The 144,179-nt window shown below is 40.6% G+C and overlaps 1 protein-coding gene and 2 pseudogenes across 4 annotated transcripts; 1 reads left to right on the forward strand and 2 right to left on the reverse strand.

Annotated features, from left to right (window-relative positions):
• Positions 1–2,723: 2,723 nt before the first annotated feature.
• LOC455886 (actin-related protein 2-like) lies at positions 2,724–12,315 on the forward strand (annotated as a pseudogene).
• Positions 12,316–40,348: 28,033 nt separating this feature from the next.
• On the reverse strand, positions 40,349–77,971 carry LOC134809016 (transcription factor NF-E4-like; annotated as a pseudogene).
• Positions 77,972–86,523: 8,552 nt separating this feature from the next.
• Positions 86,524–117,235, reverse strand: LOC100608043 (zinc finger protein 737). Of its 4 annotated transcripts, none has more exons than XR_008540859.2 (6): positions 117,053–117,235; positions 105,409–105,535; positions 104,179–104,274; positions 96,331–97,688; positions 90,018–90,231; positions 86,524–87,800 (listed from the first exon to the last, which is right to left on the reverse strand). XR_008540859.2 is itself a non-coding variant. In XM_009435122.4 (5 exons), exons 1-5 carry the CDS (start codon positions 117,053–117,055, stop codon positions 87,749–87,751), a joined length of 1,653 nt encoding a protein of 550 aa, XP_009433397.1. In that variant the 5' UTR covers positions 117,056–117,235; the 3' UTR covers positions 86,524–87,748. The 4 variants fall into 4 exon arrangements, 2 of the variants coding, with proteins under 2 accessions (XP_009433397.1, XP_009433398.1); XR_008540860.2 differs by having other exon boundaries at positions 86,524–87,817; XM_009435122.4 differs by lacking the exon at positions 90,018–90,231 and having other exon boundaries at positions 86,524–87,817.
• Between the last annotated feature and the right edge of the window lie 26,944 nt (positions 117,236–144,179).

Raw genomic sequence — 144,179 nt, forward strand, 5'->3', positions numbered from 1 at the left:
GACAGGTAATAAAGGAAGGATGGATCCAGTTATCGGATGGGAGAATAGCTGTGCCACAGCTACTTGGAGCAGAGGTTGTACTGGCTGTGCATGAAACTACCCATCTAGGTCAGGAATCACTTGAAAAGTTGTTAGGCCGGTATTTTTACATCTCCTATTTATCAGCTCTTGCCAAAACAGTAGCGCAGCGATGTGTTATCTGCCGACAGCACAATGCAAGACAGGGTCCAGCCGTTCTGCCAGGTATACAGACATATGGAGCAGCCCCCTTTGAAGATCTCCAGGTGAACTTCACAGAAATGCCAAAGCGTGGAGGTAATAAGTATTTACTAGTTCTACTCTGTACCTGGTACCTACTCTGGGTGGGTAGAGGCTTATCAAACATGAACTGAGAAAGCTCGTGAGGCAACCTGTGTGCTTCTTCGAGATCTTATTCCCAGGTTTGGACTGCCCTTATGGATCAGCTTGGACAACAGGCCAGCATGTGTGGCTGACTTGGTACAGTAAACATCAAAGGTATTGGAGATCACATGGAAATTGCATGCAGCCTACCAACCGCAGAGTTCGGAAAGGTGGAGTGGATGAATCAGACAATCAAAAACAGTTTAGGGAAAGTATGTCAGGAAACAGGATTAAAGTGGTACTTTTAACCCTGGTACTGTTCAAGATTGATGCAACCCTTCAAAGAGAACAGGATATTCTCCCTATGAAATATTATATCATAGGCCCCTTCCTATATTACAGGGACTCCCAGGCACTCCACAAGAGTTAGGTGAAATTGAGTTACAGTGACAGCTACAGCTACAGGCCTTAGGAAATTTACTCAAACAATTTCAGCCTGTGTAAATGAGAGGCGCCCCATCAGCTTATTCTCCCCAATTCACCCTTTCTCCCCAGGTGATTGAGTGTGGATCAAAGATTGGAACACATCCCCCTTGCGACCACGGTGGAAAGGAGCCCAGACCATCATCTTGACCACCCCCACAGCTGTAAAGGTAGAAGGAATCCCAGCCTGGATCCATCACAGCTGAATAAAACCTGCAGCCTCTGAAACCTGGGAGGTGAGACTGAGCCCAGACAACCCCTGCAAAGTGATTCTGAGAAGTGTTTGTGTCCCTGGGTACTTGAGATTAGGGAGTGGTGATGACTCTTAACGAGCATGCTGCCTTCAAGCATTTGTTTAACAAAGCACATCTTGCACAGCCCTTAATCCATTTAACCCTGAGTGGACACAGCACATGTCTCAGGGAGCACAGGGCTGGGGATAGGGTTACAGATTAAAATGGAGTCTCTTATGTCTACTTTCTATACGGACACATTAACCATCTGATCTCTCTTTCTTTTCCTCACAGAAAAATATTCACAACTCATTCTGTATGATGTAAATATAGCACTCAAAACTGTATGTGTTCTTGTTCTTGCCCTCAATTTTATACTTTATTATCTCGAAAAATGTATATGAACCGATGTGGCGGATCTTATGCTGCTCTTTTTTCTCAGAGTTAGAGAATACATTAGAGAATATTTCTGTGTTGAAAATTATTTTATTGAATAATTTTAGTCATCCTATAAGTCAGAACCAGTTCTCTTTACGCTCGCATTTCACCTTAAGTCAAATTAAAAATTCTGCTCATGGCCATTTAAGTAAAGGTGTGTGTATGTGTGTTTCAGGGACCACTGCAATTTAGGGATGTGGCCACAGAATTCTCTCTGGAGGAGTGGCATTGCCTGGACACTGCACAGCAGAATCTATATAGGGATGTGATATTAGAGAACCACAGAAACCTAGTCTTCCTTGGTGAAGATAACCTGAATATATAATTCATAATATACCCTAAAGATTTTATTTCTCTTTTTTTGCAGAATTGTTTTAGTAATTTATTCTTTTCATAAAAGAGTTTCAGATCCACTTTTTCCAGAAAATCTTCAGAATTTGTTCATTTAGAAAAGAATTTCTTCAAGATGTTTCATCTTAATCCAGACTTTCCACATTCCTGAGTTGAGCTGTATTCTTCACTCTAAATTAGTGGTAATTCCAGAAACTTAGTGGCATAAAATATTGTTGCCCCACCTGAAAATCTAATTGCCACCACCAATTTTTGATTCAGTAGTACCAGATAGTAAAATTAAGAAACCTGCATATTGAAAGTATTCCTCCTTCCTTTTTCTCTTTCTTTCTTTCTTCTTTCTTTCTTTCTTATTTCTTTCTTTCTTCTTTCTTTCTCTCTTTCTCTCTTTCTTTCTTTCTTCTTTCCTTCTGTTTTTTTCTTTTTTTCTTTTTGAAGAGTTTCACTCTTGTTGCCCGGGCTGGAGTGCAATGGTATGATCTCCGCTCACCACAACATCCACTTCCCGGGTTCAAGCAATTCTCTTGCCTCAGCCTCCTGAGTAGCTGGGATTACAGGCCTGTGCCACCATGCCCGGCTAATTTTTTGTATTTTTAGTAGAGATGGGGTTTCTCTATGATGGTAAGGCTGTCTTGAACTCCTGACCTCAGGTTATCCACCACCTCAGCCTCCCAATGTGCTAGGATTACAGGTGTGAGCCACTGCACCTGGCTGAAAGTATTTTCTAAATATTTAGAAATTTCTGTTATGAATTAGTATTTTGGTATTAATTTACTAGAATATTTTATTATATCTGCTCTGCTGAGCACATTTAGTAATGTGCTTGTAATTGGAGAATATGAGCAAGACTCATGTTATTTATTTTTAATAAAACAGGTATTGTTGTCCTAAGCCAGACCTGATCACCTGTCTGGAGCAAGGAAAAAAACCCTTGACTATGAAGAGACATGAGATGATTGCCAAACCCCCAGGTAGGTGTGAGTGAAAATGAATACAAGAGACGACACAGATAAGAGGTCCCAAGGTCAATGAGAAAGCAAGTTTTTAAAATGTGATTCAGGAAGCTGTGTTCCAGAGGAAATAGTTCCTGGGCAGCTGTGTTATTTGTTTATTTATTTATTTAATTTTGCTCCTACAAAGGGGCATCTTCTGTCTTATGATTTTAAATTCTCTAAGGATTCCACTTTTCTTTTGGTGAGCTTCCTTCAAGTTCACAGTGAGAGCCAAAGTCCTCTTCATGGCATGTAAGAGACTGCACAGGTTGGGCACATTGGCTCATGCCTGTAATCTCAGAACTTTGGGAGGCTAAGGCAGTGGATCACCTGAGGTCAGAAATTCGAGATTAGCCTGACCAACATGGTGAAACCTCGTCTTTACTAAAAATACAAAAATTAGCCAGGGGGGTTGTTGGACACCTATAATCACAGCTACTTGGGAGGCTGAGGCCAAAGAATCACTTGAACCCAGAAGACGGAGCTTGCCATGAGCCAAGATCGTGCCATTGCACCCCAGCCTGGGCAACAGAGTGAGACTCCGTCACAAAAAAACAAAACAAGACAAACGAAAAAGAGACTACACAATCTGGCTGCTTTTCCATTGTTTTGCAGATATGCAAATATCTATTTGCATTATTTAGAGAAACTAAAACTATTTTTCATGTTATCTTTTTGCATCAGGTCTGATATGTGTGAGAGTAATAGTTTCTGTTGCATTTTTTTGTTTTTTTTTTCAGCACAATCTATTCTGTTTTTATTACTATAAAGTCTTGAAATATAGTTTGAAATTATGATATTTTTCTGCTTTATTCCTTTTCCTCAAGATTGCTTTGGCTATTCAAAGTTTATTTTAGTTTCATGTAAATTTTAGAATTGTATTTTCCAGTACTGCGAAAAAAATGCCACTGCAATTTTGATAGGAAGTATATTGAATCTATAGATCACTTTGGATAATATGGCACTTTATTAATATTTATTCTTTCAATCCATAGACAAAATATTTTAAAATTTATTTGGATCTTCTTTAATTTTTTCATTTTTTATTGTAAAGATTTTTACCTCCTTGGTCAACTTTTTTCTCAGAAATTTATTACTTAATGCTATAGCAAATAAGATTTTTTTCCCTCTATTTTGTTAGATAGTTTGTTTTAAGTGTATGAAACTGTAGCCAGGCACGGTGGCCAACGCCTGTAATTCCAGCGCTTTGGGAGACTGAGGTGGGTGTATCAACTGAGGTGGGGAGTTCGAGACCAGCCTGACCAACGTGGAGAAACCCTGTCTCTACTAAAAATACAAAAATTAGCTGGGTGTGGTGGTGCATGTCTGTAATCCCAGCTACTCGGGAGGCTGAGGCAGGAGAATCACTTGAACCTGGGAGGTGGAAGTTGCAGTTAGTCAAGATCACACCATTGCACTCCAGGCTGGTCAAAAGAGCAAGACTCCTTCTCAAAAAAAAAAAAAAAAGTGTATGAAACCCTATATATACTTGTACGTTAATTTTGTATTTTGCTAATTTACTGAGTGTATTTATTAGTTTAGACATTTTAATGTACTGTTTATGGTTTTTTATATACACAATTGTATGAACTACAAACAGCAACTTTTTACTTTTTTTATTTCAATAGTTTTTTTTATTTCTTTGACTAATTCTTCTGCCACATACTTCCAGTGCTACATTAAAACAGAAGCATTGGCCAGGCTCTGTGGCTCACAGCTGTAATCCCAGCACTTTGGGAGGCCGAAGCGGGTGGATCACCTGAGGTCAGGAGTTTGAGACCACCCTGACCCATATGATGAAACCCCATCTCTACTAAAAATACAAAAATTAGCTGGGTGTGTTGACATGAGCCTGTAATCCCAGCAACTCCAGAGGCTGAGACAGGAAAATCACTTGAGGCAGGAGGCAGAGGTTGCAGTGAGCCGAGATCACACCAATGCACTTCAGCCTGGGCAACAAGAGCAAAACTGCATCTCACACCTACACACACACACACAAAATAGAAGCATTGACAATGCTCACAATATAGTTTTGTATTGGTGTCTGAATTCAATGCAGCAAATACCTCTTCAAGTTTTCACAAACTGATTTTAGAAGGTAAAGATCTTTTGTTGGCCCTTAGGGTGATGAGATGCTCTCTGAATTTGTAGTGAAGAGGGGTTGTAGCTTGGTCACAAGGCTGCTGGGTCTGCACTAGGGTCCACCTTTAGTTGGCTTGGTACAGAGGCTTGGGTAGTTGTAATTCCCATTTTATTTTTAGACAGACTGAATATCCTTCAGGACTTTGCTCTATAGGGCAGACACTAGGGCATGTTTTTGCAGTCAGGTCTGCATATGCTGGGCCTTAAATCAGGATGTGGATGAGTGTGGCTTTCAGTGAGTACCAGAGAGCATTTCCTCAGGTAACTGTGTGGGTTTCTATATAGGCAGAACTGACCATAAACTGTGGCTCAGGTAACTGAAACTGAGTCATTGAACTGCTTCAGGGACCACAGTAAAGGCCAAGGTCTGCAGGCCTGCCTATGTGGCTGTAAGTGTGTGCCTTCCTCCAGGTCAGGGAATGGCAGGACCTCTGCCAGACTGTGGCTGGGAAAAGTTTGGGATGGTTACAGAGTAAGTTCTGAATTTTCAGTAGGACCAAGTTGGATGAATCTTATCCTGGTCTGTAGCCAAGAACAGGGGTCCTGTAGTTTCCCACCTGAATGAGGGCCTGCCTTCTGAATAAAACTCTTCTCAATCTTAAGCTTTGACAGTGTTTCACAACTCCCTCCCTGGATCTCAAATCTCTCTTAGAGGCACTTATTTTGGAGATGGCGTCTTGCTACATAACCCAGGCTGGTCTCGAAATCCTGGCCTGAAGCAGTGACATAACCTTAATGTACCATGTAGCTGTCATTACATGTGTGAGCCACAATGCCTGATTCTCTTATAAAGGCATTTCTGTCAGGTATGGCTGATGTATATATATATATATATGTGTGTGTGTGTGTGTGTATATGTGTATATATATGTGTGTGTATATATATGTGTGTTGTGTATATATATATGTATATATGTGTATATATACATACACATATATATATTTTTATTGTAAGGGGATATGAAAATAGGGCACTTTTAGTCTTTTCATTTTTTTCTTTTTCTTTTTTTTTTTGATGTGGAGTTTTGCTCTTTTTGCCCAGACTGTAGTGCAATGGCACGATCTTGGCTCACTGCAACCTCCGCCTCCCAGGTTCAAGCAATTCTCCTGCCTCAGCCTCCCAAGTAGCTAGGATTACAGGTGCCTGCCGCCATGCCTGACTAATTTTTTATTATTTTTGGTGGAGATGGGGTTTCACCATGTTGGCCAGGATGGTCTCAATCTCTTGACCTCATGATCCGCACGCCTTGGCCTTCCAAAGTGCTGGGATTACAGGCATGAGCCACTGCACCCAGCTAGTCTTTTTATCTTACTGATGTCACTCTCCTTATACATTTTTACTTTCTATTTTCTACTTCAAGTTTGTCTGTAATTTTAGATTCAGATATTTAAAACAATTTGCTAAAATTTGCATATTATGCCTGCAGTAAATTAGATAATTAGTGGGCACTTCATATTTACTAAAATATTTACTTATAAATTTAATTTTGCTGCTGGCAAAAAGGAATTACAGAATTTTCCTCTACTTTCTTCAGCCTATATCTGAATAATAACATAGTTTATTTCCTAATTGTTTTACATATCAGAGGGTCTAACCCTATTCTGCAAAGTAGATATATATATTTTCTATATTTAACAATGTAAGGCTATTCTTTGCTTCAAAGTTGGATTACAGCAGTTTCATTTTGTGTAAGAATAGCATATATTTAAAACAAATATCTCTAGTTTCTTTTAAATGCTATTTATTAGAAGTTTCTCATTAGAATCTTCTATTTATAATTATACTCCTTATTCTCTGAAATTTTACTGCCACACAATGCATGCCAATGATTCAAAATACTTGCATTTGATGAGTATACAGTAATAGTTAAATATTCCAGTTACCTAGACAATTTTTTTTGTTTTTGTGAGTCGGAGTCACGATCTGTCACCCAGGCTGGAGTACAGTGGTGCGGGCTTGGCTGACTGCAACCTCCACCTCCCGGGTTCAAGCAATTCTCGTGTCTCAGCTTTCCAAGGAGCTAAGATTACAGGCATAAGCCACTGTGCCTGGCCTCAGTGTAGGTTTCTTAACATCAGTTTTTTGTGTCTGTTGGCTTTACTTTCGTATTACAATTTTAGACAATTTGCAATACTGTTTGTACAGTTTAAGTCAATTTGAGGTTTAATTAAGAGATAAATTATGCATGTTTATCACAATCAGATTACATATGTCTGTGTGTTTATTTATAAATGTGACCCCAATTTTAGTTATGGCTTATCCTATATTCTTTCTTAGCCGATTTTCAATGGCAGTTTTATCTTGTCTAAGTGAGTTGTCATGGAGATAGTCTTATTTTTACCATGTGTTTAATGATGAATATATATTTCGTTTTGTGAAACACTTTAGTTATTTGAAGGTAATTTTCAAAAAGATTTATAATTCTGTATTTTTTTCAGTTTTTCTTTAAAAGAATTTTTTTTTTTTGAGTCTTGCTCTGTCGCCCAGGCTGGAGTACAGTGGCGCGATCTTGGCTCACTGCAAGCTCCGCCTCCCATGTTCACGCCATTCTTCTGCCTCAGCCTCCCGAGTAGCTGGGACCACAGGCGCCCACCACCAAGCCCAGCTATTTTTTTGTATTTTTAGTAGAGACGGGGTTTCACCGTGTTAGCCCGGATGGTCTCGATCTCCTGACCTCGTGATCTGCCCGCCTTGGCCTCCCAAAGTGCTGGGATTACAGGCTTGAGCCACCACGCCCGACCAAAAGAAATATTTTAAAAACACATAAAATGTACCGTCTTAAATCTATTGAAGTGTATATTTCATGGCCAGGCATGTTTGTGGCTCTCATCTGTAATCCCAGGATTTTGGGAGGCCAAGACAGAAGGATCCCTGGAGCCTGAAAGCTTGAGACCAGCCTGGGCAACATATGGAGACCTTTCTCTATTAAAAAAAAATTAATAATTGCCAGGCATGGTGGTGTGCACCTGTGGTCCCATCTACTTTGGAGATTGAGGGGGAGTCAAAATTGTGCCTCTACATTCCATCTTGGGTGACAGAGTGAGATCCTGTCTCAAAAAAAAGCTGTTCATTTCAGGAATGTTAAGTATATTCGCATTGTTATGCAAAGACTTCTAGAAACTTTACATCTTGTAAAACTTAAACTCAATACCCATTAAGTAACAACTGCTCATTTTACTCTCTCTCCAGCCCTAGACTGGACAAACCTTCCACTTTCTCTTTTTATGATTTTGACTTCTTAAGATACCTCATATAAATGGAATCATACAGTATCCATTATTTTGTTACTGGATTAATTCAGGTGACATAATATTCTCAAGGTTCATCTTAAAATGTGATACGATTGTTTTTTTTTAAGGTGGGATAATATTTCATCATATGTATATGTTACATTTTTTGATATGTTTATAAATCAAGAGACATCTGGGTTGCTTCAGCCTTTTGTCTTTTGTGAATACTGGCACACTAAACATGGATTTTCAAATATGTCATTATTATTATAGCAAGTGGGGTATTGAAATAGCCTAGTATAATTATATTTCTCTCTATGTGCTTATTCAGTTTTGTTAGTATTTGCTTTATATATTTGAAACCCTAATTTGAAACACACACACACACAAATACACACAAATTTGTGATAAGTTCCCAGTGAATGAATTTATATATTGTTTAATGCCCTTCTGTGTCTTTTTGAAGTTTTGACTTAAAGTACATTTTATAAAATATGACAGTTTTTGACTTAAGATGTAGCTTTTGTAATATTATTTTGACCTCTTCTGCTCTCATTTCATTAATATTTACATGAAATTTCTACTTCCATCTCACCACTTTCAGTCTTTGTCATTAGATCTGAGGTGACTCTTGTAGAAAGGCAAGTTGGATCTTGATTTTCAAATTTTTTTTTTTTGAGATGGAGTCTCACTCTGTCACCCAGGCTGGAGTGCAAGTGGTGCGACCTCGGCTTACTGCAACCTCCACCTTCTAGGTTCAAGTGATTCTCCTGCCTCAGCCTCCTGAGTAGCTGGGATTACAGGCAGGCACCACCACAGTTGACTAACTTTTGTATTTTTTGTAGAGACAGGGTTTTGCCATGTTGGTCAGGCTGGTAAAATTTTTTAATAAAGCTTTTTATTGAAAGTATGTCTCTTGATTGGAAAGATAATTATATATATTTAAATAGTTTTCTGAAAGAGAAAAACAATAATTTGTGTGTGTGTGTGTGTCTGTGTGTGTGTGTGTGTGTGTGTGTGACGGAGTCTCACTCTTTCATCCAGGTTAGAGTGCAATGGTGCAATCTCAGATCACTGCAACCTCTGCCTCCTAGGTCCAAGGGATTCTCCTGTCTCAGCCACCTGAGTAGCTGGGATCACAGGCACCTGCCACCATGCCTGGCTAATTTTTGGTATTTTTAGTACAGATGGATTTATGCCATGTTGGCCAGGCTGGGCTTGAATTCCTGACCTTAAGTGATCCAACTTCCTTGGCTTCCTAAAGTGCTGGGACTACAGGCATAAGCCGCCGCACCTGACCAATGTTACTTTATTAATTGTTTTATTTGATTTTTGTATCTTTGTCTCTCATTTTTTTCTGCCTTTGTGTGTGTGTGTTTCTTTTAAATTTTTGTATTGATATGCTTTCAATTTTCTTCTTATTTTCTTTTGTGTATCTATACAGATATTTTCTTAGTAGTGTCTTGGTGATTACACAAAACCTCTAAAAGATCCAACAATATATTTAAATGAGGTAAAAAATTAACTTCAGTTGAATGCAAAAATTCTTCTTGATTACATCTGCCTTCAACTTTGTTATTGATTTTGCTAATTGTATTATTTATTTATTTATTTATTTATTTTTTGAGACGGAGTCTCGCTCTTTCTCCCAGGCCAGACTGCAGTGGCACTATCTCGGTTCACTGCAAGCTCCGCCTCACGGGTTCACGCCATTCTCCTGCCTCAGCCTCCCGAGTAGCTGGGACTACAGGCTCCCGCCACCACGCCCAACCTCTGCCTCCCAGGTTCCAGTGATTCTAGTGCCTCAGCCTCCTCAGCCTCTAGCTGAGATTACAGGTGTGCACCACCACACTTAGCTAATTTTTGTATTTTTAGTAAAGGCAGGCTTTCACCATGTTGACCAGGCTACCTTTTATTTGTTTGTATATTTCTTTCTTCCTGTCCTTCTTTATTTCTAGAAGCATGTTCGTTTTAAAATATAAATTATGAATATTAAAAACCTTCTTTTCTCTGTCTTTGATTACTATTATGGCTGATTTAAAAATAAGTTTTGGAAGAAGAGAAAACGGCAGGGCGGCGGCGGCTGTAGGTTGTGCGGCGGCAGCGGCTCTTCCCTGGGCGGACGATGGACAGCCAGGGCAGGAAGGTGGTGGTGTGCGACAATGGCACCGGGTTTGTGAAGTGTGGATATGCAGGCTCCAACTTTCCAGAACACATCTTCCCAGCTTTGGTTGGAAGATCTATTATCATGTAATGCCCAACCTTGTTTTTTCCTTTATTCACCTGGCCTTGTTTCTCCCTTAGCTAAGAGAACCAGACAAACTCCATCTTGGCTCTTTCACTGGCAGCCCCTTCCTCAAGGACTTAACTTGTGCAAGGTGACTCCCAGCACATCCAAGAATGCAATTAACTGATTAGATACTGTGGCAAGCTATATCCGCACTCCCCAAGAATTCATCTGATTGATAACGCCCAAAGCCCCGCGTCTATCACCTTGTAATAGTCTTAAAGCCCCTGCACCTGTAACTGTTTACTTTCCTGTAATCATTTATCCTTTTAACTTTTTGACTACTTAACTTCTGTAAAATTGTTCTAACTAGACCCCTCTCCCCTTCCTAAACCAAGGGAGGTATAAAAGTTAATCAAGCCCCTTCCTCTGGGCCGAGAGAACTTTGCACGTTAGCCGTCTCTCGGTCACCGGCTAATAAAGGACTCTTAATTCATCTCAAAGTGTGGCGTTTTCCTAACTCGCTCGGGTACAACAATCAGATCAACCACCAAAGTGGGAAACATTGAAATCAAGGATCTTATGGTTGGTGATGAGGCAAGTGAATTACGATCAGTGTTAGAAGTTAACTACCCTATGGAAAATGGCATAGTACGAAATTGGGATGACACGCAACACCTGTGGGACTACACATTTGGACCAGAGAAACCTAATATAGATACCAGAAATTGTAAAATCTTACTCACAGAACCTCTTATGAACCCAACCGAAAACAGAGAGAAGATGGTAGAGGTAATGTTTGAAACTTACCAGTTTTCCGGTATATATGTAGCCATCCAGGCAGTTCTGACTTTGTACGCTCAAGGTTTATTGACTGGTGTAGTGGTAGACTCTGGAGATGGCGTGACTCACATTTACCCAGTATATGAAGGCTTTTCTCTCCCTCATCTTACCAGGAGACTGGATATTGCTGGGAGGGATATAACTAGATATCTTATCAAGCTACTTCTGTTGCAAGGATACACCTTCAACCACTCTGCTGATTTTGAAACGGTTCTTAAAATTAAAGAAAAACTGTGTTACGTGGGATATAATATTGTGCAAGAGCAGAAACTGGCCTTAGAAACCACAGTATTAGTTGAATCTTATACACTCCCAGATGGATGAATCATCAAAGTTGGGGGAGAGAGATTTGAAACACCAGAAGCTTTATTTCAGCCTCACTTGATCAATGTTGAAGGAGTTGGTGTTGCTGAATTGCTTTTTAACACAATTCAGGCGGCTGACATTGATACCAGATCTGAATTCTACAAACACATTGTGCTTTCTGGAGGGTCTACTATGTATCCTGGCCTGTCATCATGGTTGAACGAGAACTTAAACAGCTTTACTTAGAAAGAGTTTTGAAGGATGATGTGGAAAAACTTCCTAAATTTAAGATCTGCATTGAAGACCCATCCCGCAGAAAGCACATGGTATTCTTGGGCGGTGCAGTTCTAGTGGATATCATGAAAGACAAAGACAATTTTTGGATGACCCGACAGGAGTACCAAGAAAAGGGTGTCCTTGTGCTAAAGAAACTTGGTGTGACTGTTCGATAAACTCCAAAGCTTGTTCCCATCACACCCGTAATGCTTTCTTTTTTCCTTTATTGCCAATCTTTGAACTCATTCAACTCCAGGACATGGAAGAAGCCTTTCTCTGCCCTTTGACTGGAAAGGTCAAGTTTTATTCTGGTGTCTTGGGGGAGCTTTGTTAAATTTTTGTTAATGTGGGTAAATCTGAATTTAATTCAACTGCTTCCCTACATAGACTAGAGGGCTAAGGATTCTGTCTGCTGCTTTGTTTCTTCTAAGTAGGCATTTAGATATTCCTGTAGGCTTCCTATTTTCACTTTACCTCTCTAATGCTGCTAGTCACTAGGTGGTACGCATTTATTAGCATAAGAAAAAAACTTTAACAGGAGCTTTTACATATTACTGGGATTGGGGGTGGTTTGGGATGGGTGGGCAGCTGCTGAACCCTTTAGAGCATTTCCTCTGTAATGTGGTGCTTTCAACTGTACTGCTGCAGCTTTAAGTACCTTAAAGCTTCTCCTGTGAACATCTTAGTGAAATGTTAGGTTCAGAACTAAAGTGTTTTGGGTAGGTTTTTTTGCTGGGGAGGGTAACAGTGGGTGGTCTTCTGATTTTTATTTTTGAGGTTTTCTCACTGGAGTACATAGAGGAACTTTCTTTACAGTATTTTGATTTGGCAGGTTTTCTTCTACTTGTGCTCTGCCTGGAGCTGTTTCCATATGATAAAAAAAGCAAGTGTAGTATTCCATTACTATGTGGCTTAGGGATTTATTTGTTTTTTAAAATCAACCACGTTAGCTGGGACTAGACTCCCTACAATCCTTCAATGGAAAAGTAACATTTAAAAATCCTTTGGGTAATTCAAATTACAGATTTGAAAGTGCTTAAGATCTGGTGTTTTGTTAATGCTTCTGTTTATTCCGGAAGCATTAAGGTAACCCATTGCCAAGTATCATTCTTGCAAATTATTCTCTTACATAACTGACCAGTGTGTAATAAAACAAGCAGGTACTTATAAATAATTACTGGCAGTAGGTTATAATTGGTGGTTTAAAAATAACGTTGGAATACAGGACTTGTTGCCAATTGGGTAATTTTCATTTTTCTTTTCTTTTTTTTTTTTTTGAGACAGAGTCTTGCTCTGTCGCCCAGGCTGGAGTTCAGTGGCATGATCTCAACTCACTGCAAGCTCCACCTCCTGGGTTCACACCATTCTCCTGCCTCAGCCTCCAGGGTAGCTGGGACTACAGGTGCCCGCCAACACGCCCCGCTAATTTTTTGTATATTTAATAGAGACGGGGTTTCACTCTGTTAGCCAGGATGGTCTTATCTCCTGACTGATTGGGTAATTTTCATTAGTTGTTTTATTTGTTTTGATTTGAAACCTAATTTGACTGTTTAAAATGTTGGCCAAAAAAATCAAGATTTAAATTTTTTATTTGTACTGAAAAACTAATCATAACTGTTAATTTTCGGCCATCTTTGAAGCTTGAAAGAAGAGTCTTTGGTATTTTGTAAACATTAGCAGACTTTCCTGTCAGTGTCAGAAAATCCTACTTATGAATCCTGTTGATATTCCTTGGTATCTGAAAAAAATATCAAATAGTACCCATACATGAATTATTTCTAAGCTTGAAAAATAAAAATAAACTACATCACACTAATTACAAAATACAAGTTTCTCTCGCATCCATGTGAAGAGACCAACAAATAGGCTTTGTGTGAGCAACAAGGCTGTTTATTTCACCTGGGTGCAGGTGGGCTGAGTCTGAAAAGAGAGTCAGTGAAGGGAGATAAGGGTGGGGCCGTTTTATAAGATTTGGGTAGATAAAGGGAAATTACAGTCAAAGGGGAGTTGTTCTCTGGTGGGCAGGAGTGGGAGTCACAAGGTGCTCAGTGGGGGAGTTTTTGAGCCAGGATGAGCCAGGAGAAGGAATTTCACAAGGTAATGTCATCACTTAAGGCAAGGACTGGCCATTTTCACTTCTTTTGTGGTGGAATGTCATCAGTTAAGGCAGGAACCGCCCATCTGGATGTGTATGTGCAGGTCACAGGGGATATAATGGCTTAGCTTGGTCTCAGAGGCCTGAGAACAAATTCTGGAAAAAAATATTTCTCTTCATTTTAAAACTTTTTAAACTAATAATGGCTTTGAAAGAAGAGGCTTAATTTGGGGTGACTAAATTCAAAAGAAATTACTGACTTGAGGGTCTCTGTTTGGTAAGAATACATAATTAGCTTAAATAAGCAGTAAAAGGTTAGTTTTAATTATGTAACTTCTGTTAATATTAAGTGTTTTTTGTCTGTTTTACCTCAATTTGAAAATATAAGTTTGCCTGCATGCTGGACATGCCTCAGAACACATGAATAGCCCATACTAGATCTTAGGAACATGGATCTTTGAGTCACTTTAGACTAAGTTCTTATATAAATATCCCCAGCCTTTTGAGAACAGAGCTTGTTAAAGGACGCACATGTAGGGCCAGTACCTACTGGCAATTGTGTTCAGGGAAATGGGATTGACTTGGCCTTTCGTCCTTTGGTCATAATTTTAAAATATGGGAGTAAAAAACAACAAAGAATTGAATGGACTCTTAAAACAATGAAAGAGCATTTATGATTTGTCCCTTGAATGTAGAATTTGTTTTTGATTTCATAATTCTGCTGGGAAATGTGACAGTTAAAATGGTGTATTATGTATATATATTATAATTTAGAAATACCATTTTATAATTTTACTATTCCAAGGTGACATAATGCATTTAAATTTGGGATTTGGGTGGAGTATTATGTTTAACTGGAGTTGTTGTCAAGTATGAATCCCTCAGGAAAAAAAAAATCTGTTTAAAAAAGCAATCTGATTCTTAGCTCTTGAAACTATTGTTACTTAAATTTCCAATAATTAAAAATTAAAAATTTTTAAATTAGAATTGCCAATACTTTGACCTTTGAGAAGGGTTTCTTAGAAATACATTTAGTAATGTCCCCAAGACATTAGTCTTACATTTAAACTTTTTTCTTTAAAACATGGTGTTGGTGGTTAACTTTTACACAGTTCTGAGTACTGCTAATATCTGGAAAGTATCTTGAGATATCAGTGGAAAGCTAAACAGTCTAAATTTAATATGAAATACTTCTTTTTGATTCAGAAAATAAAATCAGATTTTTTTAATGTCAAAAAAATTAAAAAATTAAAAAAACAAAAATAAGTTTTTTTGAAATTATCTGCATAAAGGTTTTTGCTTCATTATTGACATAACTTGAGACAATATAGAAATGAAAATGAACATTTGTTAGTAAAACAGCAATTATCTAGCTCAGTGATTTAATCTCTCACCTAGTCTTTAGAACTTCCATCAAGACAAGAACTCTATTTTTTTCCAAGAGTGTGTGATGTAAAATCATACTCTTGTTTTTTTGTCTTTGTGGCAGAAGTCGGGTATTTGTGGTAATGAAAAAGAATTCTAGGTCTCTTTTTAGAAGAAAGATGGTGATGATGGAAGCAAATATAATGGTACTTGGTACTTAGCCACATTTCAAAGCATGCCAGTACAAAGCTAAATGAAAATTAAGAAAGTCAAATAGGAAATGAGAAAAAAATAGCTACTAGAAACACATAAAATGATAACAATATAATTAACAAACAACTTTCTTTTTTTTTTTTTTTTTTTTGGTTTTAGACAGAGTTTCCCTCTTGTTGCCCATGCTGGAGTGCAATGGCACAATCTTGGCTCACTGCAACCTCTGCCTCCCCAGTTCAAGTAATTCTTTTGTCTCAGCCTCCCCAGTAGCTTGGACTACAGGCACATGCCACCACGCATGGCTAATTTTTGTATTTTTAGTAGAGAGAGGGTTTCATCATATTGATCAGGCTGATCTCAAACTCCTGACCTCAGATGATCCACCCATCTCAGTTTCCCAATGTGCTGGGATTACAGGCATGAGCCACAGCGCCTGGATAACAACTTTATTTCTTTAAGCAATTATTTTAAATATAAGTTAATTAAACTACTTAATAAAATAAAATGAAATGTAATTTTAGGACTTTGGAAGGCCAAGGTAGGCTGATCACTTGATCCCAGGAGTTCAAGACAGGCCTAGGCAACATGGCAAAACTCTGTCTCTATAAAAAATACAAAAAAGCTAGCCTGGTGTGATGGCACATACTTGTAATCCAGGTATTTGAGAGACTGAAATGAGATAATCAGCAGACTTTGAGAGATTCAAGCAGCAGTGAAATGTGCAAATCAGCCTGGTTGACACAGTGAGTTCCATTCTGAAAAATAAATGAGGCTAGGCATAGTGGCTCATGCCTATAATCCCAGCCTTTTGGGAGACTGAGGCAGGCAGATCACTTGACATCAGGACTTAAAGACCAGTCTGGTCATCATGGTGAAACCCCGTCTCTACTAAAAATACAAAAAATTAGCAGGGTGTGGTGGCAGACACCTGTAATCCCAGCTACTCAGGAGGCTAAGCCAGGAGAATTGCTTGAACCCAGGAGCTGGAGTTTGCAGTGAGCAGAGATTGCACCATTCCACTCCAGCCTGGGCAACAAGAGCAAAACTCCGTCGCAAAATAAATAAATACATATGTAGGCCGGGTACAGTGGCTCTTGCCTGTAATCCCAGCACTTTGGGAGGCTGAGGTGGGAGGATCATGAGGTCAGGAGTTCGAGACCAGCCTGGCCAATATGGTGAAACCCCATCTCTACTAAAAATACAAAAGATAGCTGGGTATGGTGGCATGCATCTGTAGTCCCAGATATTCAGGAGGCTGAGGCAGGAGAATCACTTGAACCTGGGAGGTGGAGGTGGCAGTGAGCCAAGATTGTGTCACTGCACACCAGCCTGGGCAACAGAGCAAGACTCTGTCTCTCAAAATAAATAAATAAATAAATAAATAAAAATAAATAAATAATAAAAAAAAGGAAATAGAATGCCTGTGTGGGTTTTTAAAAAGCATACGCTATGCTGCCTACAAGAGATTCATTTAAGCATTGAGTCAAATAGGCTGAAAGTAACAGAATGAAAAAAGTGTACATTCCATGAAAATAGTAACCACGATTGAGTGCAGTGGTCATAATTATATTAGACATAATATGCTTTAGGTCAGGTAGTACCATGAGACAAAGATTGACGTTATATTATGTTAAAGTGAGTTGATTTACCAGGAATCTATAACTATAATATTTATTTATCTATATATATATGTGTATATAACATCAGGGCTCCAAAATATATAAAGCAAATATTGACAAAAGTGAAGCAAGGCATACATAGCAACATAATTGTCGACATCAAAACCCCATTTGCAATAATAAATAGAAAATTTAGATAAAAAATAAGAAACAGAAAACCTAGATACCATTATAGACTATATTAATTATTTTGCATATAGAGGAATACTTGAGAGTGCATAATTTATAAAGAAAAAATGTTTATTTGGCTCACAGCTTGGCAGACCGTATAAGAAGTATGTGCCAGCATCTGCTTCTGGTGAGGATTTCAGGAAGCTTAAAATCATGGTGGAAGGTAAAGAGTAACTGGATATATTATATGGTAAGAGACAGAGCAAGTGTGAGGTGAAGAAGCCAGGTTCTTTTAACGAACCAGCTCTCATTTGAATTAATGGAGTGTAAACTTTTTGGTTACCAAGAGGATGTACCAAGCCATTCATGAAAAATTTGCCCCTATGACCGAAATGTGTCCCACCAGGTCCCACATTCAACATTGAGGATTTATTTTGCAGCATGAGGTTTGGACAACATGGACATCCAAACCATATTATAGACCAACTAGGCTTCACAGACACACACAAAACTCTCCAGTCAAAACCAAGATAATGCACAATATTCTTATTTTCATCTGGTGTATTTTGTTAGGGCACATAGCAGGTTTTATTAAATTTTAAAATACTGACTGGGTACAGTGGCTCTTGCCTATAATCTTAACACTTTAGGAGACCAAGGTAAGAGGATCCACCGGGAATTATGAATATTTTTCAGATGGAAAAGACATGTTGAGTTAGAAGACACCTCTCAAATTTTTTTTTTTTGGAGACGGAGTCTCGCTCTGTTGCCCAGGCTGGAGTGCAGTGCTGTGATCTCAGCTCACTGCAAGCTCCACCTCCTGGGTTCAGGCCATTCTCCTGCCTCAGCCTCCCAAGTAGCTGGGACTACAGGCATCTGCCACCTCACCCGGCTAATTTTTTGTACTTTTAGTAGAGAACTGGGTTTCACCGTGTTAGCCAGGATGGTCTTGATCTCCTGACCTCATGATCCTCCCACCTCGGCCTCCCAAAGTGCTGGGATTACAGGCGGAGCCACCACGCCCGGCCTTCTTTTTTTTTTTTTTTTTAGATGGAGTTTCGCTCTCATTGCCCAGGCTGGAGTGCAGTGGCACGATCTCGGCTCACACGATCTCGGCTCACCGCAACCTCGGCCTCACAGGTTCAAGCAATTCTTCTGCCTCAGCCTCCCAAGTAGCTGGGATTACAGGCATGCACCACCACGCCAGGCTAATTTTGTTTTTTTAGTAGAGAAGGGGTTTCTCCATGCTCTTGAGGCTGATCTCAAACTCCTGACCTCAGGTGATCTGCCTGCCTTGGCCTCCCAAAGTGCTGGGATTACAGGCATGAGCCACCGCGCCCAGCCATACACTGTGTATTTTCTAACAAAAACTGAATTAAAGTAGGAATTAAAAGCAAAAGTCAAACTGGAAAATTCAAAAATATGTATATATAAAACACTTCAATATATTTTTGCTCAGGGGTCAAAAAATTTTATTTTTCAAAAATGTCAATACAACCTACCATTAAAAGATGATACAGGCCGGGTGCGGTGGCTCACGCCTGTAATCCCAGCACTTTGGGAGGCCAAGGCGGGTGGATCACAAGGTCAGGAGATCAAGACCATCCTGGCTAACACGGTGAAACCCCATCTCTACTAAAAATACAAAAAATTAGCCGGGCATGGTGGCAGGCGCCTGTAGTCCCAGCTACTTGGGAGGCTAAGGCAGGAGAATGGCGTGAACCCGGGAGGCGGAGCTTGCGGTGAGCCGAGATTGCACCACTGCACTCCAGCCTGGGCTAGAGTGCAAGACTCCGTCTCAAAAAAAAAAAAAAAAAGATGATACAAAGTTGTTTGTCAGAAATATTTATTTATTTACAGAAATAGCATTGATTATTGATTAGATATATATCGTTATGGTTTAGGGTATGGGATATAGTGTCCAATGTGGCATTATTAGTTTAATTTATAGCTACTTGTGGCAATAGTGAACAGTTTCAAGACATGAATACATAGTTCAAAGAGGGGAGAAATAACTGCACTTTTATTTTCATCTCTGAATTTGATAACCAAAAGGACTTGCATTTTTTAGATAAAAGTTTTTTATTTCCCAAATCTCAAGATCTAAATTCAAAATTTGGAGCTGCACATTTAGGGCCTGAATGGCTGGAGTAGCAACAGGTGTTAGCTGCACATTTGTGAGCACTTTGGCAAGAGGAGGAAGGGGAAAGTGGAGATTCTCATGTCTCTATGTCTACTCAATGCACACATGCTACTCTGATTGGGTTTCTGGGCTAAATAGTTTCTGTATCAGTTTCAGTCTGAAGATACAAGAGTCAGTGAAAGAGGTAAAATGATTGATTGCTGCCCTGTGAAGTTTGTAGAAATGTGGTCTAGCCTCTCTAGAAGTGACTGTAGAGGACTATGAATGCCAACTAGGCAGAGACACAATTCTGCCTGCATATTTAGGGGACAGCATGCACTTTGCTGCACAACTCTGATCTGACTGGAAGCCTGAGAGGGAAAGTCCCCTCTAGAGTAAATTCTGGATGGCACCTTATGTGTTTATATCATGTCTGGTAATTCTAGACAGTGTTTGGAAACAATAATTAAATGAAAAATTTTCTCCACCCCAGAGAAACTCCACAATAATAGAATAGAAAGAAAATGTTTTATTACACAATTGAACTTGAATGTGACATGGATCTTCATCTATCTGCTTAAGAGACTGCAGAGACAGAAAGATGGTCACTATAATTAGTCCACAAGTAGAAGAATTTCCAGCACCATGTCATACATAGTTCATCCTAAATTCACCTGGAGATTGAAGAGGCCATCTGTGTATGCTAATTACTTATATTCAATGACAAAAACTTCTCACATCTTCATAATAGGATGTAGTTTAGCAGCTTGAAGCCAGGTGTCTGCTGAAGGTAGGCTTTCACTCTGCTACAAAAATGGTTGAATAGGGTTCTATCTTTTTGGCTACTTACATTTTAGAGCAGTGGCTCTGTACTCCCTGGCACCGGGCAACAGCACTCCTGCTTGCGTTCTCCTGGTTGCTAGTGTCCTCTCTTGACCTCTACCATCTGCCACTGAGGCGCAACCCACAGCACAGCTCACATTTTATGGGAACCCCATTTGCCACAGCAGCACTCTAGTGTCACATCAGAGAGTGAGGCCTGAGCTGCAGGAGGAGAGCCAGCAGGCCTCCTGGGTAGAATTACACCTTCACAATAATGAGAATGTGAACAGTGTTTCAGCGTAAATTTCTACGTATAGAGATGACAAGGAAAAGATAAAGCTGAATTTTCAGCATGAGTACAGATAGTGATAGCTGCAAAAATTCTCATTGTGACAGCCCAACTTATTCTGACACCATGGGACACTAATAGGGCTTCTGAAACACACACCCAAGGCATTGGAGAGAAAAATGAGATCTTGATCTGAGCAAGATTATTTTCATAGAAAAATGTTATAAAGATCTTAAGAAAAAGCTCAGATTAGATATGATTGATCAAGTCAGTCAAAAAATATTCCCCTAAAAGCAATTTCTCTCTAAACACCCAAAGTGCACAGCTACTCTCAGCATGAGAAACATGAGCTTCAGGAAGAAAGAAGGCAGATTTTCAGAAGAATTTTATAAAGTTTTTTTTCCACCTTTGGTGCTCTCTCATCTCCTAGTCAGTGAACGGACTTCTATATTGAAATACATCTGACAACTTCCAACAACACTTTTTGATGAAGAAATAGAATCTGACTGTTTTCATAGAGTGGAATATATTAGAACTTGTAGGCTGGGCGTGGTGGCTCATGCCTGTAATCCCAGCATTTTGGGAGGCAGAGGCGGGTGGATCATGAGGTCAGGAGTTCAAGACCAGCCTGGCCAAGATGGTGAAACCCCATCTCTACTAAAAATACAAAAAATTAGCCAGGCGCGGTGGCAGGTGCCTGTAGTCCCAGCTACTCAGGAGGCTGAGGAAGGAGAATCATATGAACCCGGAGGGTGGAGGTTGCAGTGAGCTGAGATCGTGCCACTGCACTCCAGCTTGGGTGACAGAGTGAAACTCCATCTCAAAAAAATAAATAAATAAAAGAACTTGTAACATAGCTAACTGAATAGCTATTATTGTTTTTGGGTGGCCACATCACCTGTCTTTATTTTTCCTGTAATAGCAGCATTCCAATTTAGTGCAATAAAAGATACTAAAGTTGTGTTAATTCATAATTATCCCTATTGAATAAAGTAATAAACATGTCACACTAATATCTACTGTAAAAATTTGGTAGTAAATTTTCTTTGGATATTAGGTATAAGTATCTAAGTATGAATAATTTTAATGAACTAGTCATAATGTATGTAGAATTTTTAAAAATTACAACTATAGCCAGGCGTGGTGTCTCACATCTATAATCCCAGCACTTTGGGAGGCCTAAGCGTGCAGATCATGAGGTCAGGAGTTTGAGACCAGCTTGGCCTATATGGTGAACCCTGTCTCTACTAAAAATACAAAAAAAATTTAGCCGGGCATGGTGGAGCCTGCCTGTTGTCCCAGGTACCCAGGAGGCTAAGGCAGAAGAATCGCTTGAACCCAGGAGGCAGAGGTTGCAGTGAGATGAGATTGCAGCACTGTGGTCCAGCCAGGACAAAAAAGTGAGACTCCGTCTAAAAAAAAAAAAAAAAAAAAAAAAAAATTCAACTATACTTCAGTTAAAACACTTTATGTTTCAAAAGTATAAATAACAATATTAAAATAACAACTTAAGCGATTCATTCAAAGTAAGTATTGTGGCTTTACATTTATATTATGTAGAAAATACTGTTTACAGGTCACGCCTGTAATCCCAGTACTTTGGAAGAGTGAGGCAGTTGGACCACCTGAGGTCAGGAGTTCAAGATCAAGCTGGCCAACATGAGACCCCATCTATACTAAAAATACAAAAACTTAGCCAGGCATGGTGGCACATGCCTGTAATGCCAGGTACTTGAGAGGCTAAGGCAGGAGAGTCGCTTGAACCTGAGAGGCAGTGGTTTCAGTGATCCAAGATCATGCCACTGCACTCCAACCTGGATGACATGGTAAGACTCTGTCTCAAAAAAAATAAAATACTGTTTAATGTATATGAATGCAATTTGTCTACAAACCCTACACATAACTATGCTAATTGTTCTGAAGTAATAAATAGAAAGCAAGGTACAACTACAGACTCTACTGTTCAGTTTATGCACTGAACTGTTTTTGCTTTCACAATATAAGTCCTTCAGCCTGCAAATATTGGGTAATTACCTTGGATAATCAGGTTTCTTTCAAAGAAACTTAGTATCTTTCAGTCTTTATCATTCTGTATTGCAAAATTTAATCCTATCTTTGTGCTAAGCATCTGTGTGCTCTTAAAATGAGCTTTTATCTAAACAATCTGTGTCTACTTTAAAGGACTAAAAGTGAAAAAGATAAACTTTTCAGAAGCAAAAAGAAAGCAAAAAATCTGAAGTACTAGATAAAGATAATCTGGAGTCTGAAAAAATGACAAAAGGTTTATGTAACTGTTAATATAATTTACATATATTTCAAAAAAGCAGAGAAAAATACCTACATATAATCAAAATGCCTTAAGAAAAGAGAGAATAGTAAAATAGCTTTTTGATACTTTTTAAAGAGTTTTTGAACTCTTGGACACCTGAATTTTGCACACTATATGCACTTAAGGTGATGCTTATGGGAGAAAAACACAAGAGAGAATGATGTTTAAAAAAATCCATGCATGCAAAAGACCTTTGCAACAGAATAGAGAGACCAGAAATAATGCCACCCTCCTACAACCGTCAGATTTTTGACAAACCTGACAAGAGAAAAGTGGGAAGAATTCTCTCTTTAATAAATGATGCTGGAATAACTACCTAGCACTATGTAGAAGACAGAAACTGGACCCCTTCATTACACCATATACAAAAATCAGCTCAAGATAAATTAAAGACTTAAATGTAAAACCTAAAATTATAAGAAACCCTGCAATATAACCTAAAAAATACTGTTCTAGACATAGAAACTGGCAAAGACTTCATGATGAAGCTTCCAAAAGCAATTGCCACAAAAGCAAAAATTGACAAATGGGACCTATTTAAACTAAAGAGCTTCTTCACAGCAAAGGAAACTATCAACAGAGGAAAGAGACAACCTACAGAATGAAAGAAAATATTTGCAAACTTTGCCTCTGACAAAGGATTAACATCCAGAATTTATTAAGTGCTCAAACAAGTTTACAAGAAAAAAAACAAACAACCTCATTAAAAAGTAGAAAAAAAACATGAACGTATTCTTTTCAAAAGAAGACAAGTGTGCAGTTAACAAGCATGTGAAAAAAATGCTCATCGCTAATTATTAGAGAAATTAAAAGAAAAACCACAATGAGATACCGCATCACACCCATCAGAATGGCTATTTTTTAAATGTCAAAAAATAACAGATGCTGGCAAGGTTGCAGAGAAAAGGGAATGCTTATACTCTGCTGGTGGGAGTGCAAATTAGTTCAACAGCTGTAAAAAGCAGTGTGGTGATTCCTCACAGAATTAAAAACAGAATTATCATTTGACTCAGGAACCTCATAATTGGGTATATACCCAAAGAAATATAAATTATTATAAAGACATATCCACATGCATGTTTATTGCAGCACTATTCACAATAGCAAAGGCATGGACGGGTCCTGAATGGCTATCTATGATAGACTGGATGAGGAAAATGTGGTATGGTCAGATGCGGTGGCTCACGCCTGTAATTGCAGCACTTTGGGAGGCTGAGGCAGGTGGATCACACGGTCAGGCGTTTGAGAGCAGCCTGGCCAACATAATGAAACCCTGTATCTACTAAAAATACAAAAAATTAGCCAGGTGTCGTGGCAGGCACCTGTAATCCCAGCTACTCACGAGGCTGAGGCAAGAGAGTCACTTGAACCCGGGAGGCAGAGGTTGCAGTGAGCCGAGATCACGCCAGTGTACTCCAACCGAGGCAACAGTGTGAGACTTTGTCAAAAAAAAAAAAAAAAAAAAACAAAGAAGAAGAAATTAAAAAAAAAGAAAAACGAACTGGACCTTTAATAACTTCCTCTTTCTGGCTTAATATTAGCCTTAGCTTGGAGTCTCTTGGTTAAAACTTTAATTTCCATGTCAGAGGTATTCACTTGGTGTTGAAACTAACTGAAAAATCCAGTGAAACTACTCAAACAAAGTGTTTACATAAGGGAAGGAAATTTAAAGTGCTCACTTTTTTTTAATGGTTTTTTTTTTGAGATGGAGTCTCTCTCTGTCACCCAGGCTGGAGTGCAATGGCACAATCTCGGCTCACTGCAGCCTCCACCTCCCGTGTTCAAGCCATTCTCCTGCCTCAGTCTTCCAAGTAGCTGGGACTACAGTCATGCGCCACCACACTCGGCTAATTTTTGTAATTTTAGTAGAGACGGGGTTTTGCCATGTTGGGCAGGCTGGTCTCAAACTCCTGACCTTAAGTGATCAAACTGCCTAGGCTTCCCAAAGTGTTGGGATTACAGTCATGAGCCAGTGTACCTGGCTAAGATGCTTACATTTTATTCCTCCATAAGAAAAGCAAATAAATCTACTTCTTTCAGACAATATATGTATTATTTTATTATTTCTATTAAAAATAATGTAGTAAAAATTAGTCATATGAGAAAACTTGTAGAAGATACCATGTTTCATCACATATAATTTAGCATTTAATTCAGAAATCAAGACAACATGATATAGAACTGAGATATTCACTGTCACAAATTTACCCTGCAAAAAGAGGAACTGATGTTTTGACAAGTCTATGTAACTCATCAATTATCTACCACATTTTCCTGTGGAAATATGTTTATTGTCTACAGTCAAAAGAGAAGAGAGATTTTCTTTCTTTCTTTTTTTTTTTTTATGGAGTCTATCTCTGTTGCCCAGGCTGGAGTGCAGTGGTGTGATCTTGGCTCATGGCAACCTCCACCTCCCAGGTTCAAGCAATTCTCTGCCTCAGCCTCCCAAGTAGCTGAGATTACAGGTGCCTGCCATCATGCCTGGATAATTTTTGTATTTTTAGTAGAGACAGGGTTTCACCATCTTGGACAGGCTGGTGTTGAAATCTTGACCTTGTGATGCATCCGCCTCGTCCTCCCAAAGTGCTAGGATTACAGGCATGAGCCACTGCGCACGGCCGATAGCTAGCATTCTTAAAGCTAAGGCTTGGAATTCTGTTTGAAATCACTCAGCCATAGAAAACACCTGGCCGGGCATGGGGGCTCATGCCTGTAATCTCAGCACTTTGGGAGGCTGAGGCAGGCAGATCACGAGGTCAGGAGTTTGAGACCAGCACGACCAACATGGTGAAACCTGTCTCTACTAAAAATTAAAAAATTAGCCGGGCATGGTGGCATGGTACCTGTAATTTCAGCTACTCAAAAGGCTGAGGAAGGAGATTCCCTTGAACCTGGGTGGCAAAACTGAGATCATGCCACTTGTTGGGGTGATCAGACCCAATACGAGGCCATTGTGGCTATGAAGTCCAGTGGAGTCAAAGGAATGAGAAAAGACAGGTTAAGAGTACATAAGGTGGGTCCAGAGGGCCAAAGCTAGTATGGAAACTGCGAGGGCCCCAATCTTTGGAAGCCCACACTATTTATTGGTGATCAAACAAAGAAGCAGGTGGTGAGGATGTGTGGATGTGGGGGTAAACAGGTGACGACATAAGGACGTGAGGGTAGAAAGGTAACAGTGCATCAAGTGTAGCTGTGACGGTTTACCATTTTCTTTGACACATAAAGAGTATGCTCTGCTGCTTGAGATAATGGAGAACATATTTATGAGCCTGGGAGAGCAACCAACAAGTCTGTGCACATTCTAGAGGCCACGAGGGGTTTTATGCCCTGAGCCTTGGATTCCATCCAAGCCATGAGGGGTTTTATGCCCTGGGCTCAGATTTGTGTTTTGTCAGGGCAGCCTTCCACCATTTGGCACAGAGTTTGACGTTCCAAAGGCCATGAGGGATTTTAGACCCTGGACCCAGGACATGTTCCAAGACTCTTTTATATTATGACAGACAAGCCAGTCCTGCCTCAGCTCTTCTACCAACACCACTGCACTTCAGCCTGGTTGACAGAGCTAGACTCCATCTCAAACAAAAACAAACAAACAATCAAACAGAAAAACACCTGAAAATATTCCTAAGGTTACTCTGGGAAAGAAAAAGGTAAATAAGAATTATTAACTAATAGAATAGATGATTAAATACTAATTTTTGTAACTCATCTCTATTATGTCCTTTGTAAATATTTTCTTACTTTTCAGCCCCTACTAATAAAATGCAAATTAGAGTAAAAAAACTGATACAGCTCAGTGCAGTGGCTCATGCCCGTAATCACAACACTTTGGGGGCCAAGGCAGGGAGATCACTTCACACCAGAAGTTTTGGAGCAGCCTGGTCCCTCTCTACTAAAAACACAAAAGCTAGCCAGGCAAAGTGTTGTGCACCTAGCTACTCGGGAGGCCAAGGAATGAGAATCACTTGAACTCAGGAGGGGGAGGTTGCAGTGAGCAGAGATCAAGCCACTGCATTGCAGCCTGTGTAACAGAGTGAAACCGTCAAAAAAAAAACACCAAAAAAAAAAAACAAAAAACAAAAAAAACATGAAAAAACGAAAAAACCTGAGGTCAGAATAAGTGAAGAAATCTTTTCAATGTACAGACCCAATCATCCACCCCATCCTGTTCACTTACATGCTCAATAACCACCCTCCCAGGAGACACTGTGCTATGCCCCAGTGAGTGCCCCAGGTGCATTTTATTTTGTAAGTTTTTATGCCATCTCACTGGGGTCAGTTTTTTTGTCTTTTGGAATTTTTTATTTTTATTACAAAATTTTCACTGTTTTTATTTCACTGTTTTTCTGCCCCCACTCAAGAAAATCCAGGGGGGAGAAATTATTTGTTTTGCCCTCAATACCAGCATTTGATTGGCTGACCAGCAATGTGTATCCAAAAAATGGAAGCTAGGTTGGGTTAAGAAAATCTTCATGTCTCAAGGGGTTAGCTTTAAAAACAGAAAAAGAAAAACAAAAACAAACATGCACCAGGAGATGCCTTTCACCTCCAAGGCTGCCACCTGCTCCCTTGAGAGGCTACACTCCATACATCGGGTGGTCCTATGGGAGAAAATGACCCAAGAGATAATAGTCACTAGACACATAGCCATAGCCATAGTGGGTATCTTGGTTTATCCCCAGAAAGTACTAAAACCCAGGCCCAGAAAAAAAAACTGAAGGATAGCTGAGGACACATCACCCTATGAAGTTTCCAAAGGGTAATCTTAACCTAAAAACATTCTGGTAATTTCTCTGGAAAAATAAAAGCAAAAGAGGGACAGATATTTTTACAATACAGTGTCAGGGGATTATTCTTTGCTTTCTTCTCAGGGAAAATATTTACAAACAGAAAAAAATCTCTTCAATACTGTTATGCCATGCTTTTTATAAAATGATTAATTGAGGAACATGGGGTACACTTGAGGCCCTGCTTGGGGCATATGTGAAAAATGCCAGGAAAAATCAGTCCCCTGTGGGATGTGAAAATAATTAAGTGGCAGGCAATCAGACTGAGGATGCTCTAGTCCCCGGATTCCTACTTCTAAAAAAAAAAATCTAAACTCAAGTGCATTTTTTGGTAAATTTCTACATTAGGGGAAACAAAATTCAAGCTTAAACAACTATAAACTACCACTTAAACTCTGATTAAACAACCAGGGAATTTCCACCTTGATTGTACAAATTAAGAAACTACATAACTGCATCTAACCAATTATTGAATTTGGTTTTCTTCATCATGCACCTTATAAATGTCTTTTCTTCAAGACCCTCCCATGGAGAACAAACTACAAACTATAGCTAGCTGGTCTACAATTCTTGAATCTCTCTTTTTGAGGCTGGGCACGGTGGCTCAAGCCTGTAATCCCAGCACTTTGGGAGGCTGAGGCGGGCAGATCACAAGATCAGGAGATCAAGACCATCCTGGCTAACACGGTGAAACCGCCTCTCTACTAAAAATACAAAAAATTAGCCAGACATGGTAGCAGGAGCCTGTAGTCCCAGCTATTCGGGAGGCTGAGGCAGGAGAATGGTGTGAACCCAGGAGATGGAGCTTGCAGCGAGCTGAGATTGTGCCACTGCACTCCAGCCTGGGTGACAGAGCGAGACTCCGTCTCAAAAAAAAAATTATTTGATATTTTTACAGTGACTCCCCAAAATTTTTTTTTAAGACAGACTGTTGCTCTGTCGCCCAGGCTGGAGTGCAGTGGCATGATCTCAGCTGACAACAACCTCGGCCTCCCGGGTTCAAGCCATTCTCTTTTCTCTGCCTCCCGAGTACCTAGGACTACAGACATTTGCCATCACACCCAGCTAATTTTTGTATTTTTAGTAGAGATGGGGTTTCCCCATTTTGTCCAGGCTGGTCTTCAACTCCTGACCTCAAGTGATCTGCCCCCCTCAGCCTCCCCTAGTCCCCGCACAATCTGGGAGAGATGCCGCACTGCGGGTGCAGAGCCGCCTGGAGAGGGCTCCAGGCCAGGGCATAGTCACTGAGCAGGGAAGAGAAAGGACGGCCGGGGGCCCAGCTGTCAGCACAGCGGCCATCTTATGGCTGAAGGGTACTGAGGCAGAGCTGGGCAAGGAGAACTCGGAAAGCAGATTGTGGAGCTGACTATGGGGAGGCCTGGGTCCTGCCACAGCCATTTTCCTGCCAAGGGAGGCTGTGACTGAGTGGGCTACCCAGCCTGGGAAACTGCTTTTTCCATGGAACTGTGCAACCCACAGTTCAGAAGATTCTTGCCACTGGAGCCTGAGATCTGAACCCTGGAGGTGAGCAATTCTCAACAGCCTCTCTCCTAGAATCTGCTTAAGCCTGCCAAGATCCCAGGGGAGGGGTGTGGGGAAAAGATAGATCAGACTGCTACTGTGTCTATGTAGAAAGAAGTAGACATAAGAGACTCCATTTTGTTCTGTACTAAGAGAAATTCTTCTGCCTTGAGATGCTGTTAATCTGTAACCCTAGCCCCAATACTATGCTTTCTGAGACATGTGCTGTGTTGACTCAAGGTTTAATGGATTTAGGGCTATGCAGGATGAGCTTTGTTAAAAAAGTGCTTAAAGGCAGTATGCTTGTTAAAAGTCATCACCATTCTCTAATCTCAGTACCCAGGGACACAATACACTATGGAAGTTGGCAGGGATCTCTGCCTAGGAAAGTCAGGTATTGTCCAAGGTTTCTCCTCATATAATAGCCTGAGTTATTGCCTCATGGGAAGGGAAAGACCTGACCATCCCCCAGCCTGACCCCCATAAAGGGTCTGTGCTGAGGTGGATTAGTAAAAGAGGAAGGCCTCTTTGCAGTTGAGATAAGAGGAAGGCCATCTGTCTCCTGCTCCTCCCTGGGAATGGAATGTCTTGGTGTAAAACCTGATCATACATTCTATTTACTGAGATAGGAGAAAACTGCCTTGTGGCTGGAGGTGAGATGTGCTGGTGGCAGTACTGCTCCTTAATGCACTGAGATGTTTGTGTAAAGTCAAACATAAATCTGGCCTACGTGCACGTCAACGCACAGTGTCTTTCCTTATTTATGACACAGAGATCTTTTCTCACGTGTTTTCCTGCTGACCCTCTTCTCACCATTACCCTATAGTCCTGCCACATCCCCCTCTCTGAGACGGTAGAGATAGTGATCAATAAATACTGAGGGAACTCAGAGACCAGTGCCAGCGCGAGTCCTCTGTATGTTGAGTGCTGGTCCCCTGGGCCCACTGTTCTTTCTCTATACTTTGTCTCTGTGTCTTATTTCTTTTCTCAGTCTCTCATCCCACTTGATGAGAAACACCCACAGGTTTGGAGGGGCAGGCCACCCCTTCATCTGGTGCCCAATGTGGGTGCTTTTCTTTAGGGTGAAGGTATGCCAGAGCTTGGTCATTGAGGACAAGTTGATGAGAGATTCCCGAGTACGTCTATGGGCAGCCTTGCGGTAAGCTTGTGCGCTCAGAAGAACCTAGGGTAACAATGGGTTAAACTGAAAGTAAATATGCCTCTTATCTCAGCTTTATTAAAATTCTTTTAAGAAGAGGGGGAGTTAGAGTCTCTACAGAAGATCTAATCACACTACTTCAAACAATAGAACAATTCTGCCCATGGTTTCCAGAACAAGGAACTTTAGATCTAAAAGATTGGGAAAAAAATTGGCAAAGAATTAAAACAAGCAAGTAGGGAGGGTAAAATCATCCCACTTACAGTATGGAATGATTGGGCCCTTATTAAAGCAGCTTTAGAACTGTTTCAAACAGGAGAAGATAGTTTCAGTTTCTGATGCCCCTGAAAGCTGTGTAATAGATTGTGAAGAAGAGGCAGGGATAGAATCCTAGAAAGGAACGGAAAGTTCACATTGTAAATATGTAGCAGAGTCTGTAATGGCTCAGTCAATGCAAAATGTTGACTACAATCAATTACAGGAGGTAATATATCCTGAAACATTAGAATTAGAAGAAAAAGGTCCAGAATTAGTGGGGCCATCAGAGTCTAAACCACGATGGCCAACTCCTCTTCCAGCAGTTCAGATGCCTGTAACATTACAACCTCAAATGCAGGTTAGACAAGTACAAACCTGAAGAGAATAACAAATAGAGAAAGATAGGGTCTCTGTCACAGCAATGCCAATCCAAATACAGTATCCACAATATCAGCTGGTAGAAAATAAGACCCAACTGCCAGTAGCCTATCAATACTGGCTGCCAGCCGAACTTCAGTATCGGCCGCCCCTAGAAAATCAGTATGGACAGCCAGGAATGTTTCCAGCACCACAGGGCAGGGCGCTATAGCCGCAGCCTCCCACTATGAGACTTAATCCTATATCACCACCTAGTGGACAGGGTGGTGCATTACATAAAATTATTAAAGCAAGAAAACAAGGAGATACAGAGGCGTGGCAGGTCCCAGTAATATTAGAGCCGATACCACCTGAAGAAGGGGCCCAAGAGGGAGAGCCTCCCCTAGCTGAGGCCAGATATGAGTCCTTTTCTATAAAAATGCTAAAAGATGTGAAAGAGGGAGTAAAAAGTATGGACTCAACTCCCCTTATTTGAGGACATTATTAAATTCCATTGCTCATGGACATAGACTCATTCCTTATGATTGGGAGATTTTGGCCAAATCATCACTCTCACCCTCTATCTTTTACAATTTAAGACTTTGTGGATTGATGGGGCACAAGAACAGGTCCAAAAAAATAGGGCTGCCAATCCTCCAGTTAACATAAATGCAGATCAACTATTAGGAACAGGTCAAAATTGGAGCACTACTAATCAACAAGCAATAATGCAAAATGAGGCCATTGAGCAAGTTAGAGCTATCTGCCTTAGGGCCTGGGAAAAAAATCCAAGACCCAGGAACCACTTGCCCCTCATTCAGTACTATAAGACAAGGCTCTAAAGAGCCCTACGTTCACTCCCGTGCCTAGAGATGTTACTCAAGGAGGTTGGAGAACAGCAAAGAAGAATGTCTGTTCCTTCCTCTGTCATCTCTGACCTCAAGAGACACAAACCTGATACCAGTAGAATCGCTCCTGTACAGGGTGTCTGACAATTCCTATTGAAGGTGGAATGGGGAGCAGATGGGGAGCAGAACCCATTTAATGAAGCACTTTGACTGTCCTTTGGTGGAGGGAGGTGTTTTGCTGGGGGAAAATCCACTCATCTGGGCTGCTTAAATCCCTCAAAACTAGCAGGAGGAAAGGCTAAGTCTGGTGGTCCACAGAGACTGCAGCCACCCCTCCTGCTAGGGTTCTGCTCTGATCTTTGTTATTTCTTTTTTTCTGCTGGGTTTGGGTTTGGCTTGTTCTTGTTGCTCTAGTTCTTTGAGGTGTTATCTTAGATTGTCTACTTATACTCTTTCAGACTTTTTAGTAGGCAGTTGATGCTATGAACTTTCCTTTTAACACCACTATTGCTGTATCCCAGACATTTTGTTAGATTGTGTCATTATTATTGTTCAGCTCAAAGAATTTTTAAATTTCCATCTTGGTTTCATACAACAATCACTCAAAAACAGGTTGATCGTAAATTTTATGTTTTATTTAATTTCCATGTATTTATTTAATTTCCATGTATTTGCATGGTTTGAGGGTTCATTTGGAGTTGATTTTCACTTTTATCCCACTGTAGTCTGAGAGAGTAGTTGATATAATTTTGATTGTTTTAAATTTATTGAGACTTGTTTTGTGACCCATCATATGTCTGTCTTAGAGAATGTTTCATGTGCTGATGAATAAAATGTATATTCTGCAGTTGTTGGGTAGAATGTTCTGTAAATATTTGTCAAGACTGTTTGTTCTAGGTTATAGTTTAAGTCCTTTTTTTATTGTTGTTGTCATTGACTTTGTCTTGATGACTTGTCTAGTGCTGTCAGTAGAGTATTGAAGTTCCCCATTATTATTGTGTTGCCATTTATCTCATTTCTTAGGTCTAGTAGTAATTTTTTAATAAATTGGGAGCTCCAGTGTTAGGGGCATATATATTTAGAATTGTGATATTTTCCTGTTGGACTAGTCCTTTTATCATTATATAATGTCCCACTTTGTCTTTTTCTTTTTTTAAGTGTTTTTGCTTTAAAGTCTTTTTGTCTGATGTAAGAATGGCTACTGTTGCTTGCATTTGGGGTACATTTGCATGGACTATCTTTTCCCAACCCTTTACCTTAACTTCATATGTGTCTTTGTGTGTTGGGTGAGTCTCTGGAAGACAGTAGACTTTTGGTTATTAAATTCTTATCCATTCTGCTATTCTGTATCTTTTAAGTGGAGCATTATGGCCACTAATCACTATCAATTATATCACCATACATTATAATGCCTGTCATTGCAAGGCTTGGAACACATTGTAATCCATTCATCCACATTCAAGTTTGCAGTTATAATAAAAATTTTGGCCTGTTGATCTTCCTGGTGATTAAATAGTCTGTCAAAAGAAAGCAGAGACACATAAACATCAACATGGAAAACAGCGATAATGGTAGTGTGCAAGAGGATTCAGATATCTTCCCAGTATTGTTTACCCCAAACCTCTTTATTCCCAATTAACCATTTGTTTCATTACCATTGGAGCATCCAGGTAGTAAGACCATTTACTACTGACCAAGTGTAGGCATACAAATGACAAATGTTTCTGACTTCCTCCTGAATAGCTCAAAAGACAGCTAACTGGGAGCTAACTGGCTGCTCCGACCCCTTTCTTCATCAGAAATGCTTATGTTTCGTCACTAGAAGTCCAATGCGCTATCCATTGTGCCACAGAGCCACCCAGATATAATAAGCAGGTTGATATAATAAGCAAGTTGCAATGGGAAGAGGAGAAGGGAAAAGTTTGTGAAGTTTACGCTCACCAGACTATGGAAGATTCACCACCAGAGTGGGAAGCAACAACCTGGGCTCCAGAGTCGGCCACCCATTTGTGCACAGATGAGAAGTCTCATGAAGCTTCAGCGCAGTCTGGGACCTTAGCTTATTTGTAACAAGTTGTTTGGCATGAGGCCCAGTCATGAGGGCCCTTTGGAACCGGGCTTAAGGAACACAAAAAGGTTAACTTGTTTTTGCGATTGTCTATTGTTTTTCGAAAATGAATGTATATGAATAGATTGAAATAGAGATTTCTCCAAAACAGCACTGGATGAATGCCTCAAGGGGCTCACAAAACCTATTCTGGGACTTGGTGACCATTGCTTCTGTCCACGTTCAATTGACTTCAAATTTAATATTTAACTTTACCTCCACAAATTCCTCTGTCTTGATGAATCGGCTCTGTCTAGGCAAAGGGCGAAGCGAACCACTTGGGCCTTACACAACCTTTACCTCCTGGATTCAAGCGATTTTCCTGCCTCTCCCTCCGAAGTAGCTGGGACTATAGGAGTGCACCACCACACCCTGCTCATTCTTTGTATTTTTAGTAGAGATGGTGTTTCACCATGTTGGCCAGGCTGGTCTTGAACTTCTGACCCCAAGTGATCTGCCCACTTTGGCCTCCCAAAGTGCTGGGATTAAAGGCGTGAGCCACCATGCCTGTCCCTGAATGATTTCTTTCTATCTCCTATAACAGTGTGAAATCACTTAATGGTTGTTTCAAACTGAAAATAATAAAAAGAATGTACATAAAAATAAAATACAAGAAGTTATAAAAATTAGAAGAGATTACAAAATATATATGCATATCTCGAGGGGTCAAAAATGAGAAATTTTGTTTATTTACAGCGTTTTGTTTATTTATTTATTTAATTTTTTTTGAGATGGAGTCTCACTGTGTTGCACATGCTGGAGTGCAGTGGTGTGATCTTGGATCACCGCAACCTCCACCTCCCTGGTTCAAGCAATTCTCCTGCCTCAGCCTCTGGAGTAGCTGGGACCACAGGTGCATGCCAGGAGGCCTGGCTAATTTTTTTGTATTTTTAGTAGAGACGTGGTTTCACTATGTTAGCCAGGATCGCCTCGATTTCTTTCTATGTCCTATAGCAGTTTGAAATTACTTAAAAGTTGTTTCAAATTGAACAAATAAAAATAATGTGCATAAAAATATAAATATAATATAAATAGTTTAAAAAATTACAAGACATTACAAAATACGTATGTATATCTGGAGTTGTCAAAAATGACAAATTTGATTTATATATAAGGTTTTATTAAAATTAGCTTTAATGGATACTACACTATTACCAAAGTAAAAGTTGATTTTCTCTTGAACAAAAATTTGTTGTATTATTAATATGACAGCAAAATACTTCTGTTCACCTTTTGAATACATTCAACAGGAGAGAGTAAAAAAGAAATAGAATTTTCCCATGCTCTGGGATGTAAGAATTATCCAATCAGGGACGCTGTGCTGGAAACCGTCCAATCAGGCACGCAGCTGTAGCGAACAGCACGGCTTCCGGGTTTGGCGGGGCCTTTGCGTCTCTCTGCAGCCTGAGCTCCAGGTCTCTTCTTCACTGCTCTGTGTCCTCTGCCCCTAGAGGCCCAGCCTCTGTGGCCCTGTGACCTGTAGGTATTAGGAGATCCACAGCTAGGACGCCGGGATCCCGGAAGCCCGGAAATGGTAAGAATGCCGGTCTGACATCCCGAGAGAGGGGGAGGGGCTGGTTGGAACCGGAGGGAAATGTCTTTGGCAAGACTCAGCTCCAGTCAGTCAGCTCCACAATTTGTGCCCCGAGTTCTCCTTACCCAGCTCGGCCTCAGTCCTGTTCAGCCATAAGATGGCGGCTACACAGAAGCCTGGCCCCCTGGGCGTCCTCTCTTCCGTGTGCAATGACTGTGTCCTGGCCTGGAGCCCTCTGTGGGCAGCTCTGCACCCGCAGCGCTGTGTCTCTCCCAGATTGTACAGGAATCATGAGAGGGTCGTCAAGGGAGAATCCTGACTTGGGGTGCAGGTTCATGAATGGGAAGAGCTTTGGTCCGTGGGGTTCACAGTTTCTCTTTTCTCCTATTAAAAATGTATGGGGCCAGGAGTGGTGGTTCATGCCTGTAATCCCAGCACTTTGGGAGGCCGAGGCGGGCGGATCACTTGAGGTAAAGAGTTATTAGAACAAGTAAGTTCCTCTTCAAAGACTCAACTTCTTTGTCATAAGTTGTAAATCAAACTTATCCCTGCTTTCCCCTTCTCCTTTTGTTGCAAATTGCTCGTTTACCCTATTTGGAAAAAGCTGGGGTCTAAACCAACCGGGATCAGCTTAGATTATTGGGTCTGACCCAAGCCAATAGAGGAAGGACACAAAAACAGGAACTGTGTTAGGGTTAATAACCCCTTCCTGGCTGGGCGCGGTGGCTCATGCCTGTAATCCCAGCAATTTGGGAGGCTGAAGCGGGCTGATCACGTGGTCAATGTAAGGCTCTTGTATTGGTTTGAACCATGAGAGCGTGCCAACAGACAACACCAGGCAGTGTGGAGCAACATGCTGTTTTAGTGAGTGCCAGGGTGCAGGCCGGCTGAGGCCTACAATGGCGTCAGCACCAAATGAGGACGAGGCAGGAGTTTTATTGTCTCCAGTAAACAGGAAGTCTCCCAGTCTGATGGGGCTGCTACGTAGTACCCAGACAGCCTCTTTCTCGATCTTCAGGGTTACATGTCTTCTGGCCAGAGTTGATGTCTTCCAGACGGTTCTCTTCCTGCTTCTGCTATCTTGCTGGCACACACTGCTGATGCAGGTAGGCTTGCGCCTTGGGACTGGGCCTGGGAAGGGAGGAGTTACTCATCCCTTCAAGCTTTCAGACCCCGGGGAGATTCTTTCTTTCCTCTCTTTTTGGTTATAGAAAGAAAGGGAAAAGGGGTGACTTTCTCAATAACTACTTCAGGCGCGACATAGGGGGTGGCATTGGAACCTTGGAAAAAGGTGCGTGGCTAGGTTTAGATGGGAGCTGGTTAATTTTTGGGGTATTCTTGAGAGATGGGTTGGTGTCCATCGTGTTGTTGAAGCAGAAGCATCATCTGGATTGTCTGGCAGTTAACTGTAGTTTCGAGAGTTTTAATGGCTATTATTATTAGTGGGATAACACAGGCGAGAAACAGGAGGAACCTAATGATAAAGGTAAGTGTCCCTACCAGCCTTTTAAATCCTCCTAAATGAAAGAACCACCCTCCTAGGAGATTTGTTGGGCCACATCCCTTCCAGGTTTAGACTGGTACATGGGCTACTTTTCTCATGTTTGAAGTGATTTCTAGAACAACTTTTCTGTTATCATCTATGTTAAGACAGCAATTAGGATATTAAACTTACCACAGATTCCACCCTTTCCTGCTAATAAGTAGTCTAGTGCTGGCCTGTTTTGATAAATTGCTGTGCGCATTTGATTTTGTTGTTGTGTGAACATTTCCAAGGCTGAGACCTTTTGGTTAGTGATTATCTTTAGAGCAGCCTGTAATTATTCTATTTAGCATATATATGGGAGTGCGATAACCTCATGAACCATCCTCTGCCTAAATGGCAGGGCCATAATATTCGATGATCCGTTGCAGAGGCCACTTGTCTTCTTGCACAGGGACTCCGAGGGTGTCGCCTGCTGTTAATGTTTTGGAGGAAGGAGTAGCCTTGGAGATGAGCTTGACCCTGGTGTGTTGGATCCAGTGGGGGAGTACTTGGACTCTCACTACAGTTGGCGTGCTGAGTATGACAGTGTAAGGGCCTGTCCACTTTGGTTGTAGCTTTTGGTGAGGGCTGGGTTGGCAGATAAACATGTCTGTGCCTGCAAGGCAGTTATGTTGAGAGGACAAGGAGGTGCTGACAGGGAGAGGCATGGCCTCATTTGCTACTTCACGAATGAAAGACTGTGTCTGGATTAAGTAGGGGAGGTAATTCCTGAGTGGCTCGGAGTCTGGTAAGGATGGAGGCCTTAAGACAAAAGTATGGCTATATATGATTTTGAAGGGAGTATAAAAAGAGGGTGCTTTTGGTGTTGTGTGGAGTCTCATGAGGGTGAAAGGGAGATTTCTTGTCCACAACTGACAGGTTTCTAGAGCTAGCTTGGTGAGTTGGGTTTTAAGGACAGAGTTGACTTTTTAAACTTTGCCTGAAGATTGAGGCCTGTAGGGTTGTATGGGGAACCTATTTGATTCTTAAGGATGTAGAGATGCCTTGGGTAATTTGGCTGATAAAGGTGAGCCTGTTATCATACTGGATGGATGTTGGGAGTCTGAAACGGGGAATTATATGCGTGATGAGAGTTTGTGTGATGACATTTGCACCTTCTGAAGTTGTTGGGAATGCTTCTACCTACCCGGAGAAAGTACAGACAAAGACTGGAAGATAGCAGAGCCGTTTATTGGGCAGCATGTGAGTGAAGTTTACTTGCCAATCTTGCCCGGGTACCTTGCCCTGGGCTTGGTGGGTAGGAAAAGGTGGTGGCCAGGGTAAGCCTTGGGGTGACACTAAGTGGCAGATAGAGCAGGACAGGGTGATTTCTTGAACACAGCAGGAAAGGTGAGGACAAGTGAGAATAGGGTGGAGAAATTGAGGGAGAAGTTTGTAACTGACATGGAAAGAGTTGTGGAGACTTTGGAGGATAGGGATTGTTTGAGATTGAGGAAGGATGAAGCACCCTTCCTTGACATACCATGGTCCTTGCTTTTGAAGGTTTTTGGCCTGGAAGTCCTCTTTTTCTTTGGAGGAGTAAAAAGGAGGGAATGAGGACAGGGACAGAGCATGGCTGGGTTTAGATGCAAGCTGTTAGCACAGTGATGTGGGGAGTTTCTATGAATAGAGCATACAGTTGGAGGAGCAGTGGGGCAGAGATGAGACTTAGTACACTGGGGTGAGCTAGCATGTCTTTGATGTTATGGGTTGAATAAACTGTTAGGTTGGCATGGAGAGATAGTTTTAGGCTTTCAAGGGTGAGAACAGCAGCTGCTGTCAAGGCTCAGAGACAGGCAGGTCATCCGAGAACTGTGGCTTCAAGCTGTTTAGAGAGTTAGGCAACATCCTGGAGGGTGGGTCCCTTATACTGGGTTAGAACACCTAGTGCAACTCTACGCTGTTCGTCGGTATAGAGGGAGAAAGGTTTGGTGAGGTCTGGGTCTGGGAGAATGCGGATGGGGGCTGAGTTGAGAGCCTTCTGGAGTAGACAGAAAGGTTGGGTAATAGGCTGTGCAGGGTTTAAAGGCTCATGGAGAGGGCCTTTAGCGGCTTGGTATAACGGATTGGCAAGTAGAGCGAAGGAGGAAACCTAGAGACTAAAATATCCCGCTAGCCCTAGAAAAGAGAATTTCTTGCTAGTTTGTGGAGGCGGGAGGGACTGGAGGAGGGATATGTGGTCGGTTGTGAGCCTTCGGTTTTGTGGGGTAAGAGCTAGGCCTAGATAGGTGACTGAGGGGGTGCATATTTGAGTTTTAGGGGAGACCTGATACCCCCATTCTGCCAAGAAGTTTAAAAGAAAGATAGTATGGGCGTTGCAGTCTCTTTGAGAGGGGCTACACAAGAGCAGATCATTAGCATATTGAAGGAGAGTAGATGGTGTTAGGAATAAGGTACAGAGGTTGCAAGCCAGGGCCTGCCCAAAAAGGTAGGGACTGTCTCTGAAACCCTGAGGTTACTACTTCAAGGGTAGGTGGGCACGGCCTGGTGGGCTCACCTGAGAGGGCATGGCCTGGTGGGCTTACCTGGGTATGCACCAGGTGAAAGGTGGGTGTCGGGGTTTTCCTACGTAAAGGCAAAGAGGTCCTGAGAATCAGGGTGTGAAGGAATAGTGAAAAAAAGCATTATTTAGTTTAGGACAGAAAAATGGGTGATATTGGAGGGAACCACGGAAAGTAAAGTGTATGGATTAGAAACTACTGGACATACTGGGAGTACAGCTTGGTTAATAAGCATAGGGCCTGGACTAAGTGATAAGTTCCATGTGGCTTTTTAACAGGTAGAATCGGTGTGAAAAGGGGAGTTTGTTGGGCGGAGTAGGTGATTGGCGAGGAGGCGAGAAATGATAGGGTTTAGGCCTACAAGAGCTGCTTGGGAGGTTGGATACTGCTTCTGTGATAGGAACTGGGTGGGGTTTTTAAGGGTAATGTGAACGGGGGCGTGGTGTTCTGTCATTGAGGGTGTGGAAGTATCCTAAACAGTGAGGTTAACTATGGATGAGGAATAAGGAAAGGCTGCATGTTTTAAGGTGGGAGGTTGGAGGAGAAGAAGAAAGTTAGAAGCCCCCGAGGGGTCTGGGTAGATGCGTTGGGTACTATGGGGAATGTGGAGGTGGAGAGTAGTGTGGAGTTATGAGAGGATGTCTCTACTTTGGAGGGGAGTTGGGCATGAGGGCAGGACTAAGAAAGAGTGAGTAAGGAAAAGGTGTGCAGGGACCAGAAAAGTGGAGGAGTGGCTCATGGTTTGGGCACTTGTCCATGAATTCCTACAACAGACTGGGAGGACTGGGAAATTAGGTAAAGCAGAGTAGGTTGCCCCAGTATTAATTTTTAAAAACATACTGGCCTACCTGCCACCATCAGTGTTACCCTTGGCTCGGATGAAGATATGGTAGTTGCTGGGATGCCCTTTCCAGGGCACCATCAGTCTTCAGCAGCAAGGCTGGTGAGATCCAAGTAGGAGGTTTTGGCTGGCTCAGGAAGGGATGAGGGCAGTGCTTCTGGGGGCCGCTCACAGTCCGACTTCCAGTGGAGTCCTCCATAGAGGGGGAACGACCTGGTGGGCTTACCTGGGTTTGGGCATTGTCTGGACCAGTGGCCTTCATTGCCACACTTGAAATGTGCAGGTGCAGGTGGATTCCTAGGGCCTTCCATGTGGAGCTGTGGCCCCATGGGCCTGCAGGGCCCCTGATGGAGGAGGCAAGCATTTGAAACTCTGCCTGTTTTTGCCTTTTACTTTCCTCATCATGATTGTTAAAGACTTTGAAGGCTAAATTAAGGTCTTTTTATGGGGTTTGTGGGCTGTTATCAAGCTTCTGGCTTCTGAAGCTTGTGCTGAATATCAGGGGTGGATTGGGAAATGAACTGAAGGTTTAAAATAGCGGTTCCTTCTGAGCTGGTTGAGTCTACGTTGTTATATTTTCTCATGGCTTCAGGTAAACAAGAGGGAGAAAAAGGGCTGGGTTTTCATCAGGACATTGGGTGATTTCTGAAAGTTTTTCACAGTTGACTGCTTTATGGGCACCTTTTGAGTCCTGCAAGGAGACACACAATCATGTGGTCTTGATGGTGGCATCCAGGGTCCCTGTCTTGATAATCCTAGTGGGGGTCCTGGTTGGGGACTGCCTCTGTACCAGTAGCTGGGCAAGAGCCTGGTGATTAATTGTATCAGTATGTGCCTGAGCTAGGGTCCAGATACGGTCTCAGTCTTCTGGGGTAAGCGTTGAAGAGAGGATAATGTAGAGGTCATGCCAAGTTAGTTCATAAGACTGGGTAAGGTACTGAAATTCCCTAAAATAAGAGGTAGGGTCTTTTGGAAATGAACCAAATCTTTTGTTAATTTGAGAGAGATCAGTGAGGGAGAAGGGAACATGAACTCTCACAATACCTTCAGCTCCTGCTACTTCCCAAAGGGGGCACTCTAGCACCGGCACTGAAGTAAGGGTGGGGCATGGGCCAAAGATGGCACCTGAGCGACTATGGATGGTAGAGAAGGAAGAAGTCGGATGTGGTTCCTGCTGACCATTTGAAGGGAAAAGGGGGGTTGAGTTGATAGGCAGTGGAGGATAGATAGGGGTGTAAGGTGGTTGGATGGGTTTACAGGCCTCAAGAGAGGGCAGTGGGGGAGGAGGCTGGGTATAGGCAATACTAGAATTGTCCTGAGGAGGGGATGGTGTAGGAAAAGAAGTGGATAGTGCTGACTGGGAAGATGGCAGCTGAGAATATAAAGAGGAGGCTTGGGGGGTTATAGAACCCGGTTGAGAGGGAGAGGTAGGGGCTGTGAGGGGTGGACAGCAGTCTGCTGGATCCAGTAAGAAAAAAGACATAGGGTTGGGAGGAGAAAGGCGATCAGGTCGGTGAGAATGGAGAAGTATTTGAACAGATGAGCAAGAATTGCAGAGGTCTTGTTGTGATCTGAGTGCAAAAAGGCCTGGACATAAGGCATTTCTGCCCATTTTTCCAGCAGTCAGCAATAATTGCTTTAATCAGTTAAAATTGTAAAGTTGAATGTTCCATTTGTGGGTCATTTGGACCCATTATCCAATTCGTAATGTGGCCAGACTGAATCCCAAAAAAAGACAAGGTGCTTAGGGCAGATATCTTGCCTGAGGCCTAAGGTTTGCAGGTTTTTTACAAGGCAGCCTAGAAGGCTGTCCTTCAGAATGGAAAACTGGGAATTTTCTATAATGGAGGGTAGGCACTAGACAACAGAGAAAAGGAGACCGTCCTGGATAGCCAGATGGAGACAATAAAAGGAGCAGTTTTCACCACTGCCTTTTTCATTCCTGGAACGGGATCAAATGGCTTAGAGGGGTTCCCCTAAGACCAGATGATCAGCTAGTGCCTGAAACATGGCAGAGCCTTCTTGGACCAACCTTGGATTTTTGGACACAAGAACCAAGAGAGGCCATACAGATTTTTCCCTGTTAAGTGGGCTCCCACAGAAAGTTACCAGTAGGTGAGATCAGTGACTGATGTGCATGTACAGAGAGGCGACTGGAGGCTGAGGAGCTTCTTTTGTCCAGCTGCTGTGGCCTGCTCTCCAGGGCAGAGGGGTAGGTCCATGGGGATGCAGACATGAGCCTCTCCTGGGTTTTGGCACCAAAATGTAAGGTTCTTGTATTGGTTTGAACCCTGAGAGCACGCTAACAGACAACATGAGGCAGTGTGGAGACACATGCTGTTTTAATGAGTGCCTGGTTGCAGGTGGGCTGAGGCCTAAAATGGCGCCAGCACCAAATAAGGATGGGTCAGGTGTTTTATGGTCTCCTGTAAATCAGAAGTGGCCCAGTCTGACATGACTGCTATATAGTACCCGGACGGCCTCTTTCTTGATCTTCAGGAGTACGTGTCTTCTGGCCAGGTAGGTGTCTTCTGGCCATATCTCTTTCTACTACTGCTATCTTGCTGGTGCACACTGCTGATGCAAGTAGCCTTGTACCTTGGGACTGGGCCTGAGAAGGGAGTTACTCATCCCTTCAAGCTTTCAGGCCCCAGGGAGAATCTTTCAGTCAAGAGTTCTAGACCAGCCTGGACAACATGGTGAAACCCGTCTCTACTAAAAATGCAAACATTAGTGGGGCGTGGTGGCAAGAGCCTCTAATCCCAGCTACTTAAGAGGCTGAGGCACAAGAATTCCTTGAACCCAGGAGGTGGAGGTTGCAGTGAGCTGAGATCCTGCCATCACACTCCAGCCTATGTGAAAGAGCCAGACTCATTCTCAAAAAAAAAAAAAAAAAAAAAAGAAAGAAAAAAAATAAGCATCTTAAAATTTCCTTTGTTTATTTAAACACTGTGAGTAATTTCACTGGATTTTTCAAACACTTAGTTTCAAACACGAAGTGAATAACTCTGACATGGAAATTAAAGCTTGAACCTAGTGATTCCAAGCTAAGACTAATATTAAGCCTACAACAGGAGGTTTTTGTTCTTGTTGTTTTTGAGACAGAGATTCGCTCTTGTTGCCCAGGCTGGAGTACAATGGCACGATCTTGGCTCACTGCACCTCCCCATTCAAGTGATTCTCCTACCTCAGCCTCAAGAGTAACTGGGATTACAGGCATGTGCCATCACACCCAGCTAATTTGGTATGTTTAGTACAGACAGGGTTTCTCCATGTTAGGCTGGTGTCCAACTCACAACCTCAGGTGATTTGCCTGCCTCGGCCTCCCAAAGTGCTGGGATTACAGGCCTGAGCCACCGCGCCTGGATAACAGTAAGTTATTAAAGGCCCACTGTTTTTTTCTGGGGAGCCTCCCCTGCAGATGTCCCAGCCTGCGCATCCCAGCAATGGAAGGAGCCTTTATCCTGAGAGAAGCTACAGAGTCCTGGAAAGCTGGGGCCCCACAGGGAGACGCAGTTAAGATGAAGAGGAAAGGAAACTGGGAGGGTCTAACTGATAATGAAGTTATTGTTTTGAGGCATTTTTTAGACTTTGTAAAATAACAATGTCAGATTTATGTTAAAAAAAAAAACAAATTCCAAAATGTATTGCAACAGGAGGAAGTATCAACTAACTATAAGGCCTTTATGGCTTGCAAAAATGTAGGCAGAAAAGGGCTTTCTTTCCTAGGGAGGAGCAAACAATATTAGAAAGTAGGTGGGAGGGGAATGGCAAATGGAGGGTGAAAAAGTCAGATTTTAGATCAGAGAATGTCATACCCTGAAATCAGCATGTTCTTAGTAGGGACATAAAATGGGGTTGTATGTTGACACAGACTGAGAGTAGCTCAAAGTTCAGGAGCCTGAGGGAGAAAGATAAACTTAAGTAAAATTTGATTGAGAAATATTTTATTTTAGGCTGAGCTCAATGGCTCACGCCTGTAATCCTAGCACTTTGAGAGGCAGAGGCAGGTGTATCACCTGAAGTCAGGAGTTCGAGACCTGGCTAACATGGTGAAACCCTGTGTCTACCAAAAATACAAAAATTAGCTGGGTGTCATTGCAGGCATCTGTAATGCCAGCTACTTGGGAGGCTGAGGAAGGAGAATTGCTTGAACCCAGAAGGCAGAAGTTGAAGTGAGCCGAGGTTGAGCCACTGCACTCCTGCCTGGGTGACACAGCGAGACTCCATCTCAAAAAAAAAAAAAAAAAGAAAAGAAAATGCTTATTCAAGTGGGATGGCATTTATTAACCAGAAAGTTCTGAAAAAAATTATTAGGAGATACCAGCTCTCTACGGTGCTGAATGAAGTCTACTTAAAATTACTACTAAGGTGATTCTGTTCCAAGATGGCCAAATAGGGACAGCTCTGGTCTGCAGCTCCCAGTGTGATTGACACAGAAGATGGGTGATTTCTGCATTTCTAACTGAGGTACCTGGTTCATCTCACTGGGACTGGTTGGACAGTGGGTGCAGCCCATGGAGGGAGAGCCAAAGCAGAGTGGGGCATTGCCTCACCCAGGAAGCACAAGGGGTCAGGTGATTTCCCTTTCCTAGCCAAGGAAAGCCATACTTTCACCAAAGACAGTGCCTGAAAAAATAGGAAACTTCCACCCAAATACTGTGCTTTTTCAATGGTCCTAGCAAATGGCACACAAAGAGATTATATCCCATGACTTTCTTGGTGGGTCCCATGCCCCCGGACCCTTGTTCACTGCTCGTGCAGCAGTCTGAGATCAACCTGCAAGGCAGCAGCCTGGCAGGGGGAGGGGTGTCTGCCACTGCTGAGGCTTGAGTAGGTAAACAAAGCAGTCAGGAAGCTTGAACTGGGCGGAGTCCACCACAGCTCAGCAAGGCCTCTGTCTCTGTAGACTCCATCTCTGGGGGCGGGCATAGCTAAACCAAAGGCAGCAAAAACTTCTGCAGACTTAAACATCCCTGTCTGACAGCTCTAAAGAGAGCAGTGGTTCTCCCAGCACAGTGTTTGAGCTTGGAGAACATACAGACTGCCTCCTCAAGTGGGTCACTAACCCCCACGTAGCTTAACTGGGAGACATCTCCCAGTAGGGGCTGACTGACAGCTCATACAGCCAGGTACTCCTCTGGGATGAAGCTTCCAGAGGAAGGATCAGGCAGCAACATTTGCTGTTCTGCAATATTTGCTGTTCTGCAGCCTCCGCTGGTGATACCCAGGCAAACAGGGTCTGGAGTGGACCTCCAGCAAACTCCAGTAGACCTGCAGCGGAGGGAGCTGACTGTTAGAAGGAAAACTAACAAACAGAAAGAAATAGCATCAATGTTAACAAAAAGGACATCCACACCAAATCCCATATGTAGGTCACCAACATCAAAGACCAAAAGTAGATTAAGCCACAAAGATGGGGAGAAACCAGATCAGAAAAGCTGAAAATTCTAAAAACCAGAGTGCCTCTTCTCCTCCAAAGGATCGCAGCTCCTCGCCAGCAATGGAACAAAGCTGGATAGAGAATGACTTTGACGAGCTGACAGAAGTAGGCTTCAGAATATTGGTAGTAACAAACTTCTCTGAGCTAAAGGAGGATGTTTGAACCTATCACAAGGAAGCTCAATACCTTGAAAAAAGATTAGACAAATGCCTATCTAGAATAAACAGTGTAGGAAAGAGCTTAAATGACCTGATGGAGCTGAAAACCATGGCACAAGAACTACATGACACATGTACAAGCTTCAATAGCTGATTCAATCAAGTGGAAGAATGGGTTTCAGTGATTGAAGATCAAATTAATTAAAGTGAGAAGAGAAGTTTAGAGAAAAAAAGAGTAAAAAGAAATGAACAAAGCCTCCAAGAAATATGGGACTATGTGAAAAGACCAATTCTACGTTTGATTCATGTACCTGAAAGTGACGGGGAGAATGGAACGAGGTGGAAAACACTCTCCAGGATATTAACCAGGAGAACTTCCCCAACCTAGCAAGGCAGGCCAATATTCAAATTCAGGAAATACAGAGAACACCACAAAGATACTCCTCAAGAAGAGCAACCCCAAGACACAAAATTATCAGGTTCACCAAAATTGAAATGAAGGAAAAAATGCTAAGGGCAGCCAGAGAGAAAGGTCCGGTTACCCACAGACTGAAGCCCAACAGACTAACAGCAGATCTCTTGGCAGAAATGCTACAAGTCAGAAGAGAGTGGGGGCCAATATTCAACATTCTTAAAGAAAAGAATTTTCAACCCAGAATTCATATCCAGCCAAACTAAGATTCATAAGTGAAGGAGAAATAAAATCCTTTACAGACAAGCAAATGCTGAGAGATTTTGTCTCCACCAGGCCTGCCTTACAAGAGCTCCTGAAGGAAGCACTAAACATGGAAAGGAACCACCAGTTCCAGCCACCACAAAAACATGCTAAATTGTAAAGACCATTGATACTAGGAAGAAAGCGCATCAACTAACAAGCAAAATAACCAGCTAACATCATAATGACAGGATCAAATTCACACATAACAATATTAACCTTAAGTGTACATGAGCTAAATGCCCCAATTAAAAGGCACAGACTGGCAAATTGGATAAAGAGTCAAGACCCATCAGTGTGCTATATTCAGGAGACTCATCTCATGTGCAGGGACACACATAGGCTCAAAACAAAGGGATGGAGGAAGATCTACCAAGCAAATGGAAAGGAAAAAAAAAAAAGAAAACAGTGGTTGCAATCCTGGTCTCTGATAAAGCAGACTTTAAACCAACAAAGATCAAAAGAGACAAAGAAGGCCATTACCTAATGGTAAAGGGATCAATTCAGTAAGAAGAGCTAACTATCCTAAATATATATGCACCCAATACAGGAGCACCCAGATTCATAAAGCCAGTCTTTAGAGAAGTACAAAGAGATTTAGACTCCCACACAATAAAAATGGGAGACTTTTTAGACAGATCAATGAGACAGAAGGTTAACAAGGATATCCAGGACTTAAACTCAGCTCTGCACCGAGCAGACCTCATAGACATCTACAGAACTCTCCACCACAAATCAACAGAATATACATTCTTCTCAGCACCCCATCACACTTATTCTAAAATTGACCATATAGTTGGAAGTAAAGTACTCCTCAGCAAATGTAAAATAACAGAAATCACAACAAACAGTCTCGCAGACCACACTGAAATCAAATTAGAACTCAGGATTAAGAAACTTACTCAAAACTGCACAACTACATGGAAACTGAACAACCTGCTCCTGAATGACTACTGGGTAAATAACGAAATGAAGGCAGAAATAAAGATGTTCTTTGAAACCAACGAGAACAAAGACACAATGTACCAAAATCTCTGGGACACATTTAAAGCACTGTGTAGAGGGAAATTTATAGCACTAAGTGCCCACAAGAGGAAGCAGCAAATATCTAAAATCAACACCCTAACATCACAATTAATAGAACTAGAGAAGCAAGAGCAAACACATTCAAAAGCTAGCAGAAGGCAAGAAATAACTAAGATCAGGGCAGAACTGAATGAGATAGAGACACAAACAACCCTTCAAAAAATCAATGAATCCAGGAGCTGGTTTTTTGAAAAGATCAACAAAATGGATAGACCACTAGCAAGACTAATAAAGAAGAAAAGAGAGAAGAATCAAATAGATGCAATAAAAAATGATGAAGGGGATATCACCACCAATCCTGCAGAAATACAAACTACCATCAGAGAATATTATAAACACCTCTATGCAAATAAACTTGAAAATCTAGAAGAAATGGGTAAATTCCTGGACACATACACCCTCCTAAGATTAAACAAGGAAGAAGATGAATCTCTGAGTAGACCAATAACAGGCTCTGAAATTAAGGCAATAATTAATAGCTTACCAACTAAAAAAAGTCCAGGACCAGACAGATTCACAGCTAGTTTCTATGAGGAGGAGCTGGTACCATTCCTTCTGAAACTATTGAATCAATAGAAAAAAAAGGAATCCTCCCTAACTCATTTTATGAGGCCAACAGCATCCTGATACCAAAGCCTGGCAGAGACACAACAAAAAAAGGAGAATTTTAGACCAATATCACTGATGAACATCAGTGCAAAAAACCTCAATAAAATACTGGCAAACTGAATCCAGCAGCACATCAAAAAGCTTATCCACCACAATCAAGTTGGTTTCATTCCTGGAATGCAGGGCTGGTTCAACATACACAAATCAATAAACATAATCCATCACATAAACAGAACCAAAGACAAAAAAACCACATGATTATCTCAATAGATGCAGAAAAGGCCTTTGACAAAATTCAACAACCCTTCATGCTAAAAACTCTCAATAAACTAGGTATTGATGTAACATATCTCAAAATAAAAAGAGGTATTTATGACAAACCCACAGCCAATATCATACTGAATGGGAAAAAAGTGGAAGCATTCCCTCTGAAAACTTGCACAAGACAGGGATGCCCACTGTCACCACTCCTATTCAACATAGTGTTGGAAGTTCTGGCCAGGGCAATCAGGCAAGAGAAAGAAATAAAGGTATTCAATTAGGAAAAGAGGAAGTCAAATTTTCCCTGTTTGCAGATGACAAAATTGTATATTTAGAAAATGCCATCGTCTCAGCCCAAAATCTCCTTAAGCTGATAATCAGCTTCAGCAAAGTCTCAGGATACAAAATCAATGTGCAAAAATCACAAGCATTCCTATACACCAATAACAGACAATCAGAGAGCCAAATCATGAGTGAACTCCCATTCACAATTGCTAGAGAGAATCAAATACCTAGGAATCCAACTTACAAGGGATGTGAAGGACCTCTTCAAGGAGACCTACAAACCACTGCTCAATGAAATAAAAGAGGACATAAACAAATGGAAGAACATTCCATGCTCATTGATAGGAAGAATCAATATGAAAATGGCCATACTGCCCAAGGTAATTTATAGATTCAATGCCATCCTTATCAAGCTACCAATCATTTTCTTCACAGAATTGGAAAAAAACTACTTTAAAGTATATATGGAACCAAAAAAGACCCCGCATTGCCAAGATAATCCTAAGCAAAAACAACAAACATGGAGGCATTATGCTACCTGACTTTATACTATACTACAAGGCTAGAGTAACCAAAACACCATGGTACTGGTGACAAAACAGATATATAGACCATTGGAACAGAACAGAGGCCTCAGAAATAACACCACACACCTACAACTATCTGATCTTTGACAAAGCTGACAAAAACAAGACATGGGGAAAAGATTCCTTATTTAATAAATAGTGTTGGGAAAACTGGCTAGCCATATGTAGAAAGTTGAAACTGGATCCCTTCCTTACACCTTACACAAAAATTAACTCAAGATGGATTAACGACTTAAATATTAGACCTAAAACCATAAAAACCCTAGAAGCCATTCAGGACATAGGCATGTGCAAGGACTTCATGACTAAAACACCAAAAGCAATGGCAACAAAAGCAAAAATAGAGAAATGGGATCTAATTAACTAAAGAGCTTCTGCACAGCAAAAGAACTACCATCAGAGTGAAGAGGCAACTTTCAGAATGAAAAAAAATTTTTGCAATCTACCCATCTGACAAAGAGCTAGTATCCAGAATCTACAAAGAACTTAAACATATTTAGAAGAAAAAAAACCTCATTAAAATTGGGCAAATAATATGAACAGACACTTCTCAAAAGAAGACATTTATGCAGCCAACAGACATATGAAAAAATGCTCATCATTACCGGTCATTAGATAAATGCAAATCAAAACCACAATGAGATACCATCTCACAACAGTTAGAATGGCGATCATTAAAAAGTCAGGAAACAACAGATGCTGGAGAGGTTGTGGAGAAATAGGAATGATTTTAGACTGTTGGTGGAAGTGTAAACTAGTTCAGCTGTTGTGGAAGACAGTGTGGTGATTCCCCAAGGATCTAGAACAAGAAATACCATTTGACCCAGTGATCCCATTACTGGGTATATACCCAAAGGATTATAAATCATGCTACTATAAAGACACGTGCACATGTATGTTTATTGCAGCACTATTCACAATAGCAAAGACTTGCAACCAACTCAAATGTCCGTCAATGATAGACTGGATTAAGAAAATGTGGCACATATACACCATGGAAGACTATGCAGCCATAAAAAAATGAGTTCATGTCCTCTGCAGGGACATAGATGCAGCTGGAAACCATCATTCTGAGCAAACTGTCACAAGAACAGAAAACCAAACACCACATGTTCTCACTCATAGGTGGGAATTGAACAATGAGAACAGTTAGACACAGGGTGGGGAACATCACACCCTGGGGTTTGTCATGGGGTGGGGTGCAGGGGGAGGGATAGCATTAGGAGAAATACCTAATGTAAATGATGAGTTAATGGGTGCAGCAAACCAACATGGCACATGTATACCTATGTAACAAACCTGCACATTGTGCACATGTACCCTAGAACTTAAAGTATAATAATAAAAAATAAAAAAAGTACTACTAAAAATTATGGAACGTAGGAGTTATCTGTACATTGAAGTTTGCATAAAACTGTTTCTTTATGGTTAAATTCAGATTTTATTTACTTTGTTTTGGAGGAATATTTCAACAGTGATGCTGTGTTCTTCTGTGTGCATTAGCACATCATAAAAATGTGTCCAGTGCAGTTAATGGTTAATGATTCACTTGCTTAAATCGCTCTCTGACAGATTTTTTTGCTCTTCAGTTAATTATTTTTCTCTTCATTATTAAGTATCTTTATGCAGCGGATGTGTATAAAACGCTATACTTAATCTGGCAGCTGTCCTTTTTTCTTATTTTTTCTACATATTTTTCTTTGGAAAATGAAGGCTTTTATCTTTGTTTACAGGTGAGAAAAACTTGGAAAACACAGGCTTTTCCACTCACTGGATGTGTTACAAAATATCCTTCTTGGGCCAAAAACATAGACAGTATTGCTGAGCTTGTTAGAAATTCAAAAAATCAGACTTTATGTCGGATCTTCTGGAAAAAAAAAAAGAAAAAAACCTGTATAACAAGGTCTTGAACTTATTGTACCTATCAAAATTTCAGAGGTGTCTTGTAGCTCAATATGTCTTTTTCCATCTGAAAAATATTCACAACTCATTCAGTATGATGTAAATATAGCACTGAAAAGTGTGTATGTTGATGTTCATGCCCTGAATTTTATACTTTGTTAGCTACAATAACATCATATATGAACTGATGTGGATCTTATGCTGCTCTTTTTTCTCAGAGTTAAAGAATACATTAGAGAATATTTCTTTATTGGAGATTATTTTCTTGGATAATTTAATTCTATAAGTAAGAACCAGTTCCTTTTACTTTCCAATTTCACATTAAGTCAAAATAAAAACTCTGCCCATGGCCACTTAGTAAAAATGTGTGTGTGTGTGTGTGTGTGTGTGTTTGTTTCAGGGGCCATTGCAATTTAGAGATGTGCTTATAGAATTATCTCTGGAGGAGTGGCATTGCCTGGATACTTTACAGCAAAATTTACATAGCGATGTGATGTTAGAGAACGACATAAATCTGGTCTTTCTTGGTGAGGGTAACTTTAATACATAATTCATAATATACTCTAAAGGTTTTCTTTCTCTTTTTTGTGGAATGTTTTTTAGTAATGTATTCATTGATCAAAGAGTTTCAGGACCCATTTTCCAGAAAATCTTCAGAAAATTTTCATTTAGAAAAGAATTTGTTCAAGATGTTTTGTGTTAATCAAAACTTTACACATTCCTGAGTTGAGCTATATTCTTCACTCTAAATTAGTGATAATTCCAGAAATTTGGTGGCATAAAATATTGTTGTCCCCACCTGAAAATCTAATTATCAGCAACAAGTTTTGATTCTCTAGTACCAGGTAGTAAAATTAAAAAACCTACAAGTAGGCTGGGCGTGGTGGCTCACACCTATAATCCCAGCACTTCAGGAGGCTGAGGCAGGAAGATCATGAGATCAGGAATTCGAGACCAGTCTGACCAACATGGAGAAATTCCATCTCTGATAAAAATACACAATTAGCCGGGCATGGTGGCACATGACCGAAATCCCAGCTACTCTGGAGACTGAGGCAGGAGAATTGGTTGAACCCAGAAGGCAGAGGTTACACTGAGCCAAGATCATGCCATTGCACTTCAGCCTGGGCAACAAGGGGGAAACTCCATCTCAAAAAGAAAAGAAAAGAAAAGAAACTGATGAATTCAAAGTGTTTTGTGGGAGCCAAGATGGCCAAATAGGAACAGCTCCAGTCTACAGCTCTCAGCATGAGTGACGCAGAGCACGGGTGATTTCTGCATTTCCAACTGAGGTACCAGGTTCATCTCACTGGGTAGTGCCAGAGAGTGGGTGCAGGACACTGGGTGCACTGCCCTGTGTGTGAGCCAAAGCAGGGTAAGGCATCCCCTCACCCAGGAAGTGCAAGGGGTCAGGGAATTTCCTTTCCTAGTCAAAGAAAGGGGTGACAGACAGCACCTGGAAAATCAGGTCACTCCCACCCTAATACTGCGCTTTTCCAATGAGCTTAACAAACGGCACACCAGGAGATTATATCCCACACATGGCTCAGAGGGTCCTACGCCCATGGAGCCTTGCTCATTGCTGGCACAGCAGTCTGAGATCAAACTGCAAGGCAGCAGAGAGGCTGGGGGAGGGGCACCCACCATTGCTCAGGCTTGAGTAGGTAAACAAAGCTGCCAGGAAGCTTGAACTGGATGGAGCCCACCTCAGCTCAAGGAGGCCTGCCTGCCTCTGTAGGCTCCACCTCTGGGGGCAGGGCACAGACAAAAGACAGCAGTAACCTCTGCAGACTTAAATGTCCCTGTCTGACAGCTTTGAAGAGAGTAGTGGTTCTCTCAGCACGCTGCTTGAGATCTGAGAATGGGCAGACTGCCTCCTCAAGTGGGTCCCTGACCCCTGAGTAGCCTAACTGGGAGGCATCTCCCAGTAGGGGTGGACTGACACCTCACACGGCCGGGTACTCCTCTGAGACAAAACTTCCAGAGGAACAATCAGGCAGAAGCATTTGTGGTTCACCAATATCCACTGTTCTGCAACCACTGCTGCTGATACCCAGGCAAACAGGGTCTGGAGTGGACATCCAGTAAACTCCAACAGACCTGCAGCTGAGGGTCCTGTCTGTTAGAAGGGAAACTAACAAACAGGAAGGACATCCACACCAAAAACCCATCTGTACATCACCATCATCAAAGACCAAAGGTAGACAAAATCACAAAGATGGGGAAAAAACAGAGCAGAAAAACTGGAAACTCTAAAAATCAGAGTGCCTCTCCTCCTCCAAAGGAATGCAGCTCCTCACCAGCAATGGAACAAAGCTGAGCGGAGAATGACTTTGACGAGTTGAGAGAGCAAGGCTTCAGAAGATCGAACTACTCCGAGCTAAAGGAGGAAGTTTGAACCAATGGCAAAGAAGTTAAAAAATTTGAAAAAAAATTATACGAATGGATAACTAGAATAACCAATGCAGAGAAGTCCTTAAAGGACCTGATGGATCTGAAAACCATGGCATGAGAACTACATGATGAATGCACAAGCCTCAGTAACCGATGAGATCAACTGGAAGAAAGGGTGTCAGTGATGGAAGATGAAATGAATGAAATGAAGCATGAAGAGAAGTTTAGAGAAAAAAGAATAAAAGGAAATGAACAAAACCTCTAAGAAATATGGGACTATGTGGAAAGACCAAGTCTACGTCTAATTGGTGTACCTGAAATTGACAGGGAGAATGGAACCAAGTTGGAAAACACTCTGCAGGATATTATACAGGAGAACTTCCCCAATCTAGCAAGGCAGGCCAACATTCAAATTCAGGAAATACAGAGAACGTCACAAAGATACTCCTTGAGAAGAGCAACTCCAAGACACATAATTGTCAGATTCACCAAAGTTGAAATGACAGAAAAAATGTTAAGGGCATCCCAAGAGAAAGGTGGGTTACCCACAAAAAGAAGCCCATCAGACTAACAGCTGATCTCTCTGCAGAAACTCTGCAAGCCAGAAGAGAGTGGGGGCCAATATTCAACATTCTTAAAGAAAAGAATTTTCAACCCAGAATTTCATATCCAGCCAAACTAAGTTTCATAAGTGAAGGAGAAATAAAATACTTTACAGACAAGCAAATGCTGAGAGATTTTGTCACCACCAGGCCTGCCCTAAAAGAGCTCCTGAAGGAAGCACTAAACATGGAAAGGAACAACCAGTACCAGCCACTGCAAAAACATGCCGAATTATAAAGACCATCAAGGCTAGGAAGAAACTGCATGAACTAACAAGCAAAATAACCAGCTAACATCATAATGACAGGATCAAATTCACACATAACAATACTAATCTTAAATGCAAATGGGCTAAATGCTCCAATTAAAATGGCAAATTGGATAAAGAGTCAAGACCCATCAGTGTGCTGTATTGAGGAAACCCATCTCATGTGCAGAGACACACATGGGCTTAAAATAAAGGGATGGAGAAGATCTGCCAAGCAAATGGAAAACAAAAAAAGGCAGGGGTTGCAATCCTAGTCTCTGATAAAACAGACTTTAAACCAAAGAAGATCAAAAGAGACAAAGAAGGCCATTACATAATGGTAAAGGGATCAATTCAACAAGAAGAACTAACTGTCCTAAATATATGTGCACCCAATATAGGAGCACCCAGATTCATAAAGCAAGTCCTTAGTGACCTGCAAAGAGACTTAGACTCCCACACAATAATAATGGGAGGCTTTAACACCCCACTGTCAACATTAGACAGATCGAGACAGAAAGTTAACAAGGATATCCAGGAATTGAATGCAGCTCTGCACCAGGCAGACCTAATAGACATCTACAGAACTCTCCACCCCAAATCAACAGAATATACATTCTTTTCAGCACTGCACCACACCTATTCCAAAATTGACCACATAGTTGGAAGTGAAGCACTCCTCAGCAAATGTAAAAGAACAGAAATTATAACAAACTATCTCTCAGACCACAGTGCAATCAAACTAGAGCTCAGGATTAAGAAACTCACTCAAAACCACTCAACTACATGGAAACTGAACAACCTGCTCCTGAATGACTACTGGGTAAATAACGAAATGAAGGCAGAAATAAAGATGTTCTTTGAAACCAACGAGAACAAAGACACAACATACCAGAATCTCTGGGACACATTCAAAGCAGTGTGTAGAGGGAAATTTATAGCACTAAATGCCCACAAGAGAAAGCAGGAAAGATCTAAAATTGACACCCTAACATCACAGTTAAAAGAACTAGAGAAGCAAGAGCAAACACATTCAAAAGCTAACAGAAGGCAAGAAATAACTAAGATCAGAGCAGAATTGAAGGAGATAGAGACACAAAAAACCCTTCAAAAAAATCAATGAATCCCAGAGCTGGTTTTTTGAAAAGATCAACAAAATTGATAGACCGCTAGCAAGACTAATAAAGAAGAAAAGAGAGAAGAATCAAATAGATGCAATAAAAAATGACAAAGGGGATATCACCACTGATCCCACAGAAATACAAACTATCATCAGAGAATACTATGAACACCTCTATGCAAATAAACTAGAAAATCTAGAAGAAATGGATAAATTCCTGGACACGTACTCTCTCCCAAGACTAAATCAGGAAGAAGTTGAATCTCTGAATAGACCAATAACAGGCTCTGAAATTAAGGCAATAATTAATAGCTTACCAACCAAAAAAAGTCCAGAACCAGATGGATTCACAGCTGAATTCTACCAGAGGTACAAGGAGGAGCTGGTACCATTCCTTCTGAAACTATTCCAATCAATAGAAAAAGAGGGAATCCTCCCTAACTCATTTTATGAGGCCAGCATCATTGTGTTACCAAAGCCTGGCAGAGACACAACAAAAAAAGAGAATTTTAGACCAATATTCTTGATGAAAATTGATGCAAAAATCCTCAATAAAATACTGGCAAACTGAATCCAGCAGCACATCAAAAAGCTTATCCTCTGTGATCAAGTGGGCTTCATCCCTGGGATGCAAGGCTGGTTCAACATATGAAAATCAATAAACGTAATCCAGCATATAAACAGAACCAAAGACAAAAACCACAAGATTATCTCAATAGATACAGAAAAGGCCTTTGACAAAATTCAACAATACCTCATGCTAAAAACTCTCAATAAATTAGGTATTGATGGGACGTATCTCAAAATAATAAGAGGTATTTATGACAAACCCAAAGCCAACATCATACTGAATGGACGAAGACTGGAAGCATTCCCTTTGAAAACTGGCACAAGACAGGGATGCCCTCTGTCACCACTCCTATTCAACATAGCGTTGGAAGTTCTGGCCAGGGCACTCAGGCAGGAGAAGGAAATAAAGGGCATTCAATTAGGAAAAGAGGAAGTCAAATTGTCCCTGTTTGCAGGTGACATGACTATATATTTAGAAAACCCCATAGTCTCAGCCCAAAATCTCCTTAATCTGATAAGCAACTTCAGCAAAGTCTCAGGATACAAAATCAATGTGCAAAAATCACAAGCATTCTTATACACCAATAACAGTCAAACAGAGAGCCAAATCATGAGTGAACTCCCATTCACAATTGCTTGAAAGAGAATAAAATACCTAGGGATCCACCTTACAAGGGATGTGAAGGACCTCTTCAAGGAGCACTACAAACCACTGCTCAATGAAATGTAAGAGGGTACAAACAAATGGAAGAATATTCCATGCTCATGGGTAGGAAGAATCAATATCGTGAAAATGGCCATACTGCCCAAGGTAATTTATAGATTCAATGCCATTCCCATCAAGCTACCAATGACTTTCTTCACAGAATTGGAAAAAACTACTTTAAAGTTCATATGGAACCAAAAAAGAGCCCGCATTGCCAAGTCAATCCTAAGCCAAAAGAACAAAGCTGGAGACATTATGCTACCTGACTTCCAACTATACTACAAGGCTACAGTAACCAAAACAGCATGGTACTGGTATCAAAACAGAGAGATATAGACCAATGGAACAGAACAGAGCCCTCAGAAATAATGCCACATATCTGCAACTATCTGATCTTTGACAAACCTGACAAAAACAAGCAATAGGGAAAGGATTCCCTATTTAATAAATGGTGCTGGGAAAACTGGCTAGCCATATGTAGAAAGCTGAAACTGGATCCCTTCCTTACACCTTATACAAAAATTAATTCAAGATGGATTAAAGACTTACACATTAGACCTAAAACCATAAAAAACCCTGGAAGAAAACCTAGGCAATACCATTCGTGACATAGGCATGGGCAAGGACTTCATGTCTAAAACACCAAAAGCAATGGCAACAAAAGCCAAAATTGACAAATGGGATCTAATTAAACTAAAGAGCTTCTGCACAACAAAAGAAACCACCATCAGAGTGGACAGGCAACCTAAAGAATGGGAGAAAATTTTTGCAACCTACTCATCTGACAAAGGGCTAATATCCAGAATCTACAATGAACTCAAACAAATTCACAAGAAAATAACAAACCCCATCAACAAGTGGGCAAAGGATATGAACAGACACTTCTCAAAAGAAGACATTTATGCAGCCAAAAAATACATGAAAAAATGCTCATCATCACTGGCCATCAGAGAAATGTAAATCAAAACCACAGTGAGATACCATCTCACGCCAGTTAGAATGGCAATCATTAAAAAGTCAGGAAACAACAGGTGCTGGAGAGGATGTGGAGAAATAGGAACACTTTTACACTGTTGGTTGGACGGTAAACTAGTTCAACCATTGTGGAAGTCAGTGTGGCAATTCCTCAGGGATCTAGAACTAGAAATACCATTTGACCCAGCAATCCCATTACTGGGTATATACCCAAAGGATTATAAATCATGCTGCTATAAAGACACAGGCACACGTATGTTTATTGTGGCACTATTCACAATAGCAAGGACTTGGAACCAACCGAAATATCCAACAATGGTGGACTGGATTAAGAAAATGTGGCACATATACACCATAGAATACTATGCAGCCATAAAAAATTGTGAGTTCATGTGCTTTGTAGGGACACGGATGAAGCTGGAAACCATCATTCTCAGCGAACTATCACAAGGACCGAAAACCAAACACCGCATATTCTCACTCATAGGTGGGAATTGAACAATGAGGACACATGGACATAGGAAGGGGAACATCACACACTGGGGACTGTTGTGGGGTGGGGGAAGGGAGGAGGGATAGCATTAGGAGATATAACTAATGCTAAATGACAAGTTAATGGGTGCGGCACACCAACATGGCACATGTATACATATGTAACAAACCTGCAAGTTGTGTACATGTACCCTAAAACTTATAGTATAATAATAATAACAATAAAAGTGTTTTCTAAATATTTAGAAATTTTTGTTTTAACTTAGTATTTTTGTATTAATTTACTAGAATATTTTATCACACCCTCTCAGCTGAGCACATTACTAGCTTGTAATTGGAGAATATGAGCAAGATTCATATTATTTATTTATTTTTTTTTTTAATTTTTTTGAGACAGAGTGTCACTTTGTCACCCAGGCTAGAGTGTGGTGGTGTGATCTGGGCTCACTGCAAGCTCCGCCTCCCAGATTCATGCCATTCTCCTGCCTCAGCCTCCCGAGTAGCTGGGACTACAGGTGCCTGCCACCATGTGTGGCTGATTTTTTGTATTTTTTAGTAGGTACAGGGTTTCACCGTGTTAGCCAGGATGGTCTCAATCTCCTGACCTTGTGATCCACCCAACTTGGCCTCCCAAAGTGCTGGGATTACAGGCGTGAGCCTCCACACCCGTTCTCATGTTATTTATTTTTAATAAAATAGGTATTGTTGTCTCCAAGCCAGACCTGATCATCTGTCTGGAGCAAGGAAAAATCCTTTGAGTATGAGGAGACATGAGGTGATTGCCAAATACCCAGGTGGGTGCAAGTGAAAGTGAATACAACAGACGACACAGATAAGAGATCCCAAGGTGAAAGAGAAAGCCAGTACTTAAAATGTGATTTGGGAAGCTGTGTTCCAAAGGAAATAGTTCCTGGGCAGTTGTTTTATAATTTTTCTCTCATAAAGGGACATCTGCTGTCTTATGCTTTCAAATTCTCTTAAGGATTCTACTTTTCTTTCAGTGAGCTTCCTTCAAGTTCACAGTGAAAGCCAAAGTCTTCTTAATGGCATATAAGACACTGCACAATCTGGCTGCTTTTACATTGTTTTGGTGACACAAAATTATCTGCATGATTTTGAGAAACTAAAACTATTCTCAAAGTTCTCTTTTTGCATTTTGAAATGTGTGAGAGTAGTAGTTTCTGTTGAGTTTTTTTCATTATTCTGCACATTCCATTCTATTTTTATTACTATATAGTGTTGAAATATAGTTGGAAAGTATAAGTATGATATCCTTCTGCTCTGTTCTTTTCATCAAGATTGCTTTGGCTAATCAAAGTTTATTTTAGTTTAATGTAAATTTTAGAATTGTATTTTTCATTACTGAAGAAGACACCACTGCAATTTTAATAGGAAGTTTATTGAATCTATAGATCACTTTAGATAATATGGCACTCTAATATTATTTATTCTTTCAATCCATAGACATAAAATACTTTGTAATTTATTTGGAACTTCTCTAATTTCTTTCACTGATTTTTTTTGGTAAAGGTTTTTTACTTCGTTGGTTAATTTTTTTCTCAGAAATTATTTAATGCTATAATAAATAAGATTTTTCTGTCCTCTATTTTTATCACATAGTTTGATTTAAGTGTATAAAACCGTACATATACTTGTATGTTAATTTTATATTTTGTAATTTACTGAGTGTATTTATTAGTTTAGATAGGATTTAATGTACTGTTTATTGGTTTTTAAATATAATATTGTATGATCTACAAGCAAAAACTTTTTAGTTTTCTTAAATTTTAATGGATTTTTTTTATTTCTTTGAGCAAATCTTCTGCCACATACTTCCAGTGTTACACTAAAATAGAAGCATTCACAATGGGCACAATATAATTTTGCATTGGTGTCTGAATTTGATGGAGCAAAGACCTATTCAAGTTTTCATAAACTGATTTCAGAAGGTAAATATCTTCTTCTGTTGGACCCTTAGGGTGATGAGATGCCCCCTGAATTTGTAGTGAAGAAGGGTTGTAGCTTGGTCACCAGGCTGCTGGGTCTGCATTAGGGTCCACCTTTAGTTGGCTTGTTACAGGGGCTTGGGTAGTTATAATTCCCATTTTATTTTTGGACAGACTGAATATCCTTCAGAACTTTGCTCCATAAGGCAGACACTAGGCGTGTTTTTGCAATTGGGTCTGCATATGGTGGGCCTTGTATCAGGATGTGGATGGGTGTGGCTTTCAGTGAGTACCAGAGAGCATTTCCTCAGGTAACCGTGTGGGTTACTATATAGGCAGAACTGACCATAAACTATGGCTCAGGTAACTGAAACTGAGTCACGGAACTGCCTCAGTGACCCCAGTAAAGGCCAAGGTCTGCAGGCCTGGATGCATGACTGTAAATGGGCACCTTCCTCCAGGTCTCTGGAATAGCAGGACCTCTGCCAGACTGTGGCTGGGAGGAGTTTGGGATGGTTACAGCGTAAGTTTAGAATTCTCAGTGGAACCAAGTTGAGTGAACCCTATCCTGGTCTGTAGCTAAAACAGGGGTCCTGTAGTATCCCATGTGAATGAGGGCCTGCCTTCTGAATAGAACACTTCTCAAACATAAGCTTTAACAGCATTTCACAACTGCATCCCTGGATCTCAAATCTCTCTTAGAGGCACTTATTTTGGAGATGGTGTCTTGCTACATAACCCAGGCTGGTCTCAAAATCCTGGCCTGAACTAGTTCTCCAACCTTAATGTACCATGTAGCTGTCATTACAGGTGTAAGCCATAATCCTAGTTCTCTCTTAAAGGCATTTTTGTCAGGGGTGGCTGACTTTTTATGCCATAAGGGAATATGAAAATAGGGCACTTTTAATCTTTTCATCTTACTGATGTCACTGTCCTTTTACATTTTTACTTTTTATTTTCTATTTCAAATTTGTCTATAATTTTGGATTCAGTCATTTAGCACATATGCTAGAATTTGCATGGTATACCTGAAGTAAATGAGATATTAGTAGGCACCCTATATTTACTAAAATAGTTACTTATAAATTTATGTTTGCTCCAGGCAAAAAGGAATTATAGGATTTTCGTCTACTATTTTCAGCCTATATCTAAATAATAACATAGTTCATTTCCTAATATTTGTTTTACATATCAGAGGATCTAACCCTATTCTGCAAAAAATATATATATTTTTCTATATTTAACAATGGAAGGTTATTATTTGCTTTTAAAGTTGGAATACAGCAGTTTCATTTTTTGTAAGAATAGCATATATTTAAAACAAAAAGCAATTCTAGTTTCTTTTAAATGCTAATTTATTAAAAGTTTGTCATTGGAGTCTTCTATTTATAATTATACTGCATATTTTCTGAAATTTTAGTGCCACACAGTGCATGCCAATGATTCAAAATACCTGTATATGATGATTACATAGTAGCAGTTGAATATCACAGTTACCTACACAATTTTTTTTTTTTTGAGAAGGAGTTAGCTCTTTTACCCAGGCTGGAGTGCAATAGTGTGATCTTGGATCACTGCAACCTTCACCTCCTGGGTTCAAGCAATTCTCATGGCTCAGTCTCCCAAGTAGCTGGGATTACAGTGATGTGCCACTATGCCTGGCTAATTTTTGTATTTTTAGTAGATTTTGGGTTTCACCACATTGGCCAGGGTGCTTTTAAACTCCTCACCTCAGGTGATCTGCCCCCCTCTGCCTCCCAAGGTGCTGAGATTACAGGCATGAGCCACTGCACCTGCCTGAAAATTTTTTTTTAATGATACATCAATGTGGCATACCAGATTTTGTGAGTAAATATTTCTCTTATTATTGTTTTGAAGTTCTATGTATCAGGGGAACCCGCCCCCAATATTTCAATGTATGTTCTTTCTATTTTCCATAAGTGTCAGCTGGTTGAGAAATAAAGAGAAAGAGTACAAAGAGAGGAATTTTACAGCTGGGCCACCAGGGGTGATATCACATATTGGCAGGACCATGATGCCCACCTGAACCTTAAAACCAGCAAGTTTTTATTAAGGATTTTAAAAGGGGAGGGAGTGTATGAACAGGGAGTAGGTCACATGCTTCAGGGGGCAAAAAGCAGAACAAAGATCACATGCTTCTAAAACAGGACCAAAGCAAAATCAGAACTCCTGATAAGGGTCTATGTTCAGCAGTGCACGTATTGTCTTGATAAACATCTTAACAGAAAAAAAGGGTTCGAGAGCAGAGAACTGGTCTGACCAAAAATTTACCAGGGTGTAGTTTCCCAATCCTAGTAATCCTGAGGGTACTGCGGGAGACCAGGGCATATCTCAGTCATTATCTCAACCACATAGGACAGACATTCCCAGAGTGGCCATTCATAGACCTCCCCCCAGGAATGAATTCCTTTCCCAGAGTATTAATATCAGTATTCCTTGCTAGGAAAAGAATTTAGTGATATCTTTCCTACTTGCACACCCATTTATAGGCTCTCTGCAAGAAGAAAAATATGGCTCTTTTTGCCCAACCCCACAGGCAGTCAGACCTTATGGTTGTCTTTCCTTGTTCCCTAAAAATCGCTGTTATTCTGTTCTTTTTCAAGGTGCACTGATTGCATATTTTTCAAACATACATGTTTTACAATCAATTTGTACAGTTAACACAATTATCATACTGGTCCTGAGGTGAGGTACATCCTCAGCTTATGAAGATAACAGGATTAAGAGATTAAAATAAAGACAGGCATAAGAAATTATGGAGGTATTATTTGGGAAGTGATAAATGTCCATATTAAAATGAAATCTTCACAATTTATGTTCCTCTGCTGCGACTCCAGCTGGTCCCTCTGTTCGGCATCCCTGACTTCCCACAATATCTCTCCCTTTCTTTTTATATAAATGTACCATTTGCATTTATATAAATGTACCAACATTGCATGCAATGTTCAAGAGTCACTAGCTGATCTCCAAGCCAAAGAACAGATTGTCTTAAATCATTAATTTGTTTAGATAATTTTTGATCAATGCCTTGTTGAGAATTCCACATTTGGGTGGAATTTGCTTGCCAAGGATTAACAAAAATGAGCCGTTCGAATAGATTGGTGTAATGCCACTCCGGCAGTGGTCGCCAGTGCAGTGACTATAAATAGGCCCATGATCACAGTGATTAAAGTGAAAACAAATCTCTTAGATTTTTTGAGAATTCTTTGTAACACTTCATTCATTAAATGTACTGAGAGGGAAGATTCCCAAGGTCTGAGTAAAGTTACCGAATCCAGATTCCTTCTCGAGCTCGAAGCAACATTACACTTCTCCTGGAGTCAAAATGGGAGTTAACACAAGTGTATAAATGACAATTAATGCATTGGACAGTTTGATTGTGTGTCCAAATTTTGATATTTCCCACTAACAGCATGTAAGGAGGCTTAACACAACTTTGTATAGGAATAGTCAGGCTGGAGGTAAACAAAGCAGAACGTTGATACTGAGGGAGAGGAGAGGTGGTGGCAATGCCCAATGTTGTCTGCCATAAAGAAGCAATCCGAGGTGCCCAGGGATGCTGAGGAAGTAGAGGGGCATACCTGGGTCAAGAAGAATTATCATAATGCCAATTGGAGTCCCATAAAGGAGGATCAGCATCAAAAAGAGGAAAAGGGTTCAAAGGGGATTTATCATGGGGTTCAGAGTCATGGATGCAAGGGGCAGTAGTGGGGATAACAGACAGAAAAGTTTCCGCTTCCCGTACTCACATACTCACAGTCCAGACATGGCAATAGCCAATTTCCAAAGTTCTGGGTGTTCCAGGCTCAGAATGGGGAATATCATATGAGGCCTTGGAGGGGTAATGCCCTTATCTTCCCATTTTAAGGGAAAGAATGAGCTGAACTTCCTATGTAAAGTAGAACGATGATCCTCGTCCTCCCAATAAGAAATAAAATAAGTAGCCTCCAGGCATTCCCTTCCACCAGAGGAGCAATTGTTTTTTAAATAGCCCTGTGGTGCCCAGCCTATTACTAAACCATATGTATCATTTTTTAATACTACTGCATGTGAGTTAACACAATCTTCCCAAACTAAAATTTTAGATGGGCCCTCAAAATTTTTAGGACATGGTTTTCCTACAGGTTTATGTTGAAAGTTTGGGGTATCTCCTATTACTCCCCCTTTCATTTGTCTTAAAGGAGAAAGAGAGAGGCCGGAGATCAAATGTCCCTGTTCTCTTGTAGCTAATCTCTCTGGAAGATAAGCAGCCCAGATTTGAGCTTGTAGATGGATACAACCATCTACATGTGCATGTCTGAGGCACAGAGGAGTGTATTTATAACCCATGGTAACATTAAATTCAGTGCTTTCTTCTCCTGGTTGAGCGGGGCAATGGTCATCTGTAGCTCCATGTATCCACACACTATCTATCATTAGTATAGATTTCTGCAGGAGCATTCATCCAGGTGAGAGGTCGAATAAGTGGAAGAAAAGGCACATAAGCCCAATAAGAATAATTTTGTGTAGCAGGTAAATCATTTTGAGGGGAAACTGATGAGACAGAAAGTTTAAGGAGAATTATTAAATAAAACCTATTGTAAGCAAGATCCAGTGCTGAAGGAGGAAGAGAAGAATAGAGGGATGTTATTTTCAGGCTAACAGAAATGGTGAGATTTTTAGGTTTAGGAGAAGTGCGATTAATTAGAGGGGTCTCCGTTGCCATTAGGGAGGATTGAACCAGACCCATTTTGATTTGGCATGCCAGTTTTTGAGAAGTCAGCAGAGATCTCACCAGCTATGAGGGCGGTCTCTGACTTGGATGTCTTTTCCCTGTGGCTTTCTTTGTCACTATTCACACGAAGTTTGAGTCTCTCAGTGGGCACCCAGATAGGGGATTGATCTCCTGGTGAAACACAAGCATACCCTCTTCCCCATGTTATAATTGTTCCAGGTTCCCAGGTATTGGTTTGGGAGTTTTTCCATAACACTGGCTTGCCTTCATTTAGGGAGAATTTTTTGCCTGTATAATGGCATTCAGCTGCAGTCAGAGTTGTCTTTAGGAACATTTAGAAAGTTTAAAGTAAATAATGCTAAATGTAATTGGGAGTGGGGAGTGGTTAAATTATGCTTTTGTTGCTCAGACTGTTTGGACAATTGAGTTTTTAAAGTGCATTTGGCCTGTTCCACCACAGTCTGTCCCTGAGGATTGTAAGGGATTCCGGTAATATGGGAAATTCCCCATTGTTGCATAAATAAATCAAAAGACTTACATATCCAGGGGTGTTGTCTGTTTTTATCTGATATGGAAGCCCCATAACTACAAAGCAAGAATACTTATGTCTTTTAACATGGGCCATGCCTTCCCCTGTTTGGCAAGTAGCCCAGATAAAGCCTGAAAAGGTGCCTACAGAAACATGCATATATGAAAGTCTGCCAAAGGAGCTAACATGAGTCACATGCATTTGCCATAAGTCATTAGGAGTTAGGCCTCTGGGATTAATGCCAGATTCCTGATTTGGAAGTACAAAAACTTGGCACTGAGGGCAGCAGTGGATAATAAGCTTAGCCTCTTTCCAGGTGAGAGCAAATTTATCTTTTAATCCAGTAGCATTGACATGAGTGAGATTGTGGAACTCTGAGCTTCTTGGTTTGCAAAAGAGACCAGTCAACCTTTTGATTACCAGCTGGCATGGGTCCCAGTAAAGTGGTATGAGATCTGATATGTGTAGTATAGAAACGATGTCTACCTTGGCGAACCACCTGTTGTAAAGTTGAAAATAAAAAAGCCAATTCAGAATTATCAATATGTTTGATAGTGGCGATTTCTATATTTTTAGTGGCATGTACAACATAAACAGAATCAGAGACAATATTTAACAGTTTGGGGAAATCCTGTAAGGCAATAATTACAGCAATTAACTCTGCCTTTTGAGCAGATGTGTAAGGCATAGAAATAAGCTTGTCTGCAGGACACACATAACCAGCATTTCCGTTACTGGAGCCATCAGTGAACATTGTAATGGCCTCAGGAATGGGCTAATCTTTGGTCAATTGAGGGACCACCCAATAAGTCATTTTTATAAAATCAAACAATTTTTTTGATAATGATTGACAATAACACAGATAAAATCAGTCAAGTGAATGCCACAGTATGGAATGTTGAAAAGCGGCCTGAAATGTAAGCCGATTTAAAGGAACCACAATAAATTTGGATCAAATCCAGAAATTTTAAGTGATCTACACTGAGCTTGTCCAATTAGGTTGGCTATTTGATGCAGATAAACAAAGTTTTTGACACAGAATGAGGAAGAAAACACCACTCCACTAAATCATTATGTTGAACAATTAGCCCAGTAGGGGAGTGCAATGAAGCAAAAACCAGAAGCTGAAAAGGCTGAGATGGCTGTACCCTAGACAACAGGGCAGTTTGGATTCTTTCTTCCATGAATTACAGTTCCAGTGAAGCCTCAGGGGTCAAAGTCCTGAGACTGTGGAGATTGGAATCTCCACACAGTGTAGAAAACAAGTTAGTGCATATTTTGGAATGCCTAAGGTAGATCTTAAATAATTAATGTTACCCAAAAGTTTTGGGAAATCATTTAAGGTTTTCAAATAATCTCTCTTAATCTGAACTTTTTGAGGTTGAATATATTCTTTATTGACCACCATTCCTAAATATTGAGCAGGAATGGTCTTCTGAATTTTATCTTGAGTGATGTGTAATCCAGCCTCAGTGACACGGTGGCTCAAAAATTGATAACAGTCAATTAATTCTTTATCAGTGGGGGCAGCAATTAATATATCATCAATATAATGAAGAATATAGGCCTGGGGAAATTGAGCTCGAACTGGTGAAAGCACCTGTCCAACATAAAGCTGGCAGATGGTAGGGCTATTCAGCATTCCCTGAGGAAGTACTCTCCATTGATAATGAGCTGCAGGCTCCTGATTATTGATAGATGGTACAGTAAAGGCAAATTTTTCACAATCCAATTTATGTAAAGCAATAAAAATACTTAAAGATCAATAACTATGAGAGGAAATTCTTAGGTATTAAAGCAGGGGCAGGTATGCCAGGTTGGATGGCTCCCATAGGTTTAATTACAGCATTAATGGACCTTAAATCAGTTACCATCCACCACTTGCCTGATTTCTTTTTTACTAGAAACACAGGAGAACTCCAGGGGGAAAGAGAAGATTCCACATTTCCAAGTTGTAACTGTTCAGAAACCAATTGAGTTGAAGCCTCCAGTTTTTTTTAGAGAGTGGCCACTGATCAATCCAAACAGGTGTTTTAGATTTTCATTGTAAAGGAATAGGATTAGGAGGCATGGCAGTGGCCGCCATTAAAAAGGAGAACCTAAACCAGCCCTGTCTTCTTTTACAGTAACTTGAAGAGGTTTAGCAATTCCTTCATGTTTTGGACTGAGACCGAGTCTGGGAACAAACCCCATGTTTTCCATTATATGTTGACTGGGAACACTATAAGAGTTATGCTGAATATTAATTTCAGCTCCCCCTTGTGCCAACAAATCTCTACCCCAAAGATTAATGGGGATTGGCATGATATAAGGCTGAATTGCACCCTTTTGACCATCAGGGCCAGTGCAAGGCAAGATAAATGTGCTCTGGTGAACTTCATCAGCTTTTCCAACACCTACTAGTCCCACGTTAGTGGGATGTTTAAGTCAAGAGGAAGGCCATAAATTAGAAGAAATAATAGAAACGTCAGCCCCAGTATCTACTAGGCCCTCAAACTTTTTTCCTTGAAGGCGTATGGTGCAGGTGGGCCATTGTTTAGAAATTATGTTAATCGAATAAGTGGCTTTTTCACCACCAGAGCCCATCCCAGGGCCCCGTGTCTTATCTCCTTTGTTTAAACAATATTAGGTAGTGAAAGTAATTGAGCAATTGACTCACTGGCCGGAATGGAAACAGGAACCTTGGCAGACACCATAAGTTTAATCTCATCAGAGGAATCAGAATTAATGAGACCAGTATGAACTATGATACCTTTAGCAGAGGTGGATACCCTACATAAAACCAGGCCCACCGAAACTTGAGATAAAGGGCCAGTGACCCCTGTGGGGACAATTAAAGGCAAATAATTAGGTAGTAAATTTAGAGGAATGGTAATACAGAGATCGACTGCCCTGACCCCTACTGTGGAGGTAGACAAGCACTGTACTGAGACAGAAGAAGAGGATGGGACCCATCTGGGTTGGCTGTAGGTAAATTTGTTTGTGCTGGGGGCTACGTTGGGATCACTTGAAGTGGAAATGCAACATTGGTCTGAGTCTGAGGTGTCCCATTTGATATTGGGGTCTGGGACTGGCCCCACTTCCCATTTCCCTGATTCTGTGGCAAGGGATTTGCATCTATATCAGACTTAGAGGGGCAAGTACTTGCCCAATGTTTATCTTTATGACAACATGGGCAAACAATAGTAGGAGAATTTGACTGTGTTTGTTGAGCCGGCTTGGCTGCTTTTAAGTTTTTAACAGGCTCCAAGAAAAGAATAAGTCGAGCCAGTTTGATTGCCATCCTTCATGGCCTGTGCCCACAGAATAGCTTTGTGGGTCTCTGATCCAATGCCTTCCCAAGCTTTAATATATGCAGGCAACACCTCATGATCAGGAAAATTTTATCATTGGATGGAACACATGGCAGTTTTACATTCATGGTTCACATTCTCAAAAGCTAACATATGAAGGAGAATACCTTGAGCATGCTCATGAGAGACAGATTTTTCAACAGCATCTTGTAATTTAGCCAAAAAAATGAGGGTATAATTCTGACCCTGTTTAACACTAGCAAATGAAACAGGAGCTTGGCCTGATGTGTGTAATTTATCCCAAACTCTCATACACAACTTTGTTACTTGTTCCATGGTGAGAGCATCAAAGCCTAATTGAACGCTAGTGTCAGAGTAATTACCAGAGCCTGTGAGCTGAGCCTGAGTAATTAGAATGCCATCAGCCCAATTTAGTTGAGCCTGCAGACGGGCCTCTGACCACCAGGTACAGAATTGTAAATGCTGAGATGCAGTTAGAACAGCTTTTGCCAAAAAGTCCCAGTCTAAAGGAAGCAAAAATGATCTCAGTACAAAGAGTCTGTAATACCATTTTAACATATGGAGAAGTAGGACCATACTGAATACAGGGATCCTTGAATTCTTATAAAAAGGTAAGATTGAGCAGTGCATACCGAAGCACTTGTACCCCTTGAGCATCAGGAGGTTCCAGCATGACCGGATAAGCCTACATCTCTAATCCACTTGTTTCTTTGTTCTGGTGTAATAAGTGTTGCATGAAAGTTTCAAGAACAGGCACATGAGACGGAGTTGGCATAGAAGTGACAGGAAAAGTATGTGCAGATAAGGGAAACTGAGGTTGAGGAGGTCAGACTGGTATGAGAGTGTGAGAAAGGGGCATTGGGGGAGCAGAAGAGGCAGAAGCATACTGGTGATTATTGTCCCAGTCCTGTGCAACTAGAGTGGCAGGAGTGTCCTTGCATGAAGAAGGGTATAGAGAAGCAGGCTGAGTGGATGGCAAGGTGACTGGTTTAGGGACCAAAATGACAGAAGGGTGAGGAGCTGTGGTGGACGGGGGAGGGCCTACAGAATTACAGGTAAATTATAGTTTGGTCCCAGAGCCATTAGGGGTCTCCAGAAGCAAAGCCTGCAAACGTTTGAAGAGGGAAGAGTTAGCATAGATATGGTCCTGGCTGTCCAAGGCCACAGGAGCTACAAGTACCAGCTCTTCATGAAAAGAAATAAGACCATCAGGGGAGATGTTAAGCCAAAGTCACTGGAGTTAGGTATTGAATTCTCAACATTGTCAGGTCAGGGAGGAGTAGGCAAAGGGAGAGGCTGAGCAGATAATGAAGGCCGAGTGGGAGAGGAAAGCTGAGGAAGAGGTAGAGGGTTGCCAGATTTAGAAAACTGTGGTAACTGCAGGGGGTCACGGGATTGGTATGTCATTAGGACACCATGTACCAAGTCCCAATCACCCCAAACAGTGATGGCAACATAATTTCCTGTCAGGACCAGTTCCCAGAATTTTGCACCAACATGATCCCATAGTTCCACATCTAACGTTCCCTTTTCAGGAAACCAAGGACAGTATTCTTCCACTGCCCTGAATAGGGTGACCATATTTTCCTTGGGCACCAGAACTCCACCAAGTTTTAACAGGAGTTTAATATAGCAGAGATAAGCAAAATGTTTAGACTCCATGTAACCCATAGTTACCGCAGACAATACACAGACAACTCACCAATCGTCAGGGAGTCAAACAAGCATTTCTGTGGACTGGACCAATGAACATTTCTCCACACCTACCAAAGGGAATCGGGTACCCACATGCACTTAGGAAAAAGAAAACAACATTGGCACACCAGTTATTGGGGAAACCCACCCCCAATACTTCAACATATGTTCTTTCTATTTTCCATAAGTGTCGGCCGGCTGAGAAATAAAGAGAAAGAGTACAAAGAGAGGAATTTTACAGCTGGGCCACCGGGGTGACATCATATATCAGTAGGACCGTGATGCCCACCTGAGCCTTAAAACCAGCAAGTTTTTATTAAGGATTTTAAAAGGAGAGGGGGTGTATGAACAGGGAGTAGGTCACATGCTTCAAGGGGCAAAAAGCAGAACAAAGATCACATGTTTCTAAGGGAACAGGACAAGGGCAAAATCAGAACTCCTGATAAGGGTCTATGTTCTGTGGTGCACGTATTTTCTTGATAAACATCTTAACAGAAAACAGGATTTGAGAGCAGAGAACCGGTCTGACCAAAAATTTACCAGGGTGTAGTTTCCCAATCCTAGTAATCCTGAGGGTACTGTGGGAGATCAGAGCATATCTCAGTCCTCATCTCAACTGCATAGGACAGACATTCCCAAAGAGGTCATTTATAGACCTCCCCCCAGGAATGAATTCCTTTCCCAGAGTATTAATATCAGTATTCCTTGCTAGTAAAAGAATTTAGTGATATCTTCCCTACTTGCACATCCGTTTATAGGCTCTCTGCAAGAAGAAAAATATGGCTCTTTTTGCCCAACCCCACAGGCAGTCAGACCTTATGGTTGTCTTTCCTTGTTCCCTAAAAATCGCTGTTATTCTGTTCTTTTTCAAGGTGCACTGATTGCATATTTTTCAAACACACATGTTTTACAATCAATTTGTACAGTTAACACAATTATCATACTGGTCCTGAGGTGATGTACATCCTCAGCTTATGAGGATAACAGGATTAAGAGATTAAAATAAAGATAGGCATAAGAAATTATGGAGGTATTATTTGGGAAGTGATAAATGTCCATATTAAAATGAAATCTTCACAGTTTATGTTCCTCTGCTGCGACTCCAGCTGGTCCCTCCATTTGGGGTCCCCGACTTCCCACAACGCTATGTTAGTGAGTTTCTTCAGGGTAGGTTACTTTTTTTGTTTGTTTTGAGATAAAGTCTCGCTCTGTCACCCAGGCTAAAGTTTACTGGCACAATCTCAAATCACTGCAACCTCTGCCTTCCGAGTTCAACCCATTCTTCTGCCTCAGCCTCCCAAGTAGCTGAGAATACAGATGCATGCAAGCCCAGCTAATTTTTGTATTATTATTGTAGCAGGACAAGCTGCAGACAAAACCCTTCAGACACCAAGTTGGAGAAGAAAGGGCTTTATTCGGCCAGGAGCTTTGGCAAGACTCACGTCTCCAACAACTGAGCTCCCCAAGTGAGGAATTCCTGTCCCTTTTAAGGGCTTACAACTCTAATGGGGTCCATGTGAGAGGGCTGTGATCAATTGAGCAAGCAGGGGGTACATGACTGGGGGCTGCATGCACTGGTAATTAGAACAGAACAGAACAAGACAGGGATCTTCACAGTGCTTTTCTTATACAAATAACCGATTAGGTCAGGGGTCGATCTTTAACTACCAGGCCCAGGTTTTGGTGCCAGGCTGTCTGCTTGTGGATTTCATTTCTGCCTTTTAGTTTTTACTTCTTCTTTCTTTGGAAGCAGAAATTGGGCATAAGATAATATGAGGGGTGGTCTCCTCCCTTATTATTAGAGACCGCATTTCACCATATTGGCCAGGCTGGTCTTGAACTCCTGTCCTCGGTGATCTGCCTGCCTTGGCCTCCTAAAGTGCTGGGAGCACAGTCTTAAGCCACTGAGCCCGGCCTCAGTGTAGGTTTCTTAACATCAGTTTATTGTGTTTATTGGGTTTACTTACGTATTATAAATTTAGACAATTTTCAATTTTGCTTGTACTCTTTAAGTCAACTTGAGTTTCAGCTGAAAAATAAATAATGCATGTGTATCACAATCAGATTACATGTGTATGCGTTGTCACACATGTCCATGTGAAGAGACCACCATACAGGCTTTGTGTGAGCAATAAAGCTTTTTAATCACCTGGGTGCAGGCTGGCTGAGTCCGAAAAGAGAGTCAGCAAAGGGAGATAGGGGTGGGGCCATTTTGTAGGATTTGGGTAGGTAATGGAAAATTACAGTCAAAGGGGGTTGTTCTCTGGTGGGCAGGGGTGGGGGTCACAAGGTGCTCAGTGGGGGAGCTTCTGAGCCAGGAGAAGGAATTTCACAAGGTAATCTCATTAGTTAAGGCAGAAACAGGCCATTTTCACTTCTTTTGTGATTCTTCAGTTACTTCAGGCCATCTGGATGTATATGTGCAGGTCACAGGGTATATGATCGCTTAGCTTCAGCTCAGAGGCCTGAGATTCTTGTCTTCTTATATTAATAAGAAAAATAACATAAAATAGTGTTGAAGTGTTGGGGCAGTGAAAATTTTGGTGGGGTGGTATGGAGAGATAATGGGGGATGTTTCTCAGGGCCGCTTCAAGCAGGATTAGGGGTGGCGTGGGAACCTAGAGTGGGAGATATTAAGCTGAAAGAAGATTTTGTAGTAAGGGCAATATCATGGGGCTATTAAAAAGAGCATTTGTCATATAGAATGATTGGTGATGGCCTGGATGCAGTTTTGTATGAATTGAGAAACTAAACCAAAGACACAAGGTCTGAATAAGAGAAGGAGCAAAACAGGTATTAAAGGACTAAGAATTGGGAGGACCCAGGACATCCAATTAGAGAGTGTCCAAGGGGGTTCAGTGTAATTACTTGTTTGGTTGGTGAGTTTTGGGGCTCTATTCTTGACAGAGTCCTTTTTGTTAAGTTGGAGGCTGAGCTTGCTGAGGTGTGTTCTGAAAAGACCATTAATCCATTCTACCTTTCCTGAAGATTGAGGACAGTAAGGGGTATGAGGTTTCAATGAATACCAAGAGCCTGAGAAACTGCTTGGGTGATTTGACTAGTAAAGGCTAGTCCATTATCAGACTGTATAGAGGTGGGAAGGCCAAACTGAGGAATTATGTCTGACAGAAGGGAAGAAATAACAATGGTGGCCTTCTCAGACCCTGTCGGGAAGGCCTCTACCCATCCAGTGAAAGTGTCTACCCAGACCAAGGAGTGTTTTCATTTCCTGACTTGGGGCATGTGAGTAAAGTCACTTTGCCAGTCCTGGGCAGGGGTAAATCCCCGAGCTTGATGTGTAGGGAAGGGAGGGGGCTTGAATAATCCCTGAGGAGTAGTAGAATAGTAGATGGAACACTAAGAAGTGATTTCCTTGGGGATAGATTTCCATGATGGAAAGGAAATGAGAGGTTCTAAGAGGCAGTCTAGTGGCCTGCCTCTAGAGGCTTGTAACCTACATGGAAGAAGTTATGAAATGACTACAGAATGGAATGGGTCTGTGAGGCTGGAATGAGATATTTTCCTTGGTCCAAGAATCATTTGCCTTGTATGGGAAGAGATTGATAGGTGAAAGTTTCAGTGGGGGAGTAGGTGGGAGTGACCAGATAAGAAGGAGAAAAACTGCCATGAGGGATAGAAGTTGGAATGCTAGCTGCTTTTTAGCTACCTTATCAGCATAAGCATTGTCCTAAGCGATGGGATCTGATGCCTTTTGATGGCTGGTTTTTTAGCTACCTTATCAGCATAAGCATTGTCTTAAGCATGGGATCTGATGCCTTTTGGTGGCCTTTGCAGTGAATGACTCCATCTTCCTTTGGAAGTAAAGCCGCCTTGACAAGAGTTTTTATTAAAGAGGCATTAATAATGGAGGACACTTGTATAGTGAGGAAACATTTTTCAGCCTATATAACAGCATGGGGGTGCAGGATATGGAAAGCATGTTTAGAGTCAGTATAAATATTGATGCATAGTCCCTTTGCAAGATTGAGGGCCTGAGTTAAGGCAACGAGTTTGGCTTGCTGAGAGGTAGCACAGAGGGGCAGAGCGGTAGCCTCAATGATAGATATGGAAGATACTATAGCATAGCCTGCCTTTGCTGGTGAGTGGCAATTAGGCCTGGTGGAACTGCCATCAATAAACCAAGTGTGATCAGGGTGAGGAACAGGAAAGAAGGAAATATGAGGAAATGGAGTGAATGTCAGGTGGATCAGAGCGATACAGTCATGTGGGCCAGTTGTGGTATCAGGAATAATGTGGGGGCCAGCCTAAAACAGTAAGGTCAAGTTGTTTGGACAGAAAGGCTACACAATGCAGTCCCAGCTCTTGTGTAAGAATTTTGACCACACAGCCCTGTACTTTGGCTGCATGTAATGAAAAGGGTTGCGATGAGTTAAGGAGAGCTAGTGTGGGAGTAGCTTCTAGGGCTGCTTTTAAGGAATGGAAAGAGGAGTGGTGAAAGGATTTAGGATCTGTGGGGTCAGCTAGGTTTGCTTTTTGAGTTTATACAATGGTTTAGTCAGGATGGTAAAACTAGATATCCAAAGGCAGAAGTACCTAACCAGGACTAGGAAGGAAAGGAGTTGTTGTTTTGTAGAAGGGGTTGGGGTTTGGGAGATTAGCTGGACACAATCGGTAGGGAGAGCACATGTGTTTTCATGAAGAATTATGCCGAGATAGGTAATGGATGAGAAAGAAATTTGGGCTTGACTGAGGTAATGGGAGCTGTCTGTGAAGCCTTGCAGCAGTACAGCCCAGGTAATTTGCTGAGCCTAATGGGTGTCAGCATCAGTCCAAGTGAAAGAGAAGAGAGGCTGGGATGAAGGGTGCAAAGAAATAGTAAAGAAAGCATGTTTGAGATTCAGAACAGAATAATGGGTTATGGAGGGGTTGTGGAGGGAGGTATTGAGGATAGGAAAGTATATGGTTTTGACACCAATGGGTGGATAGGCAAGACAATTGGTTGATAAGGTACAGATCCTGAAATAACCTGTAAGTCTTGTCTGGGTTTTGGACAGGTAAAATGGGGGAATTGTAAGGAGAGTTTATAGGCTTTAAAAGGCCATGCTGTAACAGGCAAGTGATAACGGGCTTTAATCCTTTGGGGTAAGGGTGATTAGGTTTTAATGGGATGGTAAGGGGTGCATGAATTGTCACCAAGGAGGGAGTAGAGGTGTCCTATACTTGTGGATTAAAGTGGGGAGATACAAGGGGAGGATGTGAAGGAGGCTTTGAACTGGGGAAAAGGATGGCAATGAGGTGTGGCTGTAGCCTAGGAATAGTCAGGGAAGCAGATAATTTAGTTAAAATGTCTTGACCTAATAAGAGAGCTGGGCAGGTGGGGATAATTAAAAAGGAGTGTGTAAAAGAATGTTGTCCAAGCTGACATCAGAGTTGGGGAGTTTTAAGGGGTTTAGAAGCCTGGCTGTCAATATCCACAACAGTTATGGAGGCAAGAGAAACACGCCCTTGAAAAGAAGGTAATGTGGGGTGGGTGGCCTCCGTATTGATTAAGAAGGGTATGGACTCACTTTCCACTGTAAGAGTTACCTAAAGCATCTGTGATGGTCCAGGAGGCTTCTGAGGTGATTAGGCAGTGTCAGTCTTCAGCCGCTAAGCCAAGAATATCTGGGAAGGAGTCAGTCAGAGAGCCTTGGGCTAGAGTTCCAGGGGCTCTAGGAGTGGCTGCCAGGCGAGCTGGACAGTCTGATTCCCAGTGGGGTCCCGCACAGATGGGACATGGCTTAGGAGGAATCCCGGGCTGCAGGCATTCCTTGGCCCAGTGGCCAGATTTCTGGCACTTGAAGCAAGATCCTGAGGGAGGCGGTCCTGTAGGAATGCCTGACCACTGTGGCTTAGGCATTTTGAAGTTCTTGTGTGCTGGAGGTGTGGCTGGGTTTTGTCTCACAGCAGAGGCAAGTAATTTTAACTCTTCTCTATTTTTGTACACCTTGAAGGCAAGGTTAATTAAGTCCTATTGTGGGGTTTGAGGGCAAGAATCTAATTTTTGGAGCTTTTCTAATGTTGGGAGTGGGTTGGGTAATAAAATACATATTGAGAATAAGACGGCCTTCTGCCCTTTCTGGGTCTAGGGTGGTAAACCATCTAAGGTTGTTGCCAAATGGGCCATGAACTGGGTTGAGTTTCTATATTTAATGAAAAAGAGCCTAAATGCTAACTGATTTGGGAAAGGTCAGATAAAGAAAAAGGAATATTAACCTTGGCTATGGCTTCAGCTCCAGCCACCTTTTTAAGAGGAAATTGTTGGGCAGGTGGGGGAGGGCTAGTCATGGAACGAAACTGTAAGCCAGACCGGGTGTGAGGAGGGGAGGTGATAAAAGGATTATAGGGTGGGGGAACGGAGGTTGATGAAGAACTGGGACCTGGCTTGGCCTGGCGAGGAACAGCCTGGGGAGGAGAGGACAGATGGGTCTGTAGAAAAGGAAGATTGAAAAGACTCAGTGATGCTTGGGGTTGGGACTGAAGGGACAGGTGGGAGGGAAAGAAGGAGGATTTGGGATGAGTCGCATTGGGAATGGAGATTAGGGAGGGACCAATGTGTAAAAGAATGCCTGGACATCAGGCATCTCACACCATTTGTCTTTTTTGACAAAAATCATCCAGGTCTTGTGAAATGGAGGAATCAAAAGTGCCATTTTCTGGCTATTTAGAACCATTATAGAGTTTGTATTGGGGCCAAGCGGTGTTGCAGAAGAAAATAAGATGCTTAGGTTTTAGGTCAGGTGAGAGTTGAAGAGGTTTTAAGTTTTTAAGAACACAGGCTAAGGGAGAAGATGCAGGAATGGAGGGCAGAATGTTGCCCATAGTGAAGGAGGTAAGTTTAAAGAGAAAGGTAGAGACATGGAGAAGAGGGTGGTAAGCAGCCCTGGGCTGCAATGTGGGTGAGCATCCAAAGCAGGCGTCCCCGCAATTAACTTGCCACCAAGGGAATGTGGGTGAATGACCAAGGCAGATGTCCCCACGGTGATCAGATGCCAATGAAATGTGGGTGAATAATCAGGCAGGCGTCCCCACAGTGATTAAACACCAAGGGAAAACTGTCTTCCTGAGTCTAAGACTGGTGCCGGAGTTTTGGGTCCACGGATAAAATGTGTCTCCTTTGTCTCTACTAGAGAGGAAAAAGAACTGGAGTTGGAAGGACAGGGAGATTGAAGGGTAGCAAGAGAGGCTGGAGGAGAGAGTGAAAAGACCGCTTACCTGATTTGAAATTGGTGAGATGTTCCTTGGACTGGTTGGTCTGAGGACCCGAGGTCATAGGTAGATTTCCTCACGGAGTGAGGGGGGGACAGGCCTCCCGAAGGAGTACCCCTGTCCTGGGTCTTTGGCACCAAATGTCATGCGTGTCCATGTGAAGAGCCCACCAAACAGGCTTCGTGTGAACAATAAAGCTTTTTAATTACCTGGGTGCAGGCAGGCTGAGTCCAAAAAGAGAGTGAAGGGAAATAGGGGTGGGGCCATTTTATAAGATTTGGGTAGGTAATGGAAAATTACCATCAAAGGGGGTTGTTCTCTGGTGGGCAGGGGCGGGGGTCACAAGATGCTCAGTGGGGGAGCTTCTGAGCCAGGAGAAGGAATTTCATGAGGTAATGTCATCAGTTAAGGCAGGAACAGGCCATTTTCACTTCTTTTGTGATTCTTCAGTTTCTTCAGGCCATCTGGATGTATACGTGAAAGCCACAGGGGATATGATCGCTTAGCTTGGGCTCAGAGGCCTGACATGCATGTTTATCTATAAATACGATGCCAATTTTACTTATGGCTTATCTCGTATTCTTTGTTAGCTGATTTTCGATGGTAGTTTTATCTTGTCTAAATGAGTAGTCGTGGAGATAGTCTTATTATCACGATGTGTTTAATGATGAATATATATTTTTTTTGTGAGAGAAACACTTTTGTGATTTGAAGTTAATTTTTAAAAAGATTTACAATTCTGTATTTTTGTCAGTTTTTCCTTGAAAACGTTGTTTTAAAAACACATAACATAAAATTTACCATCTTAAATTTATTGAAGTGTATATTTCACAGCCAGCTGTGGTTGTGGCTCTCATCCCAGAATTTTGGGAGGTCAAGACAGGAGGATATCTGGAGCTGAAAAGTTTGAGACCAGCCTGGGGAATACATGGAGACCCCTCTCTATAAAAAAAACTTAATAATAGCCAGGCATGGTGGTGTGCAGCTGTGGTCCCAGCTACATGGGAGATTGAGGGGGAGTCAAAACTGTGCCTCTACACTCCAGCTTGGGTGACAGAGTGAGACCCTGTCTCAAAAAAAAAAAAAAATGCTGTTCACTTCAGGCATGTTAAGTATATTCACATTGTTATGCAAAAGACTTCTAGAAACTTTACATCTTGCAAAACTAAAACTCAGTAACCATTAAGTAACAACATCTCATTTTACCCTCTCTCCAGCTTTTGGCAGACAAAACTTCCGCTTTTTGTTTTTATGATTTTGACTACTTAAGATATCTCATATAAGTGGAATCATACAGTATCCATAATTTTGTTACTGGATTAATTCAACTGACATAATATTCTCAATGTTCATCTTAAAATGTGACAAGATTGTTCTTTTTAAGGTGGAATAATATTCCATCGTATGTATATGTTACATTTTTTGATACGTTTATAAATCAAGGAACATCTAGGTTGCTTCAGCCTTTTGGCTTTTGTGAATACTGGTATAATAAAGATGAATTTTCAAATATGCCTCCCAGGTCCAGTGTTGCATTTTTTTTTTCTCCCTCAGACGGAGTATTGCTTTGTCGCCTAGGCTTGAGTGCAGTGGTGTGATCTCGGTTAACTGCAACTTCTGCCTCCTGGGTTCAACCGATTCTCCTGCTTCAGCCTTTCGAGTAGCTGGGGTTATAGATACCCACCACCACACCCAGCTAATTATTTGTACTTTTAGTAGAGATGGGGCCAGGCTGGTCTCAAACTCCTGACCTCAGGTGATCTGCCCCCTCAGCCTCCTAAATTACTAGGATTATAGGCTTGAGCCACTGTGCCTGGCCTTCGTTACAAATTTTGGATATAGATTTATAAATGAGGAACATTTATAACTTTTTAAAATAATGGCTGCATCTTTGTTTTCCACCAACATTCAACATGGATTTCATTTTTATTGTATCATCAACAGATTTGGTGTTTTAAAAAAATTTATCATGGCCATATTAATGGGTATGAGGTGATTTTGTTTGTCATTGTGGTTTTCTTTTCATTTCTTTACAAATTAGTAATTTTTTGTGTCCTTTCAAGTGCTTTTTCTCATTTGTGTACTTTTCTAATGAAAATGTTGTTTGCCCATTTCTAAATCAAGTTATTCAACCTTATTTTTTAGTTTTAAGAGTTGTTTATATATTTTGAATATTAACTTCTTTCACGTTTAATTTGCAAATGTTTTCACCTATTTTCTAAGGGATGTCATTACTCTTGAATTGTTTTTTGGTATGAAGAAATTTTGAAGCCTATTGTAGTTAAACTTTTCTGTTATTTCATTTGCTGCTCATGTATTTAATTTTGTATCTAAGAAAATAGTGCCAAGGCCAATGTCATGTCTTTTTCCTGTAGTTTTTCTAAAAGATTTGTTAGTTTTTGTATGTCTCAGCATTTTATTTAAAATATATTTTTGTATCATTCTAGGAAATAATCCAACTTTATTTTATCAGTGCTGATATTCAGTTTTCAAAATCATTTTTTTGAAGAGATTATTTCTATTTTGTGCTCATGGCAACTTTGTGGAAGATCATTTGATCATATACAGAAGGATTCATTTCTGAACTCTCCATTCTGTTCTTTCATCTGTTCATCTTTGTTTCTGTATCACATTGTTTATATTCTTTAGCCTTTAACTGTAGGTTGTATTGACATCTTTGAAAAATAACATTTTTTGACCGCTGAGCAAGAATATGTTGAAGAGTGTGTTTCATATTCACATGGTTTTGAATTTGCCAGTTTGACTTTTGCTTTTAATTCCTAGTTTCATTCAGCTTTTGTTGGAAAACACACAGTGTATAATTTTAGTGTTTTTAAAGTGATTTGTTGTTGTTGTTTTGAGACAAGATCTTACTGTCACCAGGTTGCAGTGCTGTGGCATAACTTTGGCTCACTGTAGCCTCAGTCTCCTGGGCTCGAGTGATGCTTTCACCTCACTTTTCTGAGTGGCTAGAACTACAGTCATGCACTACCATGTCTGGCTAATTGTTTGCTTGTTTGTAGTGTTAGGATCTCACTATGTTGTCCAGGCTGGTCTCATACTTTTGGCACCAATGGATCATCTTACCTTGGTCTCTCAAAGTGTTAGGATTATAGGCAAGAGCCACTGCACCCAGTCAGTATTTTAAAATTTAATAAAACTTGCTATGTGTCCTAACGGAATACACCAGATGCAAATAGAAATATTGTGTATTACCTTGGTTTTGACTGGAGAGTTTTGTGTGTGTCTGTGAAGCCTAGTTGGTTTGTAATATGGTTTGGATGTCCATGTTCTCCAAACCTCATGCTGCAAAATAAATCCTCAATGTTGGTTGTGAGACCTGGTGGGACATGTTTTTGTATGGGGGCATATTTCTCATGAATGGCTTGGTACATCCTCTTGGTAATCAAAAAGTTTACACTCCATTAATTCAAATGAGAGCTGGTTCATTAAAAGAACCTGGCTTCTTCACCTCACACTTGCTCTGTCTCTTACCATATAATATGTCCAGTTACTTTTTACCTTCTACCATGATTTTAAGCTTCTTGATATCCTCACCAGAAGCAGATGCTGGCACACACTTCTTATACAGTCTACCAAATTGTGAGCCAAATAAACCTTTTCCTTTATAAATTATGTACTCCCATGTGTTCCTCTATATGCAAAATAACTAATATAGTCTATAATGTTGTCTCAGTTTTCTGTTTCTTATTTTTATCTGAATTTTCTATTTATTACTTCAAATGGGGTCTTGATGTCTGCAATTATTATGTCGCTATGTATGTCTTGCTTCACTTTTGTCAATATTTGCTTTATATATTTTAAAGCCCTTATGTTATATACACATATACATATGGATAAATACTATAAATTCCTGCTAAATCAACTCACTTTATCATAATATAATATCAATCATTGTCTCATGGTAGTACTTAAAGCATATTCTGTCCAATATAATTATGACCACCTCACTCACTTGTGGTTACTATATTCATGGAATATACATTTTTTTATTCTGTTACTTTCAGCCTATTTGACTCAATGATTAAATTAGTCTCTTGTGGGCAGCATACTGTATGCTTTATAAAAAACCACTCAGGCATTCTATATCTTTTTCTTTATATAATTTTATTGATTTATATATATATATACACACACACATATATATACACAAGTGTGTATATATATATATATATATATGTGTGTGTGTGTATATGTATTTTTTTCCAGATGGAGTTTCCCTCTTGTTGCTTAGACTGGAGTGCAATGGTGTGACCCCAGTTCACTGCAACCTCTGCCTCTCAGGTTCAAGCAATTTTCCTGCCTCAGCCTCCCAAGTAGCTGGGAGTACAGGCATCTGCAACCACACCCAGGTAATTTTTTCTATTTTAAGTAGAAATGGGGTTTGACCATGATGGCCAGGCTGGTCTTGAACTCCTGACCTCAGGTGGTCTACCTGCCTCGGCATCCCAAAGTGCTGGTATTACAGGCATGAGCCACCACATCCGGCCTTGTGTATTTTGGAGATAGTGTCTCACTCTGTCAACCAGGCTGATTTGCTCGGTTCACTGCTGCCTGAATCTCCCAAACTCAGATGATCCTCTCATATCAGCCTCTCAAGTAGCTGCATTACAAGTATGTAACATCACACCCAGCCAACTTTTTTTTTTTGTATTCTTTGTCGAGACAGATTATTGCCATGTTGCCGATTCTGGTCTTGAACTGCTGGGATCAAGTGATCAGCCTATCTTGGCCTTCCAAAGTCCTGAGATTATATTTCATTTTATTAAGTAGTTTAATATGTTTATATTTAAAATGATTCCTTAAAGAAATGAAGTTGTTATTTCCAGTTATATTGTTATTGTTTTGTGTGTTTCTAGTAGTATATTTTTCTCATTTCCTTTTTTACTCTCTTTAATTTTGTACTGGCATGCTTTGATTATTTTTTGTTTTCTTTTAGATACTTTCTTTAAACAGAATCTTTGCAATCATCTTGAAAACTGTAGATTACATACATCTTACAGTTAAAGCAATATATTTTAATCTCATGACAACTTCAATTGAATACAAAAACTATGCCTCTATATTTTCCAGTTTGTTGTTGATTTTAAAATTATTCTATATGGTGTATCTATTAACATATTTTTGCAGATTTCCATATTGTTTTTTATATTCTATAAAAGTACTTTAAAGGTTTTGTGTACCATCATTTTGTTAGTTTGTTTTGTTTTGTTTTGAAATGAGTCTTGCCCTATTGCTTAGGATGGATTGTATAGATGTGATCTTAGCTCACTGAAACCTCGGCCTCCCAGGTTCAACAATTATCCTGCCTCTGCCTCCCTAGTAGCTGGGATTACAGATGCCTGCCACCAAGCCTGGCTAATTTCTTGTATTTTTTTTAGTAAAGATAGGCTTTCACCATGTTAGCCAGGCTGGTCTTGAACTCCTGACCTCAGGTGATCCACCTGCCTCAGCCTCTCAAAGTGCTGGGCTTACAGGTGTCAGCCACAGCACCCAGCTGGAAATTACTTTTTATCTCACTATTCATAGCATTTCATATCAATACAAAGATTGACACATCTAGATATAAATATACATAGGAAGATAAATACTCACAGAGAATTCTATAAATATTTCTATCTAAACATTTATGTATACAAAACATGTTCCCCAAAAGACATTTTTAATCTTTTAGCATGCACTAAAGATGCTGATGTAGAATTACTTCTTTTTTCTTTTGCTAAATAACATGTCAGAATGGAACATAGTTATACAATTTTGTTTATGTAAGTATCAACAAAGCTCTATCTTCAAGGGCAGGCCACAGAAATAAGCTGAAAAGAAAGTCATGTAACACATCTGTCCAGGACAGTATTTCAGCGCTCTGCATGTCTCCTCATTCTGTGCATGTTGTGTTCACGCCCACCATTTGGGGCCTGTCTCGACAAAGCCACAGTCACCATTTAGATAATTTGATGATTGTATACACCTGGGCTGAGCTACTTGGCTGGTTGGGATCACCTGGGCTGTGCAAACTGGCTGATTGCAATCACCTGGTTTCTGCTAATTTGCTTAATTTATCTCAGCTTCAGGGGTAGAATACGGAGATGTCATCTGACCTACTTTATTTCTGAGGTTTTTTTTAAGGGTCATATGCAGAAATAAACATTTCATAGACATACCCATGTGACTCATTTTGTGTGTATATGTTTATCGAGCCACCTATTTTGTATCTATATGTACAGAAAGAAGCCTATAAAATAAACTTGATCTGAGACTATTTCCATTTTCTTTACCTACAGGTTAGGTAAATCAATAAGCTACTGAGCTCAGTGAAGATTTATTCAAACCAAGCCACACACCATATTACATTTTTTAATAAATGTAAAAATATCTTTAATAACCTGGAACCTGGGTGTTTTTAATTCTCATCCCATTAAACCAGCCCCATGAGCTTCTGTTTGTCTATCTAGGAACCGCCAGAAATGCTTGACATCAGTGGGCTGAGCCTTCCTCACAAAGCAGATTTGACCTGGCAAATAAGAGCCACCTGTGGCACTTCAGTGAATGTTCACTATCACCCATTTGAAATGTGGCCAAGTACCATGTACCATTATATTTGCTTCCATCATCATCATCTATCTTCTAAAAAGAGACCTAGACTTCTTTTTCATTACCATAAATACCTGACTTCTGCCTCAAAGACAAAAAGACAAGAGTGTGATTTTACATCACACACTCTTGGAAATAAATACAGTTCTTGTCTTGATGGAAGTTCTAAAGAGAAAGAATAAGTATTCTTATATTTAGGTTAGGACCTTTGGACAGGGGCTGGTTCATCTCTGACCCTACATACAACAATAAAAGAAAAGTCAATCCTGACATGGCAGTAAATAACCCCAAAGGCCTTAGTAAGTATCCATCTTCCAGAAGTGCACAACAAAGCCCAGTGCTTCCTTTGAATGTATTAAGTGCAGCAGGATGTATATCAGAGCATTCCTCAGTTTCTGTACTATTCTAGATATAGTATTCTATAGGGAAAATATTTTTATACATGTATGAAAGGTTTCTGTATTACTGTTTGTAGCAATAGCTATCAATACTTCCACATTCAATGTCTTTATTCTGTATGAATATATATAAAGATTGTTCCAGCTTCATATATGTATATTTATACATATTAGGTATGTATATGAATATACATACTTGGTAGATACCTAAACACAAACATATGAATGCGTCTTTGTAAATATTAATGTATACATATAATATTCTCCCACTTTTTAAATTATAGAGCATATACTAAGGATGCAGATGTAGAATTAATTGCCTTCTGTTTTGCTCAATAGCATGTCAGAATAAAACATAGCCATACAGTGTTGTTTATAGAAACATAAAGATTCAGCTTCAGGTTTCAGGCCTTGTAAAGCTGTGTGGTATATACTGTCCAGGTGAGCAAATAAGGCCCTGCATTTCTTTTTGGTGTGCATGGGCTATTTACATTTACCATTTTGGGCATACCTGAATGAATCTGTAGCCACTATTTAGATAATTAGCTGATTGGGATCACCTGGACTGAGCTAATTGGCTAATTGAATTCACCTGGACTGATCAGTTGGTTGATTGGAATCACCTGGGCTGAGCTAATTCACTGATTAAAATCACCTGGACTGAGTGAATGGTGGTTCAGAATCACTTGCGCTAAACTAATGGGCTCATCAGTTGAGCTAACTGGCTGATTGGTATCACCTAGAATAAGATAGTTGGCTGTTAGAAATCACCTGGGCTAATCAGCCGGGCTGAGCTAATTTGCTGATTGGATTCTCCTGGGATGTGCTAATGGGCTGCTTGGAATCCCCTAATTGGCTGATTTAAATTATCTAAGCTGAGTTAATTGATTCGGAAAAGTTGAACACTGAGCTGGGCCGGTGGCTCATGTCTGTAATCCCAGCAATTTGGGAGGCCGAGTCGGGCAGATCATTTGATGTCAGGAATTTGAGACCAGTCTGGCCAATACAGTGAAACCCTATCTCTACTAAAAATACATAAATTAGCCAGGCTTGGTTGTGGGTGCCTGTAATACCAGGTACTGGGGAGGCTGAGGCAGCAGAATCGCTTTAACCAGGGATGTGGAGGTTGCAGTGAGCCAAGATTGTGCCATTGCACTCCAGCCTGAGCAAGAGTGAAACTCTGTCTCAAAAAAAGAAAAAATATCTATCTATCTATCTATCTATCTATCATCTATCTGTCTACTGTCAGAGGATGATAACTTGAAGTATTTTAGAGATGTTAAGAATCTGAAATTATTTTTACTTTTAGTTTTTATAAATGTTTCTTAAGCATTTTTAATTTCCAAAAAACTTGTAAATAAATGTTGTCAGTTTAATTTTTCTGAAGAATTTAAATAGAGTCAAATTATACATATCAAAAAATCTATTTTTCTGGTAGTAGATCAGCTTAATTTTCAGAACAAATGTGTTAAACTTCACGAAATTTTATGCTGACCAATTTGATCAGTAGCCTCTTTCATACAACTGGGAGAGATGACACCAAGATGTAGCATTCATGTTGGGTGAGAGACTAAATGACTACCAGTAGCTAGATAATTTCTGTTTTACTAATAAATGTTTATTTTCATTTCTATATTGTCTCAAGTTATGTTAACAATAAAGTAATAACCTTTATCCAGGAAATTTTGAAAACTTATTTTTTAATCAGCCATAACAGTAAGCAAAGACAGAGAAATGAAGGTTTTTACCAGTCATAATTTATATATTAAAATTAAAATACTTCTAGAAATAAAGAAGGAAAGGAAGAAAGAAATATACAAACAAATGAAAAGCAGCCTGGTCAACATGGTGAAAGCCTGCCTCTACTAAAAATACAAAAATTAGCCTGGTGTGGTGGCACACACTTGTAATCTCAGCTACTCAGGAGGCTTAGGCATGAGAATCACTTGAACCTGGTAGGCAGAGTTTACAGTGAGCTGAGATTGCACCACTGCACTCCAGCAGCTTGGGTGACAGAATGAGACTCCATCTCAAACAAAACAAAACAACAACAAAATAAAAGAGAAGGAAGGAAGTTGATTACTCACAATAGCTAAGGTATGAAATCAACCTAAGTGTTCACCAATAGGTGAATGGAGAAAGAAAATATGGTATATATACACAATGAAATGCTATTCAGCCCTTAAAAATAAGAAAGTCTTGTTATTTGCAACAACATTCATGAACCTGAAAGATATTATATTAAGTAAAATAAGTCAGCACAGAAAAAAAACAAAATCCTGGTTTTTTTTTTTGAGATGGAGTTTTGCTTTTGTCACCCAAGCTGGAGTGCAGTGGCACCATCTCCACTCACTGCAACCTCCAGCTCCCAGGTTCAAGAGATCCTCCTGCCTCAGCCTCCTCAGGACCTGGGATTACAGGCATGTGCCACCACACCCAGCAAATTTTTATATTTTTGGTAGAGATAGGATTTCCCCCATGTTGGCCAGGCTAGTCTCAAACTCCTGACCTCAATTGATCCACCCACCTCAGCCCCTCCAAGTGTTGGGATTACAGGCATCAGCCCCTGTGCCCAGCCCACATAATCCTATTTCTATGTAAAGTGTAAAAAAAAAAAAAATTAAACTCATAGAAGCAGACGGTACAATAATAAAACAAACAAAAAATCCCCTATAAGGTTTTTTGTCCGGTTAAGAGAGCTTCTTCATGATTTCTCAGGGGTTATATTTTCTTTTATTTTCCACATTTTCCTGTTCTTCAGCCAATGGATGAAAAAAGATACAGAGAAGACACATTTACCTTTTATCCGCTTCACTTCCATTCACTATTATTCAGTGTGGATACAGATGAGAGTAGCAGTTTTCTGGTAGGACAGCCACTTCTCTGCAATAAGCAAAAAACTGAAAAAAAATTAGCATATGCATCAATAACCGTTCTAGTAAAATAAAGATTAATTGTGTTGATTTCTATTGAGTTCCTGTAATATTTGATCAAAAGCTAGCAAAAGCACAGTAGAAAAGGAAAATTGTTCTAAATAAGAATATTGTGAATGGTTATTTTGTCAATATAAGTAAAAATATGACCTCACACTAATAGTCTCACCTATAGTTGTACAACATCAAATGCTAATTTTTATTTAAAATTTTATTTCATATAAGTATTCAATTTATATCACCTGCCTTTGCTATTTCAATGCCTTCTTCACTTTATATCAGTGAAAAACAGGCCAGCAGGTCCCAGGAAAGCACGTCGTGCTATTGCTACTTTAACAATAAACAGATCAAGCATGGTGGCTCATGCCTGTAATCCAGCACTTTGAGAGGCCGAGGTGGGTAGATCACAGGGTCAGGAGTTCGAGACCAGCCTGGCCAATACGGTGAAACACCGTCTCTACTAAAAATACAAAAATTCCCAGGTGTGGTGGCTCATGCCTGTAATCCCAGCACTTTGGGAGGCTGAGGCTGGTGGATTGCTTGAGGTCATCAGTTCAAGACCAGCCTGGGCAACATGGCTAAACCCCTTCTCTACTAAAAACACAAAAAATTAGCTGTGCATGGTGGTGGGTGCCTGTAATCCCAGCTACGCAGGAGGTTGAGGCAGGAGAATCTCTTGAACCTGTGAGGCCAAGGTTGCAGTGAGCCAGGATCATGCCACTGTACTCCACCCTAGGCAACAAAGTAAGACTCCTCTCAAAACAATAAAATCAGCTGGGCATGGTGGCGGGTGCCTGTAGTCCCAGCTACTAGGGAGGCTGAGGCAGGAGAATCGCTTAAACCCGAAAGCCAGAGGTTGCAGTGATCTGAGATCATAACACTGCACTCCAGCCTGGGTGACATAGCCAGACTGTCTCAAAAAACAAAAAACAAAAAACAAAAACTGATCATGAATAGTACTTTTTTGGTTGCTACACACGTGTCAAACACTGTTATTTGGCTTAAGGTACTGGGTTTTTTTTTTCTTTTTTTCTTTTTCTTTTTCTTTTTTGAGATGGAGTTTTGCTCTTGTTGCCCAGGCTGGAGTACAATGGCACAATCTCATCTCACTGCAGCCTCTGCCCACAAGGTTCACACAACTCTTCTGCCTCAGCCTCCCCAGTAGCTGGGATTACAGGCACCTGCAACCACACCTGGCTAATTTCTTATATTTTTAGTAGAGATGGGGTTTCACCATGTTGGTCAGGCTGGTCTCGAACTCCAGACCTCAGGTGATCCACCCGCCTTGGCCTCCCAAAATGCTGACATTACAGGCGCGAGCCACCACATTCAGCCTGGTTTTCTTTTTTTTTTTTTTTTTTTGAGACAGAGTCTCATCTGTCGCCCATGCTGGAGTGCAATGGCATGATCTCGGCTCACTGCAATCTCTGCCTCCTGGGTTCAAGTGATTCTTCTGCCTCAGCCTCCCAAGTAGCTGGGACTACAGGTGCATGCCACCACGCCCGGCTAATTTTTGTATTTTTGGTAGAGATGGGGTTTCACCATGTTGGCCAGGCTGGTCTCGAACTCCTGACCTCTTGATCCACCCACCTCAGCCTCCCAAAGTGCTGGGATTACAGGCATGAGCCACTGCGCCCAGCCCTATTTTTTTTCTAAATTTACTGGTAATATAAAATTCTTCGCTAAGAAGACATGATCTTATTCAAATGTTTTATGAGATTTCATTGATGTCCGAATTATCTGGAATATTAAAATTTTTCATGAACTCAAATCAAGTACTATACATAATCTTTTAGTAAAAGCTTTTCTGAGGCAGAGTAAGATTTATAACATTTTATTATCATATGGAAGAAGTGTATTAACCATGTTTTCAGTAATCACTCTGAACACAGCATTCTCAGTTCACAGTGTAAAAAGTGAAGTAGAGGTTCCTCTTCAAAGACTTTTCTACCTAATTATGAATAGTAACTTCTCTTAGAAGCAAAGTTTATTCAAAGACCTGTGCTAACATTCTTAAATATCTGCTAAGCACAATTAAAAAATCAATGTACTTTATGTTCTTAGCTCCCACAATTTAGCCTAAATATTTGCCCTGACATGCTTATACTAATCCAAGCAAGCATTAGGTCATAGCCCGTTCCTCCTCTTTATTTGAAGGTGTTTTTACCTTTCTCAGCATCCACAAGTTACTTCCTCCTTCCTTTGTTCTCCTCTGCCTTTGTCTCTTTTAAAAAGTTCTAAGTTGCTAAACAATTGGGACAAATACAGAATGTGAGGTCCCATTCCAGCCAATGAAAACCGGACACAGCAGTAGGGTGGACACGTCAAGTTATAAATGACTCTGTCTCCTCTGTTCAGTGTACTCGTGGCAAAACTGCTTTCTGCAAAAAGTAAAAATGGCCTTGCTAAGAAAAATTAAATTTATTTTCAAGTGCTATTTCTTTACAGCACCAGAGAACAAACATTTCTAAAACCATTATGGACCCTGAGTAATTCAGGGGGAATTGGTATCTCTGTAAAGAGACAGTAAGGAAATGCTGAGTGGAGGTACCACACTGCACATCAATGCTTTCCACATGCACCCATTAGAGTCTTAATTTAATTGGGCTGTTATTTGCATAGCTAGATAATTACCAACTTTAGTCATACTATTTTTTAGCAACTAATGGCATCTGTTACCCATTAATTTTATACATTTGTTTTGAAAAACAAATCTTTTGTTAATTCACTCTAAATTGAGATGACATTTACAATCTTCAGTTTTTCAGTGTTAAAGCAAATCAGAGAAGAGCAATGTGTGTATACAGTGCGCATTTTCCTGCCTACCAAAATTATTCTGGCTGGGAAAAGTGGCTCATGCCTGTAATCCCAGCACTCTGGGAGGCTGAGGTGGATCACCTGAGGTCAGGAGTTCAAGACAAGCCTGGCTAACATGATGAAATCCCATCTCTACTAAAACTACAAAAATTATCCGGGCATAATGGCGGGTGCCTGTTATCCCAGCTACTCAGGAGGCTGAGGCGGAAGAATCACTTGAACCAGGGAGGCGGAGGTTGCAGTGAGCTGAGCACGTGCCATTGCAGTGCAGCGTGAGTGACAGAGTGAGAATCCTTCTAAAAAAAAAAAAATTCTTTCTTCAATTACTTGGAAACCCTGGGAAGCCCCTATAAAATACTCCCTTTGAATACTTTAGCCAGGATTTCAGATTTCAAAAGGTCAAAAACAATCATTGAGCAAAGCTTAAATCTTGCCTTTGTTTCTTGTTAGTCATCTGGCCATTTCTGTAAGTACGGCAATTATGCGAAGCCATTGAAAAAATGTGGTCTTGGTAAATTTTATTCCATTTCAAATGTTTTCTCTAATGTTACCTTGGTCATGTGAATCTAAAAGAAACTATCTACATAACTAATCATGGATTCAAAAAATATTCATATTAATGTGTTTACAGTTTAATCTTGTATTACAGTATAGTAGAATCCTCTATAATTAGAAGTTAATTATTTATAAATTCATTGTTTTTAAGGTTTTTCAAATACGAAAACAGACAATTAGGTAAACTTTTTGAAGTAAGTTCAATTTTAGGACATTACCCACTAGTCTTCATGGCATTTCTGTAATAAATAGTGTAAACCTGTGTCACCAGAATGGTGCAGACATGCTGATTGAATTAGAATGAGTTCAGCCTTGTTGGTAGACTATTGGTATCCCAGAGGCTGATCATTCATTACAGCTTACTAAATACTGTTCCATAATGCCAGAGAGCACTTTTACTCAGGTTTCCCTTTTCCTCCCATTAATGTGCACCTGTTGTGGTCTCCTGTTTCTCTTAAGCTACCCCAGATGAGAGGTGATTATTTCTTGAATGAATGAGATTCCCTTTTTTTTCCTCTGCCATAGAATCCTCTTATGTTCCTTACTGGAAGCAACATGGAGGAGGCAGAAATGATGGCAAGATACAAACATGTTTCCTGCCATGTGGCCACCATAAGCAGCTTACAACATGTTCTACCTAGAAGTCACTTACTTTCAGGACAGCAGGGGTGTTTTTCTGTGATGTGTCTCTTTCTCTTAAAAGCACCTCTGATTAAGTTTAGCACAATCAGGATAATCTCCATTTTGATAAACACAGAGTCTACGGATGAGTAACCTAATTTCATAAGTGATTTCCCACCACAGTCACACATTTTTTTTACACTCAAGAGGAAAGTATGACACAGCACGTGTGCAACAGACTGGTAATCCAGGGTATTATCTTAGAATGTTGCCTACCCACCTAAATAAATGTTTAAAATCATCTTTTGCTGGGCACGGTGGCTCATGATTCTACTACCAGCACCGTGGGAGGCTGAAGCAGGCAGATCATGAGGCCAGGAGTTTGGGACCAGCCTGGCCAACATGATGAAACCCTGTCTCTACTAAAAATACAAAAATTAGTCAGACATGGTGGTGCATGCCTGTAATCCCAGCTACTTAGGAGGCTGAGGCAGGAGAATTGCTTGAACCCAGGAGGTGGAGGTTGCCATGAGCTGAAATCACGCCACTGCTCTCCAGCCTGGAAGACAGAGCAACACTCCATCATGGAAAAAAAAAAAAGTCTTTCTGCTGCTTTTGTTATCTACATAAACAAAGATACCAACTGGATATAATAATTAACTACTTTTTAGTTTTATTGATTACAAATAACTATTTTTCTGGCTTAAATTATTTTTTATGCACCATTTATACATTCACACACACATAGAACAATAAAAATATATCCAATTATTCAATTTTGGTTGAATGTTCATTCAAATAAGTGTTAAAAATGATTTTTTTTTTCCTGTTTTAAGAGGGCTTTTATTATTGTACTCAAGAGAGTTGTTTCTGGAGACAAAGTTGCCTGTGCTTTAATAGGCAGCCTCTGGGGAGAATCCGAATCACAGGCCAGAACATTTTATATTAATAAATTCAATACAAAGCAGAAAGTATAGATTTGCTTTCACCATTTTAAAAGTGTTTAGTTTTGTTAATCACCTAAATAACATAATTTGTTTTGTTGCAGTAATTGCTTTTATTCTGAAAATATGTACAAACCTATACTCACACAAAAACACTCAATTCATAATTTTCTTACACCTCAGGTTTATCTTCAGAGTAATATGTGTATATTTAACTCGATGTAAATTAAAAGTCTCTGTGTTTGCAGGCAGAGACCACATGTTCAAGGAAAACTATATTACAAGTATTTATAATTTTTCAGGACTCAGAAATGTATGGATTTTATTTTTATTTTTATTTTATTTTATTTTTTTGAGATGGAGACTCACTCTGTCAGCCAGGCTGGAGTGCAGTGGCATGATCTCAGCTCACTGCAACCTCTGCCTCCTGGGCTCAAACGATTCTCCTGCCTCAGCCTCCTGGCATGTGCCACCATGCCTAATTTTTGTGTTTTTAGTAGAGACAAGGTTTCACCACGTTGGCCAGGCTGGCCTTGAACTCCTAACCTCAAGCATTCCACCTGTCTCGGCCTCCCAAAGTGCTGGAATTACAGATGTGAGCCACTGTGCCTGGCCGTATTTTATTTACATTTTTGTATAATTATTATGACCATAGAAATAATCCTGTAGTCAATAACAATTTAATTGTACATTTTAAAATGAATAAAAGCATATAATTACACTATTGGTAATACAAAAGATAAATGCTAGAGGTGATGGATACCTTATTTACCATAATGTAATTACTACATATTGTAGGCCTGAGTCAAAAGATGCCATATAAGGCATAAATATATACACATATTATATACCCACGAATACAAATAAAAATTTTAAATAATAAAGTCAAAATTTAATCTATGGGAACAATATTCTTTAACTCATTTGCAGTTTAAAGCCACTGACAGTGATTACTAAAGATGTTACTTTACAATGTATGAAATAGTATATTCCTACAATATTGTACCTACACCCTTGAGTAAAGTGGGATACAGTTAGTGGCACAATAATGGTTCATTAAACGCACGGTAGTCTTACCATGGTAAAAATAAAATAAAATTAAGTTCACAAATAATCTAACAAACTTTTTTTTTTTGAGACAGAGTTTTGCTCTTGTTGCCCAGACTGGAGTGCAATGGCACAATCTTGCCCCACTGCAACCTCTGCCTCCCAGGTTCAAGTGTTTCTCCTGCCTCAGCCTCCTGAGTAGCTGAGATTACAGGCATGCACCACCACCATGCCTGGCTAATTTTTTTGTATTTTTAGTAGAGACTGGGTTTCTCCATGTTGTTCAGGCTGGTCTCGAACTCCTGACCTCAGGTGATCTGCCCACCTTGGCCTCCCAAAGTGCTGAAATTACAGGCATGAGCCATCAAGCCCGGCCCTATCAGTTTTAAAATGTACTGCATTTTATTACATAAAAGTACAAGTAGTAAAGTAATATACTCATTTATTTTAATATACTTTTAATTATTTCTTTGTGTCACTATAATAAAGTATTGCTCTGAACATTTACGTTATACATTACTTGATAGAATTTTACTACAGCCTCTCCACTTGTATTTTCATTATGCGTCTTACATTTTAATGTTCTTACTATTTTATGGAAAAAGTCATAATGTCCAAATAATGTAAAAAAATCGAATATCTCTGATGCAGAAGCCACTGATCACATGCTTTCTCACATGTGAATAGAAATAAAATAACAGCATAATTTGAAAGCTGTATTACATCATTATTCAGCTTTCAAAAAATTTTATTCAAGGAAACAAGTATACTTTCAACGTAATTACAATGCTTCCAAAAATCTACTCCTTTTAAAGTTAAATAGAAATCATTTACCTAAAAACTGCAGTTGTGGATTAGTTTTTATACTCAATGCTCTGATTTAGTGTAATGTCTGAAGTGTCGGGGACTTAGTTATTCTACTGTAAACCCTGATATTTATATACAATCTATTTTGAATTAAATATTTTTTCATAGTTACTGCATCTGCAAAATTATATTTTAGCATAAACTGTTGTTTTCTAAGCTGTAGTTTCTGGAAAAAAAAAAGTGCTTCTAAACTTAATACATTTGTAGGACTCATCTCCAATATAAATTCCCTGGTGTTGAACAAAGCTTGAGCAACTGCTTTAGGATTTTCCTCCAGTACAAAATGTGTGCAATAAGATCTGTGATACTAGTAAATGTACTATGTAACTCCCTTTATATTTGTAATGCTTGTCTTCACAATAAATACTCTTCTTCACTTTAAAGGCTTATACTTTCTGAAAGTTTTTTTTGACAGTAATTGCCATTTTAATGCTTTTATTAAAAGGAAGATTTTTATGTTGAGTTAGATGTGAGTAGGAATTAATAAGCTTTCCATATTCCTTCTATTTGTACAATTTTTCTCAAGGATACTAGCTTTTCTGTGAGATAAGGTGTAAGAACTGATTAAAAGTTTTGCCACATTCTTCACACTTGTAGGAGTTTTGCCAGTATGAATTATCCTACCTACAATCAAGTGTTGCAACCATATAAAGGCTTTGTCACATTTTATATATTTCTAGGGTTTCACACTAGTATAATTATTGTTATGTGTAGAGAAGTTGGAGGTGTTCGTAAAAGCAATGTCACATTTTTTAGCTTTGCGGATTTCCTCTTCAGCATGAATTATCGCCGTGTCTCTTAAGAATTGAGAACTTGTGGCCGGGCGTCGTGGCTCACGCCTATAATCCCAGCACTTTAGGAGGCCAAGGCGGGTGGATCACCTGAGGTCAGGAGTTCGAGACCAGCCTGGCAAACATGGCGAAGTCGCATCTCTACTAAAAATAAAAAAATTAGCTGGGTATGTTGGAGGACACCTGTAAAAAAATTAGCTGGGCATGTTGGAGGACACCTGTAATCCCAGCTACTCAGGAAGCTGAGGTAGGAGAATGGCTTAAACCCAGGAGGCAGAGGTTGCAGTGAGCCGAGATCATGGCACTGTACTCCAGCTTGGATGACAAGCATGAAACTTCATCTCAAAAAAAAAAAAAAAAAATTGAAAACTTGTTATAGGATTTGCCACATTCCTAAAACTTGTAGGATTTTTGTCCAGCATGAATTATGTGTAAGAAGGGTTCAGAACTTCCTAAAAGCGTTGTCACATTCTTTATATTTGTAGGGTTTATGTTCCATATAAATTCTCATATTTAGTAAAAGTTGATAGCTGGTTAAAGGCTTTCCCACATTCATCAAACTCACAGGGTTCTCTCCAGTACGAATTATCTTATGTCTAGTAAGGGCAGAGGTGTCCTTAAAGGCTTTGCTGCATTTTCTTATTTGTTGGGTTTCTTTCCCGCATGAATTATCTAATGTCTACTAAGGTTTGAGGATGAAAGAAAGGCTTTGCCACATTTATCACACTTGTACAGTTTCCCTCCAATATGAATTTTCTTATGTGAAAAAAGCATAGTGGGATAGCTTAAAGCTTTGCCACATTCTTCACATTTATAGTTTCTCTCCAGTATGAATTACCTTATGTGTAGTAAGGGTAGAGGGGCACTTAAAGCCTTTGCCACATTCTTCACATTTGTAGGGTTTCTCTCCAGTATGAATTCTCTTATGTCTAGTAAGGATAAAGGAGCGCTTAAAAGCCTTGCCACATCGTTCACATTTGTAGGGTTTCTCTCCAGTATGAATTCTCTTATGTGCAGTAAGGTGTGAGGACGAGTTGAAGGCTTTGCCACATTCTTCACATTTGTAGGGTTTCTCTCCAGTATGAATTCTCTTATGTGTAGTAAGGATAGAGAAGCACTTAAAGGCCTTACCACATTCTTCACACTTGAAGGGTTGCTGTCCAGTATGGATTATCTTATGTGTAGTAAGGGAAGAGGAGTACTTAAAGGCTTCGCCACATTCTTCACATTTGTAGGGTTTCTCTCCAGTATGAATTCTCTTATGTGTAGTAAGGTGTGAGGACCAGTTGAAGGCTTTGCCACATTCTTCACATTTGTAGGGTTTCTCTCCACTATGAATTATCTTATGTGTAGTAAGGGATGAGAAGTACTTAAAGGCTCTGCCACATTCTTCACATTTGTAGGGTTTCTCTCCAGTATGAATTCTTTTATGTGTAGTAAGGACAGAGGGGTGCTTAAAGGCTTTGCCACATTCTTCACATTTGTAGGGTTTCTCTCCGCTATGAATTATCTTATGCGCAGTAAGGATAGAGGAGCGCTTAAAGGCCTTGCCACATTCTTCACATTTGTAGGGTTTCTCTCCAGTATGAATTATCTTATGTGTAGTAAGGTTAGAGGAGCGCTTAAAGGCCTTGCCACATTCTTCACATTTGTAGGGTTTCTCTCCACTATGAATTATCTTATGTGCAGTAAGGTATGAAAACCGGCTAAAGGCTTTGCCACAGTCTTCACATTTGTACCGTTTCTCTCCAGTATGAATTATCTTATGTGTAGTAAGGTGTGAGGACCAGTTGAAGGCTTTGCCACATTCTTCACATTTGAAGGGTTTCTCCCCAGTATGAATTTTCTTATGTGTAGTAAGGGTTGAAGACTGGTTAAAAGCTTTGCCACATTCTATACATTTGAAAGGGTTTTTTCCAGTATGTCTTATCTTATGTCTGTTTGAATTTGAAAATTTATGAATGACTTTCACATATTTATCACACTGAAATATTTTGCTTTGAGTAGTTGTCAAATATTGGTTAAGTCCATTATAACCTCTTTTGTGCACCTTACACTCATCTACACTTTCACAGCCCTTTTTAAACTGTAAATTGTCATGTCCATAGTTTTCATATCTTCTCAGTGTCACTTTTTGGAAAGAATCTTTTATGCTCTGCTCTGGCCAAAGATCTCGGGCAAAATGAGAACACGTAACTGAAAGAAACAATAAAAGCACATTACTTCAATTGCTAGACTCAGATAAATATACTTTACAGATCTAACCTATATAATTATACAAACTACATAAGCAAGATGACACAGCAAAATACCACAAGCTGTAATTTCTTCCTGGATACATAAATATAACAAAAGTGGACTGCCCAAAGTACGTTTGTAAAAAATTTATAAGTGAGTTAAGTGTATGAAGGGCCGCAGGTGAGCACAATGCAAAGAGCCACATAGAATAAAAAGAAAATTCTGTTACTTATACCCAACAGAGCATTTCCTGCTCTCCAGTATAATATTGTGCCTTTAAAAGTAAATTTCCAGTCGGACGCAGTCGCTCATGCCTGTAATCTCAGAACTCTGGGAAGGTGACACATGGATGGATCATGAGAAATTCGCCCCCATGACCCAAACATATCCCACCAGGTCCCACATCTAACAGTGAGAAGTTATATTGCAGCATGAGGTTTGAAGAACATAGACATCCAAACCATATTATAGACCACCTAGGATTCACAGCCACACATAAAACTCTCCAGTCAAAAACAAGATAAGACACAGTATTCCTATTTGCATCTGGTGTATTCTGTTAGGACACATATGAAGTTTTATTAAATTAAAAATACTGACTATGTGCTGTAGCTCTTGGCTATAATCCTAACACTTTGGGAGATCCATTGGGGCCAAAAGTTTGAGACCAGCCTGGGCAACATAGTGAGATCCTAATACTACAAACAAGCAAACAATTATCCAGACATGGTAGTGCATATCTACAGTCCTAGATATTCAAAAAACTGAGGAGAAAGGATCACTTGAGTCCAGGAGGCTGAGGCTACAATGAGCCACAATTCTGCCACTGCACTGCAGCCTGGGTGACAGTAAGATCTTGTCTCAAAACAACAACAACCAATCATTTTTAAAACACTAAAATTACACACTGTGTGTTTTCTACAAAAACTGAATGAAACGAGGAATTAAAAGCAAAAGTCAAACTGGCAAATTCAAAAATAAGTGAATATGAAACACGCTCTACAACATATTCTTGCTCAGGGGGCAAAAAATTTTATTTTTCAAAGTTGTCAATACAACCTACAGTTAAAACCTACAGTAACATGGCCAGGCATGGTGGCTCATGCCTGTAATCCCAGCACTTTTGGAGGCCGAGGCAGGTGGATCACGAGGTCAGGAGATTGAGACCATCCTGGCTAATATAGTGAAACCCCATCTCTACTAAAAATACAAAAAATTAGCCGGGCATGGTAGCAGGCGCCTGTAGTCCCAGCTATTTCAGAGGCTGAGGCAGGAGAATGGCGTGAACCTGGGAGGCGGAGCTTGCAGTAAGCTGAGATTGCGTCACTGCACTCCAGCCAGGGTGACACAGCGAGATTCCATCTCAAAAAAAAAACAAAAAAAACCACCTACAGTAACATAAACAATGTGACACTGACACAAAGATAAACAAATGAAAGAACAGAATAGAGAACTCAGAAATGAACCCTTCTGTATATGATCAGATGATCTTCCACAAAGTTGCCATGCATACAAAATAGAAATAATCTCTTCAAAAAATGATGTTGAAAACTGAATATCAACACTGATAAAGTTTATTTCCTTGAATGATACAATAATACATTTTAAACAAAATGCTTAAACATAAAAATACACAAGTGAGGAAAAGCATTTGAAAGAACATACAAAATCATTAATTTATAGAGAAATAAAAAAACACACAATGACAAAATCAACTTACACCCATTAAGTGCAATAAAAATAAAACCCATGTTGATTGCTGGTGGAAAACAAAGACACAGCCATTATTTTAAAATGTTGTAAATGTTCCTCATTTATAAATCTCTATCCAAAATATGTAACACAGGCCAGGTGCAGTGGCTCAAGCCTGTAATCCTAGCAGTTTGGGAGGCTGAGGTGGGCAGATAACCTGAGGTCAGGTGTTTGTGACCAGCCTGGCCAACACACCATTTCTACTAAAAATAAAAGATTAGCTTGGCGATGTGACATGCACCTGTAATCCCAGCTACTTGGGAGGCTGAGATAGGAGAATCGCTTAAACCCAGAAGGCAGAGGTTGCAGTGAGCCGAAATCGTGCCACTGTACTTTAAGCCTGGGCAACAGAGTGAGACTCCATCTCAAAAAAAAAGGAAAACAACAGCAACAACAAAAATATGCAACACAGGACCTGGAAGATGTAATTGAAAATCCATGTGTATTGTACCAGTATTCACAAAAGCCAAAAGGCTGAAGCAACCCAGATGTCTCTTGATTTATAAACATATCAAAAAATGTGACATATACATATGATGAAGTATTATTCCACCTTAGAAAAAACAATCTTGTCAATTTTAAGATGAACTTTGAGAATATTATGTCACCTGAACTAATCCAGTGACAAAATTTTGGATACTGTATGATTCCACATATATGAGATATCTTAAGTAGTCAAAATCATAAAATCAGAAAGTGGAAGGTTTGTCTGTCAAGGGCTGGAGAGAGGGTAAAATGAGCAGTTGTTACTTAATGGTCAATGACTTTTAGTTTTACAAGATGAAAAGTTTCCAAAAGTCTTTTGCATAACAATGTGAATATACTTAACACGACTGAAATGAACAGCTTTTTTTTTGAGACACGGTCTCACTCTGTCACCCAAGCTGGAGTGTAGTGGTACAATTTTGACTTCCCTTAAATCTCCCAAGTAGCTGGGGCCACAGCTGCACATCACTATGGCTGGCTATTATTATTATTATTTTTTATAGAGAGATGTCACCATATGTTGCCCTGGCTGGTCTCAAACTGTTGGGCTCCATGGATCCTCCAGTCTTGGCCTCCCAAAATCCTGGGATTACAAATAAGAGCCTCCACCAAGCCTGGCCCTGAAATGCACACTTCAATAGATTTAAGGTGGTAAATTTTATATTACGTGTTTTTAAGACAATTTTTTTAAAGAAAAACTGAAAAAAAAAAACCCAGAATTATGTATCTTTTTGAAAATCACTTTCAAATCGTAGAAGTGTCTCTCACAAAAGCAAATATATATTCATCGTTAAACACATGGTGATAATAAGACTATCTCCATAAGTACTCACTTAGACAAGATAAAACTACCATCAAAAATCAGCTAAGAAAGAATATAAGCCATAACTAAAATTGGGGTCATATTTATAGATAAATACACATACAAATGTAATCTGATTATGATAGATATGCATAATTTATCTCTTAATTAAACCTTAAATTGACTTAAAGTGTACAAAAAGAATTGCAAATTGTCTAAAATTATAATACATAAGTAAAACCAAAACACCCAATAAACTAATGTTAAGAAACCTACACTGAGGCCAGACGCAGTAGATCACATCTGTAATCCCAGCACTTTGTGAGACCAAAGTGTGCAAATCCCGAGGTCAGCAGTTCCAGACCAGATTGGCCAATATAGTGAAACCCCATCTCTGCTAAAAATACAAAAATTAGCTGAGCATGGTGGCTCATGCCTGTAGTCCCAGCTACCCAGGAGGTCAAGGCAGAAGAATCACTTGAACCTCGGAGGGGTTCAAAACTTCAAAACAACAATAAGAGAAATGTTTACTCATAAAATCTTGTATGCAACATTGAAGTACAATTAAAAAAAAATTGTCAGGCCGGGCACAGTGGCTCACAACTGTTATCTCAACACTTTGGGAGGCCAAGATGAGCAGATCACCTGAGGTCAGGAGTTCAAGACCAGCCTGGCTGAAGTGGTGAAGCCCCATCTCTACTAAAAATACAAAAATTAGCTGGGGACGGTGACACACGCCTGTAATCCCAGCTCTCATATCTCAGCTTGGGAGACTGAGGTATGAGAATAGCTTGAACCCAGGAAGTGGAGGTTGCAGTGAGCCAAGATCATACCACTACACTCCAGCCTGGGTGACAGAGTGTGACTCCATCTCAAAAAAAAAAAAAAAAAAAAAAATTCTAGATAACTGCAATATTTAACTGTTGGTGTGTACTCACAAAATGCAAGCATTCTGAATCATTAGCATGCACTGTGTGGCAGTAAAATTTCAGAGATTATGCAGTATAATTATAAATACAAGATTCTAATGAGAAAATAAATTAGCCTTTAAAAGAAACTAGTTGCTTTTAATGTCTTAAATATATGGTATTCTTACACAAAATGAAACTGCTGTAATCAAACATTGGAAGCAAAGAGTACCCTTACATTGTTAAATAAGAAATATATATTTTGTAGAATGGGGTTAGACCCTCTGATATGTAAAACAAATATTAGGAAATAAACTATTTTATTATGGAGATATAGGCTGAAAAAAGTAGATGAACATCCTATAATTCCTTTTTACCTGCAGCAAACTTAAATTTATAAATAACTATTTTAGTAACTATGGGTGCCTACTAATTATGTAATTCAGGCATATCATGCAAATTCTAGCATATTGTCTTCAATATCTGAATCTAAAATTACAAACAAATCTGAAAGAGACCATAGAAAGTAAAAATATATAGGGAGAGTGACATCAGTAAAATGAAAAGATTAAAAGTGCCCTATTTTCAAATTCCCTTACAGCAAAACAAGTCAGCCATCGCTGACAAAAATACCTTTATGAGAGAACCAGGATTATGACTCACACCTGTAATGACAGCTCCATGGAACATTAAGGTTGGAAAATTGCTTCAGGCCAGGATTTTGAGACCAGCCTGGGTCTCAAAGACCAGATCAAAGATGTAGCAAGATGCCATTTCCAAAATAAGTGCCTCTAAGGGAGATTTGAGATCCAGGGAGGCAGTTGTGAAATGCTGTTAAAGCGTAAGGTTGAGAAGTGTTCTATTCAGAAGGCAGGCCCTCATTCACCTGGGAAACTACAGTACCCCGTTCATGGCTACAGACCAGGATAGGGTTTACCCAAGTTGGTCCCACAGAGAATTCTGAACTTACTCTGTAACCAGCTCAAACTCCCAGCCACAGTCTGGCAGAGGTCCTGCCATTCCAGAGGCCTGGATGAAGGCACCCATTTACAGGAATGTAGGCAGGCCTGCAGACTTTGGCCTTTACTGGGGTCCCTGAAGCGGTTCAATGACTCAGTTTCGGTTACCTGAGCCACAGTTTATGGTCAGTTCTGCCTACACAGAAACCCACACAATTGGGCCGGGCGGGGTGCCTCATGCCTGTAATTCCAGTACTTTGGGAGGCCGAGGCAGGCAGATCATCTGAGGTCAGGAGTTTGAGACCACCCTTGCCAACATGGTGAAACCCAGTCTCTACCAAAAAATACAAAAAATTAGCTAGGTGTTGTGGCGAGCACCAGTAATCCCAGCTACCCAGCAGGCTGAGGCAAGAGAACCGCTTGAACCCAGGAGGCGAAGGTTGCAGTGAGCCGAAATCACGCCATTGCACTTTAGCCTGGGCAACATGAGTGAAACCCCATCTCAAAAAAAATAAAATAAAATAAAATAAAGAAATCCATTGCAATTGAAGAAAAATAAGTAAAAGTTGCTGTTTGTGGATCATACATCTTACATTTTAAAAACCATAAACAGTACATTAAAACCTGTCTAAACTAATGAATACACTGAGTAAATTAGCAAAATATAAAATTAACACACAAGTACATGTATTGTTTCATACGCTTAAAACAAACTATCTGATAAAATAGAGGAAGAAAAAATCTTATTTAATATAGCATTAAATAATAAATTTCTGAGAAAAAAATTAACCAAGAAGGTAAGAAAATGTTTACAATAAAAAAATGAAAAAATTAGAAGATCCAAATAAATTTTAAAATATTTTATGTCTAGGGATTGAAAGAATAAATATTATTAAAGTTTCATATTATCCAAAGTGATCTATAGATTGCATAAACGTCCTGTCAAAATTGCAGTGTTTTTTTTTACAGAAATGAAAATACAATTCTAAAATTTACATGAAAATAAACTCTGAATAGCCAAAGCAATCTTGAAAAAAAAAAAGAACAAAGCAGAAGGATATCATACGTATAATTTCAAACTATATTTCAAGACTATAATAGTAATAAAAATAGAAAGGACTACATAGAAAAATAAACAAAAAAATTGAACAGAAACTACTACTCTCACACATCAGACCTGATGCAAAAAGAGAAATAATTCTCAAAATCATGCAGATATTTGTGTGTCCCCAAAACAATGAAAAAGCAGCCAGACTGTGCAGTCTTTTATATGCCATGAAGAGGACTCTGGCTCTCACTGTGAACTTGAAGGGAGCTCACCGAAAGAAAAGTAGAATTTTTACAGAATTTAAAACCATAAGCAGAAGATGCCCCTTTATAAGAGCAAAATTTAAAAAAGAAAAAAAAAAAAAAAACAGCTCCCAGGAACTATTTTCTTTGGAGCACAGCTTCCCAAATCACACTTTAAGGACTGGCTTTCTCTTTGACTTTGGGACCTCTTATCTGTTTCGTCTGCTGCATTCATTTTCACTCGCACCTACCTGAGGGGTTGGCTACCATCTCATGTTTCTTCATGGTCAAAGGTTTTTTTCCTTGCTCCAGACAGGTGATGAGGTCTGGCTTAGAGACAACAATACCTGTTTTATTAAAAATAAATAACATGAATCTTGCTCATATTCTCCAATTACAAACTAGTAATGTGCTCGCAAAGACAATGTAATAAAATATTATAGTAAATTAATACCAAAATACAAATTTATAACAGAAATTTCTAAATATTTAGAAAATACTTTAAATTTGCCAGGTGCAGTGACTCACGCCTGTAATCCCAGCACTTTGGGAGGCCAAGGTGGGTGAATCACGAGGTCATGAGTTAGAGACCAGCCTGGCCAGCATGGTGAAACCCCATCTCTACTAAAAATACAAAAATTAGCCAAACACGGTGACTTGCCCCTGTAGTCCCAGATACTCGGGAGGCTGAGGCAGAAGAATTGCTTCAACCTGGGAGGTGCATGTTTCAGTAAGCTGAGATCACACCACTGCACTCCAGCCTGGGTGACAGAGTGAGACTCTGTCCCCCCAAAAAAAAACAAAAAAAAAAAAAAAGAAAGAAAATACTTTCAATTTGTAGGTTTCTTAATTTTCCTTCCTGGTACTACTGAATCAAAAATTGGTGGTGGCATTTAGATTTTCAGGTGGAAGCTACAATAGTTTATGTCAGCGAATTTCTGGAATTACCACTAATTTGGAGTGAAGATTACAGCTCACCTCAGAAATATGGAAAATTTGGATTAAGATGAAACATCTTGAAGAAATTTTTTTCTTTTCTTTTTTTTTCCCCTTGAGACAAAATCTTGCTCTGTTGCCTGGGCTGGAGTGCAATGGCATTATTTTGACTCACTGCAACCTCCGCCTCCTGGGTTCAAGGTATTCTCCTGCCTCACCTTCCCAATTAGCTGGGATTACAGGCATGTGCCACCATGCCCGGCTAATTTCTTGTACTTTTAGTAGAAATGGGGTTTCACCATGTTGGCCAGGCTGGTCTTGAACTCCTGGCCTCAGGTAATACCCCCACCTCGGCCTCCCAAAGTGCTGGGATTACAGGCATGAGGCACCGAAGAAATTATTTTCTAAATGAACAAATTCTGAAGATTTTCTTGAAAAAGTGGATCTGAAACTCTTTTATAAAAGAATTACTAAAAAAATTCTACAAGAGAGAGAAATAAAGCCTTTTGTGTATATTATGAATTATGTATTAAAGTTTTTCTCACCAAGGAAGACCAGGTTTCTGTAGTTCTCTAACATCACATTCCTATATAAATTCCGCTGTGCAGTGTCCAGGCAATGCCACTCCTCCAGAGAGAATTCTATGGCCACGTCTCTAAATTGCAATGGTCCCTGAAACACACACACAACATACGTTTTTACCAAGTGGCCATGGGTGGAATTTTTAATTTGACTTAAGTTCAAATGAGAGAGTAAAGACAAATGGTTCTGACTTATAGGACTGACTAAAATTATCCAATAAAATAACTTTCAACACAGAAATATTCTCTAAAGTATTCTCTGAGAAAAAAGAACAGCGTAAGATCCACAACATCAGTTCATGTATTTTTCTAGATAGTAAAGTGTAAAATTAAGGGTATGAACACGAACATGTACATTTTTGAGTGCTATGTTTACATCATATGGAATGAGCTGTGAATATTTTTCAGATGACAAAGACATGTTGAGTTAGAAGGCACCTCTAAAATTTAAATATATACAATAAGTTGAAGACCTTGTTATGCAGGGTTTTTTTCCAGAAGATCTGGAATAAAGTCTGATTTTTTGAATTTCTAACAAGCTCACCAATAATGTCAATGTTTTTGGCCCAAGAAGGATATTTTGTCAAACATCCAGTAAGTGGAAAAGCCTGTTTTTCCCAGTTTTTCTGGCCTGTAAACAAAGATAAGAGTCTTCATTTTCCAAAGAAAAATATGTAGAAAAAATTAAAAGGACAACTGCCAGATTAAATGTGGTGGTTTATTCACATCAGCTGCATAAAGATACTTAATAATGAAGAGAAAAATAATCAGCTACATAGTGAAAAATATCTGTCACAGAGCTATTTAAGCAAGTGAATCATTAACCATTAACTTCACTAGAAGAAATTTTTATGTTGTGCTAATGCACATAGAAGAACACAGCATCACTGTTGAAATATTCCTCTTTTTAAAAAGTAAATAAAATCTGATTCAATCATAAAGAACCATCAGTTTTATGCAAACCTCAAAATACAGATAACTCCTATGTTCTGTAATTTTTAGTAGTAATTTTAAATAGACTTCGTTTAGCACCCTAAAGAGCAGGTGTGTCCTAATAAGTTTTTTCAGAACTTTCTGGGTAATAAATGGCATCCCATTTAAATAAGCATTTTTTTTTTTTTTTTGAGGCAAAGTCTCACTCTTGTCCCCCAGGCTGGAGCGCAATGGCGTGATCTTGGCTCAGTGCAACCTCCGCCTCCTGTGTTCAAGTGGGTCTCCTGCCTCAGCTTCCCGAGTAGCTGGGATTACAGGTGCCTGCCACCACACCCGGCTAGTTTTTGTATTTTTAGTAGAGACACAGTTCCACCACATTGGCCAGGCTGGTCTCAATCTCCTGACCTCAGGTGATCTGCCCACCTCGACCTTTCAAGGTGCTGGAATTACAGGCATGAGCCATTGCGCCCGATCTAAATAAGGAATTTCTTTTCTTTTCTTTTTTTTTTTGATATGGAAAATCACTCTGTTGCCCAGGCTGGAGTGCAGTGGCGCAACCTCGGCTCACTGCAACCTCTGCTTCCCAGGTTCAAGCTATTCTGCTGCCTCAGCCTCCTGAGGAGCTGGGATTGCAGGCGCCCACTGCCACGCCCGCCTATTTTTTTGCATTTTTAGTAGAGACGGGGTTTCACTCTGTCAGCCAGGATGGTCTCAATCTCCTGACCTTGGGATCTGCCCGCTTCGGCCTCCCAAAGTGCTGGGATTACAGGCGTGAACCAGTGCATCCGGCCAATAAGCAATTTCTTAATCCTGTTCGGCATACAGCTAATGGAACACACTAATGGAGCCTCAACATTACATGTTCTCTATCTTTACTAAGGACCACAGTTTTCCCCAATAAAACATGAGAAGTTATGATGTAGAGAATGAAGAAAAGGCTCTGGGATACAGCACAGAAACATTTTTCAGACACCTTTGACTATTATAAGAATTTTAAGAAGTACTTAAACCAAACTCCTTAGGGAGGAGAAACGCAAGTAGAGAAGTAAAGGTTTGTGAGTACTAAACGCATGGCATTCCAGAAGGCAGAGTGGACACAGCTTTTCAGCTGAGGCATGTTTACCTAAAGAAAAGCCTTTTTTTGTTGTTCTCCTATCTCCTCCTTCACTGGAATTCCTTCTCAGATGAGATTCTTTGGACAAATTACACCTGAATCTTGAGAATATGCCTTTAAAGGTGTCAGTACCACAAGTATACCTGCTAGCATGACATCAACTGGCACAAAAAGACAGAAAAATCCACCCATTTCTGTCCTTTAAAACAGAAGAGGTTCAGGAAAAATGAGCTGCTCCATAAAGATGAAAATATAAGTCTCTCCTTTCCTGTCCTCAGGGGCCCTCCCCTACCACAGACACCATCCATTTCTGCTACAGTAATGGAAATATGTGCCACTGACCTGTCCCTACCAAACCCAAACAGAACAGACCCTGTGGCCACCCTTTAGTGCAAAGGTGGAACTTAACGCTCATGAATGTATTTTGAAGCCTTCATACCTGATTCTGGCCTCACCTTACAGTCACATGAGGCCCTTCATTAAAACAGCATGGATTCTTCCACCCAGAACAATAAACAGAAGCTGTGGGGAGGGCACAAGAGATTTCTGCAAATTGGCCATGTGATCCTAATGAGAAGCCTGGGCTGATAACCACTAAGCTAAGCATTGCCTCTCAAGCTTTAACGAGCTTATAATTCACTTGGTAATTTTAGCTCCACTTTATGTAATGTGATTCTGCAGGTTTGAAAAGGGTCCATGAATGGGTGTTTCAAAAACAAGTCCCCTGTCAATGCTGATGTTGCTCCCCATTGGCTCATTATTACTATTAGTCAGAGAAGCAGGCACAGCACACGGTCCCTTACACTTAGCACTCTTGTCACAACCAAATACTTCTCATACAAACAAGGACAACCCATCTCCATCCTAAAGTTTTATATTATTTGATGGCTCTTTAAAGTTTACAGAGGAAACAAGGCAGCAATGTCTGAATAAGTCTGTTTTTAAAAAACAACAGGTACACATGTACTAACGCACTGTTTGCTAAACAGGTACTATGTGCACAATAGTATGATACAGAGCACTGTACTGGGTATAACATATTAGGTGATTTAATTCTCGTAACACCTGGGTAGTTGGTACTAAGGGTTTAATAGTTTTCAAGATTTAGTTAAAGGGCCCAGCATTTTTATTTCTTCTTCTGTTTCTCTGTCATCAATTTTTTAAAATTGCACAGAATAAAAGCTAAATATAGACAGATGAAAGATATAGAAAGAAAGAGGTTAATGTAGTTTAGACAAAATTTTATTCTGTTTATATTTACTTTTTTGTGACTTATGGAGCAACTACTGGATCTGCAGGAATAGAAAACAAGTTTCTAAATAAATGTCTCCGCAAGCACTGGTTTTAATAGAACATTAAAAAACTAGGACCCTAAAATACATACTTTATTTATCCCATTTATCTGTTTTGTGGTTTCAGGAAATTGTGAGCACCAGCTCTAGAAAGGCAGCAGGATTTACCAGCCAAAACTCTGATCTCTTCTAATCAGTTATCTGAAGCAAGACTACAAGATAGGGTCAGACCTAAATAAGGCCTCCAAAAAGGGTGAATCTGAACAGGTCTGGGTCAGGGTCAGGGTGAGGACCCTATGTAAAATTCTGCTCTCTATGTCACTGCAGTACTACCAGTTTTGTTCTTTCTAAGCTTACCTAAAAAAAAAAAAAAGAAAAGAAAACTTAAATCTCAGAGTTTCTGTAATTTTAGTATTTTCTAGCCACTGCCCTGTCAACTTTGTACTACATTCTAATACACAATTTAAACAAATCCTTTAAGGTTTTCTAGGGTAATTTTTTTTTTTTTTTGAGATGCAGTCTCGCTCTGTCACACAGGCTGGTGTGCAGTGGTGCCATCTCTGCTCACTGCAGCCTCTGCCTCCAGGGTTCAAGTGATTCTTCTCTCTCAGCCTCCTGAGTAGCTGGAACTACAGGTGCATGCCACCACGCCCAGCTAATTTTTGTATTATTAGTAGAGACAGCATTTCACCATATTAGCCAGGCTGGTCCCAAACTCCTGACCTTGTGATCCACCTGCCTCGGCCCCACAAAGTGCTGGGATTACAGGCATGAGCAACCACGCCCAGCTTTTCTAGGGTAATTTTATTAGAAAATAAATATGTACATGTAGCAAGGTAAAAGAAATAGAAATTATATGGCCAGGAGTGGTGGCTGATGCCCATAATCCCAGCACTTTGGGAGGATGATGTGGGTGGATCACGACCTCAGGATTTCGAGACCAGCTTGACCAGATGGTGAAACCCCGTCTCTACTAAATATACAAAAATTTAAAAAAAGATATATATAAATTAGCTGGGCACGGTGGCTGGCACCTGTAATCCCAGCTACTCAGGAGCCTGAAGCAGGAGAATCGCTTGAACCAGGGCAGCAGAGGGCAGCAGTGAGCCAAGATCACACCACTGCACTCCAGCCTGGGTGACAGAGACTCCGTCTCAAAAAAAAAAAAAAGAACCTATAATAACAATTCTTCTGTTCATAAATATGCCTTCAGATGTAGACATCAGAAGTCTCAAAAATATAAAGAAAGTGGCCTAAATCAAGCCCAAGATTTTGGACACATCTATGTATTGTACCAACCATATGATGCATAATTCAATTATTTATCCAGTTGCTAGTCTAGACTAAAAGCTTCTGGATTGTAGGAACAAAGACTGCTTCATAGTTTTTTTTAAACGGCCATATAAAATGGAAGCAACTAGTTTATCCATTTGGGTCTCCAGATCTTTTCCTTCTTTACCATCCAAGTACTAGGAAACTGGAGAAACTCTCATCTGGGTACCAACCAAAGACACCTCTTGTATGAGTTGATGAACAAACACAGGATGACTCATTTCCCTTACACTGAGACAGAAGCAGAATTAACCACTCTTATCAGCCTAACACAATTCTGCTCTGAACATCCTCAAATGCCTCAAAGACACCTAGGTGATTGTGAGGGAATTCCCAGTGACCCTGGGCTGATGGCCCAATGATAAGCCAGGCTGGAGAGACTTAGGCTGAAGACCAATGCAACAGAATAGAGAGCCCAGAAATAATGCCACCCTCCTATAACCATCAGATTTTTGACAAAGCTGACAAGAGAAATGTGGGAAGAATTCTCTCTTTAATAAATGGTGCTGGAATAACTACCTAGCACTATGTAGAAGACTGAAACCAGCTCACTTCATTACAGCATATACAAAAATCAACTGAAGATAAACACTTAAATGTAAGCTTAAAATTATAAGAAACACTGCATGAAAACCTAGGAAATACCATTCTAGACACAGAAACTGGCAAAGAATTCATGATGAAGCTACCAAAAGCAACTGCAACAGAAGCAAAAATTGACAAATGGGACCTATTTAAACTGAAGCGCTTCTTCACAGCAAAGGAAACTATCAACAGAGGAAAGAGACAACCTACAGAATAAAAGAAAATATTTGCAAACTTTGCCTCTGACAAAGGTCTAATATCCAGAATTTATTAGAAACTTAAACAAGTTTAAAAGAAAAAACCAAACGACCTCATTAAAAAGTAGGCAAAAAAGATGAACACATGCTTTTCAAAAGAAAATATACATGTGGCTAAGTACATGAAAAAAATGCTCATCGCCAATCACTAGAGAAATTAAAAGAAAAACAACAACGAGATATCACTTCACACCCATCAGAATGGCTATTTTCAAAAAGTCAAAAAATAACAGATGCTGGCAAGGTTGCAGAGAAAACGGAATGCTTATACTCTGCTGGTGGGAGTGTAACTTAGTTTAACAACTGTAAAAAGCAGTGTGGCGGTTCCTCACAGAACTAGTAACAGAATTATCATTTGACCCAGAAATCTCATAATTGGGTATATACCCAAAGAAATATAAATTATTATATTATAAAGACACATCCACATGCATGTTCACTGCAGCACTATTCACAATAGCAAAGATAAGGACAGGCCCTAAATGCCTATCAGTGGTAGACTGGGTAAAGAAAATATGGTATGGTCAGATGTAGTGGCTCATGTCTGTAATTCCAGCACTTTGGGAGGCCGAGGCAGGTGGACTCCCTGAGCTTAGAAGTTTGAGATCAGCCTGGGCAACAATGCAAAATCCTGTCTCCACGGAAAATACAAAAAAAAAAAATTGGCCAGGTGTGGTAATGCCCGCGTGTAGTCCAAGCTACTTGGGAAGATGAGGTAGGAGAGAATTCCTTGAGCCTGGGAGGCTGAGGCTAAAGTAAGCCAATATCACACCATGGCACTCTAGCCTGGGCCATAAGGGAGACTCTGTCTCCAAAAATAAAATGAAATAAAAGATTCAGTCAAAATAAAATATGGTATATAAACCTCATGGAATACTCTGTGGCCATTAAAAAAAAAATCATGTCCTTTGCAATAACATCAATGAAGCTGGAGACCATCATTCTTAGAAAACAAATGCAGAGGCCTGGCGCAGTGGCTCATGCCTGTAATCCCACCACTTTGGGAGGCCAATGTAGGTTGATCACTTGAGGTCAGGAGTTCGAGACCAGCCTGCCCAACATGGAGAAACCCCATCTCTACTAAAAATACAGAATTAGCTGGGCGTGGTGCCATGTGCCTGTAATCCCAGCTACTCAGGAGGCTGAGGCAGGAGAATCACTTGAAACTGGGAGACGTAGGTTGTGGTGAGCCGAGATCACACCATTGCACTCCAGCCTGGGCAACAAAAGTGAAACTCCGTCTCCAAAAAAAAAGAAAGAAAGAAAAAGAAAATACCGTAGAAACAGAAAACCAAATGCATGTTTTTATTTATAAGTAACAGCTAAATAATAAGAACACACAAACACAAAGAGGAGAACAACAGACGCTGCGGCCTAGTTGAGGGTGGAGGGTGGAAGACTAAGAGAATCAGAAAACATACCTGTTTGGTGCTATGCTTAATACCTCAGTGACAAAATAATCTGCACGCAAAACCCCCATGCACCAAAACAAACTCACGTGTACCCCGAAACAAAAATAAAAGCTAAAAGAAAAAATTAAATCCCTGGGTGGGAGAGATTGCAATGTAGGTGAGAGGACTGATTTTTGCTACAGATAGTTGTCCTGGTGCAGCTGTACTCTGATTTATTACTGTGTGCACGCAGACATATGAGATTATGAACAGCTGATTCAAAATGCTAGGTTGGTGGAGAAAACAGGTTGCTGCTGCAGATTTAGTGTCTGGGGGTGGGGATACGCCAGGAGACTTGTAGAGACTTGTGGGTTCTTGGCAAGAAACACTAGGATCAAAAACGCCGTGGTGAAGTTCCTGAGGGTGGTGCCTACTCCTGGGAGGAGGGTGGACATGTCAATGTCTAGTGTGTGTGTTTGTGAGTGGGTGGGAATCCTGTGGTGGCAGCTGTGGGAAAAGGGGGTCTGTCATCAGAGCTCCTTTCTTCTAAGTTTTCAGTCCTCTGTCACCCTGGGAGAATACCTGGAATCACAGGACAATGGGCAGTGTGACAGCCTGTGACCAGACAGCAGAGCTCCCATTCCCAAACACCTAGAGTTTTATTCCAGGCCAGACTTCTGTGATATCTTTTTCCTGGCACCAAATCTGTAGAGTTTGCTGAACATTAAACAATTCTCCAACACCAACTCATCATCTAACATTTGAATTCTGACACCACCGAGAGTCAACACAGACCCTGATTCAGGGCTCAGTCCCACAACACTGTCCTCACTGCAGATGCCAATCACAAACCCCATGGGCCCATCTATGCTTCTGAGCTACTGTTTAAAAACTGGGGAGTCCCATAACCTCCCTGAAGTTCAATAATTTGGTAGAGCTACTCACAGAACTCAGCAAACCACTGCAGTGATGTTTAACAGTTTAATATATAAGATGCAGCCCAGGAAAAGCCAAATGGAAGAAATGCACAGAACAAATAAAAGAGATGGGGAAAGATGAAACACATAGATAATCCTGGAAAATATTTGTGATTAATAAAATTCTCCATCTTTTGTGTACTCCAGGAACAGTTTATGGAAAGAAACACTGTTCCCATTATGACTTAGTGCTCTCTTTTCTTATCTATCACACAGGCAGACACACACACTGCACATTTTCTCCTTTTTCTCATTAAAAAAATCAGCTGAATTTGTCTTCAGCGCTCAAAATAAAATATTTCTTCACTTTGTCACCCAGGCTGGAGTGCAGTGGTGCAATCTCAGCTCACTGCAACCTCTGCCTCCCAGGTTCAAGCAATTCTCCTGCTTCACCCTCCCAAGTAGCTGGGATTATAGGCACCCACCAACACACCTGGCTAATTTTTTTTTTTTTGAAATGGAATTTCACTCTTGTTGCCCAGGCTAGAGTGCACTGGTGTGATCTCGGCTCACCACAAACTTTCAAGCCATTTCCCAGGTTCAAGCCATTCTCCTGCCTCAGCCTCATGAGTAGCTGGGATTACAGGCATGCACCACAATACCTGATTTTTTTTTTTTTTTTTTTTTCTGTAGTAGAGATGGGGTTTCTCCATGTTGGTCAGGCTGGTCTCGAACTCCCGACCTCAGGTGATCTGCCCACCTCAGCCTCCCAATAATTTTTGTATTTTAGTAAAGACAGGATTTCACCATGTTGGCCAGGCTGGTCTTGAACACCTGACCTCAGGTGATCCGCCTGTCTCAGCCTTCCAAAGTGCTGGGATTACAGGTGTGAGCCACCACACTTAGCCTAAAATAAAATATTCCTTAATCAAACTCTTCTTAAGCTTATCTCCCTCCCTCAGGCTCCTGAACTTTGTGTTACCCTCAGTCTGAGTCAGCATACAACCCTATTTTATGTCCCTCCTAAGAACATGCTGATTTCAGGGTAAGACATCCTCTGATCTAAAATCTGACTTTTTCACTCTCCATTTGCCATTCACCTCCCACCTCCTTTCTAATCTTGTTTGCTCCTCCCTAAAAAAGAAAGCCCTTTTCTGCCTACATCTTTGCAAGCCATAAAGATCTTAAATTAGTTGGAATTTTCTGCTGTTGCAATTTTTTTTGGAATTCATTTTTTTAACATAAATTAATATTTTTTATTTTACAAAGTGTAGAAAGTGCCACCAAACATAACAACTTCATCATCAATAAGACCCTCTAAGTTTCCTTTCATCTTAACCTCAACTGCATCTGCCTGTGGGGCCCCAGCTTTCCAGGGCTCTGTAGCTTCTCTCAGGATAAAGCCTCCTTCTATGGCTGGGGTGAGCAGGCTGGGACATCTGCAGGGGAGGCTCCCCAGAAAAAAACTGAGTCTTTAATAACATCCTGTCGCAGGCTTAATATCAGCCTTAGCTTGGAGTCACTAGGTTCAAGCTTTGATTTCCATGTCAGAGTTATTCACTTGGTTTTTGAAACTAAGTGTTAGAAAAATCCAGGGAAATTACTCAAACACAGTGTTTACATAAGAAGGAAGTGCTTACTTTTTTTTTTTTTTTTTGAGACAGAGTCACCCTGTGGCCCAGGCTGGAGTTCAATGGCATGATCTTGGCTCACTGCAACCTGCGCCTCCCGGGTTCAAGACCTTCTTGTGCCTCAGCCTCCCATGTTGTTGGGAATACAGGCGTATGCCACCACACCCGGCTAATTTTTGTATTTTTAGTAGAGATGGGGTTTCATCACGTTGGGCAGGCTGGTCTCAAACTCCTGACCTCAAGTGATCCACTCACCTCGGCCTCCCAAAGTGCTGAGATGACAGGCGTGAGCCACTGCACCTGGCTAAGGTGCTTGCATTTGATACCTCCATAAGAAAAGTAAATATATCTACTTCTTTCAGAAAATATATGTATTATTTTATTATTTATCTTAAAAATAAGTAGGCCTGGTGCGGCAAATCATGCTTGTAATCCCAGCACTTTGGAGGGCCGAGGCACGTAGATCACGATGTCAGAAGATCACGACCATTTTGGCCAACATGTTGAAACCCCCTCTCTACTTAAAATACAAAAGAATTAGCTGGGTATGGTGGCACGTGCCTGTAATCCCAGCTACTCAGGAGGCTGAGGCAGGTGAATTGCTTGAACCCAGGAGGTGGAGGCTGCAGTGAGCCGAGATCACGCCACTGCACTCCAACCTGTTGACAGAGCGAGACTCTGTTTCAAAAAAATCAGTAAATAAAATAATGTAGTAAAAAATTAGTCATATGGGAACACTTCTAGAAGGTACCATGTTTCATCGCATATAATTTAGCATTTAACTCAGAACTCAACAGGATATAGAACTGAGATATTCACTGTCACAAATTTCCCCTGCAAAAAGAGGAACTAATGTGTTGACGAATCTATGTAACTCATCAATTATCTACCACATTTTCCTGTGGAAATATATTCATTGTCTACAGCCAAAATGGAAGAGAGATTTTCCCTATTTTTTTCCTTGGTAACTAGCATTCCTGGCTAACATACTGAAACCCCATCTCTACTAAAAATACAAAAATTAGCTGGGCGTGGTGTCGCGTGCCCATAGCCCCAACTACTCCAGAGGCTGAAGCAGAAGAATGCTTGAACCTGAGAGGCGGAGGTTGCAGTGAGCCGAGATCTGACACTGCACTCCAGCTCTGGCGACAGAGCGAGACTCCGTCTCAAAAAAAATAATAATAATAAATTGAGGAACATGGGGTACACTTGAGGCCTTGCTTGAGACACGTGGAAAATGCCAGGGAAAATCAGTCCGCTGTGGGGTGTGAAAATAATTAAGTGGCAGGCAATTAGACTGAAGAAGCCCTAGTCCCTGGATTTCTACCTCAAAAAAAAAAAAAAAAAAAAATCTAAGCTCATGTGCATTTTTTCGGAAATTACTACATTAGGGGAAACAAAATTCAGGCTTAAGCAACTATAAACTGCCAATTAAACTGTAATTACATAACCAGGATTTTTTTTTTTTTTTGAGACGGAGTCTCACTGTCGCCCAGGCTGGAGTGCAGTGGCAAGATCTCAGCTCACTGCAACATCCACCTCCGGAGTTCAAGCGATTCTCTCACTTCTGCCTCCCGAGAAACTGTGATGACAGACATTTGTCATCACAGCCAGCTAATTTTTGCATTTTTAGTAGACATGGGGTTTCCCCATTTGGGCCAGGCTTATCTTAAAGTCCTGACCTCAAGTTATCCGCCTGCCTCGGCCTCCCAAAGTGCTGGGATTACAGGCGTGAACGACTGCGCCCGGCCCCGTAAATTTTGAATAGCAGAAAACAGAAACTGGGAACCCCACGGACCAAAGCTCTTCCCATTCATGAACCTGCACCCCGAGTCAGGATTCTCCCCTGACGACCCTCTGGTGGTCCCTGCACATTCTGGGAGAGACGGGAGGCTGCGGTTGCAGAGCTGCCCACGGAGCGCTCCAGGCCAGAGCACAGTCACTACGCAGGGAAGACACAGGACGCCAGGGGGCCCGGCTGAGAGCGTAGCCGCCAAATTATGGCTGAATGGGACTGAGGCCGAGCTGGGCAAGGAGAACTCAGGGTGCAGATTGTGGAGCTGACTGCGCAGAGGCCTGAGTCCCGCCACAGCCACTTCCCACCGGTTCCAACCAGCATATCCCCCTCTCTCGGGATGTCGGAACGGCACTCTCACCATTTCTAGGCTTCCAGGGGCTCCCGGGCGTCTTAGCTGTGGATCTCCCAATACCTGCAGGACACAGGGTCACAGAGGCTGGGCCTCTAGGAGCAGAGGACACACAGCAGTGAAGACAAAACCTGGAGCTCCGGCTTCAGAGACAAAGGCCCCGCAAAACCCGGAAGCCTTCCGCCTCACTCTGGCTGCGTGCCTGATTGGACGGCTTCCAGCCCAGCGTCCCTGATTGGATAATGCTTAAAGCCCCGCCCCCTCAGGCCCTGAGTGACAGAAGATATGATCAGATGCTGGGTTAAGTGAACAAAGAGTGACAGTCTAAGCAGCTGGCTTTTCAAGCTGTGCTTCCTCCCTGAGCTGAGCCAGGCCCACCCCAGAGCATGGGAACATTTTATCTCTTGTTTACTCTCTTTCTTGTTGAATGTATTAAAAAGGTGAACAGAAGTATTTTGCTGTCATTAATAATACATAAAATTTTTGTTCAACAGAAAATCAACTTTTACTTTGGTAATGGTGTATTATCTATTAAAGCTAATTTTAATAAAACCTTATAAATAAATTTGTCATTTTTGAGCACTCCAGATTTACATATATATTTTGTATATCTCGTAATTTAAAAAATCTATTTATATTTTATTTTTATCCACATTCTTTTTATTTTTTCAATTTGAAACAATCTTTAAGTAATTTCCAACAGCTATAGGAGATAGAAATCATTTAGAGGCAGGCACGGATAGTTCACGCTGGTAATTCCAACACTTTGGGAGGCCAAGGTGAGCAGATCACTTGAGGTCAGGAGTTCAAGACAAGCCTAGCCAACATGGTGAAACCCCATCTCTAATAATAACTAATAATATAAATATAATAATAACTAATACTATAAAAAGTTACCTGGGTGTGGGGGTGCACATCTGTAGTCCCAGCTACACCGGAGGCTGAGGCAGGAGAATCACTTGAAGCCAGGAGGCGGAGGTTGTGTAACAGCCCAAGGGGTTTATTTTACCCTTTGCCTAGACAGAGCCGATTCATCAAGACAGGGGAATTTGTGGAGGAAAAGTCACATATTAAATTTGAACTCAATTGAATGTGGACACAAACAATTGTCACCAAGTCCCAGAACAGGTTGTGTGAGCCCCGGAGGTGTTCATCCAGCGCTGTATCGAAGAAATCTCTATTTCAATCTATTCCTATATATTAGTTGTTGAAAAACAATAGACAATCACAAAAAAGGTTGACCTTTTTGTGTTCCTTGAGGCAAGTCGTGAAGGGCTCTCATCACTGGGCCTTATGCCAAACAACTCATTACAAAAGAGCTAGGGTCCCAGACCGCCCTGAAGCTTCATGAGACCTCTCCTTGTCTGTGTACCGATGGATGGGTGGCTGACTCTAGAGCTGTGGCTGTTGCCTCCCTCTCTGGTGGTGAATCCCCCATAGTCTGGTGAGGGTAAATATATATATATCTCTCTCTCTCTTTTCCCATCTCCTCTTCTTATTAAGATTGGCTTATTACATCAATCTGCTTATTATATTTATTTGCTTATTATATCATTTGCTTATTATATTATTACTTTATTATGTCTGCATTGCCATTTACGTGGGATAAAAGTTGTTTACCCTTAATGGTATTGTGTGTGTGTCTTTGTTTCTCCCCTCTCACATTTGCCTCACAGAACATTTTTGGCATCACAAATAGGATTTGAAAACAAAAGTGTGCGCCTTTTTGACTAGAAGGACAGGGCTGGAGGGCTCAGGGACTTCCCATATCCTGGGATGGGAACTCCCCCAGTTCTCCCTCTTGGTGATTAAATGGTCAAGGGGAACTGGTCTTTGTGGGAATTGGGAATCTAAATTAGTGCAGTTTAAACCTTTGACTGTGTGTGAAGTGCTGCGGGGGATTCCAGTCAGCAAAGGAGATGCTGAGGGATCTCCCAGAGTGGATGGTGTTTGCTTACTGGTTATAAGTTAATGTATCGTGATAGGGGCTGGTTGCTACAAGATAAATGTAAGCGGAAAAGGAAAATGCTAATCTGACTTCCAGACTGGCCCTGGCCCAATGCCAGTCAATGTCTTGACTGATAAAGCTCAAAGCTATCAGCCTATCGCTGAAAAAAGCAGCTGTCCAGGTGGCCCAGTCAGGATAAAACTGAAGAACTAGTCAGCCGGGGCTTGGAGCAGGTAAAAACCCAGTTCCTATTTCAAAAATGGGAAATTAACCCTAGTAAAATTCAAGGACCTGCACAAAGTGTAAAATTTCTTGGCATTTTATGGAATGCAAATAAATAGTCCATTTTACCAAAGGCTAAGGCTAAAATACTAGATTTTGCAACCCCTACCACTAATGTACTGGCTTGTTTGGATTCTGGAGACATCATATTCCCCACTTGGGTAACATTTTACAACCTCAACATGCAGCCACTAGAAAACGCTATGACTTTCACTGGGGAGAGAAAGACAGCATGGCCTTTGAATAAGCTAAACAAGCAGTGCAACTGGCCCTGGATCTATGGCCCATACGGGATGGGCCAGTAGAACTGCAAGTAACTGTCCTAGATCAACATGCTAATTGGAGCCTTGGGCAGAAACAAGATGGGAAGAGGGTACTTTTTGGAATTTGGACCCAAAAACCACCAGAGGGAGGAAAAGCTTATACCTCTTTCAAGAAGCAACTGTTAGCTTGCTATTGGGCTTTGCTGGAAATAGAACACCTCTGCTTCAACCATGATGTTTTTATGAGACCTGAAATTCCTATTATGACTTGAGACATGAGTTCCCCCAAAACCCACCAGATAGGGCACACCCAAGAAAGTAGCATCATATAATGGAAATGGCACATACAAAACCAGCCTAAGCCAAAACCAAAGGGGGTATCACTTTCACATGAGGATGGACAAAACTTGCCAGCTCAGGAAACACTGAACGAGTCCTGCAGATAGACAGGGAAACACCCCCCTCCCCAACCGCCCATCAAATGGGATCAGAAACATGCTTGGTTTACTGATGGATCCACCAAATACATTGGTGGGACCCAATGCTGGAAGGCTGTGGCTTATAATCCTCTTAAAAACATAAGCATTTCTGATGAAGGAAGGAGTGGGAGCATTCAGTTAGCTGAACTGGTAGCTATCCTCTGAGCTATTCAGGAGACCAGAGGGATTTGCCACTAGTATATGAACTCTTGCTCAGTAGCAAATGGTCTTACCACCTGGGTGCCCCAGTGGCAATGAAACAAATGGCTAATTGGGAATAAAGAGGTTTGGCGAGAACAATGCTGGTAAGGTATCTGAATCCTGGTGCATAACACATACCACTGTGTTCCATATTGTTTGTTGTTGTTGTTGTTGTTGTTTTCCTAGCCCTGTCACCAAACTGAAGTGCAGTGGTGCAATCTCAGCTCACTGCAACCTCTGCCGCCCGAGTTCATGCCATTCTCCTGCCTCAGCCTACCAAGTAGCTGGGATTACAGGCACGGGCTGCCACGCCCAGCTAATTTTTTTTTTTTTTTTAGACTCAGTCTCACTCTGTCGCTAGAATGGAGTGCAGTGGCGTGATCTGGGCTCACCGCAACATCCACGTCCCATGTTCAAGTGATTCTCCTGACTCAGCCTCCCGAGTAGCTTGGAATACAGGTGCACACCACCATGCCCAGCTAATTTTTGTATTTTTAGTAAAGACGGGGTTCATCATGTTGGCCAGGATGGTCTCAATCTCTTGACCTCATGATCCACCCACCTCTGCCTCCCAAAGTGCTGGGATTACAGGCATGAACCACTGCGCCCGGCCCCGTTTTCCATGTTGATGTTCATGCATCTCTGCTTTCTCTTGACAGACTATTGAATCAGCAGGAAGATCAACAGGCAAAAATTTCCACCATAACTGCGATCTTGAATGTGGGTAAATGGATTACAACATGTTCAAGCCTTGCAATGAGAGGCATTATAGTGTATGGTGGTATAACTGACAGCGATTACCACGGAGAGTTAAAGGTCATTTTATACAATAACACTCCAGATTATTTTGCTATAAAACCACAGATGCTCGTTGCTCAGTTGTTAGTGGTACCTTGTGAACAATTAACCCCTGAGGAAATCTTTGTCCAACAGAGTCTACATACAGAACTGGGGGATTCAGATCCCCTGGTACAAGTAGCTTAAATCCTGGAGTCAAAATATGGGTACAGCGTCCATCAGATCCCAACCCTAAGGCTGGTGACCTTGTAGCTATGAAAGCAGAAAAGGAAGGCATGGTACAGTTTCCTAAAGATGAAAAACAATATAATTTCCCCTCTGTTTTTGTTATTACAGGGAATAACCTATCTACTAATGGTCAGCACCTGTGTCTTTGTGTCTGAGGCCAAGAATAAATTCATCAACTGGGTAGCCACTGCTGCAACAGAAGCCAACCACAATCAATGTTGGCTATACGTCGAGTTGCAGGAGGACGCCAAAAATGGCTACCTTGGAGAATCATCCCTGACAACATTTCTGAATGGCTATATTGTTACCAATGGGGCTGCAACAACAGCACTTGCAATCCAACCTGGGCTTCCTTTGACCACACTAAGCAATCTATCTTTGCCAGGTCAGACAAAAGGTGAACTCCTCCCTCACCTTGCATCAAAAGCCTTGGTATTCTGCCCAATATTCCTGGAATGGTATATACTACAAACCTGCTGTGCTGGTGGCTGGATTCCATACAGCCTCTGCTTTGTCTGGAGGCCTTAAATGGCTCCTCTAATGTTACTCTGGGGTTTCTCCAGTCACTTGTCAACACATACTCCAAATCAACAACATTATGCCCAATGAAACACAATCTCTTTCCTATTTTAATAAGAGATTAGTACACTATGATTACAGTAGCTCCATTGCTGTCCCCTGGGGGACCCTCTGGGTAGGCAGATCCTATGGGTGGCGATACGTGCCCCCACTTTGGATGGGGAGATGCACTTGGGGGTGGACATTAATTCCATTCACTATCTGGGATAATACTCCCCTCTCCAGTAATCTAGATGCTTAGAAACATTGCTAGTTACAAATGCGCTGGACTCCCTGGTGGTGGTACCCTATCACAGTATTCTCCCCTGCCACTGGTACAATCTTGCTTCACCAACAAATTATAATACTTAGCTTACCTGTAGAAAACGCTCTTAATGCCAGTAGCACTGGACTTATGTTGTTACCAGATGAATTTGCTCAGCTGCGTACTGTTGTGTTGCAAAATCAAATGGCATTAGATATGCTTACCACAGCCCAAGGAGGGGTTTGCGCCTTACTGCATACTGAATGTTGTGTGTATATTCCTGGCAAGTCTCACAATATTACTCTGTTTGCAATGCCATGTTGGGTCTAATTTTTATTAATTGTGCTTCTAATTCTCCTGTGCTTACCCTGTATCTGTAATCTATATCAACTATACCTTCCCGATGTATCTGTGAGGGTATTTTAATACAATTGAGTATCCAATTGAGGCCAAATGTAGTGGAAAAGTTAAATATTAAATTTGAACTCAATTGAATGTGGACACAAACAATGGTCACCAAGTCTCAGAACAGATTATGTGAGCCCCTTTAGGCATTCATCCGGCGCTGTTTCAGAGAAATTTCTACTTCAATCTATTCCTATACATTAGTTATTGAAAAACAATAGCCAATCACAAAAACAGGTTAACCTTTTTACAGGTGTGAGCCACCATGCCTGGCCTTGGATGGGGTTTTTGTGGGTACTTTTTTGTTGTTGATGCTGTTGTTCCTTTCTGTTTGTTTTTCTTTCAATGGTCAGGTCTGTCTTCTGTAGAGCTGCTGCAGTTTGCTGGGGGTTCACTTCAGGCCCTATTCATCCGGTTCACTCCCGTGCCTGGAGATGTCACTCAAGGAGGTTGGAGAAGAGCAAAGAAGGGTCTGCTCCTTCCTCTGTGATCTCTGACCTCAAGAGGCACCAACCTGATGCCAGTAGGATCACTCCTATATAGGGTGTCTGACAACCCCTGTTGAAGTGTCACCAGTTGGGTGGCATGGGGAGCAGAACCCATTTAATGAAGCACTTTGACTGTTCCTTGGTGGAGGGGGGTGTTTTGCTGGGGGGAAACCCACTCATCTGGGCTGCTCAAATTCCTCAGAACTAGCAGGAGGAAAGGCTAAGTCTGCTGGTCCACAGAGACTGCAGCCTCCCCTCCCCCTAGGGTTTAGGCCCAGGGAGATCAGAGTTATGTCCCTGAGCCCCTGGCTGGAGATGTTGGAGTTCCTGCAGGGAGGCCCTGACCAGTGAGGAGAGATGGGTCAGGGTCAGGCCTGAAGAGACATTCTGGCCACAGTCTGCCACAGCCCATGTGTTGGGCTGTGGGGGACACCTCTTGAGACCAAGCTGTCCAGTTTCCCTGGATCTAGCAGAGGAAAAGTGAGGCCAGGAGCTATAGAGATGGCTGCTTCCCTTTCCCCATCCAGGGACCTTAGCCTGTTAGGCAGTTTCGAGTCCCAGTGCTGGCTGCTGTCCCTCCCTCAAGGTGCTCAAACAGCTTAGACAGCAGCCAACTGCAACGGTGATGCTGGTCGCCCCTCCTGTGGGAACTCGGCAGGCTTAAGTAGATTCTAGCTGAGAAGCTGTTCATAATCTATCTGCTCAGCTCCAGGGTTGTGTCAGGCATAATAAGTTCCTCTTCAAAGGGTAACTTCCTTGTTGTTTGTTCTCAAAATCAACTTCCTTATACCTTCCCGCTCCTAGCTACCTGCTCTGTAAACATCTCTTCTCCCCAGTCACAATCCGTACCCCACATCTCTTCCTTATTTGGAAGAAGTCCTCCTCACTCCTAGTTACCTGCTCTGTAAACAACCTTCCTGCCAGTCTCGATTTAAAATAGCCATCGAGTTAGCTTAGATTGTGCGGTCTGACTCCAGCCAATGGGGGCAGGACACAGAAGTAGGGACTGTGTTAGGGATAAAAACTCCTTCCCTCCCTTGTATGCTGTGCTCTCACAACAGCCAGAGACATGACGGGCACCCTTCTGCAGAAGTAAATGTGCCTTGCCTTGCTGAGAAATTCCTTGTTTTCTTTGCGACTCTGAGCTCTTGTTTCCAACAGTTGGGACTTAGGCTCCAGTGGCGTGGGTTCATGAGTGGAATCTTCTAATCTGTGGGTTGCATAGTTCCATGGAAAAAGCACAGTTTCCCAGGATGGGTAGCAGGCTCACTCACCGCCTCCCTTGGCTATGGGGCGAGGGCTCCCCAGGCCCATGTGGGTGTCAGGTGGGCTGCCACACCACACTGCTCTTCCTCTCCATGGATCACGCCATCCACCTAGTCAGTTCTGATGAGAGGACCTGGATACCTCAGGTTATGGTGCAGGATTCACATACTATTATGGTTCTTTTCTATGGGATGCTGCTTCTAGTCAGCCATCTTGGCCCTGCCACCACCAATTTTTCTTTGAAAGGCTAATAGAATTCAGCTGTGAATCCACCTGGTTCTGAACATTTTTTTTGGTTGGCAATTTTTTGAAATTATTTCAATCTCACTTCTTGTTATTAGTCTGTTCAGAGTTGTTGTTTTTTAACCTAGGAGGGTTGTACATTTCCAGGAATTTATTCATCTCCTTTAGGTTTTCTAATTTGTGCACATAAAGGTGTTCACAGTAGCCCTGAATGATCTTTTGTATTTCTCTGGCATTGGTTGCAATATCTTCTGTTTCATTTCTAATTGAGCTTATTTGGATCTTATCTCTTCTTGGTTAATGCTGTTAATGGTCTATCAATTTTGTGTATCTTTTCTAAGAGCCAGCTTTTCATTGCATTTATCATTTGGATTTTTTGTTGTTGTTGTTGTTTCAGTTTCATTTAGCTCTGCTCTGATCTTTGTTACTTCTTTTCTTCTGCTGGGTTTGGGTTTTCTTGTTTCTCTAGTTCCTTGAGGTGTTATCTTACATTGTCAACTTATGCTCTTTCAGACTTTTTCACAGAGGAATTTGATGCTATGAACTTTCCTTTCAGCACCACTTCTACTGTATCCCAGACATTTTGATCAGTTGTGCCATTATTAATGTTCAGTTCAAAGAATTTTTAAGTTTTAATCTTGATTTCATCCAATTATCATTCAGAAACAGATTGATCATAAATTTAATTTTTTGTTTAATTTCCTTGTATTTATTTAATTTCTAAAATGTATTTAATTTTCATATATTTGCATGGTTTTGATAGTTCATTTAGAGTTGATTTTCAATTTTATTCCACTGCAGTCTGAGAGTAGTTGATATAATTTTCATTGTCTTAAATTTATTGAGACTTGTTTTGTGGCCTATCATATGTCTATCTTGGAGAATGTTCCATGTGCTGATGAATAAAATGTATATTCTGCAGGTGTTGGGTAGAATGTTCTGTAAATATTTGTCAAGTCCATTTGTTCTAGAGTATAGTTTAAGTCCATCGTGTTTTTTTGTTGTTGTTGTTGACTTTCTGTCTTGATGACTTGTCTAGTGCTGTCAGTAGAGTATTGAAGTTCCCCATTATTATTGTGTTGCCATTTATCTCATTTCTTAGGTCTTGTAGTAATTGCTTTAGAATTTGGGAGCTCCAGTGTTAGGTGCATATATATTTAGGATTGTTACATTTTCCTGTTGACTAGTACTTTTATCATTATATAATGTCCCTCTTTGTGTTTTTTATTTTTTACCTGTTTTTGCTTTAAAGCCTGTTTTGTCTGATGTAAGAATGGCTACTACTGCTTGCTTTTGAGGTACATTTGCATGGAATATCTTTTTCCAACCCTTTACCTTAAGTTTATGTGAGTCCTTATGTGTTGGTTGAGTCTCTTGAAGACAGCAGATATTTTGTGGGTAAACTCTTACCTATTCTGCCATTCTGTATGTTTTAAGTGGAGCATTTAGGCCATTTACATTCAACATTAGTATTGAGGTGTGAAGGACTATTCTATTCATTGTGCCAGTAGTTTCCTGAATACCTTTTATATTGTGTTATTGTTTTATAGGCCTTGTGAGATTTATGCCTTAAGGAGGTTCTATTTCAGTGTATTTTGAGGTTTTGTTTCAAGATATAGAACCCTTTTTATCAGTTCTTATAGTGGTGGCTTGGTAGTGGTGAATTCTCTCAGTATTTGTTCGTCTGGAGAAGACTGTATCTTTCCTTCATTTATGAAGCTTAGTTTCACTGAATACAAAATTTGGGCTGATACTTGTCTTGTTTAAGGAGGCTAAACATAGGACCCCAATCCCTTCTAGCTTGAAGGGATTCTGTTGAGAAATCTGCTGGTAATCTGATGTGTTTTTCTTTGTAGGTTACCTGATGCTTTTGTCTCACAGCTCTTAAAAATCTTTCCTTTATATTGACTTCAGATAACCTGATGACTGTGTGCCTAGGTGATGATCTTGTGTGATGAATTTCCTTGGAGTTCTTTGAACTTCTTGTATTTGGATGTCTAGATCTCTAGCAAGGCCAGGACAGTTTTCCTCAATTACTTCCTCAAATAAGTTTTCCAAACCTTTAGGTTTCACTTCTTCCCTGGGAACACCAATTATTCTTAGGTTAGGTTGTTTACATAATTCCAAGCTTCTTGGAGGTTTGGTTCATTTTTTAAATTATTTTTTTGTCTTTGTTAGATTGGGTTAATTCAAAAGCCTTGTCTTTGAGCTCTAAAGTTCTTTCTTTTACTTGTTTGGATCTATTTTTGTAATTTTCTACTATGTTTTGCATTTCTCTAAGTATGCCTTTCATTTCCAGAAGTTGTGATTTTTTTTATTTATGCTATCTATTTCTCTGGTAACTGTTTTCATCCATATCCTGTATTTAAAAAAAATTCTTTCAGTTAGTATTTATCTTTCTCTGGTGCTTCTTTAAGTGGCTTAATAATGGACCTTGTGAATTCTTTTTCTGGCAATCCAGAGATTTCTTCTTGGTTTGCATCCATTGCTAGGGAGCTAGTGTGGTCTTTCAAAGGTGTTAAGAAATCCTTGCTTTGTTGTTACCAGATTGTTTTTTTGGTTCCTTCTCATTTGGGTTTTCTATGTCAGAGGAAAGATGTGAGGCTCAAGGGGTGCTGTTCAATTCTTTTGTTTCATGGGGTGTTCCCTTGATGTGATGGTCTCCCCTTTTCACTTGGGATGGGGCTTCTTGAGAGCCAGAGTGCAGGGATTGTTATTGCTCTTCTGGGTTTAACCACCCAGTGGAGCTACTGGTCTCTGGGCTGATACTGGGGAGTGTCTGCAAAGAGTCCTGTGATGTGATCTGTCTTCAGGTTTCTCAGCCATGGATTCTACCACCTGCTCTGGTAGAAGCAGCAGGGGAGTAAAGTGGACTTTGTGAGGGTCGTTGGTTGCAGTTCTGTTTAGTGCACTGGTGTTTTTTTTTTTTTTTTTTTTTAATGCTAGTTGTTCTAGCAGTGAAGTTGTCACGTGGAAAGACTGAGGAGGACTTCTGGTTAGCCAGGATGTTACAGGTGATGGAATTAGCTGTTGTTTTCTCCTTTATTGGAGTGGGGGTTTTTTGTTTGTTTCTTTGTTTGTTTTTTGAGACAGTTTTGCTCTCGTTGCCCAGGCTGGAGTGCAATGGTGTGATCTCGGCTCACCACAACCTCTGCCTCCCAGGTTCAATGGATTCTCCTGCCTCAGCCTCCCAAGAAGCTGAGATTACAGGCATGCAAGACCAGGCCTGTCCAATTTTGTACTTTTAGTAGAAACTGGATGCAGTTTCTCTATGTTGGTCAGGGGGGTCTGGAGCTCCTGACCTCACGTGATCCGCCTGCCTCAGCCTCCCAAAATGCTGGGATTACAGGTGTGAGCCACACCACCTGGATGGGGTTGTTCTTTGGTGAGTTGCTGCAATGGCTTGAGTTGGTTGACCTCCAACCTGGAGGTGGGATTTTCAATAGAGTATCAGCTGTCGTAGTATGGGGGGGATGCAAGCTTGCCTTCAGGTCACCTGGATAAGTATTCAGGTTTCTCAGGCAATGGGTGGGAACATAGAGCTCCCAAGAGAGTATGTCTTTTGTCTTCAGCTACCAGGGTGGGTAGAGTAAGACCATCAGGTGAGGGCAGGGTTAGACATGTCTGAGCTCAGACCCTCCTTGGGTGGGGCTTGCTGCAGCTGCTGTGGGGTTGGGAGTATGGTTCTCAGGCCAATGGAGTTATGTTTCCAGGGGGATTATGGCTGCCTCTGCTGTATCATACAGGTCAGGATGGAAGTGAAGGAAAGCCAGCAGTGACAGGCCTCACTCAGCTCCCATTGAAGCCAGCAAGGCCAGTTTCACTCACGCCCTACCCCACCAACAGCACCAAGTTTATATCCAGTCGGTGAGCAGTACTGAGATCTTGCCCCAGGCTATAAGCCTCCCCATTGAGAAAGCAACCTGGGCTTTCAGGCCCCACCCCTCACCACCTGCCATGGCTTCTGTGCCCATATCTGTGCTTCCCATTCACTGTCCCCATGCCGATTTTGCCAACGAACATTGACACTAGGTCAAAATTCTTACAGAATTTAGCTGGAAGTTTCCTTCTCCTTGTGGCCCTTCCCCAATTACACTGGCAGCCCTTCCCAAGGACCCCTGTGAGATAAAATCAGAAATGGCTTCCCTGAGGACCAAGAGTGCCTATTGCGCTATTCCCACTGCTTCTTCTGCTTTCATATTTTGCTTGACTCTCTAAGTTCATTTCAGCCCTAGGTAAGGCTAAATCCTTCTCTGGTGATCTGGATTTTCAGGTTTTGAGTATGTGTGTTTAGAGGTGAATGTTCCTTCTCTTACACTTTTGGCACTTGCTGTTTTTCAGTTGTCTCGCAGAGGTTGCAGTGGCAAGCCACTTCTTTCAAAGAGTCTGTGCATTCTCTTGGTTTTCCTGGTATGTTCCTATGGTAGTTCTTGGAGCAAAAGTTCATGATGAGAGTCTCCACATGCTGTTCTGTCCATCCAAGTGGGAGATAGAAGTTAGTTCTGTCTCCTAGCCACCTTTTTTTTTCTTTTGCCTTCTGAGAGAGAAATATTGATTGACTCTTCATCACAGATACAAAAAAAAAAAAAAAAAGATCAGTGAGCATTCTTTCTTTATTGTTTTAAACAGCAATCTACTTTTTCTTCAGGCTACTGATTTAATTTCTCATTATACATTTATTTATTTATTTATCTGTTTCTTACTGCCTGTGCTCACCAGTAGACCAACTGCAAAAAATTCAACTACAGAAATATAAGGTAAGTATTTCATAAATGATTCTCATTAACTATAAATCCACAAAAATTTCATGTTCACATTCATCTGACTGGCCTCATTTGGCCTTCTACAGAATGTTTGAAGTTTGATTAAAAATAATCTACCGATAAATATTTATTGATAGAACACTGAAAGGTGAAGTCTACTGGTGAAAATGTTGTTCCTTCATTACCAGAAATGAAGTAGATACATTTATTTCTTGACTTACTATTATGCTTCATTAGTGTGTGTTTATTTTTATTCAGTACCATGCTATTTGCTTTCTGTAGCTGGTTTTTGAGACAAATTTCACTCTGTTGCCCAGGGTGGAGTGCAGTTGCTTCATCATGGCTCACTGCAGCCTCATCCTCACAGGATCTAGGGATCCTCCCACCTCAGCATCTCAAGTAGCAGAGACTATGGGTTTGTGCCATTACACTCTGCTAATTTTTGTATTTTTTGCAGAGATGGTGTTTTGTTATGTTGCTCAGGCTGGTCTAGAACTCCTGGGCTCAAGCAACCCAACTTGGCCTCCCATAGTGCCAGGATCACAGGTGTGAGACACTGCATCTGGCCTTACTGTAGCTTTGTAATATATTCAGAGACCAGGTAGTGTGATGCCTATAGCTTTGTTGTTTTTCCTCAATATTGCTTAGGTTATTCTTGGTCTTTCATGAATTGATAAAGATTTGATAATTACTTTTTAAATTCTGAGAAAAATATAATTGGAATTTTTATAAGGATTGCATTAAATCTATAGATCACTTTGGGTAGTATGGACATTTTCACAATATTAATTCTTTCAATTCATGAACATGGTGTATTTTTCAATTTTTTAGTGCCTTCAATTTATTTAATTAATGTTTTAAGAGTTTTTAGTGAATAGATCTTTTGCCTCTTTGAATAAATTTATTTCTGTGTATTTTATTCTTTTTGATGCTTTTGTAAATGAGATTACTAATCTCAATGCCTGTCTACACATCTATTCAATTTCAACAGATTTAGAGATGAAACCAAATACATGTGAAAATGCAGGAGAGGAAAGAAATTCAAAGTTTTATAGTTTTGTAAAATACAGGTGCCCAATTTAGCATCCTGTGTCATGCCCTGTGGTGACAAGTATCGCATTAAGCTTAAACTTAAGCTCAAATTGACTTCTTATTTGGGATAACCCAAAGATAGAGAAACTCATCATCCTGATTTTACACAGGTGGAGACTGCTGCTTAGAATAAATGAATATACAGAATCACATGGCTGGTACATGGTAACCTGGAACTTCTAGAACAAACCATCTGAGCCTGAACTTGAAATGAGCTGGGCAGCTTCTTACCATCTGTCTATGAAAAGGCCAGAGATACCAGAGGGTGCCCTTTGAGCCTTTGGTGAATAAGTGAAAACTTCAAATGTTGATACTCAGGAGGAAGGAGTTAGATTGACCCAACACTTGATGGAACACTTATTTTTAACTTAATGCAGCCATAAAAGTGTTTATAACACTTGGGGCTTTGAGTTCTTCAATTAAGGCAGAATTTCTATAGAGTATACTTTTCCCTATAAAATGTATTTAGCCATTGATAACTCTATGTAGCTCTGTGAAATATGTGCTTATTAGACAGATCAGGTGTTTTGGCTATGAATAAGATGAATAATTGTGTTTGTAATAAAATATATTTATAAATAATTTTGATTCTGAATATTTAAAAACTATTAACTACTGTTTGAATAAGTCTTTGTCCAAAATATATATATATACATTTTATATAATATATAGAATATATGTATATATATAAAATACACACATAGATAATCATATGTAATATAGATGGTAATATAACTGTACCTTCTGTGGCTATTATGAGCTTCACTGGTCACCAGCTCTACGATATGGGGCATCAGGTACTCAAGAGTGGCAGCAAGAAACATAAGCATGGAAGAGTCCAGGCACTGGGCACAGCAGATCTCCCACAAGAGGTGTCCAAACATATCATGGAGAACTGCAGCTCTGCTCTTGCTAAGAAGGTGAGTCTACTTTTATTTATTTATTTATTTATTTTCAGACGAAGTCTTGCTCTGTCGCCCAGGCTGGAGTGCAGTGGAGCTATCTTGGCTCACTGCAAGCTCCACCTCCCGGGTTCTAGTGATTCTCCTGCCTAAGCCTCCCGAGTAGCTCGGACTACAGGTGTGTGCCGCCACTCTCAGCTAATTTTTTTGTATTTTTAGTATAGACGGGGTTTCACCATGTTGGCCAGGCTGGTCTCGATATCCTGATCTGGTGATCTGCCTCCCTCGGTCTCCCAAAGTGTTCAGATTACAGGCGTGAGCCACTGCGCCTGGCCTCTCTTTTTTTTTTTTGTGACCGAGTTTCGCTCTTGTTGCCCAGGCTGGAATGCAATGGTGCGATCTTGGCTCACCTCAACATCCGCCTCCCAGGTTCAAGCGATTCTTCTGCCTCAGCCGCCCAAGTAGCTGGGTAGGCTGGTCTTGAACTCCCAACCTCAGGTGATCTGCCGGCCTCGGCCTCCCAACCTGCTGAGATTACAGGTGTAAGCCACCGCGCCCTGCTTTTTTTTTTTTTTTTTTTTAGACAGAATCTCACTCTGTCGCCCAGGCTGGAGTGATGTGGCACCAGCTCAGCTCACTCCAACCTCTGCCTCCTGGGTTCAAGCGATTCTCCTGGCTCAGTCTCCTGAGTAGCTGGGTAGCTGGGATTACAGGCGTGTGCCACCACACTCAGCTAATTTTTGTATTTTTAGTTGAGACGAGTTTTCACCATGTTGGTCAGGCTAGTCTAGGACTCTCAACCTCAGGTGATTCACCTGCCTCCCAAAGTGCTGGGAATACAGGCATGAGCCACCGCACCTGGCTCACCAAGACCTTTAAATGCCACTGGTGTCAACTTGGCCATGATAAAGCCTGGGCCTAGAAATGCCCATGATTAAAATCTGGTCACTCTAATGACTGAACCCTCTTTTTAAAGAAACTGTAGCTATTCAGTTGACTTTTTGTTGTAGACAAAAATGTGTCATCAATAGAATATTTTGCCCTGTCTAGAGGACACCGCTACAGATTATCAGACTCTAGCCAGTACTCTTTGAGTGCTTTTACAACTTTTTGTAAGTTTTAGGTCACTGAAAGACATTCACAATGTCTTGTCCAGTAGAGTGTCAATTGTTTCTTCTCTTACAATACAATAATATGAGTCTCTCTCCATTAACATATTTATTTAATTATTTCCAATTTATATTGCTTTTGCTGTACATTTGATTTTTTTTTTTTTTGAGATGGAGTCTCTGTTACCCAGGTTGGAGTATAGCGGCACGATCTCAGCTCACTGCAACCTCCACCTCCTGGGTTTAAGTGATTCTTCTGCCTCAGCCTCCTGAGTAGCTGGGACAACAGGTGCCCACCACCAGGCCTGGCTAATTTTTGTATTTTTAGTAGAGACCAGGTTTCACCATATTGGTCAGGGTGGTCTCGAACTCCTGACCTCGTGATCTGCCCGCCTTGGCATTTAGCATGAATGACTCCATTTTGGTTTGGTTTGGTCTGTTTGAGCCTAGTGAACAAGCTCAGTCCAGAATGATGGCCTCCAATAATTTTGTTTAAAAAATTTCCCCCTTTTGATTAAGTTTTCACATAGGTCAGAGTGTGACCAAAACTCAGGGTCTTAGTGTCACTCTCAGTTTCCATTATTTTTGGTTTCCGTTCTTATCAGGTCATTCATGGGTTATGGTGTTCTCATGGTCAAATACATTTTCTAGTTTTCATCATTCCAGTTAAAGAGAGACCACTTGACATTCTAGAGATGACTGCATGCAAAGATTTATAACTTTTGAGAGAATAGAGTGCAGTAGGGAGACTATTATTTTGACTATCAGGAAAATAATATCAAGAGTTAGAAGTATGCTTTTTTTTTTTTTTGAGACGAAGTCTGTCTTGTCACCCAGGCTGGAGTGCAATGGCACAATCTTGGCTCACTGCAACCTCTGCCTCCTGGGTTCAGGTGATTCTCCTGCCTCAGCCACCCAAGTAGCTGGGATTACAGGCATGTGTCACCACACCTGGTTAATTTTTGTATTTTTAGTAGAGATGAGGTTTCACCATGTTGGCCAGGCTGGTCTCGAATTTCTGACCTCAGGTGATCCACCTGCCTCGGCTTCCCAAAGTGCTGGCATTACAGGTGTGAGACACCATGCCAGGCCTGAAGTATGCTTTTTAACCAAGGACCCCATGAACCAACCAATAGATCAAATAATTAGCTAGTTAAATGGTCTACTCATTTCAACCAAGCAGTCTGTTCATTAATTTCCTACAACTGAATCTCTGTAATACTCGATGTATTTCTCCATGTGCAACTACAAATACTAGCAACTGCACAGATACTTCTCTGTTTATCCAGTAAGTAAACTAGATAAATTCTTTTATTTAACACAACTTTAGTAAAAAAAAAAAAAGTCTTCCAATGACTTTTTATAAAGGTCAACACATTTTTTCCACTCTAAGTGCATCTATCATCAGTTGCAATTACAAAAGTAATCTAGTGAATTTAGTTAGCTTTGCTCAGTACTATTGTATCCGTAATGCCTTATTTAACAGTTTTACAATTTTTCTAGTGAAATAAGTATCTTTGTAATTGGAGACCTTTTCAAAAAGCTTTCATGAAGAAAAAAAAGTCTTAGTATCCTTTTAGCTACCGTTATAACATCAACCTTCTTGCATCAGAAAGCTTTTATACTACCAGAAAACATGCATTAAAAATGACAATTGCCAGGTGTGCAATTTTCTGTCCAGTGCTCACGTCTGTAATCCCAGTACTTTGGGAGGCTGAGGCATGAGGATCACCTGAGGGCAGGAGTTCGAGACCAGACTGACTAACATGGTAAAACCAAGTCTCTACTAAAAACACAAAATTTACCTGGGCATAGTGGCAGCCGACTGTAATCCTAGCTACATGGGAGGCTGCAGCAGGAGTTGCTTGAACCTGGAAGGCAGACGTTGCAGTGAGCCAAGATTGCGCCATTGCACTCCAGCCTGGGCAACAAGAGTGAAACTCAGTCTCAGGAAAAAAAAAAAAAAAAGCACACCTGTAATCCCAGCACTTTGGGAGGCCGAGGCAGATGGATCGCAAGGTCAGGAGTTCGAGACCAGCCTGGCCAATATGGTGAAACCCCATCTCTACTGAAAATACAAAAATTAGCTGGGCATGATGGCACGTGCTGTAGTCCCAGCTACTCGGGAGGCTGAGTTAGAAGAATCGCTTGAACCCGGGAGGCCAAGGTTGCAGTAAGCCGAGATCTTGCCACTGCACTCCAGCCTGGGCCACAGAGTGAGACTTTGTCTCAAAAAAAAAAAAAAAAAAAAGACGATTTGTGTGTAAATGTTTAAACGATGGCCCTGAGGTAGCAGAAACTTACATAAACTTTTAATTATCTTCTGATAATTATAAGTTCGACAAAAAAAAATCAGTCTTAAACTAGTATAGTAATTTAGAAGTCACTACACACACACACGCACATACACATTCAATTTATATTTAATATAGATTAATATAGATTACTTATCTTTTCTGTGATGAGTAGTGAAATGCAGAGTTTTTAATAATGGAAACTTCAAGAACTCAGGAATAGGAACCGTATGCGGTGGCCCACGCCTGTAATCCCAGCACTTTGGGAGACTGAAGGTGGATCATGAGGTCAGGAGTTCGAGACCAGCTTGGCCAACATGGTGAAACCCATTTCTACTAAAATTACAAAAATTAGTCTGGCATGGTCGTGGCCATCTGTCATCCCAGCTACTTGGGAGGCTGAGGCAGGGAAATGGCTTGAACCTGGGAGGTGAAGGTTGGAGTGAGCCGAGATCATGCCATTGCACTCCAGCCTGGGTGACAAGAGTGAAACTCCGTCTCAAAAAAAAAAAAAATTAATTAAAAAAAAAGAACTCAGGAAATATCAAGTGGCTGCCTATGTTCTCCATGAGTCCACACTGAACATTAAGTTTATGTCTTCTTAAACACTAGGTTACTTTCCCCAATTTAGGTGCACAGCACTGATACCTGAGAGGTTATCATAGGTCATTTGACTTGGACCACAGAGTTGATTTAAAAAGCATATCTAAAACATTTCCGTACTGGCTGATGTAACTAAAAATGTGGCAGAGTACTTTTGTAATAGTCAATTAATTTTTGTCTTGTCTGGGCTTGCAGGTGTTTTTGTTTGTTTGTGTTTGTTTTTGTTTTTTGTTTTGTTTTGTTTTGTTTTCTGTTTTGTTTTGTTTTGTTTTCTTTTTGAGATGGAGTTTCTCTCTTGTTGCCTGGGCTGGAAATGTGATCTCGGCTCACTGCAACCTCCACCTCACGGGTTCAAGCGAGATTGTGCCACTGCACTCCAGCCTGGGTGACACAGCAAGACTCCATCTCAAAAAATAAAAACAAAAATTTAAAAATAAAAGAAATTAAAAGCTAATTTTCACAAAACTTTATAAATAAATCCAACAAATATATCATTTTGACCACTCTAGATTTCCATACATAGTTTATAATCTCTTTTAATTACTTTTTTTTTTTTTGATAGGGAGTTTCACTCTTGTTGCCCAGGCTGGAGTGCAATGGTGCAATCTCGGCTCACTGCAACCTCTGCCTCCCGGGTTCAAGATATTCTCCTGCCTCAGCCTCCCGAGTAGCTGGGATTACAGGAATGTGCCACTATGTCCCGCTAATTTTGTATTTTTAGTAGAGATGGGGTTTCTCCATGTTAGTAAGGCTGGTCTCCAAATCCCGACCTCAGGTGATCCACCCGCCTCGGCCTCCCAAAATGCTGGGATTATAGGCGTGAGCCACCACGCCCGGCCTTCTTTTAATTACTTTTTAAATTTTCTCTACTTTATTTTTTTCTACGTTCTTTTTATTTTCTCAATTTGAGACAACCTTTAAGTAATATCAAACTAGACAAAATATTTTTAACTTTCTTCATTGAAAGCATATTTTTGCTTTTGTTTGCACATTCTCTATGCAAAATTGTTTTTCTTAGATCCAGTAGTTTTAATTATATATATTACATGAACTCTTTAAAACCTAATTTTTAGTGAAATCTCTAGTAAGTAATCTTGAACTGTTTGATATCAGTATTTGTAGACAACCATTTTATATTTTTAATAGAAGATGTTTTTTCAAATTCTCTGTTAACTAGCAGATCTAAATATGTTTAGCTTTTCTCTATCACATAAAAATAAGATTCTTGTTGGGGATAGTGGCTGACGCTTGTAATCCCAGCATTTTGAAAGGCCAAGACACAAAGACTGCTTAAGCCCAGGAATTGGAGGCAAGCCTGGGCAACATGGCAAAACCCCATGTCTACAAAAAATACAAAATTAGCTCAGCATCGTTACCTGCACCTGTAGTACCAGCTACCCAGGAGGCTGAGGTAGGAGAATTGCCTGAGCCCAGGAGATCGAGAGTGCAATGAGCCGTGATGAAGTCACTTCACTCCATCCTGGATGACAGAGACCCTTTTTTAAAAAATTAAATGCCAAAGCATATAAACTTAATCTTATGGGACTTCGGGGGTGGGGGTTTGTTTTTATTATTCTCTCAACAGCTTTGTGGCTACAGGTGGTGTCTGACTGCATGAAAAAGTTTTTTACGGGTGATTGCAGAGATTTTAGGGCACCCATATCCCAAGCAGTGTACACAGTACCCAGTGTGTAGTCTTTTTTTTAATTTTTGTTTTTTGAGACAGAGTCTCGCTCTGTCTCCCAGGCTGGAGTGCAGTGGCGCGGTCTCGGCTCACTGCAAGCTCCGCCTCCCGGGTTCACGCCATTCTCCTGCCTCAGCCTCCTGAATAGCTGGGACTACAGGTGCCCGCCACCACGCCTGGCTAATTTTTTGTTTGTTTGTTTGTTTGTTTAGTAGAGGTGGGGTTTCACCTTGTTAGCAAGGATGGTCTCGATCTCCTGACCTCATGATCTGCCCGCCTCGGCCTCCCAAAGTGCTGGGATTACAGGCGTGAGCCACAGGGCCTGGCACCGATGTGTAGTCTTTTATCCCTTTTCCCCGTACCGTTGTTTCCCAAGTCTCTAGAGTCCATTATATAATTTTTTTTTTTTTTTTTTGAGACTCAGTTTTGCTCCTGCTGCCTAGGCTGGAGTGCAATGGTGCGATCTTGCCTCACTGCAACCTCCACTTCCCGGGTTCAAGCGATTATCTTGCCTCAGCCTCCCAAGCAGCTGGGATTACAGGCATGTGCCACCATGCCCGGCTAACTTTGTATTTTTAGTAGAGACGGGGTTTCTCCATGTTGGTCAGGCTAGTCTCGAACTCCCCACCTCGGTGATCCACATGCCTCGGCCTCCCAAAGTGGTGGGATTATAGGCGTGAGCCACCCCACCCCACCCATTATATAATTCTTAAGCCTTTACATCTTCATAGCTTAGCATACATCCTCATAGCAATTTTGCAATGGCAAATTCTGCTGCTATAAACATGCATGTGCAAGTGCCTTTTTCATACAATGACTTATTTTTCTCTGTGTAGATACCCAGTAGTGGGATTGCTGGATCAAATGGAAGTTCTACCTTTAATTCATTTAGAAATCTCCAGACTGTTTTTGATAGTAGTTGTACTAGTTTATGTTCCCACCATCAGTGTAAAAGTGATCCCGTTGTACTACATCAATACCAACGTCTGTTATTTTTTGATTTTTTCATTATGGCCATTCTTGCAGGAGTAAGATGATACCACATTGTGGTTTGTTTTTCAGTTCTCTGATCATTAGTGATGTTGAGTATTTTTTTAAAACGTTTTTTAACCATTTGTATGTCTTCTTTTGAGAACTGTTTACTCATGTGCTAAGCCCACTTCTTTATAGGATAGTTTGTTTTTTTCTTGCTGGTTTGTTTGAGTTTCTTGTAGAAACTTTGTCAGTCCCTTGTCAGATGCATAGTTTGCGAATATTTTCTCCCACTTTGTGTGTTGTTTGTTTATTCTTCAGATTATTACTATTTTTTTTCTGAGCAGAAGCTTTTTAGTTTAATTAAGTCACATTTATTGATCTTTGTTTTTGTTGCATTTGGTTTTGGGGTTTTCGTCATGAAATCTCTGCCTAAGCCAATGTCTAGAAGAGTTTTTGCTATATTATCTTGTATAGTTTCAAGTTTTCCATTTAAGTCTTTGATCCACTTTGGGTTGACTTTTGTATAAAGAGAGCAATGAAGATCCAGTTTTATTCTTCTAGATGTGGCTCGCTAATTATCTCAGCAGCATTTGTTGAATAGGGTGTCTTTTCTCTACTTCATGTTTTTGTTTAGTTTGTAGCAGATCAGTTGGCTGAAAGTATTTGGCTTTATTTCTTTATTCACTATTCTGTTCCATTGGTCTATTTGCCTATTTTTATACCAGTACCATGCTGCTTAGGTAACTATAGTCTTCTAGCATAGTTTGAAATCAGATAATGTGATGTCTCCAGATTTGTTCTTTTTGCTTAGTCTTGTTTTGGCTATGCGGGATCTTTTATTTTTCTGTATGAATTTTAGGATTGTTTTTTCTAATTCTGTGAGGAATGATGGTGGTATTTTGACGAGAACGGCATAAATTTGTAGATTGCTTCTGGCACTATGATCATTTTCACAATATTGACTCTACTCATCCATGAGCATGGGATGTGTTTCCATTTGTTTGTATCATCTTTGATTTCTTTCAGCGTTGTTTTGTAGTACTCCTTGTAGAGGTCTTTCACCTCTTGGGTTAAGTATATTCCTAAGTATATTTTTTCTGCAGCTGGTGTAAAGGGTTTGAGTTCTTGACTTGATTCTCAGCTCAGTCACTTGGTGTATAGCAGTGATATTGATTTGTGTACATTGATTTTGTATCCTGAAAGTTTACTAAATTTATTTCTCAAATCTAGGAGCTTTTTGAATAAGTCTTTAGGGTTTTCTAGGTATACAGTTATATCATCAACAAGCAGTGACAGTTTGACTTCCTCTTTACCAATTTGGATGCCCTTTATTCCTTTTTTTTTTTTTTTTTGATGGAGTCTTGCTCTGTCACCAGTCTGGAGTGCAGTGGCTCAATCTGGGCTCACTGCAACCTCCACCTTCCGGGTTCAAGCGATTCTCCTGCCTCAGCCTCCCGAGTAGCTAAGACTACAGGCATGCACCACCATGCCCAGCTGATTTTTGTTTTTAGTAGAGACGAAATTTCATCATGTTGGCCAGGATGGTCTCGATCTTTTGACCTCACCATCCACCTGCCTTGGCCTCCCAAAGCACTGGGATTACTGGCATGAGCCACCGCTCACTTATACTTTGACTTGCTACATCTTTATTCTGTATGAATATTAACAGAATTATAGATAGATCTGGATATAGATATATGTAAGTACATAAACACACACATACAGGATTATATTAGTTTGTATATGTAAATATTTATGCATACAAAAGATGTTCATCAATAGACATTTCTAATTTTCCAGCCTAACCTGAGGACATAGATGAAGACTTACTTTTCACCTATATGGCTTTATACCATCTCAGACTGGAACACAGCCATAAAGTGTTATGTATAAACATGAACAAACTTCATGTTTATGAGCATGGCCTGTGAAGTAACACATTCGTAGTGTGATGTAAGGCTTTATGTCTGGCTTAGCATTTTAGATCTTTACTTTTCTTCTCAGGGTATGCCTGTGTTATTCACATCCATCATTTTGAGCCTGCCTTGATGTCTACACTTTTCCAGTTTAGCTAATCAGTTGGTTATATTTACCTGATCTGACCTAATTGGATTTTTGCAATCACGCAGGCTGAGCTAATTTGCTTATTTAACTTATCTGGGATGCAGGGGTAGAAATGAAGATGACCTTTGTCCTAAATGGGACATATGCACAAATAACCTTGACCTATACACACGTATGTGACTCATTCTTTGTGTACATGTTTATCTATCAACCTATCTTATATCCATATTTACATTTACAGAAAAAAGGCACTGAAATAATCTTGGTAAAAGGTCATTTCCATTTTCTTTACTTCCAGGTGACATAAATCCAATCAGATGATTAGCTCAGTAAAGATTTATAAAATCCAAGCCAAAAGCCACACTTTTTTTTTTCATAAATGTGAAAATGTCCTTGTTACCTGGCACCCCGGTCTTTTTATTTGTGAATCTCAATAAATCAGCCTAGTGGGTTTCTGTCCAGTTAAAAAAAAAAAAAAAAAAAGCAGGAATGCTTGACATCAGTAAGACTATCCTTACTCAGAAAGAAGTTTTGGCCTGGCCAATAAGGGCCACAATTGGCACTTCTGTGAATGTTCACTATGGTCTGGTTGAAATGTGTTCTGGTACCATGAACAATTAATTATATTTGCCTTCAGTATGATGGTCTATCTTCCAGAAAGAGTGCTAGACTCTATCCATTACCATAATGACACTACTTCAGCCACAGAGATGAAGAGACCAAATTGTACTTTTACATTACATACTCATAAAAATGAAGTTGATCCCATGTCTTAAAGAAAGCCCAGATGAGAAAAAATAAGCATTTCACAATTTAGGTGAGAACCTTAGGACTGGGGCTGGTTCACCTCTGGCCATATGTGCAACATGAAGGGAAGGGTCAACCTTGACATGGCAGTGAATGACTCCCATTGGTTAGTGCATGTTCATTTTCCAGGAGTGAGCAAAAAAGACCAGTGCTTCCTTCGTACGTGTTAAATGCAGCAGGATGTATGCCAGAACATTCTTCTATTCGTGTACTCTTCTAGATCTAGTTTACAGGGCAAATAGATTTATACATGTATAGAAGTTACTTTGTTGGGGATGGGGACAGAGTCTTGCTGTGTCACCCAGGCTAGAGTGCAGTGGCAGAATCTTGGCTCACTGCAACCTCTGCCTCCCGGGTTCAAGTGACTCTCCTACCTCAGCTTCTGGAGTAGCTGGGACTACAGGCAAGTGCCACCACACCAGGCTAATTTTTGTATTTTTAGTAGAGACAGAGTTTCACCATATTGGCCAGGCTGGTCTCGAACTCCTGACCTCATGATGCATGCACCTCAGCCTCGCAAAGTGCTGGGATTACAGGCATGAGTCACCATTCCTGGGCAGGTAAATAGATTTTTAAAACTTACATAAAGGATTATATGAGTATATTTATGTAAATATTTATGTATACAAGAAATGTTCCGCAATAGACCATTTTCAATCACTTGGCATATACTAATTATACAGACATATACTTACTTTCAATCCCTTTTGCTCAGTAGCATTTAAGAACCAAACATAGCCATATAATATTGTTTGTATAAACATAAAAAAAAATTCACCTTCAGTAGCATAGGCCTCAGAAATAAGCTGACAGCAAAGTCACGTTATACGGGCTGTTAAGTTTGGCACTTCAGGGCCCTGCATTCCTTCTCAATGTATGTATGTGCTTTTCACATCCAGTAGCTTGGTTGGGCCTGCTTTGATAAACCTGCAGTCACTATTCAGATAATTGGCTGATTGCATCTAACTAGGCTAAGAAAATTGGATGAATGGAATCACCTTGGGCTAATCTAATTGGCTAATTAGATTCACCTTTACAGATATAATTGGCTAACTGGTATCACTTGGGCTCATTTAATTGGCTGATTGGAATTTCATTGGGCTAACCTAATTGGCTAATTGGATTCACCTGTACTGATATAATTGACTAATTGGTATCACTTGGGCTCATTTAATTGGCTGATTGGAATCACCTGGGCTGAGCTAACTGGCTGAGTAGAATCACATGGGCTGAGTTCATTGACTGCGTCTGGAGGAGAATGAGTAAGGTAATGACCTCTTACATATTTTTCTTTTGGGGCTTTTTTTCAAGACATACTCACAAATAGACATTAATTAGACATATGATATAAGCTTTTGTGTTTGTATCTGTTTTCCTATATACATGTCTTATATCTGTTTCTAAATCTACAGAAGAAAGTGTCCGGCTGGATGCGGTGGCTCATGCCTGTAATCCCAGCACTTTGGAAGGCCGATGTGGGTTGATCACTTCAGGTCAGGAGTTTGAGACCACCCTGACCCACATGGTGAAACCCCATCTCTACTAAAAATACAAAAATTAGCCAGGCACAGTGGCAGGCACCTGTAGTCCCAGCTACTTGGGAGGCTGAGGCAGGAGAATTGCTTGAACCTGGGAGGCGGAGGTTGCAGTGAGCAGAGATAATTGCACCACTGCACTCCAGCCTGGTGACAGAGTGAGAGTCTGACTCAAAAAAACAAAGACAAAACAAAACAAAAAACCAATGGTTACTTTGTATAAGTTAAATGCCAATGGATTTAGGTAAGAGCATACATCCATTTGAGTAGTATTCTAGGTATATTTCATAGAGCAGAAAATTTTATACCTCTATGGAATTATCTTTGTATATTACTAATGATATCAACAATCAACAGTTTCACCTTCTACATCATTATTTTTTGTGAATATAGATACAAACCTGGATACATCTGCATATAGTTAGACAGATAAATACACACATACAGAGTTATATAAGTACACTTATGTAAATGTCTATTAATATAGAAGATGCTCAGCAAATGACATTTTTAATACCTTAGTATATACTAAGAATGCAGATGTGGACTTACTAGTATACTTTATGGCACAATAGAAATCCAAAATGGAACATAACCATACAATGATGTTTACAGATACATAAACAAAGATACACATTCAAAGGCAAGGTCTTGGAAATAAGCTGATAATACAGCAATGTAATCCTTTATGACCAGATTAGCATGTCTGGGCCCTGCTTTTTTTCTCAGTGTAGAAAAGTGCTATTTACTTCCACCATTTTGACTTAATGAATCTATAGTCACTATTTAGATTGTTGTCTGATTTGATCCACCTGTACAGAACTATTCGCCTAATTGGAATCAACTAACATGAGCTAATTGGTTAATTAGATACTTCTGAACTGAGCTAATTGACTGATTGGAGTCACAGTTTCAACTAACTGGCTGATTGGATTCTCTAGAACATAGCTAATTTCCTGATTAAAAGCACATGAGCTAGTGAAGCACTGGGGCTGACAACTGTAATCCCAGCACTGTGGGAGGCCGAGGTGGGTGGAACACCTGAGGTCAGGAGTTCAAGACCAGCCTGACCAAAATGGAGAAACCTTGTCTCTACTAAAAATACAAAATTAGCTGGGTGTGGTGGCACATGCCTGTAATCCCAGCTACATCGGAGGCTGAGGCAAGAGAATCACTTGAACCCAGGAGGCAGAGGTTGCAGTGAGCTGAGATTGTACCATTGCACTCCAGCCTGGGCAACAAGAGCAAAACACTGTCTCAAAAAAAAAAGAAAGAATAAGAATTATACAATGAACTCCATAGGCTTGGGGAAAAGAATGAGATGGGATAAAGGGATAAAAGACTACACATTGAGTACAGTGCACACTGCTTGGGATATGGGTGCACTAAAATCTCAGAAATCACCACTGAAAAACTTTTTTATGTAATCAAACACCACCTGTAGCCACAAAGCTGTTGAGATAATAATAAAAACAAGCCCCAGCCCCCAAATTCCAATAAGTTCAAGTTTATCTGCTTTGGCATTTAATTTTTTAAAAAAGAGTCTCTGTCATTGAGGATTGAGTGAAGTGCCTTTATCATGGCTCACTGCACTCTCAATCTCCTGGGCTCAGGCAATTCTCCTACCTCAGCCTCCTGGGTAGCTGGTACTACAGGTGCAGGTAACGATGCTGAGCTAATTTTTGTATTTTTTGTAGACATGGGGTTTTTCCATGTTGCCCAGGCTTGCCTCCAATTCCTGGGCTTAAGCAATCTTTGTGTCTTGGCCTTTCAAAATGCTGGGATTACAAGCATGAGCCACCATGCCTGACCAGAATCTTATTTTTATATGATATAGAAAAGCTAATCATATTTAGATCTGCTAGTTAACAGAGAATTTGAAAA

The sequence above is a fragment of the Pan troglodytes genome, chromosome 20 (genome assembly GCF_028858775.2).
Source record: "Pan troglodytes isolate AG18354 chromosome 20, NHGRI_mPanTro3-v2.0_pri, whole genome shotgun sequence".
NCBI lineage: Eukaryota > Metazoa > Chordata > Mammalia > Primates > Hominidae > Pan > Pan troglodytes.

What these genes read in the sequence shown, in the direction of transcription:
- LOC100608043 (XM_009435122.4), bottom strand. An exon ending in GATGGTAGCCAACCCCTCAG is followed by an intron (nt 97,689 to 104,178) that starts GTAGGTGCGAGT and finishes TGTTTCTTTCAG; the next exon opens with TTACGTGTTCTCATTTTGCC. An exon ending in CTACCCTTACTACACATAAG is followed by an intron (nt 87,818 to 96,330) that starts GTAATTCATACT and finishes ATTTTTTTTCAG; the next exon opens with TTTTTTGCTTATTGCAGAGA.